We start from the raw sequence: 144179 nt of genomic DNA on the forward strand, positions 1-144179 counted from the left end.
CTCTGCTCCATATTTTTGGTTTTAACAGCTAGATAATTAGTTGCTAACCATAATTTTTTACAGTAGAGAAGGTGGTAAAGTAGAAACTCCGGCCGATATACTGAATGCCCTTGATTAAAGGCTATATTATCATTAGAAAGGTCCGATAAAACGAAGACGGCGGTGGAGAACTATTGACTCTTTCTTCACACCAAGAACCCTAGAAACTATGGCTATATCCATACACTCTACAAACCATCCCCTATAGCTAGTAGCTCTTTACGAATCTCCCTTAAGATCGAAACCCTTCTTTAATCGTTATATGCTATTCTTTGTCTTACTCTCTTACTCTTAAGATAGCAGAGTGGTGAGGGAACCCTTCTTAGCCATCTTGAAACTAACACTGTTTTTCTCTATCTCTGACCAGGCTCATGGTGAAGGGAAAACTTTCCCTACTTTTACCTTTCACTAAATCTCCCCTTACTATACACAAAAAAAATTTTTGAAAGCTGTAATCTTAAACATCTTGTTCGATCGTATTCCTACAAAAATTGAGCGCTGGGCTCCTAATTACGACAAGCATGTAGTCAACTCAAAAAAATTTGAATGCTGCAAGTTTGAATTGGAAGGCAACGAGATTGAAGGCCTTTGACTTCAAAGATCGTCAAACATATAGAGCTTCGAGCTCAAGGTCTCGCACCTTAAAGCTGGGCGGCTGAGACTTTCGATTTTGAAGTTGCACAGCTTAATTTTAGCTCTCATAACATCGGCGAGTCTGCACTGTCTGCAGTCAATGTTTGCATATATACAGCTCAAATGAAATTGAATTGTGCAACTTGTAACGTTGTACCCAGCCAGCTTAGCACATGCAGACAACTACCCAGAGTACAACGCTACGGGTACACAGCTGTGCGGCTTCGGCCTCTTTGATGCGACCGTTGCACCCCTGCGTTGCAACACAAAGTGCCCGGAACAGCATTTAATATTATTATTACTCAATTACCTCAAAAAAACCACTAACAATGGCCCCCAGGAAGCTACTACTATTCACCCACGAAGCCATTACTCGTGACCCAGACACACTACCCACTATGCTTAAGGAGGGCACGAAGTGCACCTCACAACCCGAGTTTCTTCTAACCAAATGTAGAGTAACCACTTGGTTTTTTTGTCCTCCACAGCCACTAACCCAAAGCGAAGGCCCCATAATGCCTTCCTCTCTATGTCGCACTCCTGGTGCACACTACCACCACTGCCTATATGAACGGACAGTACTTACCCTGGTTCTTGCGATCTTACGGTCTCTTGGGTCCCCTGTTGCTCGGTGTTGGCTCCAGCCCCAATCTTCTTCCAACCCGTACAGCCACCCTATCGCACGCAGCCAGCCAAGACCCTGAAGCTTTCTTCCCGGTCACAAGACCCTTGGAAAAAAAACCCAGACAAACCGCGAGCCACACAAGACCTTGCAGAGTTCTTTACTTTGATCACGTTCAGCTAACGAAATACCAAACAACTCAAAGAGACTCAAATCTGCTACTGCTGAGCCCAGCTACTTCTACCTGCTCGATACCTTGGAACAAAATCCTTACCCATGATCGATCGCCTACCGTCAATCAACGATTTCTGGTTGGATAATTATGCACTAGCGCCCTCTTTTGCTTATTTAATCGTCCCTTGATCCTTATTGACATAAGGTTTTGACCAGCAAATCGTACCAGCGCCTCCACCGGTTTGGTCCTCATGTTTCGGACTGTTCCACTCTCTCAAGAGTGGAGGCGCCGTCACGAACCATCTACCACCCACGAACCAACAAGCCACGCCTCCTATGCCCGAGCTACGACAGTCCGCTCACCGAGCGAGCGCGCACGGCTCATCGCCTGAGAGGCATTTCCCGATTGCGCCGAGCACACACACAGACACGTACACATAAAGCTTAGGGATTCGTGTGCTCGACGCTGCAACTTCGTCACAAACTTTGAAATTGGGTGTTTTAGCCACCAAATTTTGAGGTATGGGACCTCGAGCTCGGAGTTCTGCGTGTTGGACGATTTTTCAAGTCAAAGGCCTCTAATCTCGTTGTCTCAGACCTTCAATGCAGATCTGCAGTAGTTTAAAATTTTTTTTTAACTGCTAGGTTTCTTGATTTAACTATATGCTTGTCGTAATTAAACGTTTCAGCGTTCAATCATTTTGGGAATACGATCCAACAAGATATTTGGGGCGATAGTTTTCAAAAAATTTTTTTATGTAACAGGTTAAATACAATCTTACGCCATGAAGGGGTACAACTGTCTTCGGTCGAGTGGGCTACGTCTTTTGGCCACGTAGAGGATCTGGCGAATATGATATTGATTCTTGATAGCTGTTATTCTTTTGTTGACCATTATCATTTATATTGGTGTTTTTTTTATAATAATTGTTTTATTTATGAATATTTTTCATGGAAAGCATCACATTTTTTGTTTAAAAATTACAGTTTCATACTATAACTTCCATTTATTATTTAAATAATGATACTATGACAAGTAAAAAAACTTTTTTATTATCTACAAAATTTATTCATATGCTTGTTTAGCAAATAATATAATACTGTTTCCGAATACCCTTGCGGTAAGTATCTGGTTCATTTTTTTTTTTTTTTTTTTACATAGAAAAATTAAAATTCCTTTAACAACACAACTTAAATAATAAAAAAAACTAGATAGATTGACTAGAATTTAGTGAAATTTAATAGAAATTATGCATAGAGCTATATTTATTACTATCGATTTAATTTTTTCTTCGAGTGGTTTCCTAAGTAGGTCTACTCTACTCATAATTCCAGAATCAATAAGTGTATAATAAATATGGTTATTCCTAAAAAAAAAAAAAAATTAACAGTGCAATTATCATGAGTTTTTAAATTTTACTATAAATGGGAAATGCAATGCGTTAATCATTAATGAAAAGTAATTCTAACGTCACCATTGATTTAGATGTAATTTCTGTGTTACTTAATTGGTAAATTAATAAATTAGAAAAATTATTAACGAATAAGTGACTAGTTAATGTGAACGGTTCTATAGTCAATATATAGTACTCGAAATCCAACAACGATTATGTGCACGGTACTGATTATTTAAAATGTAAAAAGCATATGATATCTGCAACATTTTACAAAAGAGATGGCAGTCATCTAACCGGTTCAAATAACCGGTTGCAGTTCACGTATTTGTAATTTTATTCCAAAACTCTTTAACTAGCAAACTACAAAGCTCTTCCATTTCATCAGAAAAATGTGAAGACAATAATTATATCTTTTTTCCTAATGTACTGTAAGCAATATCAGTAATTAGAAAAATTTTTGGGAGATCTTGCAATTAATTAGGATTTACACTCCAAATTCCAGTACTCAAAGCATTCATAGGTTTTGAAAAACCAAGCAAACTTAAAATATCATTTTTTAAAACAGTTTTTTGTATTTTTTGGAGAGCTGCTGCATAAAAATTTAAGCAATTTTTTCTAATTTTCATTTCATTTGCTTTTGGAATGGAAGACTTTGAAAAATTAAAGCGCGTGTATCACCTATAACCACATCCTCTAATTTTTTTTAATCTTTATCTTTTACTTAGTAGTTTTAATATTTCGTGACTTCTTTTAGAGCATTTTTATTGAGAACATCAAAGCTGATGTTCATGAGAATTGGTAGACACGAACTACTTACTTGATGGATAATTATTTTCTTTGTTTGAAAAATTTCGTTAAATTCATAAAAATAATGCACACTAAAATGTATATCTCTTTGTCATTATTGAGTAAAGTATAAATATAACCAGATGTGCTCTTTTTTCTCACTTTCAGTATTTGAGGTATTTTTGTATATTTTAAGTATAGCTGTCAACTTGTCGAGAACTCGATCAATGTAATAGAAGAGAGATAGCCACCCAGTCTTAGTTAGCTCCAAAATTTTTTAGTTGAATTCTTATAAAAAAATTGAAAATCTTAAAAATTAAAAAATGTCTTAGAACTGTTTGAAAAATACTTTAAAATACTTAAAAGTAAAATTGTAAATTCAAGAGGAATGTTTGCACAAGTTTTTTTGGCAACGAAGGCTGAAGTACGGCAAATGCATGGCAATAAAATTAATGAATGTACTTTTTTTTTAATAGCGTATAAAAAAATAATTCTTAGAACCGGTCATAATGTTAGCACTACCACCAGCTACACTTACAATATTGATAAGAGGAACTCTATTATTTATAAAAAACTTCTCAAACGAGCTAAAGAGTTCCTTAGCATAACACGGCCAGGCATCAAGTTTAATGAATGTTAATAAATGTCAGGTAAAACTAAAACTAAAAAATGTCGTTGTCTCAAAATATTTAGAACTCTTTAAAGTTCACTAGCACTCTGTACGTTCGTTATTAAGGTGGTTTCTATGGTTAAGAAAATGATTTATGATTGTTATGAAAATCAAATGACTAATTCTTTACAAAGCCCCGAGTAAAACTGAATTTTTTAAACTTTTCGACCGTCCAATTTTGTCAATATAATAGTTGAAAGCTTGAGATGATAATTAAAGCTTTTATGTAAGTATTATAAAATTTAATCTTTATCACTAAATAACTTTTGAACATGATTCACCATTCATACGAAACTTGGTATGTGTGAAGAGAAAGTTGTAGCGAATACAGAGAAAAACAAAAATTAAATATTCACTCAATGGTTCTTATGTAAAACAACTTTTATTAACACAAAGTTATGTTCTGCATTCACATTCGGTAAATGTGGCAATGTCTCAACTCTCAAGCGCAGAGAGCATGCATCAATCAGCTGACCTAGCTTAGAGGTTAACCTAGCAATTGCTTCTGCTGGCTAAGTGCGACGTTATCACGTTTCCGTTACGTGTTCTCTGTCTCATTTGTACGATACAACTGTCACGTTGTGTTGTGCTGGAAAAAAAACAGTCATTAACTCATACTCCTTGACTTGATTATCAAAGTCTTTCTTAAAAGTAAAAGGTACGTTATTTTTTGTGTGCAAATAGTGACGTTATCTTCATGCATTTAAATTAAAGCGTGCCTGATAAAATCTTGTTTGTTGTAGCATGTGATATTCATGCTACAAAGATAGTAATGGGCAGGTTTTTTTAAATTTAATTCGTCTTTTGAAATAAAAAATATATAAATGTGTACTACAAGTACAAGTCATAAGAAATTTAAGAAATAAAGATAGTTGGCACAGTAAAGAGGTTCTCTATCTGTATGATTTTTTAAATAATTAATAAATATTACTGTAAATACTGTTATACTATTACAACTTAACGTTAAAATATGCCCTAAGACTTTAAGTTTAGAAATATTTTAAGAATTGTTTGAAAGCATCTGAAATACCCTTACAATTAAACAAAAAAATCATACCTATACGAAAAAGAAACATCACAAATCATGTTAAAATTATTACGGCAAAAAATTTAAAAATAAACTTTTTTCAAAGGTATTCTAGTCAGATTCATTGAAAAGTGTTCGATGGTTATTTTATATCTCGTACGCTTAATTTTTACTTGCTAAAAATTGCAAATTCGATTTATATTTTTCAAACTGCACGGAAAAAAAATTAAGACATGCATAAGCATCAAAATTATAAAATTAAAAAAAATTTTAAAAGTGAATTTTCGTACCAACTACCTTAAATTCACTACAAATGACCTTACATTGGTAAAATCCTTCGTGATTTGGCATAATAAATACATTTAAAAAATCCAAAAATCTGAGCCACACTTAGTGACAGCAGAAAACAGCAAGCAAACGTGTTTTTTCTCTGAATACTGCACAAAAAGTAAGTTTTTTTTTGTACTATAAATTTTTAAGATAAAGACTCCTCCTCGAGCACACCCAATAAATACAACGATCAGCAAACTAAGCATCTAATCATTTTATGCATATATGTATACATATTTATTAATGTACATATATCTTACTAATATATAAAGCAAAGTCGATAAACCAATTTTGTTGAAATTTTGTATACCGATTCTTGACACTTCCTAGATGGTTTTAGTATGGTTTTTATCTTGAAAAATTTAAGAACAATAGAAATAAATTAGCTCAAAGTTTTGCAAAAATACGCCAGCTTTTCACTTAAGTTAAGTAGGATCCGCTAGGTGGCGTCACCATAAAACCGAAGCTACCTGCAACAAAATTAAATAAGTGTGGTTATAATATGCCGGAACGTCGCAGAAATTTCTGCAATCGTCTACTGGCAGTTCATCAAGCTGCATCGAGAATATAGATGATTGTCGTGCAGCCGGGTATCCCTGTTACCGATGACGCTCTTCTCCAATGGGCAAGTGATTAAGGTCTACTTTCACCCTGAACCTCCAGAATTGACGAGTGCCACCAATAAAAAATTTATCCTAACCGATGACGTCTTCGGCGGAATACCAGGAGACGTGTCTAGCTAGAGCACATCCTGCTCCAACACTTCAGAGTTATGTGGCTGTACCACAATCTGGCCTGGTGCCGTCAGAGAATTACTTACTACAAATGTAAGCCAGGGAAGACAGCCCTGAAGAGTACCGGCAGCCACAACGGTCAACTTTTTTGTGGTCGTTCCGACGCTATACCTACAGAGAATTGGCTACAGCCTACAGCGGTTGGTTATCCGAGGAACGACCTGAAGACGAGATATATTTTGGTCAGCGGCCGGCCGCTTATCTGGATTTCGGGCAGTTTCGCAAGTTTTCAGCACTTTGCGTAGCGCAAGCTTGGAGCGCATTGCAAACTATCTCGTTACGCGGTGCGTTTTCATAATCACGCGACAGTGTCGGTCTATATAACTAGTATGCTACTGTACAGAAACTCTCCCTTTACTGCCGGTCTGGCCGGAGAGAGAGTAAAATCGTTGTGCACTCGTGCGAGAACTCTTGGATGTTACACACACTGGTGTGAACTAAGAAAATATCTGTAGCCAATATCACACTGCTGGCAACACTGCTCGATTTTAAAAATACGCCTATCCCAACCATACGTAAAAAAATTTTGACTCCTAGCTACCATAATGGTAATATTGTTTCGTATACACTAGGCCTGATAAAGTTTCGATTTGAGTATTTAGAGATCTAAACATAGCTCATTTTCGTTATTCTAGCAACTTTTTTGCCTAAAATTGTCGATAAAACTGTAAAATAAAATTAGAGAGACTAAATGAAACCAAAATAAATGAGGCATACTGATAAAAATAATTATTTTTAGCCATCCGATAGTTTGAGTGGACGAATCAGAAGAAAATAGTTGCAAGATCATCAAAGCCTCGTCTGTTTTCTCAAACTTGCCTCGTTGCACTCCTACGCGGCTTGATAGGTATGTTATCGATAGATATAGCGTATTTAGGAATATATCTTCACAGTACTAAAGTTACTACACTTATCTACATAAGAAGGATATGTTTCATATTAAAAAACATAAATATCTGTATCAAATGTTAATTTATTTACTCTGAATGTATTAAAATTGACGTATTACTTTTGTATGTTTTTGAATGGCTTTCCATGATTTTATGTATGCATAACACCATCTTTAAGCTACAGTATTTTGTCTAATTGAGTAAATTATGCTAATATGTGCTTCAACAATAAGCCATTGGTCTACTGGTATAAATTTCCAAGTGAACTAATGTACCCAGCAAGTTTTTCGTAAAAAATAGCTTAGATGAAGACTCTATAAATGAAACCTTTTGTATTTACAAATCATGTACCAAGCCCCCACGTTATTGAAGTATTTGAAATACCTAGGTCAGTATGTAGTTCACAGAAATCACATGCTTAATCGCACTACATCCGTCTAACGTACAAGCGATTGTCGTCTATAGTAAAGGTTGGTGATCTTCGAATGATTAGCTTATATATTTAAGAAGTATTGCTAACCCTGATGATATTCGTTTGCCCTTTTAAAATACCTCAACAGTGTTGCAGCTTAATCTCAACTTTGCTTGTCTCAAGATGAGCATATCGACCTACTATTTGCTCCGAGAACGGCAGCAGCGCCTTCCTCTCGTGGTCAAAGCTGGCATTTTGAAGCTACGAGAACTTTATATGAGAGTAAAAAAAATCCAGGTTTAGTGAAAAAAAAATATTGTACTACTGATGATGATATTTTAAAAATAATAAATTTTAGTGATTCCTAACATTATTAAATTGTTTCCAATTATGCATATACGTCAAATAGTACATTAAATTGTACCAGAAATTTTCTAATCAGAAATCCAAGCAGAATATTACAGAACTCTGACTGAACAACTACCACCCACGTTTGTATGCTATAGAAGTATGATGAATGCAAAGCAGATGAGAAAACTGCTTCGGTACTTTTAATATCTGTAAATTTGTCATTGCTGATAAAGTTTTATATTAAAATCCATTTGTATGGATACGTTTTTACCCTTACAATAAAACATATTTTCTAACACATCTCCTATTTGTCAAGATATTCACGATGAAATCAAAATTTGGCATTCACTTTGATTCATTATAACGTAGCTTTAGATCGCACACCTTCACCATGAGTGCTGGCGTAGATTATCTTATCCATTCCAACTTCAAAATTCAGCGAATAACAGTCTGATGACAACATAGAACGCTTTAGTTTGTCGTGGTGGGTCTTCTGACCAACCTGATACTGCCAACTCACTATTACGTACTATCACACAATATTACGAAATTTCTCGGAGCAAATAAAAAACACTTTATTTTTACTCTTTTTGGTGGACTCGTTCATATCAATATTAAAATGTTTTTTCAAGCTCCAGCTAATTTTTTCAACTTTTCCCCGCTATTCTAAAGATATTAAGATAATAACTTGGATGAAGTTTGATTGTGCTACTATTATATGCATCAAAACTTTCTTCATCTTCAAATTCAAAACATCTTTAAAATGATTCATACTTCACTCCATTGCCAATTAAGCGCTAATAAATAAAACCATATTTAATTTAGTATTGTATTCAAATACTATCAAAAAATTTGAGAGCACCCCTTAAAATGACTTCATCATACGTTTGATGAGTAGCTTTGATACTGAATCCGATGAAAATCTTTTGGAAGTCACAAATAATTCTTTATTCAAATACTTTGTGAGTAAATTGTAAATGTGTGAGCGCAATTCCATATGAAAACGTTAAATGAAAGACTTACAATTACTGCCATGAAAGTGTATTATGGGTACACATATTTTTTCTAAGCACAAAAGTAAAAAGCGGGAATATGATCTAGAAAAGCATTTTTTGTTCAGAGGCTTACAACAATATATATGTGCAGTGAAATTAACATAATTATTTTCCACTACTTTATTTTAGTACGGGTATTACAGAAACATCAAAAAATTAAAACAAAATAACTTGGTAGACACATGCACAATAAGATTTTTTTTGTTAAATATTTCCTATCAAGATTCCCAACATTATTGACTACTTAGATTGTATTAATTTCTGACCTGTAAACATCCACGCCAGTCCACAATTATCAATTTTCAGCCCCACGTAAGTACAATAAACAAAATTTATTCTATGTAAGATAGCAATAGCAATATTCAATGCTGTGGAATGGACTTATCTTCTGCGCTGCATAGCTTCAAAAAAACCAATTGCGTGACAGATAAATTCACTATTTTTACTATGTTTATGGGTTGTTGGTTATGACAGGGTGCATAATTGAAGGGCCGGATGCAATAACATGCTAAGCGCTCGAAACGGAGTATAAGTTCACGACCTAGGGGACGATTTTCCAAAGTCTATGAATCGGTGAAAAAAAAATACAAGCTATTAAAAAATGACAATCCACATCTTTTTTGTATTTACAACTTTTAAAAAGAAGTCATACTTCTTGAGATAAGAAATAAAAACCCTTCTTTTCAAACACCTAGATTCAATAGTTTTTATAACATAAATCACCGTATCTCAGTTATTTATGCTCGAAACCATTCGAAATTTGGCATGGATACGTAGAATACTTAAGCGCTTCTGATAAAATGATCTGAGTTTGAGAAGCTCATCACAATAAATAAATAAATATTTAATAAAAAATAGGCAGTGCACTATATACCTAACTTGCAAACTTCAACGAAAAAAAGTGTGCGGGGAAGTTTCAGCTTGGCAAAACGTTCAGCGACAAAGTTGTTCCTCTAGTTTGGAAGAAGTTTTGTACGAATTTTCAGATCAATCCGTTAAGAATTAGTCGAGACACACTCATTTTAGTATGGACGCAAGATGTAAACAATGCCAGCGCTGCGCCGCCTCAGCTGCCACGCACCCTAATCTAATATTGAGTATACATTATTATAAACTAGTTTGTACTGATGGGAATAACTATGATGCTGAAAACGTAAATAATGTTCAATGACACAATGCATTGAATACTAAATGTATACACATACATACACATATATGTATATATATATATATGTTTTGTGAGAAAACCTTAAAAAATTTTTCATTTCGACGAAAGAGCTGTTTTAAATTAAACTGCGGATTAAAAATAGTTTTATCAGTTAAGTAATTCATTACCAAATCGTTTACAAACATATACAATAACTCATATATAAGTGTTCGTTCTTATGACAACTAGAAACTGTATATTGAATAATATTACATTTGACATATAAATATTTGAATACGCGTATGGTGAAGAACCATATTACTTCTATTATTAAAGTAGTTACATCATTTTTTCTTTCTCTTTTCAATTTTTACTTTGTTTTTGTTGTTGTTTATTTTTTTTTCCAGAGTCAGCTTATTAGTTTTCGATAAGTCTTTTTTTTGTTATACATTGTTGATGTAATTCTTTATTATTTGAATTGATACTTGATTTTTCTTCTTTACATATTTTATTTTCAACAGATGTGGAGTTTAAAAATTCTTTTTGAAAATCTTGTCTATTCGGAGTACAATATTTCAACAAATTTTGATAATCTTTAAAATTTTCTTTGTTTACTTCTACTTCTTTTGCTATTGTCACTTTTGAAAAAATTTCAGACTTAAGAGATTTATAGATTTGAATTGTTGTCGGATTTTCTATGTATAAATAGTATATGTTTACATGTCCGTTAGGGAATAATCAATTTTCACGACTTTACTAATTTTTACATTTTTTAATTCTTTTTTAGCTACCAATAAACTCTCATAATTTTTTACTTTGCAGCTTTTAGCATCTACCATAACAAATGGAAGATTTCGAGATGACTCAATCAATTTAATATATTCTTTTTTTGTCTCGATGCTTTCTCTAAATTTATTTTTATTACCGTAAATACCAAAATTCCTATCACACTGACATTAAGAGTGACCTCTCACTGGATCTTTTTATAATTTTCCATATGAAGTTTGTGTTTGTCATATTTCTCATTTTGACTCCCATTAGTTTCATAACTATAACACAGGTTGCAAACATCAGTTCGTGGCAAATTAAAAGAAAAATTTTTGTTACGATTAAAATATTTTGAATATGTTGATTCATCAATAGGGTCAGTAGTATTGCCTGTAACAGACGAGTAGTATTCTAAAAATGAAGTATAGAATGTGCAAATTCAACGATTTATCATTAAAGTAATTCAATTTTGAATCTTCTTACGAGTAATGTGATTCAGAATGTGGAATACTATGACAGTGCTGTCGTATCAAAATTTTCACGTCATCGGTTCATTTGACGAGTTGATTTCTGTGTTTCTCTCGATTGTCATGTAAACATGCATTGTTAACAATTTTATTTTTCAGGGAATCTACCCTTTGTCATCCAATTTAAAAAACGCTGCAAGTAAACTGTCGACTTATGTTTGTATCTACACCATTGCAATAATAATGATAAATCAACTATTTTCGATTGTACTATTTTTCAGTTTACTTTTCTTCTACTATTTTAGTTGACATAACATTCTGTGCGTTATAATCGCCGCATCTCCAAAAATCATTAAACATTTTTCTTTGCTTTTTAACGTCGATTTTTAAATAGCATTTACGCGGACAACAAGGTTCAACTTTGATGAACTCTTTATAAGGTAAAATTTCTCCAGTCGTTGACATGTATTCTAATCCCAATAAAAAGTAATAAGAGATATGTGCAATAAAATGTTAAATTTTTTATGTATACACAAAAAAATAGTAATTGAAGAATGAGGTTTAAGTTAAGGTTGTAAACAATGTTAAATTGAAGTGACAATTATGTTGAAAAAAATTCGTCCGAAATAATTAAAAACAAACTTCTCACAAAGAATATTAAAATTTTCTCAGAAATCATAGAGTTTTATTTCTCATCAACGTGGCTCAGTAATAAAATAATTACCCCGTTTCGACACTTTTTAGCCTTGTGTCTCTGCCATTCATCCTTATTTCTTGTTCTCTTTCGACCTCTTGGTGGATTGCTACTTTCTATGTTTGATGTGATAGCTCAACTAATTACTTTAATATACTTTTTTCAAGAAACTGAGAAAGCTGGGTGGTACGTTGAACGTGTATTCAATATTAGGTTAGGGTGCGTGGCAGCTGCGGCGGTGCAGCGCTGGCATTGTTTACATCTTGCGTCCATACTAAAATGAGTGTGTCTCGACTAATTCTAAACGGATTGATCTGAAAATTCGTACAAAACTTCTTCCAAACTAGAGGAACAACTTTGTCGCTGAACGTTTTGCCAAGCTGAAACTTCCCCGCACACTTTTTTTCGTTGAAGTTTGCAAGTTAGGTATATAGTGCACTGCCTATTTTTTATTAAATATTTATTTATTTATTGTGATGAGCTTCTCAAACTCTGATCATTTCATCAGAAGCGCTAAAGTATTCTACGTATCCATGCCAAATTTCGAATGGTTTCGAGCATAAATAACTGAGATACGGTGATTTATGTTATAAAAACTATTGAATCTAGGTGTTTGAAAAGAAGGGTTTTTATTTTTTATCTCAAGAAGTATGACTTCTTTTTAAAAGTTGTAAATACAAAAAAGATGTGGATTGTCATTTTTTAATAGCTTGTATTTTTCTTCACCGATTCATAGACTTTGGAAAATCGTCCCCTAGGTCGTGAACTTATACTCCGTTTCGAGCGCTTAGCATGTTATTGTATCCGGCCCTTTAATTGTCAAACTCTTTATTTACTGCAGTTTCAAAATAAGTAATTATAACTAAGTCAACACAGTCGAATGTACTAACAAGTGAGTTATGTTGTAATCTAGAAAAGAGTGCGAAAAAAGCAAGAAAGAACATTGTTGTAATTTGATAATGTTACCACTTACCTGTATGGACGTTGTTGTAAAAAAATACCACTAAGAGTTGAGACTTCGAACATTTCATCTATTCATTTGTACAAACCTACTTCGTAGAAAAGCTTTTATCAAAGAACTAGGTAGTTGCTTGTCAGTTACTTTTTTTTACGAATACTATGATGCAAAATATAACGCATCTTGTTGAATTTATTTATCATAACATGTGTGCATGTAAACATTTCTATCTTTAGATACTCTTAACCAATTTCAACTTAGTGGTTTAATTTTCTATTTTTGTATTTCTTTACAAATTAGCGTAAAAAAATTTGTTGTAAGTGAGATAAAAATAATTTTTTTAAGTCAAGTTCTATAAAAAAGTGATTTTTTCAGTTTTTTGTCATTTTTTCCATGTGGGTTTAGGTGAAAGATCTGAAAAATCGTAAAATTTTCTGCTATGACACTTCTAATTTATGAAATACAAAAAAAAATTTTGTTAGGGCCTTTGAGAGTGTGTTAATGTACGAAATCAGTCATGTTTGCAGATTTCCTTGATGAAAATTATTTTACTTAGTTTTGTTTTGGTTTTCAAATTCTTATTACTTCTGAAAAAAAAACTTTATACTTACATTTTTTTTGTCATTTCTCAATTTTTTGAAACTTATTGGATGTATATTTTAATACACCTCAGCATAAACTTCAAAGTAACCTAAATTGTATGTACGAAGAATCTAGAATTTTTTAAATTTTTACCATGTTTTCACTTTGCATTTGCATGTATTAATGATATTTTACGTTAGAAAGTTGTTAAGATAGTAAAAAATTTTATTGGAAACCGTATTTTACTTGCTGTAAAAAATTTGTTAGTGTGTGCCGACTTTACACCACGAATGATTCTCACTTAGAGATAATATGTATAGTTAAACTACACAGATAGGTACACAAGACATGGAAATAATATATAATAAACTATCTTCTCACAGGGGAGTTGAAAGGCTCCCACTAACTAGATCAACAAGCTGTTCATCACAAAAAATTTTTATTTTTTATTTTATTTGTTAATTGAATCATTAGTTTGTACATTTATCGTTTCTTCAGCTCAGTCTGAGAATCGTATTATCTACGATATGAAAAACTCATTTTTTGCCAGAAATCACTTGTATCAGAACCAATGAATGTACACGTACAGACAAAGCTTACAGTGAAGTGAAATATAGGGATTAAATTGATATTGCAAAACAGAAGAAACATGAAAGCTTTAGGCTAAAAAATAAAACGTATTTTTTATTTTAGTTTTAGGTTAAATATTGAACAACTCAAGATTTAATACTTCCTACCTAGCTTTTGGATTTTTTTAATTTGTAACTGATGTAACTCACGCTTTCCATTTACTTCGTATTCAATTTTGATTTAACTGAGCCTTTCTTGGTAAGGTTTACTGTTTGTTTCAAAAATTTTTTTTTAATGATGTCTTAATCTAGAAAAATATTTCAATTATATGTATAAGTTATGATGAAAGTAAAATTTGGAGTTAAGACTTACTTAGAACATCTTTCAAAATTTGAACTGGTACATGTGTTTTGTCTGTCAGGTGCGATGTTTTCTATTTTTCGTCTTTTTTTCTTACTTAATGTTTTTGTAGAAAACATGTAATTAGGTACTGTGCAACCAGATTTCCGCATCACTGAAGCAATGCTAAAAAATTTTTAACTTATTGAGTCAGAAATTCGTACTTTTGTTTTGTTTTGTAATAATGATCATTTATAAAAATACATCATATAAAAAAGAACTGCACAGTTCATACCAAGTTGTGCCACTTTAGACGAAGATAATAAAAATCTAGATAAATTCTCATTATGCTTTCCTCTAACTTATTTTTGTAATATTAAATTTGTTTTGCACTTTTACTTCACATGCTAAAAATATTTTATAGTAAAAAAAAGAGCAGAATATTAACGTATAGAATGTACCCTTTACGAAATCAGATCAGCAGGCTTAGAGCCCTTATTTTAACACACCAGACAAGAAACATTAGGTTACACTCTCAGATTGTTCTGTAAATATCTATGAACTAGCAGAACCATCTTGGCATCGCCTGAGATTTTCTGAATGGAGCATCTTAGTGTATTATAAAACGTTTCCAGTTTTTAAATTTTGCATCTATTATTGGCACTTCTCGGATAAAAAAAATTCCAACTAAAATTAGATTTAACACACCAAAACGCACAGTTCCTAAAAAGCCTAGGATTTAAGATAATCGTTGGCTAAAATTCATCTGCATATTTTCCTGCTACTTAAAAATGGAAGACATTCTAAACATTCAGTCAAGTGTGGCATTTGACGAGTTAATTGCACACGATGGAATTCATGATTATTAACGATACATTTCATTGGCATTTAATAATAGTAATGAAATTCGTATTTCGATTCAACATGAGGATTTATGTCTGTTACCTTCGCACAGTGCTCTACATGTCTGTGAAAGGCTCACATTGGCCAATGATGCTGTAGTTAAACGAACTGCATTAGTTAATAATGCTATTTGTCATTTGTTTGAAGAAATACGCTACGAACTCAACGGCATTGAAATACATAAGTGCAAAAATGTTGGCACAACAACATTGATGAAGGGTTGGGTGTCACACTATCACACTCAAAATTCAATGCTAGAAAATGCGGGCTGGTTAGATATTGCAGAGACAAGCAAACTGATAAATGATGCAGGTTATTTTGACGTTTCTATGATACTTGGCTTTTCTGAAGACTATCGTAAAGTTGTTGTAAGCGCAAAGCATGAATTGATTTTTACAAGATCGAGAAATAACTAAAATGCAATTATTTAAACAGCTGCTGATGATGATGCTTCCAAGGATTTTAAAATTTCATTGATCCGTATAGAATGGCTCATGCCTTATGTTAATGCGTCAGACAGGCGAAAAATTCACCTGCTTAATGTCATTGCAAAACAAATCGTAAGAGTCAAAAAGCAATAAATGCTAGCCACTTTGATCATAGTGGTATAAGTAATGTTAGATTATTCCTTAACTCACAGTATTATTTCTACGGCAATCTCGATCTCAATACTGATAGTAATCAGTTTGCGTTACTCTACAGTACGTATACAAATTTTCAAAATTCATACTATGGTAAAGAAATAGAACCCATGGTTGGTAAAAAAGATTTTATTACACACATGCCCCTCATAATTAGTAACTACTCAAAACAAAATGAAGCTTTGAAAAGCGCGCTAGTCGATGTGCATTTTGAATTCGGAGTCAAAAGCTAATTTCCCGCAAGAAGCAGCTGCGTATTGTCTAATTTTACACGATCGTATAGTTGAAAATAATTCTGTGAGTGGAGAAGTGAAAAAACTTGTCTGGGGATTAAAATACTTTGGCATCAGCCATTCAAGTTAGTCTTTATCATGATGGAGTACGTCGTAGATATGCAGGGCTTTAAGAAGCCTGGTAATGATTATGTGTTAAAAGAGTTGGCAATTCTTTCGCTTAATGAAAATTTGTTTTTTCTTTAAGTCGCCATTTTCTTGGCGTAAATTAACTGATAAATACAAACGATTGAATTTATAGCTTGAGCTCAACTATCATAGACTAGATTGACAATCAGGTGATATAAACTACACAGAAATTGGCAACGTGCTTCGAGAGAATCTTACACATGCTTCAAATATTTTTGTGATCGGTGAGATAAAGAAAAAATGGCTCAAGCGATTTAACTTTCAAGTTACTGATATGGTGGACTATCCACCATTTGAGTTACCAGTTTTGGCAAGCGCATGCTCACATCATACTGGTTCGTATAAATTCATGTGTGCAATTCACAATATTAAGATAATGAAAAAATTACATTTTCAAGTAGAATGGGAAGATGTCACTAGCTTTAATGAAAAGAAGTTATAAATAGTGGTTGCTTAACATATTTACGTCAGTTTTTCGCAATGTGGAAAAGTGGTAAGAGTCACAGCAAAGAGGAGACGAAGCCCATCGTCAACGGCAAAGACGAGAAGGAGAAAAATAAATCGTTGTTCTCATTTTTTTTTTTAAATCACAACTGATAGATACTCATCGAATAAAAAATCTTTTTCTAAAATTAAAGGTTATAAAAGAGTGTAGTAGTTTTAGCATCATAGATTTCATCATAGAAATTCAATGTTTTAGTGGTGCGGATGAAAATTACAGACCGAAAGAAGTTACAGTAGTATCTTTACAAAGGAACATTTTTGGGCATTGGATGATCAAACCACCTTGCGCTTGCATTGAACTATCGCACAAAGTGAAATTATACAATAATCATCAGACGATGGAAGTGCATGGTATTGAGTGGTATGATGGTGACATTACAATGAATGATTTAAAATATTATCTTACTACTCTTGCTGAAAATCGTGAAAGAATTCATGTGTGTGGTAATGGCGAAGCCAGGTAAGTTAGTTCACTCTTAGCACGTGAAGTTTATGATTTGTCAACAATTTGTCTTTCCTTGGAAGCAATTGAAGATAACTCTTCACCCTTTTACCTTACAAATGTACAACAGCATTTCGAAAACAAACAGCGATTTTGTGCATTACATAAAGCATACTAACTGAAATAATGGTTTATCAAGATTTTATCTTCAAAAACCATAGTGATGAGTGTTATAGTGCATACAAATATTATAAATACAAAAAAATTCAGACTAGTTTATCAGTAAAGATGTCGTCAATTGTGCAGCATATTGTTAAAAATAATCTACTAAATTTTTACTTGTGCATGTTGAAGTAAAGTTATAGTTAATAAATGTTGTAAACGAACACATTATATTCTTATTCAAATTACCTTTGCGCAACCTTCCCTTATTACTTGCTTACAAGAATTAGAAATTATTTTTTAAAAATTAATTGATAAATTGAAATAAAAAAAAATTAAAAGTTTGACTCTCCAACAGATCAATACGATTAACCATTTTATACCAATAAGACAGTTCACCAACTAAGCTATTGAAAACTTGCATATTATAGACCACGGGTGAGATCTACATTTCACAACAACGGCATGTACATATGCAAATTTTTTGAACGTTAAGCTATGTTGCTATCTGTATAATAATTCAAGATTGTAAATATACTTATCTATCCTCATATGAGAGCTTGTATGCTTATGCATGGTGCATGCCTACGCTAGCGCATGTACGCGTGTGCTTGTACAAGAGTAACGTATAAGCATGGATGTTATTCCGTAGGAGTGTGCAACTGTGCAGGTGTATACGCAAGCGTGTGCATGAGAGGTCGAACATATATGCATACATACACATACATAGAGCACTTGAAACCTTGTCTTACAGCAGGAGGAAAAAAGAGTGAGCACTCTGCGGAGCAAAGTAAGAGCCTAAGGTAAGAGCGAGAAGAGAGAGCTTAGCACGCAGTGTCCCCATCCACAAATCTCGGAGCGAGAGAGAAAAAAGAACTTGTTCATGTTGTTTCCCCCTCCACGATGCCCTGAAACCCTCGTTTAACAGCACGAGCTGTCACACTATCACTTTCCCCCCACCACCAAGGTCAAAAGCACTCGTACAACAGTATGAGCTCCCCATCCCCCCTACCACCCTAGGGGGGTTGATTCCAAAACCAGCTTAGCCTATCTACTGCGCATTATGCACTTGAGTAAATCAACGGTTTTAGGATTTTGATCTTGAGAAAATATATAACGGAAGTAGATTCTTGTACTTTACTTTACATAACTTAACAAGGAAAGTAAATCAGCATATAAAATATCATACTAGACTTTGTGGCTAAAATATTATTGGAATTATTTCATACACGATCAAACCGAACCTAACGCTTCTTTACACTCTTTCTTATACCTTTTAATCAGTTTTATTACTTTTGTTACTCTAAACTCGCTTGTTACATATTTACTTAGAGTATGTTTTAATTCCATTCTATCCTCATACCAACTTATACATAACTCATACCTATTTATAGTATGCTGCAAAGTGCTTAGTTCTCTTGTACAATGTATACATTATTTTTCTTTCGCCTTTATATGTTTAAAAATTAGCACATTTTATTTTCGCAATAACACCAATATCGCCATCCTTTCTTCATTTAGTCAGGTACTTCAGAACTACTTTGGTCATGGTCTTCGCATATTGATAAGTAATTTAATACCTGGTCCTCTATCTCTTTGATTCTTTAAATAATATCTGGTACAATATATTTTTCTGAATTTAAACCTAAATTAACAGCCAACGTACATAAACCTACATCATTATAGAAAATTTTTCCTTTCCACACAATATCAATCCTTTTCATCCAGTCTCTCTTTCTCTCTATGATTAACCCCAAGTGGTCTACTTTCATTAAAGTCTTGTACCTTTTATTCGTATCTTTATGCTCTGACTCGCCATGCGTTAGACAATTTCTCAATGCAGGACTTTTCATAAACTATGTACCTCAGTGTACAAAAATCTAGCTTTAGAACTCACCTAAAATTATCAAGCTGTACATTTTCCAATACCTTCCTCTCCTCATATCCCACTATTTCTGCCCCACATGACATAACACTTTTAATCACATAGTTAAACAGCATCTTGCTTCTGTTAAAATCATTTTTACATTTGTTTTCTTCTTATCTCCATACTCTATTTACCACCACAATCCCGTTTTTTTAAGTTCCATCATATGATCTTTCCACTTAGCTTCCCTGTTCAAAGTACAGCCCAAATATTTGAAAGATTTCACTTCCTCAATTTTCTCCCTTTCATACAACTATTTTTCTTTTCCACTATTTTGATCTGTATTAAAAAATAACATTTCGGTCTATTCCACACTTACAACTAACCTTTTTCTCTTTAAAAATCTTTTCAACACTCCCTACATATCTAACATATCTTATCTATATAACGCCAGCAGGACTAGATCGTCCGCATATGACAACAACTCAACTCTTTTCCCGTCCATAACCATCCCACCGACATTTTCATTTATTTATCTATTCATTTATTCACCACAACATACATAGATATAATAATAAATTTACAGTTTTTCAAGATGTTTTCCTTTAACTAATCTATAATGGTATGTTAATATAAAATTAAAACTAAATACATTTCAGTAAGGAGGCATTGAGTATGCCTGTATGTTGGAGTAGTGATCTTCAAACTATGTAATAAAGAAAAACTTATCTCCAAAAAACAGGAAGGAAGTTAAAAGAAAGGTAATGCAGTTATTTTTTTTTACAAACAAAATTTACAAAACAAAACAGTACAATCAATGGTTTTTAAATTTAGTTATCTTGATTATGATATTATTTATAATCTTTCACACTAGTCTTTCAGAATTTTTTGTCTCTCTTCCCTATAATATTCTCCAAAATTTTCAGTTCGTGCGGCAGTTTATTAAATAATGTGATAGCTTTGTACTTGTAACGGCATTTTCCACTGTTTCCATTTCTCTTTTCATATATTTTTTCTAAAACGGCTGTATAAATACAAAATAAAATCGAACTTTAAATATACCCCTGTCTCAGGCCCTTCGAGCTCTAAAAATTTTTCTGCGAATTCATAATCTATTTTAATTGTAATAATCGTTTTTTCGTATTAATTCCTTCAATCTTTCAATCAAATACTTGCTTATAACTTTCTCTGCCAGCACTTCCCATAGCTTATTTCCCTTTATTGCATTAAACGCTGCAATAAAATCTACGAAACCAGTGACAGCGTTCTCTTTCTTCACTTTTGCTATTTGCACTACAACATCCACCTTTCAGTCGTTAGATAGACTTGTGGCCCAAATCTTTTTAAAAAAAACACCAATTTTTTAAATAGTCTTAGATCACGGTTTTTCCAGACTTCGTTAAAAATATCGTTGAAGTAATCTACCTTCCTTAAAGATTTGATTGCCATGAATACTTTCCCCTCCGTTAAGCTTCCCTTTACCTCTAATTCTACCTGCCTTGTCACTCCAAAAGTCTTCATGCCACTTCTCTCTATAAGATCCCTAAAGTATTTTTTTCATGTAACCAATGGGATGTTATTCTCAGTTCTATGTTTTTTCTTACTAGTGCCCAAAAATTTCCAAACATTACTTTGCTGCTCCCATTTCTATAAGATTTGTCGCCTTATCATCAGGAAGCTTCCTCCATGCTCTTCTTTCTTTCAAACACTCATCCTTCTCTGTCTGGCTGTTCCTGTATTTATAGTACGTCACCTTTACGTTCCCTTTCTTTCTTCTGCACGAATTATCCCACCACTTTCTTTCGTCTTAAGTCTATTTCTTATATTTGATATTCTTTTTTATAACAGCTTCATCAACAATTTTTTTCATTCAATTCCATACAGTCTATACTGTATACTTTTTCATTACCTTGAATTCTTCACATAATTCTTCCCCTTTCTGTTGAAACTTAATTGTATCCTCTTCTGACCATGAACAGACCTTTTTTCTCCCATCGAATCTACATTCGATCCTTTGAGTTTCTTCAACATTGTAAACCTTGAGGCAAAGGAAAAAAGGGATTTGCGCCCATCCCCCCTTTGATATCCAATTTCTTTACCTAGTCTAACGCATAACAGTTAACTTACACATAATCAATAACTTAGTTTCTTCTTGTTTCTATATAAGTTTATTCTCCCTCCTTGCCCCCTTTTATACCATCTATTTTAGATGTAACACTTCCTACTTTCTACTATTGCTATGAATTGTCTACCCACATTTCCAATGACTATATCTTTGCTTTTTTCCCTCTTAATTCGCCCGACTTCCTTTCCACAAAAGTACCCAAATTACCAGTTCTAACGTTAAAATCACCTCCAAATACTAACTTTGTCTCTTCTACAAAGTCATAGTTCTCAATAAATTCTAAGATCTTGCTTAAACTACCGAAATTGTGCACTGACTATACATTTACAGTATCATTATTTATTAAAAAAACTACTAAAAACAACATTTTTTACAAAAAATATCTGAAAACTATTTACCTATTTCAATCAATCTTTTTTTATACGTAGTGGAGAGCCACCTTTGACTCTATCTTCTTTATTTTCTCCATCTGCATCAATTGACTTCCATACAAAAATCTTAGACAGTTTATGTTCCAAGCTTAACCATTTGATTATTTTTCAACCACGTTTCACAGAGACTGATAAAATCAAAACTTTTAATAAAATTTCAAAAATCCATATTTTTATTTAATATTACCGCGCAATTCCAAAAAATAAAATTTTCATGTTTATTTTTCGTGACAATATCTCTTTTACACACAGTAATTGTACTATTTTTAACTTCCTTCTGACGCTCATCTTTCATCAACCTTCTTCAGGGGCCCAATCGAAAAAGCTGTTCTATATCTTCAGTACCCTTTGTTTGCTTCTGATTGTCTATCTTTTGCTGCTTTGCTCCGTGTTCTCTTTTCTTATTTGGTCTCACTTTCAGACCAGCCGTCTTGTTCTTATGCTCTACACTCTTAATTATCATTTCTGCAGCTCACTTGCCTAACCACTTGTACCACCTGCCATCAAGCCAGAAACCACCCTAGCTACTTCTTATTTGACAACTTAGCTCTTTCTTACTTTTCACCCATTTAACCAAATTGTTCCTCCTCTTCCTATCCTCATAGATAAGATCGCATTCTATAAAAAATTTTGAGCCACTCAGCTTATGTATATTTTTCCAGACTAAGTCTTTATCCTCTTTTTTACTAAACCATACTATGAACACACTTCCACTTTTTCTTACCTGCTCCACATTCAACTTTACGTTTAGTTTTTCCTTAAAAAACTTATTTATTTAAATACGCCACTCACCGTACAAAGACAAAATCTCTGAAGATTGAATTTGCTTGTCTCGTGATCTCATCCTGCCACCTGACTAACCTTTTTACCGCTCCTAATTCAAAATCTGAGAAGCAGCTCATGCGTGTTCATGTATACTAGTAATAGAAAAATAATTTCAATACACTGAAAATAAGATAATGTGGTTAATAAGTAATGAATAACCGAATATAATTAACTTTGTTAGAATCATTTATTTACTGTTCTACAGGATTTATAACAAACGATGTATACACTATTTTCTTTTATCCAGCTGATCAAAATTATTTTGGATGATTCTTTTGTAGGTAGTAACTCGTGGTTGAGTGTTCATATTTTCCCTAGTAGGAATGTCAAACCGTCTTATCCTCTAGTTTAAATTGTTTTGAGGAGCATCGTTTGATCAATACCAGCCTTAGAAATTTTTGTTTTTATAGCTGATTTTCTGTTCATTAAATCTGTTATGGAGTTCTTATTCTCTTTGATTTTTTATAATCTAGCTTTTGTATTTTATGTAAAATCAATACTTTTTGTATTTTTCACAATTTCTGATGTGTCAACACAAATCTTATTAATAAGTTTTTGTACAACTAAAACATCATTTAACGCATTATATGCGTTCATAATATCACTTTTATCTAAAAAGTCATTGGCTAAATCGACAGATTCCAGTCCAGCACAAGTGTAGGTATATAACAGCAGAATAGACAAGCTGCGGCGTTGTCAGTTTTATAGTGGCAGGGCCGTTAACTTTACACACGGTACCTCGGAAAAACTAATACATTTTTTAATATCGATTTCCCTAATGATTTTTCCACGTATTATTGCTATTTCGTTGACACATGCGTATAATCAACATGATTATAAAAAAATAATACAAAGAATCATTTGTATGACAAGTACCCCATAGATACGATACCAAACGCCTCAGCTTCCTTAATGGAAGCAAATCTGATATTAAATTTAGATAAGAATTGAAGAAAAGATTCACAATGCATAAATTTTATTGACAAACTGTTATGCATTAGTTTAGGTTCAAGACCTGATAGAAGTTGTATTGAAAGTTAATCATTTTAGAAGTTTTCAAAATCGTCATGGTCAAACATATTTCAAATATGTGATGAGAATTTTGAAATTTGTATACTTCATAAGAGATTAAAAACTAATTTCTAAGAAAAGTTATATAATAAATATATTATTTTATCTCGTATAAATCAGGTGATTATTTTAACAAAACCTACATCTAGTTATGTAATGATCCTGCAATAATGTATAGACTCTTTAGTGCCACAAGTATTTCTTACTTTTAGCTACACAGATATTGCTTTGAAGACGTCTGAATTTTTTCCTACTAATACACTAACATAACTGACTTATAACACTGACTCCTAGCAATGACTCAGGCTACTATAATTTACAATATTAAAAACGTTGTTGTTTCCGTAAGACACAATTCTTTCATGCTGGCGAATTTAGTATACGATTACGGTAATGGCGGAGAGCAAGAGATATGCTCATAGTCTATATGCTCCAGGGTGATCTCCGATTCCAAAAGACTTCTTTGCTCTCTCTGGAAACATGCGCCTCAGCCTCAAACGCTATTTTTGCTGACTTGCCATCCGTTCAAAATACCATGGTTTATAAATCGAATTATTCTTATAAAAGTACACTTTTTCAACAAAAAATTAAAACTAGTAAGGTAGGTGAAACAATGGACATTATAATTAAATCGTGTGAATGCTGCACAAAAATACGCAAAATTAAATAATTAAATAGTCACACAAAATTGCATTTATTTCTACTTTTAATACGCTGTCTGCAATTTGCATCACATATTGGGGTATATCCTTTGAATAACCTAACTTATTTGTAATATTTAAAATCACACTGTAAAGAACTGTATGCTCTTGATTTCGTATTGAAATCAGGAGGTCCTGCCTCAACACAAATTGCAAAATGATTGTAAATTTTCCGTTTAAGTACTGCCTTAATGAAGCAGATTGTTTGAAATAATACTTCCGTATATTTTTCCTCTGCAAGAAGCGACACTGAAAAAATAATCTCTTATTCTTCTCTCTCACTCTCACTTTCTCGTATTTTGATCATTCAAGATTGAAGATGTTTATCATCTTCTGGACGAGTTAAGGGTTCCAGGTACTGTTATTGCAATATAATGGGAGCTATCTTTCGGTGCTGTTGTGAAAATTTTTTGCTAACTTACCATTTGTTGACATTTATCTGTTATAATATGCATACAATAGCTAGTAGGCATTACTGTCACTAGTACTGTTAATAGTCTAAAGAAGGTCAGCTACACTGTAGTGCATAATTTTAATACCGTTATACAGGCTAGCTAATCAATATGGTTCTTCTTGTAATAGTGTCTATATCTTCAGAATGAAATTTATTTGTTATTGTTTATTCCTGTCACCGCGTACTGAATTTGAAGTTTACTTATACTATAGATCTACTTATCATTCTACTTACATTTTATCTCTGTTATCACTTTATTCGTGTGTGATTTTTAAGTATTGTGTACTTTTCATGCTTACTTCGTCAGATGTCAGATCTTTTTAAAGTTTGGCAAAAGGATTTTTTTGTAATGATAGTTTGAATATTAGTATTTAGTAAATAATGTGACGGATTAAGACTACACTGCATCATGTATACATCTTAGCTTAAGTCTCTTAAGCAGAACTAATATATCAAACTTAAATGAGTGAAAATTAGCAATTGTATCCTAAGTATTCCAGAGCCATCTTCCACGCTGGTAAGCGCTGCATGTCTTGTCAGCGAGTTTTTCACAAGCGTTGCTTTTTAGATGATCTGGCAAACAAGTCTGCAGATAATTGCTGAGTTAAAACATTTTATGATAGTTTGCGTCATGCAAAAGACGTTTTCCCGCGTGTCAGTTCGCAGCCTAAGACGTGATCACAAGCCCGTGTGATTGATTTAGTAAGATGCATTAAAGTTGGCCAGGGCATGGCTAGTGATTCTGCTTTTGGTGCTGACGCAGGATATGTATGTATGAGCTCAAAGAATAATAGTCATGTGGTCCCGAATTCGGGTGTTGGAGGGACGGTCTTAATTGATGAGCCTGCTACATGACCCAATGGACTGCCTATTGGAGGGGAGAACTTTACTACTTCTGAACAGTTTTAAGCCCTATTTAGCTTGACTATTACCGGAAGTATTATCCGCAAATGCAGACAAGATTTGAGAATTGAAAGCTGAAAATGAACGCTTGAAGACAGAATTAGATCACACTAAGGATGTACAGCATAGTGTAGCTTCTTCATGTCAATTTAAAGTTACCAGTGTGCCTAGTCTCCAAAATTTAAATTATAGTGATTTTATAGAAAAAATGTTAATTATATTACAGCTGCAAGGGCTTTTCAGGGATGTTTTGAGTATTGATCCAGTACAATGCGACGTAAGGATGGTGAGGAGAAAAACCGAGAAAGCTCGCAAGTACAGAGTAAAATTAGTAGAAGTAATACCATTATTATTACTTTAAAGGCAGCCATCTTCCTAAACCATATTTTAAAAGCAAAAAACAGTTTTGGAGTACTTAAATTTTCTGCAATTTATCCTGACTTTATAGGAATTAATGTGATACAATTATATGAGCTACTTCCTCGAGCAACTCACGAGCTCTTATTTAACACCAAAAAGAAAGCCAAAAATTTGTCAGAGCATTTTTTTAGAGTACGATTTCGAGTCATTAATGTGACTAGAGGCCCCTGGACATTTCTTATATTTTAATTTTAAAGAAAACGGGCTCCTTATATGACATTTAAATGTAAGTTTGCTGCGTGAACATATTCAAGATATTCGGTATCTTCAACACTTTGATATAGATTTATTAGCATTAACTTCTTTATTAAATATACCGAATTATAAGTTAGCTAGAAATGGCAAAAGCGTAAGATCTGTGAGAGGTGGGCGAGAGTTCGTCCAGAATGGAGGTGTTGCCTTCTACCTACGTGAGAGTATATCACAACGGGTCATAGCATCTCTTCAGATCACTAGGTTAAATGAGACTGAGTATTTGTTGTTGGATGTTAGGGTTAGAGAGAACTAGCAAGCATTAGTTGCCTCGGTGTATCATCGAACGAAGGGGGAAGTACTAATGGAGTTTTTTTGCTGCATTCCAAAGAATATCAACTCATTTTTCGAATGTTATAATTACTGTAGATTTAAGTTCTGATTTATTGAATACTAAATATTACTTGTCACATTTACGCCAGGTTATATTAGAAAATCCTTCGTACCTCCTGCCTTTTGGTGCGACGCGACGCATCACCGGGACATTCTCATACGTGGCTTGATATTATATTGTATTATCAACCTCTGAGGAATGAGATGTGATGTCGCACTCGTCTGATGCTCCATATGTTAAAAGACAGGATTATCAGATGGTTGATTTGAAAATCGTCTATTAGGAAGCACTATGAACATGGGCGTAGGCCTGCCCCGTGGTTTACTAAATCGTTGCGAGAACTTTGCGAATCACGTGACCGGATGTTTGCTGTAGCTAGGGGAACTAATGACTTGGATCGACTGATTTCGTTTAGATAGATGAATTCTGCTTTTAAAAAGGATACAGGTGCAGCAAGTAATTTGGCAGCAGGCCGTAATCCTACTATTTCTTTACTTTTTTAGATTGAGTTATTGTTGTCGTTATTATTATTATTCAGTTCTACCATAGTGCAATGTATTCTACAAAGTTTTATTGCATTGTACAGTATTTTGTTTCATCTTATTTTATTTACTTAGTTACTTTTGGTATAAAAATTATAATTATTTTGAAGTTGTTTGTTAAATCTGCCTAATCTATTTATCGGGTCAACTGTTAAGGGATTATTGTGTATTAGTAGTTGTGTATATTTATACTAATCATAGGAATTACTGCTAGAACTGTATATTATAATCGTATATTTATAGGTGTAAAAATTTCATGTACACTCATACTTTTTTTGCCATCCTGATCATCAATACTTGGCATAAATAAATTTTGATTTGAATCGAAAAAATCTCTCTCTCTCTCTTTTTAATTTATGAGAGCAACTTGAGATTACCGAAATAAAGACAAGATTTCAGTTTTCATCCCATATATGTCTAGACCAAAAATTTGTTTGCTTTTCTCCCGAATGATTAACGAACATTTTTTAAGACAGCACTGTATGTTAGTTGAAAGTTTGTTTTTGTGTGTAAGCGTGAAAGTATGTATGGGTATGTATGTGTGTATGCACGCATGTTCAGACGTTTTCCACCGGAATCTTTTGAAAGCGTAAAACGGCCAACTCAAGAAATTAGGATATGACCGTTAATTTACAATATTTAAGTAAAAATAGTAGAAGAAAACTTGCATAATTGGACTCATCTTACATGGTTGGTGATGTTACTCCTCAGTTTTAAGTTGACCACCAACAACCTCAGACACATTTTACTTTTTTTATCCATGTCTATGTCATGGATCGGTGAAATTGTCCTACACAACTAAAAATTATTGTCCTTAAAGAAAAAAAAGGCCTTATCGAGCGAAGCTCCAGAAAAAAGTTCATTTTAAGTACGTAAAAATAGATTTTGTTTAATCAGAATTTTAGACTCTGTTGAAGCGATTTTATATTTTATTTAGATATGAGCAAAACCCTGATGAAAAGGCTGCGGTTGTTAAGAGACTTAAAAGAAAGATACGAGATTGACTGTAGTGATATTTCACATATACCAACTCCAAACCTTATATCGTGTGAAAAGGCTAAATATATCATTTGGGACTATGTACACATTAGTCATTTAAAAAAAAGGTTTGAAAAAAGGTACAAAATAATACAGCAAAGAGATATTTACAAGATTAAAAGCGTATCATATCGTCACAACTCAAATACAAATAAGATGAAGGACTTGAACAACAAAGAGATCGATGGATTTTTTTACACTGACAAGTTGACTCTAGTCGGTAGAGAGAGTATAAGAAGGAACGGTTTAGAAAAAAAGAACGAGTTATTACAACGAAAAGTCGTGGTATAAACTCAGAAGCTCAGGCACAGTGTGTACGTTATCCCGATAAGTTAACCTCATGGGTGTAAGTAAGTAAACTTGAAAATATTTAAAACGGATAACACGGAAAAATTATTTTTCTTACTATCTAGCAATAGCTGCCTGATATTCAATCGCATCTCACGCTCGATTGTGTACTAAAAAACCTAACGGTACTATTACCGATACAATCGACGATAAACGCGCGGGCTAAGTCTTTTGTCCCAGCCAAACTTGCCAGCTTTCAAATCTCTTTGATAATTTTTTTTTTTTTTTTTTTTTTTTTTGTGTACGTTATACATAAAGTGTCATGATACCTTTATGTAATTATGTAAGCTTATGTATAGCATTTTAATACTAAGACATAATTTTTAAAAATACTATGTACAAGACAAGGTAAGTAAAATTATAAAACAAAATATTCGTCACTTATTAAGGAAATCAAAACATTAATATTTAGTGAGTTAAGCGTCGAGTAATGATGATTAAAGTATTATTTAATATTTAAAAATTACCAAACGATACGTCTTGATCATTGTTAATGTAATTCACTATTACATTATCATGGTCGGTAAGTAACACTGTTTAATACATTAATCTGTCCCGAATTGCACGAACTTTTTTTTGATTGGTGTATTATTAATAACTTACTTCGCTACAAGTATTTATTCTTGGAAATACGTCTCGTCGAAAAAAAATGGATTGCCATAAAAGCTCATGCTGCAATTTCTCAATATTTTTCTGTACGTACCCTAAAAACACTCGACAAAAAATAGTAAAAAAATTCGTGTTGATTTCAGATAGCGTAATTAATAAAATCTATGAATTTTTAGTTGTTTAGTAAATAAACAACTTTTTTTTCGCTCAGAGTATGTTTATTACAGCACGCTCTCTCTGTAGTTTCTCCGGGCTTGAGACCGGCACACTTACTGTGGCAATATTGCGCGCGCGGTAATTTATTTACATTCACGTTCGAAAATAAAAAAAAAAATAAAATAAAAAATGAAGAAAACAAGGTCTAGGCAACAAAATTAGGAGAATCATTTAACATAAGTTGCAGAGTTAATTTGATGTCAAGGTAGCAACGTTAGAATGAAAACCATTATTCTTTTCGTAAATATTTTAAAACTGGAATTGAAGTTAGTTAACAAAAAAGTAATTTAAAAAAAGGTCACAAACGTGGTACTGCCGCTTCCTGCTAAAAGAACAAAAAAGTATTATTATTGGTATTATTACAGTTTGTAGCGAAGAAAGTTATTAATGATACAGCAATCAAAAAAAAGTTCGTGCGATTCGGGACAGATTAATGTATCAAACAGTGTTGCTTACCGACCATGATAATGTAATAGTGAATTACATTAACAATGATCAAGACGTATCGTTTGGTAATTTTTAAATATTAAATAATACTTTAATCATCATTACTCGACGCTTAACTCACTAAATATTAATGTTTTGATTTCCTTAATAAGTGACGAATATTTTGTTTTATAATTTTACTTACCTTGTCTTGTACATAGTATTTTTAAAAATTATGTCTTAGTATTAAAACGCTATACATGAGCTTACATAATTGCATAAACGTATCATGACACTTTATGTATAACGTACACAAAAAAAAAAAAAAAGACTTAGCCCGCGCGTCTATCGTCGATTGTACTCTTACTTGACAAGATTTCATATTTAAGTTGTGAGAAGTGGGCAGGGCTTAGGTTAAAGGTCTGGGTAGGGGGGCTCTCCCGCTCCAGCTTGCTCTATAGAGAGAGGGTGATTGCGTACTGCGCATGCGGCGAACTCCCGAAAATCTGGGAGCCTTGGATGTGACGTTGACGGTTACACTATACTTTCAACACAACAGTTAGACAATTTATCAATTACGACGTATTTACATACAATATTACGACAACCAAGTAGAGGGGGGGTGAAGGTGTGTGTAATTTTTCTAGTGGTTCAACTATTCAGAGAGATCGAGAGAAGTTAGAATATGGTTAGGTAAAATAATTCGTAGAATTTACTCATACCTTAAATCAGGTATGAAATTCATTGGTAAATAAGCTGTTCGTACGGGTCTCAATACATTAAAGAACATGACGAACAACGGTCTCAGTTTTAATCATGCCTTAACGTATTAAAGAGTCAAACGATAAGCTGAAAAAAAGCAGTGGATAATCTTTTTAAAACAATCAAAGGATCGGGTAACGAGTCAATAGTGCCACAGCGCTGATAATGGTCTAAAAATGCAGATCAAGTAACAACGCGTGTACTCATCGGAAAAAACACTAACCTATGATAAAACTTATGGTTTAAAAACAGCTTAACCAACAATGAAATCTATCAGAACTTACGGTGCATATAAATACACAGCCCCTTGAGATCAAATGGTAGAACAACTATCTAGTGGATAGAAGGTTGTGTGTTCGATCCACAACTGGGGAAGATTTTTTTTTATTTTTGCAAATAGTTTGAAATGTCTTCAAACGTATAATTTTTGACTTTTTAAAATTGAATCTTGAAAAATTATTTGTCATCATAGAAGGATGTAGATGGACCAAAAGTGCTTTAAATAGTGTCTCTATCTATTTATGAGCCAATTAATTTGATGATAAATGTGTACCACATGCTTGTAATACTAGTAATAAAGTCACAACTAACTTTTAACATAAAAATTACTTCTGCTCATGCATGATCGGAATTTTTGTAGGTAGTAAGGTGTTTCATATAAGATATTTACACTGCGATGTGTTAAATTGAGATAAAATGCTAATATGTGAAGTACAAGTACAAGTTTGGTTTGTAAAGAGTAAAAATACGTTTTCTCTAAGAGATTACTTGGACAATATTAAATTTAAAATCAGTATTAAAGAAGTGGTACATATCATGTGAAGAGCTGAGATAATACCCAGAGTATTACTTGCTTACACTAATACTCTAACTAAAACGACAGCTCAGTATCTGATCACACGAGTGGAAGTTAAATCATTTACGCTCTTTAGTATAGATAATATGATTCTCCGATAACTGCTAAAAAAACAAACAATAATTAATAGGTTCGCTGATGACAGGACGTTTAATGAGAACTTTGAATTTTTTTTTTTAATTATCTGAAATTTTAATTTAATATAAATGGTATCTTATCCGCTACGGATAAGGGATGATTCTAAATTGTTTATCAATTCTTTTCAAATGCTATTTTCCAGCATGGGTTAGTATTTTTTTAACAAAACCGTTGGAGTTAATTGATACAACTATAAGAAACGATATTTTTTAACCACACTGAAAAGTTGGAAGGGTTGGATAAGGCACACATAAGCGAATTCCAATGCTGAGTGCGGACCATTATAATAGTCGATAGTCGAGTTTAGTAAATAAAAACGGCCATATACAAGGACTATGCTGTAGACGCACAACGATTTTATGACATAATTCGGATATTATTGCCAAAAGAAGTGGCTGTGGCATCTTTTATAAAACTCATGATTCATAATTAGATTGTACCGTCAGTCAACACGTATGTGTATAGAATCCACTGCGTGCTGGTTCAAGGATAAATTTTTAATCAGACTTATACTTAAGGTAGTAGCTGACCCAAAGTCACACATGCGCAACAGACCTCATATGGACAGAAAAATCTTTCGAGCGTGTACGTACTTATGTCTCGTTCTGCTTCTATGTAGATATAGCAGCTCTGCTAAAACTACCTGCATTGAGTGAAAATTTCAATTTTGAGGTGAAGATTATTCAAAAAAACCATACCGCCGAGAATATTAATTTCCAAGTATTTGATGCATTATATTATTCTGCGTAATCCGTTAGTTTTTTGTAAAGATATGTAGTTTTTTGTCTGAATAATTTGTGTTTACGTTGTTCTTGAAATGACTTTTTCTATGACACGCTTGCTAAAATATAAACTTTGGAAGGCAATACAACGCTTTGGCACCACTGGGTCTTTTGAAATTTTAACAGTCGATGAAAAATAGATTTAAGAATATATGTTAAAAGTTTTAAGTAATTTTATCACTTTTATATCTTATCAACTACTACTTTAATCACTTGGGCGTAGTCACGAAAAACGCGTACAAAATTTACACTCATAATGAAAGTAAAGTCAGTATTTTGTGATCCACACTAGAATATTGCACTATCAATGTTGGAGAATAAGAGGTAACTTCGTTTCCCATACTTGAAATAGCATGTTTTGCAACATTGTTAGTACGGTGCTTACGAGATATAAAAGAGAATATTTAATAAATACGTTTGTACACTAAGTTCATTAATAAAATTAAAACTTATCTCTTTAGTGAATAACTTTGTTAAGTGACGCATCAAGTGTTTTTCGGTATTAGATCACAATGAATAATTATGTTAGCTATGAAAGAGATAGAGATGTGGTCAACCTTTTAACTGAGAAATCTCGCCATAGAAGGACTATATGGAGGGCATTTTTTTAATGCATACCAGCTAGTACTCTGTTGTACGGCTGGAGTTTGTAGGGTGATGGTGTCCCTGCTCTGGCTGCCAGTCTTGGTTCAGTATGATGTGGAAGAATCTCACACACACTTCCACAATATCCTGTCATCCAATTTACCATTATTGTGGGAATTTCTGTAGTGGCTAAGGGCAGAAAATATGCCGTGTATGCCGTACGGTGCAACCCGTGAGTGGACAAAGGGAGATCCTGGGCAGTAAGGCGATACCTAGGCTACGTGCTGAAGTAAACTGAGCTGTCTTCAGCTCCTGATGACTGCAAGACGGGAGGCTGGATTTCTAACCTAGTCCGGTAATCGATGAGCATCGGGGGAGGTACGGCACAGAGGGAAAAAAGCACTTTTTTTGGTCAACAATCTGCCGACACAATAGTTTTCGACGTAATTCTTCCATTGTTTATTATAAACTCTTTAGATAACAAGCTTCAGTGTGTCACTGCCACTTTTTCTCAAGAGTCTAAACCCTAACATTAAAAAATCAGGAAATACAGAAAAAACAGATTAAAAATAAAATTTCTGCGAAAATTAGTTTTCAGGGTTTTTACGGTCTCTCATGAATTTATTGTTTGCTTACACAATTTTAAAATGGCAGATACAAAATGGCAGCCCAAAACTAAAAATTCTGATTTATTTTTTGTTTTTTCGTGCAAATTACTACAAACGATCTTTTTTGTCGCTAATTATAAACTTATTTCTTTTATTATGTAACAAGCTTTAGTGTGTCACTGCCATTTTTCCTCAAAAGTCAAAACCATAACCTCAAAAATCGGGAAACACAGAAGAAACAGATCAAACAAAAAAAGATGTTACAAAAATGAGTTTCTAGGGGCTTTTTAGGTCTCTGATCAAAAATTATTTATTTGAAATTATTATACATTGAACTCTTTCCATTCAAATTGCGCTATGTATATTTTTTATAGAAACGTTGCGCCTATGTTCCTGAATCTATTTTTTATCGACTGTTAAAATTTCAAAAGACCCAGTGGTGCCAAAGCGTTGTATTGCCTTTTAAAGTTTATATTTTAGCAAGCGTGTCATAGAAAAAGTCATTTCAAGAACAACGTAAACACAGATTATTCAGACAAAAAACTACGTATCTTTACAAAAAACTAACAGATTACGCAGAATAATATAATGCATCAAATACTTGGAAATTAATATTCTCGGTGGTATGATTTTTTTGAATAATTTTCATCTCAAAATTGAAATTTTCACTCAATGCAGGTAGTTTTAGCAGAGATGCTATATCTACATAGAAGCAGAACGAGACATAAGTACGTACACGCTCGAAAGATTTTTCTGTCCATATGAGGTCTGTTGCGTATGTGTGACTTTGGGTCAGCTACTACCTTAAGTATAAGTCTGATTAAAAATTTATCCTTGAACCAGCACGCAGTAGATTCTATACATACGTGTTGACTGACGGTACAATCTAATTATGAATCATGAGTTTTATAAAAGATGCCACAGCCACTACTTTTGGCAATAATATCCGAATTATTCTTGGTTGAGGCAAGAATCTCGAAAGAGTGGAGGTAAACTAGCGCGGCAGGGCGTGCTATATCTCAGGGTTACGCACCCAGTCCGGCACCACCTTCCAGAAACGTGTTGGGGGCCGTATCGGCTGTCTTTGTACATGGAGGGATCTAAATGGGTCAGTGTGGTCACGAATATTCTTTCAGGTACAGACATGGCGCTTTCCACTACAACCACGAGAAGAAGTAATGAAGTGTTGCTGGAAAAAGTGGATGCCTCTGATTCAGATATAATAATTAAGAGGTTGTTAAAGTGAAGGTCAAAAATTCAGTATTGGAAATGATTATTTTTAAATAGTATGTTGCAACTTTGTTGGCAGGATGGTGTAAGCGGGCAAAAGAAAGTTTAATAAAACTCAAGAGTGACGTCAGCTAAAATTGCTGGCTCTAGTTTTGATTTCCATGGAATCTTTCACGCAAAATTACGTTCGGCTTCGTGCCATTTATCTGCTTGGACTATCTTGATAACAGAACTCAGTGTTAGTCTAGCGCTCAGGCTGTACGGACGATTTTAGTCACAACTCCTGCAGCGAATATTTGCATCGTTCACGATCCATCATTTTAACATTCTATATTCCCTTTTGACCACTGCGCCTATCATTATTGTTCACTTTGCAATCAATACGATTAATTTCCAAATTTACCAGTCGAGCAGATAATTATCGTATACGAGCAGTGCAACCATTATTTTTGTTAAAACATATTTTGTTGTATTACATGTTAATTTGTTTTGAGATTTGATAGCTTTCGTTTCTTCCTCATTAATAAAAAAACAAAAGTTCATTTACTATATCCCTTAAAGTTACAAAGCAAAACGGATCAAGAGCAGCATTCAGATTCAGCGGAATTTCAACCACAATCGCGCAGTGCGCCATCGACTCATCGAGTTGGTGCGAAGAGAAAAATAAACAGAGGTCTCACAGAGGTCTCACAGAGCTAGAATTCTTCTTTTTTTATGAATAACATCATCCATATTTTTTATTTAAGGCACAACAAATACAAGCAATGATTTGTTTGTAATAAAGCTGCTGGATTGACGAGAAATTTAGATATTCTCGACGAATCTCGTTCATATGAAGCCTCCAAATAATAATTAAGAGATCCCATAATGCCGACTCTCACTTCCCGTTTGACCAGAAAGATTTGGGATGTAGATCCAACAGTGACCAAGTAGGTCGTTAAGATCTAAGTGAGGAGCTGCTTCACTGAACAGGAGGTGCCTAATATGGTCGTGCGCCTGTCAACAGGCACCGTCAGGGAAAATCAGGTGAAATATGTTGAAGCCCTTGCGTTAGCAGTGGCGCCGGCGGTTCTTGACATATAGAGTCACCTAAAGCTCGGCTAAATTAACTGCAGAATGCGGCCAAAATAGTGGGTTGACCACTGCTTCAGATGCCTGGGTTTTTACCAAAAAGCTAAGCTATGTGGAAGATCCGATAGGACTGGGGTGTGTTGGAAGTGTGGCCAAAAGGGTTATGTAGCACGGAGCTGCTCACAAAAAGAAATGAGCTGCTTCTTGTGCGAAAGCATGGCCCTGAAGCCGAACGTCCACAACGTCGCCGAAGCGGCCGGAAGTAAAGCTCTAGAGGCGTTTACAGCTGCAGGGACGAGTAAAGCAAGAAGACGTTAGTTTTGCAGGTAAATTTTGATAGGACCAAGCTAGCACATGACTTGCTAGACCAGTTCGTTTCAGTCCACAGCATGTACATGCTCTTCATTAACGAGCCGTCCTACGCAGTGTCAGGGCATGGTTGGTACAGCGACAAGACTAGGCATGCGTCCATTCTGATCCACAGCGACAAGTTCTCAATCACTGACTCAGGGGGCGGACAGGGGTTCATATAGATCAGGTGTGTCTGAGTGACCTACGTAAGTTGCTACATATCCTCCAATATTGCGATTGGTGTCTTTATAGAGCGGCTTGTCAGATTAGAGGATGCTGTTCACGTGTTCGGAGAGTGTGGCAATGTAGTTGTGGTTGGCGGCTTCAACTCCAAGGCCATATCTTGGGAGAACTTGAGAACTAATTCCAGAGGACAGGCGGTCTTGGAGATTGCCGTAAGACTGGATCTTATTGTCTTAAACCGGACAAATCGTCTGGCACGATAGCTTTATTCACCCGCTGATCCGGCTTGAATGTCTAAAGATGATAGGGGTCATTCACTTTTACCTTTTAATGAGATCTTCTCAATTTACGATCGGCAGTTATTTCTCAGGTCCCGGAGTCATATTAGCTTGTGTATCTTAAAGTACTCAATTACCGCTAATTATCTGCAATATATTCTGCCACGCTATAATTCATGATGGTCGCATCTTAAGAGCATTGTACGCTGATGACATCGCTCTAAGCTCTTCAACCAGAACCATCTCAAACTGGACAAAGTTGAGTAACAAGCACCTAACGAGCCTAATTGGATAGTACAACTATTGACATCTTCTCATGAACAAAGAGAAATCTGCGGCAGAATTTGTCTCCAAATGCAATCAGACTCATCCTCCAATTCTAGTCAACTCTCAAACAATTAGGTGGAGTTCTTTTTCAAGTATCCCAGCGCGACCGGAAATTTACTTGAAATAAGCACATCCAGACCACTTAGTACAAGGCAAGGGTGGCCTTTGTCTCTTTACAACCGCTTTTTAGCAACCAAAGAATCTCAACCATACCAAACTATGAGCCTTCTCGACTATTGTCTACAGTACCTGCACTTAAGCTATACCAATTTGGGAGAATCCAGTCAACTTAACCACAATAAAGGTACTTTTATAAAATTATTAAGATCTTTTCTTGTTATCTTTTGGTTTATTAGAAACAAACAAATCCTAAAAAATATTTTCATCATTTCTTCTGCTTACACAGCAACAATCAAGACTACAAACCTTTGCAAGTCCATGGTATCACACAATAATCCTTTGATTTCTAGTAGGCTACACTCCAAAATTCTATGATTAGATGAAAAGCCTCCATAACTTACTAGCCATTGAGGTCAGTAACTTGTCCAACACACTCCTATAGTATCACTAGCCAGTAAACATTCCAACCTCTCGTCAAATACGTTAATAACTATAATCGAGTCTTGCACTAATTTGCGGTAGCACCAAGCAAGTTCCGCTCACAAACTCTGCTTTTTGGCTACGATATTTGCAGTTCAGTAATCTTCTCTTTCTCTTTACTTCTCTAACTTGCTTTTCTTTTGAGGATTATATAGCTCTTTGGCTGGCCTTTCATGTGGTGATATGTTTTTAACCAGTAAGAATCTGACACTACATTTTTATCCGGGAGGTATCTATGGAAAATTTTGATACACTACAAAAAAGGCCACTTAACTGAAAAACAAAGGACATTGTTAATCTGACAAAATGAGTTCCTACCTAAAGAAAGAAGGATATAAAATACTTTTATCCATTTACTAACCACTTTCTCTAGGATAATCGTATTCCTGCGTCCACTTTAGACATTTTTCCGGCATGACGCGCATCCAAAGATTGTCTCGAACGTCTTACTCTTTAGGTGGCGTTATTTGTCAAATTTCGTTTTACCTGGAACTATACTACTCTTAGGTACAAGAGAAAGAAAAAGGGTATTTACACTAACCACTTCGCAGATCTATGAGATAAGAGAACTTGACTAGTGGATTACAAAGCCAGCTATGTTGATACATACAGGCCTGATAGCGCATTTGAATTATATGAGCAGGGTTAGATATTAGCTTTTATAAGAAATCTCCCCTGCCCGAACGATAGCTGCTGGCTTTTCTCGACATAAAACGGCTGCTAGCTGCTGGAAACCACTCCTATCACATAACAAGCAGGCTAACCCAAACAACGCTAAGAACAGCAAATTTTAACATTTATTTTACTTAAAATAATTCAGTTCTACACCACTACTTAATATAATAGATTACTCTACACTCTGTCTTTTCTTACCCACCAAAACAGCTACTTCTTATAACTGAAAGCTATCTCTACTTAACCACAAGCGACTAATGCATTCAACCCTGGTAACAGCAAAATTTAATCGCTTATTTTTTTTCAATGATTGAGTTTCACATCTCAATTCGCCTAGCTCAACCCATCTAAGCACTTATTTCTAACCCCCTATTACAAAAAAACTATCTTTACCAAACCACAAGCAGTCTAACCGACCTGAACCCGGAAATAGTAAGTTTATTAGATTGTTTTTTGAAAGAAAAAAATAAAATTTTACACCACCAAATGATAAATCTAGCTAATTATCCACTCCCTTTAACGTCACTAACTCCTGAACACAATACACTCCAAAAAGAAAGCCGATTAACAGACGTAACTATGATAAAAACGATCTTAACAAACTTTTTTTTAATCAATTAAATTCTACATTAGCCTTACCGTACTCCAACTAGCCCATAATGTTCGTACTATAAGCGGGCACACTTATCACGCTTGTATTTGAGATGCCTTAGGTCAGAACTAGTCTTACGAACTGGTCTGTAGCACATTGTATAGAAAAACGTGTTTTTATAGCTCTACGCGTGGGTAAGTATTTAAATCTCAATGGACCAAATTGGTACATCGTATAATGATTCATCGCAGCTATAAAATAAAGTGTCATAGTTTAACTAATTATGGAATTCTAATCAACTTAACGGGGTAGTAATTAATAGTCATGCTTAAAAAAAAAAATTTTAATGAAGGACTCATTTATCCTTTATTAACTAACACAGGGTTCTTTGAAAATTATACTTATGAATAAAATTTTTAAGTCATCTGTCATAGCATAAACGCCAGGTGGCGCCGATGAGTGAGAGAAATTGTCCCTCACTGAAATTGCCAGAATGTACAGAACCTTAAAAAAAAAATTCTTTAGTTCTTTAGTCATTAAAAAAGAAAATGATTAAGAGTTAATTGACCTAATGAGTCAGCAACTTAAACACTATGCTGGTGTAGGGTAACAAATTTTTTTTGGTGTTGTCTTTATCCTGTGATACATGACAACATCAAACAAAATTAATTACTATGTACTGGTATAATGACCACTTAAATCACTGATTCATTTGGTCAACTTACTGTTAATAATTTGAAAAAAAAACTGATTTCATAAATTTTCCCATAAAGCTCCGTGTATTATGGCCATCTCAGTAAGGGACAATTTCTCTCGCTCAGTGATACTACCTGAATTTATAGGTTTTGTTTATAGAATTCATTGCTGCACTTTTTAGGTGGAATATGTATGTGATCCTGAACAAGTTTATCTGTAGTATAGCAGCAGTGTTTAGCATATTTAATGTATATCATCATGGTTATCTAATAAAAGTTTTCGGTAGTAAAAAATATTGGTTCCCATGCATGTGCATAACAAAATCACGCGATCTCTTGCCATCAGAAGTTGCACTGACACCACTGCAGGCGTTGATTGCAGACTACAAAAAGAATGTAAGTAAACATTAATGCTACTGTAGGTGACGTACACTAACGCGAAGTGTCTATTGCAGACAAAACTGCTTGAATGATACAATCGACTACGCATGGGATGGACTCCAGTCTACGGTAGTCGGGACCGTGCGTTACGTTGTACAGTGCGTGTAGGGTACTACAACAATAATGTTCTGCATAGGGATACTATAAGTGGCTTAATATAAAGCCTATTTACTAAAATATCAGTAACCATGTTTGCAGATTTTTTATTTTTTCAAAAACTGTTTTCACAGGAAAAAGTTTCTATGCAACGCCAGCTGTTTCGAGGCAAGTTTTTCCGTTGAACTTTCCTTCAGAGTGATTTCAGGATTTTTTCCTTGCTTCACCGGTCTTCGAGATTGCATGAATACGAAAAAGTATTAAGGCTACAGGTAGGGATTAGTGGATCCGATGCCAGGCAGGGATCACCGGCCTTCCCAGCGAGGAGTGGTCCCTGAAAGATGGGCTCCTTCTGGGATCCTAATTAGTCTGGATCTATTGATTTAGCAGAGAGCGCCAGCTTAACCAGTGAGAAGTAGACGTCTTGAAATACGGAGTCTTTTCCGAGGAAAGGCTACACAGTGGCGAGTGGACCCGATGCACCATCGGTGTAAAGAGTCTCAGCTTAACTGTCACGGTGTTTCACCGGAGTTATTCCCACTGTGCCCATGGTATGATATAGGTATGATCAAAATTAAGGGGTTGATAAATGGGTGCGGCAGTACACCCTCACATATAAGTGGTGAGTAGATGGCCCCGGTTACTAGGTCGATAGGCTGTTGCGGTAACCCAGTAAAGAGAGGAAAAAAAAGACTATTAAAACTAAAATAACCGATGAAGAACGATACTTTGCATTTTTTACTTGATAGATGGTATAGAAACGTCATTCAATTGCCACATTTATACTGAAAGTTATGAAACATCATGTTTTGTCTGTTGAAACAGTAGAGATTGAGAATGAGTTAGATCAAGAAGTATAATTTTGTCATGAAAATACATATGTAGAATCAGCAATTTTAAAGACAATAAGTTTAAGCAAGAAGCAGTTTTTTTCGCGTTCTAACGTTAAAAAAAAAGTTTTTTCAAGTCAGTACTGTATTAATTTAGGAAATACAGCATCAAAAAATGCTATATTGGTGGAAAAAATTAACGAACGAAAGAGGGTCAAGATCAGAAATAATAGTTTTAGTCACAGAAGCACCAGGGCTATTTGGTTGCCCGAGAAATCGTAGGATAGCCCCAGTTTGATGCAAAACAATACTTTTTCTACCAAGTGTGATACACATTGAAGTGAAAGGGAAGCAAATATTTAGAATACTCATTAACCAGGATTTTATAAAGAGGCTCATCCTGGTCGTACATTGTCGATTAAAAGTACTCTTGAGACTCAGTGTCTTAATCCGTCCACAAACTTTTTAACGCACTGTTACACCATCCAGCTAATTATATCAGCAGATAGTTAACTATATTCCTTTTTACTAATTGTTTCAAAAGAATCATACAGCTGTTAAGGTTTAGTTACTGAAAATACTATTAACAAGGCAGATAGCATTATTATCCATCCAAATCTTGAAAACTAATGTTACATTCGAGTTGATACAGACAAATCGTAGAGTAAAAACAAGCGAATTTCATTCGTTATATTCAAACAAGGTGTTAATGAATGTGTACATAAGCTTAAATGGCAAGTGGAGCTTATTCGCTTCGTGCAGCAATGTAAACTCAACGCTACTTTCAGAAGAACAAATGTCTATTATATAAATCTATCACAAGTATTTTAACAATAATGTATCTGTCACAACTAAAATGAGTTTTTTCATGTCCAAATAGCATGTTGATGGCAAAAATGCTTTTTTTATAGTTTCAAAAATAAAAGTCAATGTCTCATATGAAATTGATATAATGTATGAGTAAGCATGATAAATATAACTTTTTAATGTGCTGACTAAAAAGTACTCCACAAAATAAATTGATGTTTGAGGAAAACTACAATAGTCCCTCATGAAATACAAGCCTAAAAGAAAAAAAATTTTTTTTTATCATTGCACTGTTTAATAGGTATTTCCCAGCTTGGTAGTATACTTAACACCCAAATACATTGCACCAGATGTGTGAGATACACTAATGTTGAAATAAACGATTGTAACAGATCATTATCCATAAGATACTGCACGAAGCGAATGTGTAACTACCTCGCTGATGTAGAGCCCGACGTCACCTGCATTTTCAGCAGGACCAGGAACAAAGTTACAACATCAAGCACTGCAACGGACGTCATAAAAGATAAAGGAAAAGTAGGAATATTAGAAAAGGTGTATGGATTGTGAGTGGAAAGACGAAGATGTCGAGGGAAGATGGTATGAATTGAAAGAATTAATAGAAAGAAGTTATTACGTAGACAGAAAAAGAGAGTACAGAAAATGGTGTGAAGTAGAAAGAAAAAGGTTTGAAAGATTAGAAGAAGAACAGATAGAAAACACAACATTGGAAGGTAAAGTGTGGAAGTATAAAAACAGGTCCAGAAAATAATGAAGAAATGAAATGGATAAAAAAATTACAGTTGAAGAGTGAAGAAGGTATTTTATGGAAAAGTTAGCTAGAAAGGAAGAAGAAGGAATCATGAGAGAAGAGACAAGAAAATAAAAAGAAAGGACTAATACAGACGATCAGAAAAAATTCGAGAGAAGAATTGCAAGGTTAAAAATAGAATAAGCACCCTAAGAAGATAAGCTAAAAAGCAGAGTATGGAAGTACATGCCTAGAGAAGTAAGCGCAGTTCTTTGGGAACTGGTTAAAAAAATGGAAAGAAGGAGAAAGAACCAGAGCAACAGAAACAAGGAGTGATATGCCTGATTCACAAAAAAGATGATAAAGATAAGTTGGAAAATAAAATTTATGCAAATATGTTAAATAAGATGTCAAAGAAAGAAATCGAAGGTAAATTAGCAGGAAGCCAGTTTAGATTTAGAGAAAAGAGAGGAGTAATAGAAGCGATATACACACTGAAACACATTGTGGATGAAAAGTTAAGCAAAGTAAAAGAAAAAATATTTGCCTGTTTTATACTCTTAAAAGAAGCATTTACTAGAGCGGATAAGCAGGTTTTTTAAAGAAAGATTAATAGAGATGCAGGTGAACAAAAAGTTGAGAAATAGGATTATGGATATCTATAATGAAACTAAAAATGTAGTTAAAGTAAGAGTGGAGAAATTTAAGGAATTCTAGACAGAGAAAGGTGTGAGGCAAGGATGTCCACTGAGCCCAACCCTGTTTAATATATATCTAGCAGACTTGGAGGAGGAATTAAAGAGAGGGCAAGTAAGAGTGCAGAGTTGATAATGAAAAAATATGGAGTGTGTTTTACGCGGATGATATAGTATTAATAGCAGATAGAGAAGAAGAATTAAAAGAGATGCTAAAAAGATTTAAGAGGTATACCTGTAAAAAGAAAATGATTTTGAGTGAGAAAAAAAAAAACAAAAATTTTAGTATTTGAAAAAAAGAAAAGGAAAAAATAGAAGATGGAAGTGGGAAAGTGAGGAATTGAAAGAAGTAGATGAAATAAGGTACTTAGGATTTATACTACAGAAAAATGGAAGGAATGATAGACATATAGAAGAAAGGAAGAGAAAAGCAGTGATCACCATGGAAATTGCATGGAGCATAGAGGAAAGAATATTTTAGAACAGCTGAAAAAAAAGAAGGAAACTATTTACAGCGCTAGTGAAAAGTATAGCGTTGTTTGATGCGGAAGTATGAAGTTAGGAAAAAGAAGGAAGGCTAGAAAGGCTAGAAAGTGTACGAAGAAGATATGTGAAAGGTATATTAGGACTAAATAGCAATACGCCAGAATATATACTGGAAGAGGAGTGTAGATTAGAACAGATAAGTACAAAGGCGCTTAGGAGAGTGTTAAAATTCGAAGAGAAAATTAGGGACTCAGACGTAAACTTCACGAAAAAATGCATAAAAGAAAAAGATAAGGACAAAAAAAAAAAAAAATAGGAAAAGAATAAAAAAAATGAGTTGAAATGCTACGTGAAGAAAATATAAAATAAGCAAGATTTATGAAAGGGGTGGAATTTAAAGAAGTTAATCAAAAAATATTAAAAAACAAAGAAAAAAAAAACAAAAGAAAAAAAAACGGAAAATAGAGAGAATTTCCGTTACAACAAGGTATATTAAGATATAAGAACAGAGGAAGAATCAGAATATTTGATAAAGGATATGCTATTAAAGGATGAAAAGTTAGTAGTAAGGTTTACGTGCAGAAATGAATGTAGAGGTAGAGAGTAGTAGAAAGGTAGATGAGAATAAGAAATGTAGATTATGCAAAGAAAAAGATGAAGACCAAAGATACATATTAAAGATATACAGTGATACGAAAAATGAGGGAAAAATGGAAAAAATGTTAAGTCATAATGCAAAAGGAATAAAATTACAGAGACAAGTAATCGGAGAAAAAAGGAAGCAAAAAAGCATTAAAAGGCAAAGGAGAAGACTTTAGGAAAGTTATAAAAGTGAAGAGAAAAGAAGGAACAGTAGGATAGGAAGAAAAAAAGAGTATAGTGGAGAAAGAAGAATGAAAAAAATAAAAGAACAAATCGAAGAAAAGACTTGTTTGGTATTAAAAATTTTAGTTATTAGGTTTTCTATTGTTTTTTTTTTTTTTTTTTTTTTTGTTGTTTCTGTTTTATACAATTTAAAAAAAAAAGTAAAAATTTACAGTGTTTGTATACAGACATGAAAATAATTAAATATAATAATTATGTAAAAAAAATTTATAAAAATTATAATGAAACCCCTCTAAACCCAAAAGGAGTAAAGTATGTACTTAATAAAATAATTACAAATCAAGATATTTATTAACAAACATTATCTATTCTTAGGGATCTGCGTAATAAACGCCTATATGACAAACAATTTTCTTTGACAAATTTGTTATATCATGTTACCATTGAATTATTTATAGAGACTTCTAATGTATTTGCTGTTGTATAGACAATTTATATATATTGCCATGACCCCCTACACACACTGCGCGCCAACCCCCCATTAACAGAGTAATAATATAGTATCAGCAGTAACTTGCTTGGTTAGAGGTGCTTGTGTTAACACTTATTAATTTACAGTTTAATCAACTTATTTTAACTTGGTTAAATTTAACTGGTATAAAAAAAAAATTTACTTAGGGTAAACTTAGCAGATTTAAAATCATACAACTTTATATTTTCACCCTCTTGCATGCTTAGTGAGATGACTCTCGATTGACAAATCATACTTAAGTTCAAAAACATGGTATTTGATATGTTCACCGTTCATACGCTAAAAATTCAGTGCGATACGCAAATGTTGAGAGCTGAATATATCGACGCCCCGGGCGAAGACTATTCCCTAGTTGGCCCTGGACGAAAACTATGCCCTTTCGACGTCCCGGGCGAAGACTATGCCCTTTTTTCTAGTCCGGACGAAAACTATGCCCTTTTTTTGGTCCCGGACGAAGACTATACCCTTTTTTTCGAGCCCGGGCGAAGACTATGCACTTTTCTCAAACCCGGACAAAAACTATGCCCTTTTTTTGGTCCCGGACGAAAACTATGCCCTTTTTTTGGTCCCGGACGAAGACTATACCCTTTTTTCGAGCCCGGGCGAAGACTATGCACTTTTCTCAAACCCGGACGAAAACTATGCCCTTTTTTTGGCCCCAGACGAAAACTATGCCCTTTTTTTGGTCCCGGACGAAGACTATACCCTTTTTTTCGAGTTCAGACGGAAACTAAGTTAAAAAACACCCCAATGTTAATTACTATCCCCTCTTGTGTTTTACTTTTCCTAAACAAAAAAAACCCTCCAGATTTGCTGATTTATGCTTTTGGTGGGTGGGTAACAGCTACTAGTACGCTGTAAGAAGCTCACGAATACGAAGCTTTTGAAAACGATTAAACATTTTAAGATTTCGCGATACTTGTGTCAAAACGTTTGTTATAAGTTTTATTTTCACATCAAGATTCACATGCACGTGAATCTACAGACGTCTTTGTAAAAAAACAACACGTAATCATTATTCTTAGCAGGTCTAACGGCTTCAGTATTTGGAGTTTTGGTAAGTGTTTGAAAAAAGGAGTTTTTGAGCTTTTTTCAAACGATTCCGTGAATTGTACATAACAATAACTGTAATTAATTTAAACTCGCTAATTTATTCTTGTGTTAAAAAATACTTTGTAATCTAAATATTCATGTCTTGCAAACATTAATTAATAAAAAAAAGTTTACTTTTTTCTCAATTTTCTTACGAATATTATATCTTATTATATCACGAATTGTACAAATTTTATTAATTTTTAACTTCAAGTTACAATAATTATATTAGTTACTTTTATTATAATCAACAAAAATGTAGAAAAGAAATTAAATTTGAAAATAAAACATAAAAGAGTCTTTCATATTCATTAATTGCAAATTATCATGCTTTTAAAACGATTCCTGAGTTTGTATTATTATTTACAATTATTTATGTAAATGTAAACAACAACCACTATATAAGTATATTTGACTATATATCTTATTACAAAAACAAATGTACGGTGAGCTTAAATGAATTGTACTTCATCCCGGCTCCAGAAAAAGTCAATATCTTCGTCCAGACTCGGAAAAAATGTAATAGTCTTAACACGGACTAGAAAAAACGGGTATAGTTTTCATCCGGACTCGAAAAAAGGGTATAGTTTTCGTCCGAGCGCGAGAAAAGGGCATAGTCTTCGTCCGAACTCCGGAAAAGGGCATAGTCTTCGTCCGGGACTCCAAAAGGGCATAGTTTTCGTCTGAGCGCGAGAAAAGGGCATAGTCTTCGTCCGAACTCCGAAAAAGGGCATAGTCTTCGTCCGGGATCCTAAAAGGGCATAGTTTTCGTCTGGAACAGACAAAAGGGCATAGTTTTCGTCCAGACTCCAGAAAAGGGCATAGTCTTCGTCCAGGCTTCGAAGCAGAGCATGGTCTTCGCCCGGGGCGTCGATATTTACTCCTTTATTAAAATAATTATTTGGGATTTGAAATACTTATTCTCTCTGGGAAAGTAATAACCTATGCTTATACAATAGAATTTTAAAAACGTGGTTCACCACATGCACATTATCTCATAACACGACAACCTTCTAATAAAATGATTTTACCTAAACATATTAATGAAATTATACTAGCTAAAATACTTTTAAATAATAAGAAACTTGCCAAATAGGTTGGTAAATACATGCTTCATGGTCCTCACGTTAAAAAAAGCTCATGTTTCAATGCATCCAATAACAAATGTATCAGAAATTTTGCTAAACCATTTGCTAACATAACATCATTAAAAAAATGGTTATCCCGAATATATCAATTAAAAAAATATTTGAGATAATACAATTTTGTTAATAAAATATAGATGCCACATAAACGTTGAATATAGTGCATCTATTCAAAGCATAAAACACATATGCGACTACATTTATAAAAGTAGTGATAGAACTTCTATTAAAATTGAGGATTAAGTAATTCTGATGATGAAATTAAAAATGAAATACAAAACTATGTTGATGGTAGATATTTCAGTCCTATGAAAGTAGCATAGAGATTACAAGAATATCCAACTTGTAATAGAAGTCACAAAGTTGTAAATCTTGCTGTAAACCTCGAGAATGAACAAAACTCAATTTTTGAAGAAAATAAAATTGGGAAAATAATAAAGTAATGGTAAACGCATCTAACAGCTTGGCTTGAGTTAAATGAAATTGATGATTTTGCAAAATCTTCCAAGTATTTTAATACCCCAGAAAACTATATTTTTAATAATCAACTAAAAATTTGGGTAAAAGAAGGAGAAAAATAGAAGATACTGCAATAGGTAGATGAAATACAGTATCATGAAAATATCATGAACGATTCTTTCTTGATTTAATATGGAATAAGAAAATGGAGCAACTTCATTCGAAGATTTGAAAATATATAAAGATATAAAATATGAAACATTCAAAGAAACTGAGATTGCCATAGATTTAATCGAGTATGATTCACAGATTGACAATAATTTCCAAGAAGTTAGTAGTTGCATGCTTCCTCATCAATTAAGAAAATTTTTGGCATGGTTTGTAATATCAGAGAACATACAAGGTGATAAAATTTGGAATGAGAATAAAAAATTTTTTTGTGAAAATTTCATTTGTAATAAAAGAAATTATGCTCTTCTACACATCAACAAAATATTTGAACTTGAATATAAATCAGGTAAATTATTTAATTTACCTGTACCATTTAAAGATGATCTACAAAACAATAATGACGCAGAGAAAGTTATGTTCTGTAAACATACGTTCGATTTAATGTATGCTCAGCTAAACAATGAATAAATAATGTTTTCAAAATTCTATGTAAAAACATTAAGAAGATGATAAATCTATAACAAATAACGAAATATTTATACATAATCCTGAAGAATTAGGAAAAACCTTTTTGTATAAAACATACATTTATTACTTCACATCACAAAGAAAAAATTTTTTGTCAATGGCATGGACTGGCATTGCGTCAGTACTTTTACCAAAAGGTATGACTAGTCATAGAACTTTTCACTTAACTTTGGATTTAAATAATATTGAGCCTGCATTTTTTGAAATCAAATCTAAGAAAAGAAATTACGTGAAATCGATTTGATGATTTGGGATGAGGCTTACATGATTCCGAAAAAAGCTTTAGAGATAGTAGACAGAACTTTGCGTAACATATGCAATACACACATACATTTTCAAAATAAATAAATAATTTTGGGAAAAGATTTCCAACAAATCCTTTTTGTTATAAAGATGGTTAAAGAAGTATGGTTATATCAAAAACTACTAAGTCATCATTTTTTTGAAGTTCTTTCTACATTTGAAAATTAAATACAAACGTTCGTTCAGTTAATAAAAATTTTTCTCAATCACTTTTAAGAAGTTAAAGAGGGAAAACTAAAATCACGGATCATTCCTGAAAAATGGAAGGTCAATTATGTATGTTTAAATATTTAGTAAAAATAACCAATCTTTATTAAATGATGTTATTCTGACTTATCATAATGAACACACTATTTTTTCAAATAAAAAAATGTTAAATCTAATAAAAGGAAATATGACAACTTCTTATAGCATGGATCATGCCACGTCCAAGGGTGTCGATCAATTAGATGATAACGTTTACATAAATTTCCATATTAAAGTATTAAACAATATTTGTGGAGGTTTGCCACTAAATGAACTAAATTTGAAAGCTAGAACCATAGTTATGTTAATAAAGAATTTGTGAATAGCAGACAGTTTGTGCAACGGCATACAAGTAAGGATAAGAAAATTCTTTTAATATGATATTAAAGCTGAAATTATCGCAAAAGAAGAACTTGAAAATAGAGTATTTGTACTGAAAATCACTTTAAATACATGTAATACCTCGTCGTTACCTTTCATACTTTGCTGAAAGCAGTTTTTTTTAGTCTTAGCATTCGCTATGACAATTAAAAAATCTGAAGGGAACAGTTTCGATAAAGTCGGTATATACTTAAAAAAGCCTGTATTTTTTCATGGGCAATTATACGTATCGTTATTAAGATGGAAAACTAAAGAAGGGATATTTATGCAAATCGAACGTAAAAATAATTCGGAATCAGAAAATGTTGTTTGGAAAGAAATATTCGATAAAGCGGAAGTGCACTTTTTAAAAAGAAAGAAAAATTAACGAATTGGAAGTCATCACATAAATTAAAACAACATTCTTTAGTAGTAGCATATGACATAATATGTTTATATTTTGTTATGTTACAGTTTTGTTTATGAAATTATAAAAGTTTAAATTTTGATTCAGGATGAATTTTTTCAACATTTTCCTAAATAAAATCTTTCTTTCAAAGTTCTTCAGCAAAATTAGTTTATTTTTCCGATAACTTCGTATACGTATTGAAAAACAATAATTCAAAAGAATCAAATTTTTAACTTCTGTACTAAAAATCTTATCTTTTAAAAATTAGAGTTTTGTATAAAATGATAAATTTCACGTATTATACAGTTGTTTTTCAATTTGTGTACATAAAAAGTAGTAGGTTCAAGACAGATGAGTTTTTGAAGGAAAAAAAAAAATTTTAATTAAACGCATAGAAGTTTGAATAAACTATAACTTAATTACTATATCTATTAATGGTTATTCTTTCTTCTTTTAAATCGAACATTGGGGAGTTCTGTCTCTTCGTGGTTTTATAATGCGACTGGCGATGACCACCACAGTTTTTATTATTTTTTTACTCCTTGAGTTTCAATAAATATGTGTGATTATATCATGTCATACGATTACACGTATTAATTCAAAACTTTATGTAAGAAAGAAATACTACAAACAAAAAAGGTCAACGTGCCTCATATTTTATACTTATTAATATCTATACAAAGAAATAACTATACTTGATGTTTATTGTACTCGTTGTTATTAAGCATTGAATCAATCTATTTGCCTCTTGGGCGGTGCGAAAAAAATAGATAACAATACGTAGCTAAGAGCTCGTTTACTGTAAGTTGTAGGGGCTGCCGCTTGCGACTGCTAGCTACAGCTAGTTTCAGCTCATGTACAGTTTGTGCCATAGCCTATGGATGTGCTATAGACTAAGCGGCTACAAATCTGTAGAGCTATCTCTCATATTGCAAGAGGTGCTGGATCGATAACATATAGTGTGGGGGGGGGGCTTACATAAAAATAAGGAAAATTTTTAATGGGTGAAAATAACGGGAAAATTCACAGAATTTTTCCTTATTTTGTGGGGGGGGGGCTTCGGGGGGTCGTGGAAAGGCTTTGGGAATTGTGTGGGGGGCCAGAGGAGTCTCAGTGGGTCTACGGCTATTATTTTGTTTGGTTAAAATACTATTTGTAGTAATCGAATTTTCCCTTATTTTACTCCGGGATTGTGTGTGTGGGGGGGTGGTTAAGGGGCTGCGTAGGGGAGTTTATGTGATAATATTTTCATACAACATTTAAAATCGTAAAAATTAAATGCTAAAAAAGTTATTTTAATTTGTTATTTAGTACAAAGTTTTTGGTGCATCTAACTTTCTTTGTTGCTACATGTGTGATGCTATAATTAAAATTAATGTAACATTTATTCTTTAATCATATACATTTATATGACATGATACAGTCACATAAGCGAATAAAAATGATACATAATTATTGAATCATATTAACCGTAGACGTTTCACCAAATTTACAAAAGTTAAGTAAATAATACTTTACATGAAGCTATATCATAACCACAAAGAGACAGGATAAAAAAAATTGTAGTTATCTTATTCTGGAAAATTCAAGATCAAATTTTTTTAACTAAGAAGTACCATCATATGAAAAAAAGTATTATTATGTTACGTTCCATTGATACATGATGAAATATTGATAAATATAATATACATCCATTTAGTGCCGTAAACTTCGTTGATTTATGTCCAAGTTTTCTAATTGTGTAAAAATTTCTTCATGAATAATCCTTCTATTGGTGTATTTTTTTTACTTTTTACTTAAATAAATAAACTATTTTTACTTTTACATTTTAATTGAGCAACGTCAATTGACCATAAAAAAATAAAGGTTTTTTCAAATACAAACCCACATCATTACAACTTTGACCTTAAGATTTGTTTATTGTTATAGCAAATGCCACAACGATTGAAAATTGCTTACGATACAAAAGGAAAGGTTATATTGTAATGATTCTTGTGATTAAAGTTTTTTCGGAATGATGACTCTGTTTCTAATTTTTTCCTTAGTTATTATTTCTTTTTCTATATTATGCTTCAATGATGTCAAGTTTTTTAACTGTGTTCCATTACACAGTCTATTAAATATACTTGAACTTTCAAGTAATATTACTATTGTACTAATTTTTAGATTTAGTTCATGAAATTGTATTCTTTAACGAATATTGTTCTACGTTTCTACCGGAAAACTTATATGAATATTATCGTCCGATTTATCAACTCCTTTATAAGTTGCGTTATCTACACTGTAGTAAGTTTTAGTTTCTCCAGTTAATTTTTTTAGAATTTTATCATTTAAGTCATAGGTGTACCCATTATACGATGTTACTTTAACACTATTCATCAAACAATTATAGATATGAGAAAATATTTGAGGACATACATCATTTGATATTCAATTTTTAGAAATATTAAAAAATTCTATTTCCCTTTCCCGATTTTTCCTCATAATTTTTAAAACCCTTTATTGGACAAACAAGTATTGATTTCTAATTTTAAAATTTAAAATAAGCTCCATAAAAAGAAATACTCAAAAATTTGTTTGATGACAGTTTTTCTGTTACTGCTTATTATTAGTGGAAGAATTTAACGGAAATCACATCCTAAAATAAATAATTTATTGCCAAAATACTTTCCAGTATCACATAAATCTTTTAATATTTTGTCGACTATTTCCAATGCTTTTTTGTGATCATCAAAGCCTCATCCCAAATAATTTAATCAACTTTTCTGAATACTATTGTTATCTGACCCGTATTCTAAAAAAGCATTCTCTATACTACTAAGATCCACGGGAAGTCTAAAAATTCTATAACTTAGCATTTCTTTTGGATGCAAACTTGATGCTATACCAGTTAATTCCATTTACAAAATTTTTTTAATTTGAAAAATAAAACAATAAATTATCGTTTTATGTAACCAAGTTTTTTTAGACCCCTCCAGACCATGTAAAAATAAATTTTTTTTTCGTTTACAAATAATATGTAATATTTTTTTCTGATCATTATCCAAATTTATTTACATTGAGTTAAACATTTCGTTACTGAAACGTATATCTTTATCTAGATAATTTTTTTGTCTATTTTATTTGGTGTAAATAAATTAAAGCAGTCACATGATTCATCTTCTGATTCTAACATTTGGTTAGTATATAAAAGAGCTGAATTATCTTTGTTGTTGGAAAAGCGAGAAAAACTTTTTTTATTAATTCCATATTTTATCACCTTGAATAATTTCTGAAATTAAAAACCAAGCAAAACGTTGTCTTAAATAATACAGAAATGAAACAGCAATTGCTTCTTTAGAAATGTCATATATTTTTTTGTCATAGTCTATTAAATTTATTGCAATAACAATATCTTTAAACGTTTCGCACACTACTCCTTTATATGGTCTAAAAATTTTGAACGATGTTGAACCAGTTTCTTTATTTGACACAAGTTTAAAAAAAATATTTTATGATTTTTTGAATACAAAATGTTTAATCTACCTATTGCAACATTTCTAACAACATTTTTTCTTCTTTCCTAAATTTTGATTTAGTATTTAAGAAGTAGTTTTCTGGAATATCTACATACTTTATGGATTTTGCGAAGACATCATGTTTACTCAGTTCAAACCAAGCTGTTAATTGTGTATCGTAATTTTTGAAGCAAATTTTTGAATTCTTATGAAGGGCCCTCACGTAACAAAAATAAGGGAAAGTGTTCGACTTTTTCTTGCTCCCTTTGTTTCTGTTTGGCCCCACCACAACTGCAAGCTCTCTTGAGAGCGAAAGTAGTATATATGTACTATATAGTAGCAGACGCGCACGCGCTTTTTTTTTTTTTCTCTTAGTATCATTAAACAGCGCAAAAATTAAAAAGTGAAATAAGACAAAAAACTCAAAATTAAACACGTGAAGTACAAATTTTCAAGATTACACATGAGCCAGAAAAATATCGAAAAACTCCGATTGGAAATTTTCTAAGTAAGCACCCTAGCTAGCATACATTATTTCTCGGGTGGCAAATGCGGTGTGTTAGATAGTGGCGTAATATTATGGGGAAAGAGCTTGGCCCTACCTTGACATCTTAGTTTGTCTCCATATATAAATATAGTAATTGTATATATCTATATAGGTGCAGTTTACAAAATAATTTTTCATTGAATTTTCAGAACTTTTCAAAATTTTAAAGAAAATAGCTATCGATTAAAAAAATTAAATTATTTATTATGAAATAGATACATAGAACTTTGATGATTTTAAAAAATATCTACTTTACAAACGCTTAAATTATCCTCTTTGACTCTAGTAATTTTTGAAGCACGATATACTTATGCATTTTTTTCTAGTCAAGGACGTTGTTTACTTATATCAAATAATAGCAGAATCTTATAAAAATTAATAATAGTAATATTCAGACTATTCTGAATCCACTCATGTTTTTTTAACATGCGTTATAATATCATATATTAAAAAGTGAGACGATGAAAAATCGTGTTTAACATAGGCTCTAATAGGACAGCTGCCGAATCAGCATTAAAAACTATGATAGAAATAATACATGTCAACAAAACGTACATGTACGTTTCCTAACGGTGCAAAAATCTGTAAGTATATAAAACAAGACTTTCAATATTATTTTCTGTAAAGACAAGTTTTTACTTGTTTTCAAAATGAACAGCTTAGTTGACAACTGTATGATTTTTATCAGAAATCGGAAATTCTTGCAATCCTCAAGCTGCTATCATCGGACCTACACATCTAGCATAAAGTAACTGTTAATTTCATTAAATACTTTTTTTTGTCTTAGTCTTTTAATTATGTATGCTCTGTCACTACCTGTGTAAATGTAGTCATAAATCTTTTTTATGCTTTTGATTGATGCACATCATTTAACGTTTATATAACATTTGAATTTCATCAATAGAAATTGATGATAAGGTACAACTACTTAATTATCTACTAAAATGATAGCTTTTGTCTAAATTTTGTTTATATATATATATATATATATATATATATATATATATATATATATATATATATATATATATATATATATATATATATACATACACACACATATCAGATATGTTATTTGTTTCTTTATATTATGCGTAACTATTTGTTTGGAATGTATTCAGGAACGAAGTATGTTTGTAAAAACTATTCGGAAATATTTTGTATACTTCTGATAAGAATTAACCTTTCGAGGACTATGTTTTGTATGGAGACCGTAAAGTATGTGTTTCATGACCAATTTTATGAGTTTCACATTGCCCGAAAAAATCCCGGCAGAAATTGCAGTGTATAGATTGCGAATAAGAACTGCAAGTGTTTCAATTTGCTGAGTCGAAATATTTTTTAACAGGAAGTAGAGTTGTTGACAAGCGTGCATGAGGTACACCACGTTCTTGGAATTCAATTGCATATATTATACATGTTATAAAAAGAGCTTCGATGGCTTAGTAGTTAGCATGCTAGCCTCCTAGCTAGAGATACTCGAGGGGTCGTGGGTTCGAATACAGACAAAAATTTTCGTCATATTTTTCTCATGCTTTTTCGATGAGATAAGTACCCACGATACCGAAACACCACTTATCCGGTTTTTAAAACTAATAGTTGATTTTTCTGGTGATGTCTGGACCTCCAGGGGCTTCCTTGTTTAAGGAAAGCCAACACCTGGCCACCAGGGTAAAGTCTCTGTTGGTTATAAAAATGGTCAATGTAGCAAATTAGACGGTTTATTGGAAAATATCTTTTCATTAAACTTGATAATATCTAGGGTGTGCTTGAGGCAATCGCTGCGCCGTGTAAATAGTACCCAGTAAGATGGATGACCAAGTCGTCTGAGGGAAACTTTACAAGTGGCCCGCACAAAGAACTCGCACACCGTTCAGTTAGGGAAAAAATTTGAAAGCAAAAAAGGTTTCTTAAATGGAAAAAGCTTAAAAGATTCCTAGAAATCAAAATACCAATACCATACATGTTGTAAAAAAGTGATTGATAAAAACTTTAATATACTAAACTCATCATTTTTTGTTTGAAGACTTATAGAATTGAAATTAAAATAGTAAGAAACTAAATTCGGTTTTAGCATCAATTTTTTATACATAATTGATTTATAACATTTATACATCGAAGAATCAGGTAATACAAAAAACATTTATTTCTAAGTTTTGGAAAGAACTACTTAATTGTGTAAAAATAAATAGTGAATTAAATGAATAATTTATTAATTAAAATAATGTACAATCGACTAATTAATTAACAAACGGAAAATGATATTAAATTGAGAGATAATTTATGAACCACACTAGAACAAGGAGAAAGAGATTAAAATAAAATAGGCGTCGCTCAAAGTAGAGTAGACAGGATACTCAGCTAGTGTGAAGATCGTGGCTAGATGGGTAAGTGAGAAAATCATTTATTTTTATAATTTTTTTTTTTTTTTTTTTTGGGGAATCAGATGTAGAATAAAGCTCAAAATTTGAAAATTTAAAGCATTCGCATATGCACTTTGGTAGTGTGGTGTAGCGTAGTAAGGTTGGCGACATAAAATAAAAAATTTACTCTAGTAACACACTTTTTTAAGGTCATTAAACTAAAATCGTCAGTTTTAAAGATCTTAAAATGCAATTTTAGATACATATCTATTTTATGTATTGAATGGAAGGACTTTTCATTTAAGTTAGAGTAGTGGGGTGTTGGCGAAGCCGCACTAGTGTACACACACACACACACACACACACACACACAAAGTTTAGTTATATAGTTATAAGTTTACAAATTTCCCAATTAATCATTTCGAAAATTAAACAAATCGACTTTTGATAGTGTATAATGAAACAATTTATGGGTTTAATTTTTAAAAGCGGTATAGTACCAATCACACACACACATATTTGAAATGTAACTAACAAAATGTTTCATTATACAATATTATAAATCGATTTGCTACATTTTTGAAATAATTAATTGCAAAATTTGTAAGCTTATAAGCCACAATGCAACTTGTATTTGGTGTTACTACTATTTTTGACGCAAGCCTCCTCATCACTGATGAAAAATCAAAATCATACGTGTCGAAAATTGTGATTATTACTGTTGTATTTTAAATTCCTCATGTATAAAGCGATAACATAAACTATTATCGTTCCAACCTACTGTTTTTGCTATCAACACAGTTTTGTAAGAGTATCACTTATTGGTCAACCTAATTTAATCAGAGGCCTCTTTTACTCACTCCAGTGCTATAAAAACGCTTGGCTAAGATGAAAAGTTATTTTTTCTACGTATGTCACCCAACCTTTTTATTTTTAGTCAACTTTTGATTCTCGAGACTCGCAAGTATATAACACATGCCAGGTATAAATAACGTATTGGCTGAGTCAACTCAAGTGTATCTTACGAACATAAATAGCCTTGGACCACACTTACAATAAAAAGGTTGACCGAAAGCGGTTCCGGAGACAGCAGAAATAGCAGAGACCGCGATAACTTTTTTTCAGCCACGAATTCATTCGTGCAGTTAAAGGAGCCTCTAAAAAGTAATGCACGAAGCACTAGGGAACTCTAAAGTAACAGTATCAAAAAGTGATGAATGTAAGTTAGTCATCAGTAGTATTAACTAGTTCTAAGACTTGTCAGTATGACTCGATAAATTATGTTAAAACCAAAAATTGTTTTGAATTGGCTGAATAAAAGAATGTAATAATTGGCTTTATTCACATTATCCTAATTAAAACTTTTTGTACGCATAAATAAAACAATTAAAACTCTAGGGCTTAATACTAGAGGATCCAAGAACAACATTTAATAAAAACGGTTAAGACCACACTCAACTAGTCTGGTTATAACACTAACATCTGAATTTGTGACCAAATGGTTTGAAAAAGCTTTTTTACACATAGCTAGTAAAAATACTACATGTATGTTGGACTCTTGCACAGGGCAGATAGAAAGAGTATGTATGAAAAAAGAGAAAAAAATTAAAAAGGAACTTACTGTAGCGCCAGAGTAATTGGATTCATACAACCTTTGAATGTTTATGAGTTCAGGCAGTAAAAAAGCTTCAAAAAAAATTGTTCAGATATTATCCTTTTATATAAATATGACGTTAACTTATATTTGCCAAATAACCTGTTAAAATTACAATCGTTGACTCACAATCAGTTTTCGTTACCGTGATTCATTAATTTGTTTAAATACTTTTAGTGAAAAAGCAACTAGATTCAAATTGTAGATACACAATGTAATTTCTATAATCGTTGATTTCACAAAATAAAAGCAATTAAACTAGTTCTTAGAGTTAGATACCTGAGCATGTTTGTGGTTTAATACAGGTAGTCACGGATGTTAGATACTCAAGTTTTTAATGAATTAGTTGGATTAGATGATTAGGAGGACTAAGAAAAGAGGCAAATTAACTTGTAGTATGGAACTTAATAATTTAAAAAAATTAAACTAATAAAAGCATTTTTACTACGTCCAGATGAGTTATTCAGTTTGTGGTTTGAAAAAATTGCTTTACAGAGATTTGGAAGACCAGATGAAATGGTTAGGTGAATTTTATTATGTATATTAAAAATGTGAAATTTAATAACAAATCAAAAATTAAGCTCGCTGCTTTCAGGGTTAGGTGGATCAGTCTGCTTCTGGATGGATAGGAATGATATATGAGGGTTAGTGAGTTGGGGTAAATATCAGAGATGAGTATAGAGATTGATAATGCCAATGCTAAGAGGTGAGACGGCTTTTTGGCACTGATTGGGGCGACCCGCCGCGCCGCGGCCAGCCATCGAACCGAGCGCACATTTTACGAGGGTGCGAGACTCGTATCAAACAGCGTGCGCCTACGAGAAGAGGAGTGGATCCGCATGAAAATGAGCATATAGGCGCTTATTTTGAAGATACGTGGAAGGGGCATACCGAATGTGTGCCTACGAGGAGAGGAGCGGAAATGTCGACTATAGCTGTTTGCTATACTTATAGCTGAGTGCACGGCCCCAAAGCATTAAGCGACGATACGAGTTTTTCTCTTTTGACTGCAACCGAGTATATGCTATATATATTTAACTGACTTACTCTTTCGCTCTTGCTTCAATGTTATCTATCAATCTGATTTAATTAAATCGTGGAACTAAATGCTCATAATTCCATGCACAGAATTTGATTTCAAAATATTTTTTTTCGCCGTGCGTTCATACTTATTTTTAAATCTAGCATTGTTTTGACAAAATTTTAAGCGTCTTTTTTAAAGATAGCAGTTCAGCTATAACCACTAAATTATTATTTTTTCTTATTAAAATTGTTATGAACTGTAGAACAAGCTCCAGAGATTGTCAATGAACATATGTGACTTTAAGATATGTCTTACTCGAACTTCCAATAGCTAAGATGGTTACGGCTTATGACACTACTCGTTTTATTTTGCTATCTAAGGATCCATTCCAACGGTCGGCAGATTTTGTTTTTTTTTTAAATGCGATTCATCATTCTGGTCTATTCGCTTTTTATTTATGTTTTATTTAAATTTATAAATAATGTTACAAAAAATTTTTGTCCGATACATCGAAATAAATATATATTTTTAATACTTATTCTATTAAATAATTTAGTAAGTTGATACTTATCATTGGCAAGGCCATTTCGTAATTTCGTAATTTCAAAAACAATTTCTTAGGATATGACTATAGTTCTAACATTTTAAAACTCCCAAGAAATTATTAATATCTAAATACATAATTTCAATTTTAATTATATAATGTTGATTCTAGACCAAAGTTTTAATTAGCGTATGTAGATATCAAAACTTAATACCTTTGAAAATAATGCAACAAAAATCTCAACAGTAATCAAAAACAGATCTTGTACATCGAGATTAGTTTTTTGATTAGTAGTTTAAGATGTTTTCTTGCGTACTACTGTAAATAAGAGCTAGCTAGCTAAAATTCAAATCTAAATTAAATTATCAATTGAATATTCCTAATATTAGATATTTTTAGTAGTTGTTCCTTGTTTTTTTTTTATATTAATTAAGATAACCTTTCCCCTTTTCAGGTGATTGCGAGTTGTTTACAAGTATTCATAAATCTTAGATTAATTGAAAATTTGTAAAATTAATGTAAATGAGTTATTTATTCAATTCGTTCCAAGATTATTCAACAACCATAAAAAATTTCTATTAAATACTTTTTTTTATTAAATCAACGGCTAAAAGTAACTTGATTTTTGCACTGGGCAATGAACCCGCCCTCTGACAAGTAGCTGACTTCGACAACTACGTGTTCGACGTTAATTCTTTAGTTTTTGTGGCTTTAACAGATATCAGTCGTCGTCTTTGTACCACGAATTTACTAAGTAGAAAAGATACGTTGTACTTCCTTTACGTCTTAATAATATAATATAGAGAATGCTTTTTTTAGAATTCAAGTCAAATAAATAAAGAATTAAGAGAAGTTGTTTTGATTTTTTTGGATGAGGTTTCAATAAATATAAAAAACAATATTAAAAATAGTAGACAAAACATTAAGAGATTTATGTAATACTAAAAAATATTTTGGAAATAAATTAACTTAGTTAGGAGAAAAATTTTTTTGATTTCTCTTAGTGATGAAAAACAGCCATAGAAGAATTGTAATCGAACAAAGTATTAAATGTTCCTCTTTATGGATGTCATTTTAAGTTTTAAAATTAGAAATTAATATTTGTTTCATCGATTAAAGATTTTCAAAATTATCATTGGAGGGAAGGAAAAATAGAAATCCTTAATATTTCAAAACATTGGATGTCAAATGATGTTTTCAAATATTTTTTAATGTATATAAGTGTTCGATTTATAGTGTTGTACAAACATCACATAACGAGTACACTTTTTTATTTAAATGATAAAATTCTTGAAAAATTAACGGAGAAACTAAAATTTAATATTGCATACAGAACGCAACCGAAGTAGGAGTTGATAAATTGGACGATAATATAAATATAAATTTTTCGGTACATTTCGTCTTTGTCCCAAAAATTAATTTAGATACAGAAAATATCACAGCATTACCTTTTATTGTGTATTGTCAGCAAGTTCCAATCGTTGCGACATTTACTATGACAGTAGACAAATCTCAAGGTCAAAGTTTCTATAATGTAGGTTTATTTTTAAAAAAACCTTTAGTTTTTTATGGTCAGTTATACGTGGCTTTATCAGAACACAAAAATAAAAATAATTTATTTATTTAAGCAGAAAGAGAAAAAAATATAAAAATAGAAAATATTCTTTAGAAACCAATTCTTACGTAATAAATTGACTTTACTTGATAAGATTTAAAAATAAATCAACAAAATTTATGACAGTAAATAAAAAGTTAATATATTTATTAATATTTTATCCTTTAATAGTAATAATTAAAATGACGTATTTTTTTTTATAATTATAATTTTTGGTTAGAAAAATTTAATCTCAAATCTTTTAGAATTAGAAATCTTCAATTTTTTAAACAAAATTAGTTGTTATATAATATAATAACTTGCTATATGTGTTGTAGAATAATTATTGCAGCATTGTTCTTAAAAGATTTGATTTCTGTTTTCATATTAATATTTTGACTTGCAGTTGCAGAAACTAATTCTGATTTAATAATTGATAAAACTAATGTACATCATTCTGTATTTCATAATTCATATACGTTGAGAACACTGGTAAGAGACATGCTTAAGCTTTAAGTAAGGACGAATCATTAATTAATAAGTATAAACTTCCCAGTGCATTCAATTTTTTGTCTCTATAATTATAGAACAATGTGACATTTATTATTTATCACTAGATTTATATACCATGATTCAATTACATATAGAAATAAAAACGATACATTATCACCAAATAATATCAATGAATTCAAGCAAATTTATAACTACTTATTTACGACTTCGAATATATTATTTACTAATATTAGGAAATAAATAAACATTAGTGTTATGTTTCATTAATATGTATGGAGTTAATGTATTTGCTTTTTTAGCAGTCTGGACAAATAGATGAAAATAATTATCTTTTAAATTAAGTATAAATTATTGATATTTAGTGTGTGGGAAGTTGTTAAAAGACAAGAAAAACAACGTGGAGGCTGTAGGGGCTGTGGAAGGGTTGTTAGGGGCCTAATTTGTTAATAAAAAAAAGTACGTACAGTGAGATCTGTTAGAATACTGAAGCTTATTTCTACATGCTTTCAGTCTTACAGTAGTCTCGGAAATTTTGACAAGTCAATATGCAGCACTAAAAACATATAGAAGAGACCACTAAAAATTATATGTATAAAAATTTTCAGTCTAAAAAAAAAAAATTAATTATTAATACTGTGTACGAGGTGTGTTCAAAAAGTAACGAGAATTTTTTAATTTCACGGGTTTGGAGAGTCCGCCTGTATAAAATTTTTTTTTTTTATGTTGGTACACATGCCCCTGAAGTACGAAAAAATTTTCAGCAATATTCATTGCTTACTTTCTAAGTGGCAGCCGCTAACGTTAGACGTCTTTTTCGAGCTCAGCGATTTTTGTCTGTGAAAAAAAAGGATCAAAGAATTTGTATTCAACTTTGCGTAAAAATGAAATAAAGTGTAGTGAAGTTTGTAAAATGTTAACAAAGGCATATGGTAAGTCTGCTATGAGTAAAGCAAGGATTTACGAGTGGTATAAGAGTTTCCAAGATGGCCGCGAAAACGTTGAAGATAACTAACGACCCGGACGCCCAAGCACATCAACAACCGATGAAAACGTAAAAAAAGTGGCATAGTGCATCATGAATTCTTACCACAAGGTCAAACAATCAATAAGGAGTACTACCTACAAGTTCAACGCCGTTTGCGTGAAGCAATCCGAAAAAAACACCCAGATTTGTGGCAAAACAATTTATGGCTTTTGCACCACGATAATGCACCTGCTCACACTTCATTGCTTGTTCGTGAATTTTTGGCCAAAAACAAAACTTTAACGATGCCTCAGCCTCCATATTCACCAGATATGGCTCTATGTGACTTTTTTCTATTTCCAAAAATAAAGAGAACATTAAAAGGCCGTCGTTTTACAAGCATAGATGACATTAAAAGCGAATCGCTGAAAGAGCTAAAAGCTATTACACAGATCGAGTTTCAAAAGTGTTTCGAGGATTGGAAAAAGCGTTGGCACAAGTTTATTATATCCGAGGGGAATTATTTTGAAGGGGACAAAATAGATATTAATGGATAAATAAAAATTTTTTTCATAAAACGAAAATTCTCGTTGTTTTTTTAACACACCTGTATTGCACCTTCCTGCTCAGTGTTTTACTTTACAAGCAAAACGACAAAAAAAACCATAATAAGCTCTGCATTAAGAGACAGAATTATTTTCTATACTTTAATTACTGTACGCTATTCCTGTTGTGACTTAATGAGCATTCATTAAACTATGATATTAAAATTGAGTGTTAAAGTATAGCTTATATTTTTATAAAAGAATGAATAACGCTTAAAGAAATTTTATTGAGCAAAACTGTTCTATCCGAGTTTTTTTAATTGAAGTGTCCATTAAATATTTAACTTCAACTTTCCACAAGTATAGTGGATTCTGTGTGGACAATCATGTACGTAGTGTATCAAAAATATTCCCGTTGCGTTAAGTGCGCTAGAAGCAATTAAGAATTTTTACAACCAATTAATTAGAACATAGACAACGTGTTTTAACTTGATGTGAACTAAGTAAAACATACATTTTTACAAAACTATCTAACAAAATAAATTATCAATCATTGATTTTTATTATTTGTGAGAACAAAAACGTTGTTTTTTTGCCTTATAGATAAGTGGAAAAATAAGAACTACATACTTATTCTATAGCGACTAATTTATTATTCAGACAACACATTAACTTTGGGGGGCTATGAGGGTATTTGGGAGGCAGTGGTACGGCTCGTTCAAAACTTTATCGAGTTGAACTACTAGAAAAATTGAACATATTTTTTTTGTTGGAGGCTGCTTCGCGATCGCTTTACACAAATAAATATAGATTGCAGTTAATATTTAACTCAACCTCTAAGAGCCTATGATAACTAACCCATTACAAACGGACTTACAATTATTTTCTTAATCTCTTAAAGCCCATCACTTCATTTATTAGTTGAGTACCATCATTCGGTCTCCTACACTAATATATTTTCAGTTTTTTATCATGTACTTTTCATGGGTATCGCAACGTATCACAATGAACTACTAGGCGAAACTTTTGCGAAATGACCTTAATCCGTTAGTTGTATTATTGTATGTGCTGTTTCTGCATCTTTGTTTGCTCCTCAAAAATAAATTAGAAAGGCCAATAATTTTGTCAAGTTAACTTGGTCTTAGTTGTCTTATTTTTATTCTCTTGTTTTTGTTCTTACTTTTTCTTTTATTCTAACACTGTTTTTAATATAAACTCCTTCAGATCTGTTTTAATTATGTGCTTGACATAACTTTTTTTTTAACCCTGTAGTTCTGAATTTTGCTCTTAGTTATTTCATATAGATCCTTTTACTTTAAATTTTCCATCGCTTTTTTAGTATTATTACTTTTTTAATTCAACTCTCATTATTATATAATTTAATGGCAGCCATTTTTTCTTCACTTCGAAATCTCTGAATATGGTATTTTCCCTGCACATGACAGTTTTTTCATCTTTATCTCTGTTTTTCTTTCAGTCTATATTCCTGTATTGCTGACCAAGTTAATCAAGATCAAAATTTTTCTTTTTGAGTCATTACGAATTGTATAGTATCTCTTTGGCATTCAGAGCTGTGTTTTGTTGCTGATTATTTTATATTAAGCATAATTCTACATGACGAATTTGTATCCGTCTAAAAGTCTGATGTCTGTCCATAATTTTATATTATGTAAATATCTTCACATTACCACTTTTTCTTATTTATATATTAGTAAAAAAAGCTCTTGATTGACAATTTTTTTCACTCACAGTGAATATTTGTGTGTAGGGCTGTACTTGTGTATTTGATAGTTTGTATTTACTCTGATGACGTTATAAGGGTTGTACATGTATTCTTGTTCATATAAATACGTTTTTGTATACTTACTTCTTTGTCTTTTTTCTTTTACCATAATTTTATTTGCTTTTACTGTGTGTCAATTCGTATGCGTACGTTATTTTTATCAGTTCGTCATTTTTTTCCTCATGTTCTTTCATGCCAAGAACTCTGAATTAACAATTTATATTTAGTATATCGTTTTCTCATTTGAAATGTATATAATTTTTTTTTCATCCACAAATCTTGTATTCTTTAACACTTGTTTTCTGATACTTTTTTATTTATTTTTTTTATTTTTTTATTTAGTTCAATTAAAAGAATGATAGATGCAGCACAGTAGTACCTTATTAGTCGTGATGATATTGTTATGACCGGACTTGTTTAGAGTGTTAATTATATTACTGATAAATAACTTACATTTATCACTGATTTTTGTTACTGCTGCTTCGTAGTTCCCTAATGCTTTGGGCAGTAATTTTCCGTGATCCCTTAAACCATACAAATGGGTTCGTGGCCAGATAGATGTTGCGGTTTCTTCTTTCTCTGTTACTGCCGGAACAACTTTCGACTGTACCTCACTCCTTAGCGTAGTCCGACGCTATTGATGTCCTTGAAATGTGCCCGAGTTGCCTCAGCCAACACGTTATGCCTTACGTGTATAAGGTACTCACGAGTCGAAGGAGTCAAGAGAAGCAATAAAAAAACGCCAAATACAAGTTCAAGTATGACAAATAAGTTTACAAATTTCGCAATTAATCCTTTTAGGGATTATACAACCAATTCCGCGTACAATGAAATAATGTGTTAATTACAATTTTTAAATTGGTATACATTATTAGAAATGGACATTCAATGCGCAAGTAAGCAATTCATTCATACATACAATACGATTTATGTATTCATACATGTAACGTACAATTTTAGTACATACATGCATTCTTACGAGGCTGGCCATATTATACGTCAGCATGTAATGAAACATTTACTTTAAAGCTAATACACACACACGCATATAAGTGACGTATGAGCTCCACTTGTCATATGAGCTTGCTGTATATACACAATATGTCTTGTATGAATTTTACGGATGAATTGCGTTTTTACTTATAATATGATTCATCTGTATCAACTCTGGATGTAGCAATATCTATTAAATCATATGGATAGTATAAATAACTCTACAGTTAACATAACCGTTCATTCATAGATGTACTAATACGTTCAGTGTGACAGAATTAACAAAAAATTCATGTAAAATCACGGCAATCCCTTTCAATCCCAAAAAATTTTTAACGCTAGTTTTTTAGATACGTTATGATTTACTCTAATTTTTAATACTTCAAAATTTCCACAAGGGTCCCAAAAAAATGGAAAAAAAGCGTTTTTTCATCTAGATGAAAAACAATGAAAAGTAATTTAAAAATATGTAAAGGAAAAAATCTCTTTTGCTAATCTCTCTCTACAACAAATTAAAGTACCGTTCATCTTGTCATAGTAGAAGTACTTCATAATTGGATTGCGAAAACGGCCTTTTTGCCCTCGGGTCAATTGGACCAGTGGCTCGACAAGCCGCCGCAATAGGCTATGCCCACTTCCAAACGCAAACTTCGAAACTTTTGAGCGAGTAAAAATGCGCAGCAGAAATAACGATATCTCCGAACGTACGTAACTAAAATTAATGATTTTTTTTTTTAAATATGGAATAGCTTAGAATATTTTATAAACGAACTTATTTTGTTGATAATAGTGCCTACATTGATTTTAGTATTATATTCATAGTGAACTTTTTTATCAAACAATTTTTGTACTTTGAGAACTTTTTTAAAATTATAATTCTGGGCTAGGAAGCCATTGCTGTTACAATTGTTTTTTTCGTAGGTAGTGCTAAATTTTTGCATATTAAACATAAGTATACAACAGATCAAAGCTTGGAAAAGAGGGCATTATGATTGAGGGAGCCGAATATGCTGAAAAAGTCAAGTAGGGCCAGTATAATTATACACTCCTTATCCGTAACTGCAGGTACCAACTCCAGGACGCCAAGCAGAGCTGTCTGCGTGCTGTGGCCCCTCCTGAAGCCAGATTGGTACTTGTCAAGGATGAAGTACAACTAGAGATGTTGGGACAGCTGAGTATGGATAAGAAGTTTCAAGGCTTTCGACACACGGAAAAAAGACTGGCACGGCGGCTGGCCACTGAGAAAGAAGACAGCGCGCCCTATAGCTTGGATTGCTGCTCATTCAAGTGCAGGGCGCGCAGCAAGCCCTGAATAGGTGAGAGGGAGCTGATCTATGTAGACATGTATACACCACATATAATAGTAGTGGTAGACTTGGCAGTCAGCTGAACCAGTCAGCTCGCCTTGTCAGGGCTCGCTGTGAGCCCTGAAGTGGCGTAAGGCGCACTCAGGCAATAGGCGTGCCACGTTCAGTGTGTTTTGACGAGACAGTGTTCCTGCAGGGCGCACTACAGTGCCAGTCTTTTTTCGTGTAGAAGTGTGACGATAGGACAAGTGTTAGATGGAGATAGAAGGGCTCTGAGCTTGTCCAGGAGTCTGATGAGAGCCTGCTTCCATTGCTCAGGAAAAACACCGCACGACAGTGATGATGAAAATAGGCTATATCAGTAGTAGAAAAACCCCTGAAGGAGACCGCACAGCAGGTCAGCACAAATGCCACCCACCCCTATGCTACGCGACGTTCAACCAAGGATAGCCTCAGAGTCCTCGCGTTTAGTGATGAATGAGAAATGAAAAGTAGACTCCAGGATAAAGACACCTCCACCACTCGGAAACAGCAATGCTGCAGGGTCAGATAATGTATGAGTGATGAAGCTGGCGATGTAATGCGAGTTAAGAGTATCGAGGAGAATGTGGTGAGGGGAAATATAAGGGCATCAGGCACTGCAGAAATTCTCACACCAATGAAAGCAGTGCATGCTGAGTCAGAGAGGGAGAGAAGAGCAAAATGAAGTAAGATTATAAAAAGCTAGAGTGAAAAAAAGAGAGAGACTATAATGAGCATCCTGGGCTGACAAGACATTACAAACAGAGCACTATATCGACGTACAATTACTAGGAAAGGGTTCTATAATTCCACTGCTACGATTACCTGAGTCCTCTTGCATGTATGTGTTTGATTAGTGGTGGAAGTACAATGTAGTCAGGGTAAGGAGTCTTCTTTGGTGGAAATCAAGACAAACTTCTGTATTGCCGGACACTTATTAGAAGGGAGTACTAAAATCTCTTCGAGAGAAGGACAGGGACAGTAGAAGAGAATTCGTTGCGACAAGCCAAAAGAGAAGTAAGGACAGTTAGTTAGATAAACTATTCTGTTAGGGCCACGGTAGTTCAGTGATTTTGACTACGATTTCTTTAGCTCAAGGGTGTAGCAATACATGTTTATTAGTTCGATACCTAACCTTTACTCACTTTGCTCGCACCTGTAGGAAACTAGTTTCTCACGTGCGTATTTCAAACCATGGTCCAATTGCTCGGAAACCATGTAACATAAGATATCCCCATTTCTGTGTAAGTGACTGATTCACATCAAATCTGAGACAGTTTTTTATTATGCTCATGACGATAGCATATGTATGAATAGTATATATTCAATAAAGCGATGGTTGCGAGGAAGACAATTCCAGCGTGACGCAACCTCGTTTGAAATAACACGGAGTGACGTTACGCTGGAATTGTCTTCCTCGCAGCCATCGATAAGATCATCGGTGTGGCGGAATTAGCTTTTCAGGCTACGAAATTCTGATTAGAACAAAAATAAAACTCTCGAATTCGAGCCAGATTTTATAATGGTCATACATAAACAAATGATACGGCTTTTAAAGTAATGTAGAGTAACTCTTGACACAAAAAAGCGCTTTTGAGAAATGGCCCTATATTGTACTTTTTTATAGCCATTTTATAAAAGAAATTTTAATGTTTATCCTAGTGGTTCGAAAAAAGTTTATGACTGGTCTTGCTTAAATTTGGTAGACACATTAAAACTTACATTTTCACGAAAACGTATGTTGTTATTATTAATCGGAACACGGGTTATACATTTTTTAATGAAATGGTCGAAGGACATTTTTTTGAAATTTTTAAGATTTAGGCTCTCCACGGCTAGATATTACCGTCTTTAAATTAAAATCTTTTTAATCATACACTTTTTTACAATTCTTTTGTATGTCTCCATGATGTGAAAAACCTATTTTTGCTATTTTCTTAAGATGTTTGATGGCATTTTTAGTTGTTTGAAACTAGTACAATTTGTCACAATGAAGAAAAACTGGCATTTAATATTTTTTTTGTCCTACTGAGGTTTCGGCTTATTTTCCGGAGTAATTGTGCATACCATCAAAGAAAAATGTAATTAATATTGATGCACATTTTGCTTCCTCATCTTGAATAAATTTTTCATGGAGTGGTCGTAGTTTAAATAGCTAAGATGCGTAGCTGATATGTGACTGCTCAAGTAGGACAAAGATTAAAATCTCGATTTCATTAGATTTTTTTAGAGTCAATTTTGACTGGGAATTTTTTTTACTGCCCTGCGTGTAGGCCTGGTGAGGATTTTTCTTCCTACAGAAATTTTTCACACCACAAGGCGATCTATTGAGTTTGATTGCGCGGGTTCCCGTGGGCCAATACAGGACTGGTTTGGGTGATGCGGAGGGCGTCTATGACTTGTTTGCCCAAAAAGAGTGGTAAAAGACTAAAAAAAAAAAAAAAAAAAAAAAAAAAAAAAAAAAAAAAAAAAAAAAAAAAAAAAAAAAAAAAAAAAAAAAACCTTTATCTTTGTATTTCAGTGAACCTGTGAAGGTTCCTTTCACCAGATAACACCGTGCGTTAAGGTGGCTCCAGTGGCCTCAATGTTAAAATTATAAATAACCCAACCGAGGTTAATAAAATTGAATTATATTCTTTGAATTCCCATCTTTCTATTCGTATAAAAAAAAATTAAGGTTGACGATGAAAATTGTAAGAAATCATGCTTACAAAATCGTAGTGTTAAGACGGGTTAGATAGGAAATGCAAGCTTACGCGATATACAAACTACTGCTGCACTTATATAAATAACCCGTAAGGTGTAAAAAACATACTATCTTGTATATATTATTACGCAGTTTTCGATGACATGAGAAAAGTGTATTGTTATCAAACAAAATCTTTCAATAATCGGAGACTAAGTATACAGTTGCGAGTGCAAGTCAGCTCTCAGCTGTCTGCATTTTGCAGAGTACATATATATAGGTATAACTACTCTTGAACTTAGGAGCGTACCGTAACAGTTCATCAATTAGGGCACCATAAAACTTATTTGCTTTTTTATATTAACTCACTAAAGTAACAGATAAAATGTAGAATATGGCTTATAACAGTCTCTACGATAATTTTATATCATATTTTAAAGAAAATAATGATTAATTTTTAGTCTCCCCATTTTGATACGGCACTAGGCGCTGGAGCCACCTTAATAAGGTCAAAGTCCAGCAACTGATATGCTTTAGGATCTAATAACCCAACGACTCAGTAATTTACGGGCTTAAAAAATTTTATTACCTTCAGATCTAGTAAACTTTCAACCTCAAAATTAAATGACTTGCATGCTATAGGTTTTTATAAACTTAAGCTCATTGTCAGAAATTATTTAAATTAATCAGGATCAAACAAACTTAGGTAGCAGAAAAAATAAACCAAAAGAATAATAGAATTCAAAGTAGCAGCTATAAAACGGTTGAAATAATTGTAAAGTTAAAATTACTAATTAATTTAAGGAGGCTCCACTGATTACTGTCGTAGTCAATTGAGTAATCATTGATGTGATGTCACTAGACGAAAGCTTGCATTAATGCTAGTAGTGTTGGTGCTGAAGTTTATTTTATTTTTAACTGAACCTATGTGCTATCGTGTCTAGTATACTATATATTTTATTGAGCGCGCTCTCAAGAGAAATATGGCCAGCGTTGTTTGTCACTGCACGCACCAGACTTAACTGCAGACCAAAATAGTATTACGGCTATTTTATCAATTTTTTAATCGCTAACTTTAAGTAAGTCACCCGGTTTCTCAAAGATGATAATCTCAGCTGTGCGGTACGTATATTTTTTTGCTTGTACTTTCCATTTCAATTCTTTAATTGATCGTTAAAAGTTTGCTTAAGGTTTTGGGTCATAAAAGCCTGTGTTAAGCAAGCTCAAAAAGTGCTAACTTTGAATTGTATTATCTAGGGATTTTGCTCGCGAACTCACAAAAATAAGGATACTATTGGATTCAGCGCGATCTGAAATTTAAAAATGTATCATTCAAAGTTCTTGTACATTCCGTAATGGAGCTTTCTTTATTATAAGTATTATAGTTATGAAAATAAAAATAAGACATACTATAATGGCAAGGTAGTCTAAGTGTGAACCAAAATACTCGTGTAAATAAAGAAACTAATCTTTTTGTACTCAGGCATTAAAAATTATATGCTCCAAGCAGTTTAAAAATTAATGATTTTTTTGAGATATAACTATAGAACACTCGAGTGCTATGCTAGCCTGTAAGTAGCAGTATCATCAGAGTAGACAAATAATGTAGCATAAAGGGTATCTCTCTGTATAATGCACAGCAGTGCTATCAACAACGATGTCATTCGACCTATGCCCCTCTGGCGGATCAGCTATAAGAATAGTTCTTTGAAAAAGAGATCCATACCCCTTGTAATGCCTTTCCTTTTTACTCCGCACCTCTATGAAATAATTAGTAGATCGAATCGAACGAACTAATCTGAAAGTAAAGTTCGATTACTATTACATAAAGTATTACTCAGGAATATCAAAATCACTCTCACATTCATTTTCATCTCAAATAAGAAAAAGTAAAACAGATATGCAATTCATGTTTTCGTTTCTCTTATATTTATAATCGCGCTAAAGCTCATACATGGTTATTTTGGCACCACACCATGTATACAACCATATGCTAGTGTTTTGTAGAATAGTATCAGTAGGTTAAAAATAGTAGGTGAATCGTTAGGTTTTGAAGCTCAATTGCTACCCTCAAAAGATCCCATTTTTATTAATGACAATTTTTGTAAGAAGTGGAGTTGAAACTCCAGCCAACAAAATCTAATGACAGGCAGTCTCCCTACTTTCCACATAATTATGATCGAATTTAAAAAAAGTTCGACGTTCCAGATACATTGTGAGAGTGGCACTACCCTTTACTGTACTTACAGTTCAAAAGCTTTAATAAAAAATTATATATTGCATTAAAATCATATCATACCTTCTTAAATAATCGATATCTTGGAGAGCAAAAAATGTGATCGCTTTTCCTTGGCGCCCTGCTCGACCAGTACGTCCTACAATTTAACGTTCAGTGATATCTTGTCCAATAGAACTAGAAATCTAACAAATAATTACCGATCCTATGAATGTAAGATGTTGCAGAACGAGGAAAATCGTAATTTATGACCAGATTGACACCTTCAAAGTCTATTCCTCTACTCATTAAGTCTGTGCATATCAGAACCCATATTTTTCCTTCTCGAAAGCAGTGGACAACGTTATTTCGCTAGAAAAATAAATATTTGTTGAAAGTAAGAAAATAAGATAGTCCGATGATAAAAAATTGATTTTCTTTATACCTGCGTTTGAGTTCTATATCCGTGTATGACATCTACGTTCACATTATCATAAACAAGTTCTTTAAATAATTCTTGTGCTCGCTCTTTACTTTGAACAAAAATGAGCAAAGGAGGAGATACACCCTGAAAATAACAGTTATCGTCGTTTACGTATGCTAGTAAAGTTAGACGCGCTTCATGTGGTCTTATCGTTTTTGCGACTAGTTTACAATCACTTATTTGTTTTACTGTTAAACTTTAATACTTGCATGAAACACTTCTTTGGAAATGCCCATTACTTTTATATTATTTTTAATAATTAAGTGTTTAATTTAAATAAAAAACGTATGCGACGTATAGTTTTCGAATTAAACAAAGTAAACTAAGTAAAGAAAGTAAACAGTACCACTCAATATCATTTATACATTATAGACTTTTTTGATTTTAATGACTGTTAGAATTTTATGTAATCAATTTTTTTTAAAACCCACCAACCAACTAAGTGGATATGTCTTAACAAATCACGCAACAATTAAAAAAAGGCTTTACAAATCGATTACTAAACGTTTACTGCAAAAACAATGTTGTAAACTAATTTTTATTTTCTTTCGTGGAGATTGTAGGACAAAGTTAATGATTAATTTTCATGGGTTACAACTTTACAAAGTATGAACATAGTTTGTTATTATTATTATAATAATTATTATTATAGTTATGATTATTATTATTATAATAATTATTATTACTATTATCATTATTATTATTATTTTTGTTATTATTATTATTATTATTATTATTATTATTATTATTACTATTATTAGTATAGTTACTATTATTTTTTTTTTTGTAAGCAAAACTTTTTATGCGCCGTTCTGGGGCTGGGAGTAAGCTGGCAAAAAGAGATAGATTCCAAATAACCGACATGCTTCCCCTACTCCGCTCACTTATTGCAGTAGGGGAACGTGTATATACGTATATGTAGCTAGTGGTGGTGGTGCTGCTGCTACTACTACTATAGTATTCGGAGTGGGTCATACGAGCTGACAAGCGCTCGAGCTTTGCCGTCTTAAAGGTCTTTTTGATCTCTCGCTGACTTCGTATACTACAGCTAGTATGATCGAATTAGTTTTTCGACCTCGAAAATTCTGACTAGCTCGAAAAAAATAGGGTAGTAGTTTCAATGCACGGTAACAAATTGACACAGAATTTAACATCTACAAATCGACGGTTGGGTAAAAGACAGAGCCAACTCAGATACTTGGTGAAAAAGGAGCCAACTCGAAATTTGGGTTGAAAAAGGAGCCAACTCAGGTTTGGATTGAAGAAGCAGCCAACTCGGGAGTAATTTTTTTTCATTAAGTTTTGTCGTGGTAGCACTGAAATTCACAATATAGGTATACCTATATAAACGAACAAAGATTTTCCATTAATCCAATGGTTCAGAAAAATAATTTATGTTTTTGTAATAGAGTGTACTACACTCATTAAATTATGTACTTTACACGTCTGCTGCGATTAGACGTAATTCTATGATCAGACTATGGACGTAAATCATTTTAAATGTTCTTCAAAAAATTCTTTAATACTTTTTTATTTTCAAACATCGTGTTAAATAAAAAAAACTTGTGTTAACTATACAAATGTTTTTTTTTGTGAACTGTAGCATGAACAGTTATTGTAATCTTTAATTTTTCTCTACTATTAATACACTAAATTTATGTCAATGCGGCGCGCTACTTCATAATACTTTCATAAAAACTGTGATATTTTTGTGGGATGACACCACTCTGGCACATATTTCTATGATTTTTTTTTTCATTATTTAATTGGATTTTTGTATTGTATGCTTTGTTAAAATAAAATAAAGGATGACCATGGTATTATTAAATCAGATTTGAGAGGCGAATACAAGAACAGATAAAAAAATAACGTATAAAAAGCACATATTTTAATAAGTGTAGTACGCTCTATTACAATAACATAAATTATTTTTCTGAACCATTGGATTAATGGAAAATCTTTGTTCATTTATATAGGTATACCTATTGTGAATTTCAGTGCTCCCACAACAAAACTTGATGAAAAAAAATTACTCCCGAGTTGGCTGCTTCTTCAACCCGAACCTGAGTTGGCTCCTTTTTCAACCCAAATTTCGAGTTGGCTCCTTTTTCACCAAGTATCTGAGTTGGCTCTGTCTTTTACCCAACCGTCGAAATGTCAGCCAAGATTCCAAAAAAATGGCAAAACAGGATTTTTGCGTCTAAAAGAAAACCAATTAACAGCACATAGAAAAGTATGTACGTGAAAAAGATGCATGATTTCAATACGAACAAAACGAGCTAATTCTTTTTCGAGATACTTCTAATTGGTAAAAACAAACAGCGTTTTAGGTAGTTGTAGAGAAAATATGGACGAAACTTTTTTGTGGCCATTTTTGTAAAAAACCTTCTTTCGGTTTTTGCTGCGGTTCTCGAAAATTTTCGAACCGAACAGGCTAAAAGTTTGTGTGTATGTTAAGGGCTATAATATCTACTTTGTATCTGAATTTCAGCTCTTAATATTGTATTGAATGCGAGCAATAGAGTTTTGAAAAAATGGCTCAAAATGGCGGTTTTTTGCAATTGGAGAAAAACGACTAAATCGATTTAGACCCAACTTGGCTCATTTTTTTGTATCAGAATAATGCATCTTTTTCACGTAATAATTTTTTATGAGAGGTTCTTTAGTTTTTTTTCAAGGCGAGAAAAAACTTATTTAGACCATTTTTGTCATTTTTTCGGCACCTTGGCTAACATTTGTAGATGTTCAATTGTATGTCAATTCGTTACCATGCATTGAAACTATTCCGTAATTTTTTTCGAGTTGGTCAGAATTTTTGGGATATCGATATGATTTTTAGCTAATTGTATTATACTAAATGTCGTATATACTTTTGCAGCTCTACATTCGACGTACATAGTTTACATGTGTGTGTGTACTGCGCAGTTCATCAGTTCTAATGTTCAGTTTCTTCAATACAATTCATATTTAGTAGGTAGATATTTTCATTTTGTTATATACTGTCTTTTAGTAATAAATTGTTAGATATTTATCCCAGAAAAATATATGGGTCATTCTATGAATTAACATATTTGAAGGACAGGAAAGAACAAACACTTATATATGTTTTTGGATTATTCATGACCGAAATGAATTAAGAATTTTTTAGCTCTTAGATCTGCACGAGAAAATTTGTCTTGACAAATTTCTTATTTCATTTGAAATGAATAGTAGCATTATAAACTTATATTATAAAATCTCATTATAATGAAGATAACGGGGCATTTAATGAAAATTCGACTTTTATCTAACACTTACATCATATACTTACCTTTCAAGTTAGTACAATTCACCATGCAAAGATACAAAGCGTTACGGAATAGCGTTATGGGCTCTTGGCAAAAAAAAGGAGCGGTACGGGCTCTAAAAAATTCGTCGAAAAATAGAGATTGTTACGCACTCATTGCAAATTGAACTTCGCCAATGCATTTATTTCACATACAAAATTACTTTATTTCAACCCACCACTTTCGAAGTTAATAATTTAACACTTCGCAAAGATACATAACATTCCTCATCGTTAAGGGCTCTTAGTTTTTATTTTGGGGATATTGAATTTACGAATTCGCGAGCCTGAATAACTGGCTTATCAGGATTTAAAAATCGGAAAAAATTTCCACACTATCCTCAACTTCCATGGATTACAAGACGTCCAAATTGGAATGTCAAAATTCATTTTCTTGCATTTATGAGAACATTTTCCGTTAAAATGTTAAATTTGTCAGATTTCGGTTCCACAACTGAAATACCACTTAAGTCTTTGATACAAATTTTTTTGTTTCTTAAAAACTCGGAAAAATATTGCTTGCATTAGCAATAATAGTTATTAATAATGAATATTATTAATAACCTTGAAATTTTATGTCATAGAAAAAATAAAAAATCCGAATTTCATTTTCAGATGTCGTCAAAACTATAAATTTTCGAGTCAGCCAAGAGTCCACAACGTTAATGTAGCCCATTTTTGGAATCTTAAACTAAAGGAATACTGTTTGATAATCTGAATTCTGTTGATTGCATCCAATGATTATTCAAAAAGTTTTCAGATCAATATCGCGCGCGTACATTGCTTTGGAATGCATACATTTATGTGTATCTACACATTATTAGTAAAATTAATCTCTGATAATGTTTTGGTGCCACATATATAAGGCAGCTTCGCTTCTGTTAGGGGTCCCAAGACCCTTTACATGTATTTTTTCAATTTCTCTTGTAGAGCTCTGAAAATCGGAAAAAACGAATTTTTCAAAAGTTTAAGAGTTGTTCACTTAAAGCAGTATTTCTTACTACCCAAAATACTTCATGCACACTTGTGTGCATGTTAACTTCCCCCTTCACCCTCTCTCTTTCTCGGTTTTTCCCTATGCCTGTCTATGTACGGTGAGTGAGCCTGACACTTTTTTCTGGAACTCCTCTGTATTTTTTGCAGCAGTTTTGTTTATTACATCTTGCTCGACCGGCGTTCTGTACCTCCTGGGGCGCGGTGTTCTAATTTGTTCTTCGACGTCTTGGCCTAACCTCAAACAGACGTTGTCGTCCGGTGCTGTTGGACCAGTGCTTGCTGCTGCTTTCTGCGGTTCCATTGCCAAGGGTAAGCACTGCCACCTTAATATCTACCACTGTGCGACCGGAGCTCTCCTTGCCGTGCTGGCCTGTGATATAGGCTCACCATCTTCGGCATCCGGGAGACTAACTGCGGTGCTTGCGTCTGTGTCAGATTCAACTACTGAGCTGGATCGTCTCTTGTGGCTTGGCTGTTGTTTGCAAACCCAGGCCTTAGATCCTGCCTGCAGTTCACTGACCTGGGCAGCCCTCTCCACCGACGACTCTTGCTGCACCTGGAGCACTTCTCCTTGATGCCTTGCTTCTTGGATGTTAATGATTTCCTATTTTGCTGACGATAAAAGACAAATGACTCTTCCTTAACGACCGTCGTTCGCTGCGGCTGGGAATAAATCGTCATTACGCTTTGCTGCACGGCTGCTGCAAGACCATTCGAGTACTCTGTCAGCGCCTTTCACTGCTGAACCAGCGAATTGCTAATTCACCTATAGCTGGGTGTTGTGTGTATCGCATTCTACTTTAAGGTGTGTAGTTTGAAAGCGTGTAGTTTTAAATAGTCGGATAGATTATACACGAGTCATTGATAAATATGGCTTATTTTCTTACTCCGTATACTTTACATGTCATGAAATAATTTTAAGAGCGTTGAAATTTGTAAGTTTTGTACATATTATATGTTTATCCTGTACACAGCGTATCGGCATTACATGTAAATGTCAATAGCTCTTAGATAGCTCGAGTCATTCGTGTTTCTTAAGGAGATTTGGGAGTATCATTCAAAGAGGCGAGGAACGGGGAGTCTCCCTGCCCGTGCAGATGTACCCCCTTTACCGAGCACCTCCTCTTGCACTCTACAACCTTGAAACTGTATGACTGTTATTGATTATATTTTTGAAAAATGACTGACAAGACTTGATTTTTTTTGTCAAGCATCTTCCTTTTGTACTAAGTGTACTAAATAAGTGTGGGATCATATGTGATAGATGTGAGCGTGATGTTACAGATGTAATCAGCGTAGGCAGTAGAATGTTGTTCTAAAATCACCGGAAGATTCGATGAAAGTGCACAGTCTTAGACTGGCCAGCCTATATATTATTTTTATTGTATTGTGCCGTAATATATTATTTATAATCGTTAACTCATTAAATATTAGTTAAAGTCACACCCAATCTACGTAGGTATATTCATTCTCACGATAATTGCACCACCTTCGTACACAATATTGTTTCATAGAAGATATTTTTATACTCAAAATTATATTGTTCGCCATATCATTTTATAGAAGTATAACTTCTTACTTGGGTACCCCAGCACCCACTGTCGACTGGTTTCTTGGCACGTTTTTCCATTTCTAACTTTTCTCCCAAACCTCCTTAAATCGATTCAATAGTTCATTGTATGACTGTGTTAACCTCGGCAGAGTACTAACCAGTGACTGTCTCTTTACACGAATTCAGTTGCTTTGTTTCTGACTCTTACTATTGTTCAATTGTTTTAGGAGCCCTTATTTTAGTATTTTTACAATTTTAATTGACAAACTGGTTAGTTCTGATTAAAGTGTGTGCACATGTGTAAATTTATGCGATAAATACTTAGTTTTATCTGCTTGGCTTCTCGGGCACGTTACGGGTACGCGCACACGATAGTAGCTGTGACACTGTCATAGATCGCAATGACCGTATGTAGAAAATGTTTGTGTCGAAATTCATTTCTGCCTATCTAGGCCTATTGCAATGTCAATACTGTTGTATTCGTTCTTATCACTGCGATGTAAAGAAATCTAAGTTCAGAGCTAATGCTCTTTCTGGTCCGCAGACACCTTTGGCACGTTCAAGCGCTTTTAATGCTGCTTGTGGACTGGGGGGTGCGCAAATTTCAGATACACAGTTACTGAGTAGTGCAGTTGCACTGTTTAGAGCTCGCAAGGCACCATTAGCTTTGTACACGACGACTTTTTTAGATCCACATCGCTCCCTCCGAGTAAACTATCGTATAGACCTTTTGTAGGAGCTCAGGGTTGGAAGGCACGAGTGCAGAACGATTCAGATATGCCGAACGGTTGGGAGGACTTTGATGAAAGTCAGCGATCTACAGCCTCGTTTCGACTAATGATAAGTATGAATCGCAGACTTGATAATATTTCGAAGCAATCCTTAGCTGATAGTAGACGTATCAATTCACTCGAGGCTGAACTCTATACGCGATGAATTAGATGAGCTGAAAAGACACGGATCGGTTGCGCCTACACCAGAGCTGCGTATCACGGAGGTTTTCTCTGGTTCGGGCGTGAAGCAGGTTGATATATTAATAAAAATTTTGACATTTCTTCGATTGGTTTCGTTTAGTGATGATGTCCTTGAAGTTCGCCATATTACTGCTAAAAAGAGGGATGGTGGGAGTGCGTCTGTATTGGGTGCTAACGTTACTTCTAATGATGCCCTTTCCACCTACTTTTCTTTTAGAGTTAAGTTCAAGTCGAGTGCTACGCGCCATATGTGACCACTTTATTCAAGTGACGCGTGCATTTGGCAAGCTCAAGTTCTCAGCCTTGTTTCCCGATTCTGAAGAGAACAACACTATTAGGTTCTTCGAGGTATTACCAGACCTAATTTATAACTTATTCCTACGAACAAAAAATAGAGCAAAAGACAACGCCTACCAGTATGTTTGGACGCGCAAGGGCAAGATTTATGCACCTATGAGGGACGGGTCTGAAAGGCTCTCAATTATGTCTGAGTCTGATCTTAATAAATTAATCTGACTACCACGCACGCGTCTAGTGGTCACTACTCCATTAGCAAAGGACACCATCCGGGTTGCCCATATTAATGTTAGTTCTCTGGCTTACCATCTCCTGCTCGTTCAAAAATTTCTTTTTGATTACAAAATTGATGTTCTCTGTATCTCTGAATCTTGGCTTAATCCTTATAAACGCTCCTACTTTTACAACATCCCAGGTTACAATCTTGTCCGAAACGATCGTAGGCTGAAATCTGTATCAAAGAAGCGAAAGAGCAAATATATGCCAGATGGTGGTGTTGCACGCTACATTAAATATGAACTATGTTATAAATTACTCGAAGCGCCAGGCCGCAGATTAAACACATTAATAAAACTGAATTTCTGATTCTACAATTAGTAACTCTTGACCTCCATAAATTACTGTTAGCTGTTATATATCGACGCCCGAAAGCACGTGTTTTAGGGCCGTTTTTTAAAAAATTTTGCTCGACATGCCACTACCCTCTCTAATTTTATAATTGATGGCAACCTAAATTCCGATCTACTACCAATTACTACCCAACGCACCTACACTGCTTATTATCGGAGTATTCGTTACATTTGGTCCCTTTTAGGGCAATGTATCATCGTGATCAGGCTCACATGTGGCTTGACGTCATTGTTACGCATACACAGGATAAAATTCAGCTGGCACAGCCCTTACGCGTTTCATTTATAGCTGGCCATGACTATCGTTTCAATATGCCTAAGCCCACTGATCGACCTTCGCACTCGCGAGACTTCAGAAAATTTTCCAATGAGCGCTTCACGACGGCTCTCTGCAAAGGAATGAATGGATTGTCAAATGAGTTATAAACCGCAGACATCGCTCACTCCCTCGTAATTTTTCGCAATCTTGTAATTAAACTTTGAGATATCCATGCACCTTTTCGTGATGGGGTTCGCACAGGGTGCCAGTCCCATGGATTACTCGCAAGTTACGCGACGCCTGCCACCGCCAGGATTGTTTATACTATGAAGCTCAGCGCTCGCATGATATGAATAAGATGGTCGAATTTCGAGCACTGCGAAAAAAAAAAAAAATTGATATGAAAATTGCCCTAGAAGAGTACCTCACAGGCTTGCTGCGCAGCGCTGTGGATCAGTCGAGGAGTCGCTTTGGGGTGACCGCTGGTAAGCCTCTATCGCCTTTGCTTATACTGTCTCTTGATGAGCTGTTGACTCAACACATCAGTCTCAAGTGTACTGCCACCGTGCACTATGCACGAGATTGAGAATATTCTTGCATCTGTCCCGGCGTAGCTGACTAGCTACTACGCACAGAGAAGAAATAAACACTGTTTAAAGAAAAGAAACTTTTATTTTTATCTAAAAAAAGTTTATGTTATGCTGTTGTTCATAGAAAGTCTCTTTAAAGAATGATGTTTTCTCACTCCTTCGTTTCGAATTGTCATAACAATCTGTTGCTATGATAACGAAAAATCAAAGAAAAATGAAAGTTAAATCACACCGCTTCCACCGTCAGGCACTCAATAATCGACAAAATGATCGTAACAACGACCATCATGATTGAGACATTCGAAAAGCACCTCTTCTCACGAAAATACAACTACTTTATTATTAAAAAGAAGGAGAGGAAAAACTTACAATTGGATGGCTTATTAACCACTACCCTTGTCGAGAACACCCGGTTTGCGGTGATGCTTTTCAATTTAATCAGGTTGATTGGGTTCAGATCCACCAGTCGTTTGTGCATTGCTCCTCTTCTTCGAAGAGTCGTTGTAACGATGGTTTGACACTGCGGTATTTTGGTGATGCCCTACCTCACCTTGCCCCATACTTAGTGCATGTCTTCAATACGTCCCTGGCAACGGGAGTCTACTGTGACGCATAGAAACTCTCCAATACTGTCCCAGTTTCTAAAGTGCGCAAACTAACAGGCCCCCAGGATATGCACGCCCAATTGCCAAGCTTTCGCATCTTGTTAAAGTATTCGATTATCTCATTGCATAGCAAATTTACAAATACCTCGAGAACGGCTCCCATCTTTTACCTTTGTAATTAGGGTTCAGGTGGGGCTATAGCACCCAGTTGGCTCTCTTGAGAGTCTTAGATGACATTCATATGAAGGTGGACCGGGGTCTGGTTACTTCAGCCGTTTACTTTTTCTTAAGGCTCTTTCCCATGCCCAGTGCTCTTTCTAATTGCCATTAATTCAATTTTAAACAGTTTGCGCTATTGTAAGGCAATGCTTTTCGCTGATAACCTGCGACATCGCAGTTGTGTACATACAGTCAGTGTAAGCCGTCCGAACTAAATGCGATAATTCTGCTCTTATATCAGGACATTGAGGCAGTTGTCCGTTGGTCTGAGATGTGGCAATCGACTCTTAATGGGGACAAGACGAGTGCCGTCCTGTTTGCCCATGTGAATCTTTCTTGGAACGTGCATGTATCATCGATCTGTTATAGGGTGTACGGGGTGCTGTATAGATTGCGCTGCAAGAGCGGCTTACTTACCATGCGATTCCGTAAGATGTAGGCATGTACTCTGCTTGTTACATGTTTTGAATATTGATGTCTGGTTTACATTGACCTGATTGGTTACCCCGACCTTAAGCTACAGCGACTATTGAATGCTGCACTAAAAAAGTTTCAAGGAGTAGCTACTCCGAATCGTTGAACGCTCGCTTGATACAAACGCTGACAGTCGCTTATGACTCAGATTGGCCGCTCCTCGGCTATCGAGGAGCTGACACTCGACAGCGAGTGTTGGATACCTTACAAAGAGGAGCTGCCATCCAATGACTGATGGATGACAGATCCTCGCTGCTTTGAGCGGCAGTTCCTTGCGTACTGTTCCGCAGCATATAGAGTCCGCACGGAAATCAAGGTTAGGGAACCTAAGTGACAAGTGTTATTTTATTTGTTCGTCATGGATAATTTATTTTATAGGTAATCTGATTTTTTATCTGCATGACAGAATCAATCATAAGTACATAAATAAGTAAAGTGTAAATGTATACATCTGCTAATCATTTAGTAACATGCTAGATAAACTTTAGCTTTATTTAATAAGAAAAATTACTTTTTTTTAACTCTGCGTTATTTATTAACTCAAAAGCGCCAGCTGAAAATAAGAAAAAAGCAGAGTGCGCTATGTGTGTTACTACATTTTTCATAAACTAATACTTATATAACAAAAATTTCTAATGTGTACTTATGTTTTATACATGACATGCGTATATTAGAGATATTTTAAACCACACACGTTTAATAAAAATTAAAACATAAATTAACAAAAGATACAATAAGCTCTTTTTTTTATTAATGAGTGAACTATCTATAGAGAAAATTATACAGTCAATTATATAGACTAAGTGGTGCGGTGCGACAAGTCGGTTAGTGGACGCTAATTCTCTGTAGGTGCGGAGATGTTTGTTTGATTCTGCGATTTTTAACGAAAACGCGCATTCGTGCTTACAGACTGTTAATGTTTGTTATTATTACATCAGTTTGTTAGTTGTCTTATAGCTATCATGTAAGCATGTTTTATTGGTTTAGATTTCTTAAATAGACTAAAGGTTTTTTTAATGTTTACAGCTTAGTATTCGTGATAGAATTGTATTGCTAGTTGCTTCGAACTAAAAAACAGCATTGCTTGAAAAGATAGTGAAAGTGTTTTGTTAGCTGCAATACTGTAGGTGTATAATTCGAGATGAGACGTTACTACTAGCACCGAAGAGCCTGTACAAAAATAAATGAAGTGGACAAAGTTTAAACTAAAACCTGTTTTATTTGACGTGTTCAAAAAAAGCACCAATTTAGCACCATTTCATAATGTAAAAAAGCATCATGCGGCAATAACAAATACTAAAACCTGTCCTACGAGTCTCACCTCGAATTGGTACATGATTTTTTACTTCTGGCTTCAATCCAAATGTTTTATCGGGATTGTTGATGCAGCGCAAACCGTGTACTGTGTAATGTATTTACTTTCGATGTATTACGTAATTATTACTATTAATAGGTATCTACGTGCATGTGCTTTATACATCACGTGTATTTTGATGCTTGCTATATATTATTAAGACGTGAAGTTATAGTACAGTGTAAATTAGTGCTTGAACCAGCTGAGTTTTGTAATAAGGTGTTTTTATAGTATATGAATGTCTTAGCGCATATAATAAAAACATATAAGGTAATACTTAGATACCTTCGAAATAATTTTTTAATGTGATCTTGTTACCTGTAATTATACTGAGTCGTTTTATTAGTGATCTTTTTTATTTTTTCTTATTACAGGTATGAGAACTATTTTCTGTGCAATCAAGTGACCCTAATAATAGAAAATTTTTAAAACATTCTAGCAATTACTCTATTTCTGTAAACATAAATATAAAATAATGAATATAAGTTTGTATTGATAACCTTTCTGTGACATTATAAGTGATATTAAATTAGTGATATTAAAGTGATCGTAAATAATATTTTTGCCCTAACGTACCGTTATGATATAATTGATAAGTAAACTAGTTTTATTTTTAGTGTATAATGCATTGCAAATAATTTTATGAAAATTTTTCAGAAAAATGACGTAATTTGACTTCATCACGTAACATTATTTATTTAATAGTTCACTCATTTTTCATGCTTTTAAATTTTAGGTTAAAGCTCAAGAGTCTTTTTATGGCTTTCTTTTTGTTTGTTTAAAAAAAAAAGTTGTACACCAAAAATTTTTGACTGATCCTTCCTTTATGTAGTTTTTTCTCAAAATATTTAAATTAATTTTTTTTGACTGCTATTAATAATATTGTATAATATTAAAAAATTAACAATGTCTTCTGATGAAAAAAACGCTTCAAAGCGAAAACTCAAAAGTACTAGTAACGATAATACAGCAAAGAAACAAAAAAAATTGTATTTTTGTAGATGCTTGGTTACAAGAAAATTAATACAATCATTGGCTTTGCAAAGATCCCTTAAACGTTGAGAAATCTGCACGTTGCTTTCTTTGTTGTGTTAACATTACCTGTTACCACCGACAAGACTTGATTAAGCACGCTATGACTCAAAGTTAAAGAGTAAATGTTAATGTTGCAAGGAAAAATGGAACCCTTAGAGCTAAAGAATCTTAAGATATCGACACACAAGTCAAAGAGTTTGAATTTATGACTGCTCTTTTTTTTGGCAGAAAATAACGCACCTATTCAACTTGTTGACGATTTCAGTCACTTCATTAAAAAAATGTGCAAAAAATCTCATACAGTGGAAAAATGTGAATGGAAAAAGATAAATGAACAAGTTAAATTAAAAATGTTCTGAATGCACACAAGCTTACAAAAATTCTTGATGTATTGAAGAAACAACAGCTCTTGGATTTAGTTGATAAATTCATAAAAATTTCTTTGAAAAAAATTTTACGTTTCGTACTAAATGACGTTAGTCCTGACATCAGCAAATTTATGTCGCATCTCTTAAAAATTGAAATAACTGTAAGAAAGTGCGGCGCAAAGGAGATTTTTAATTCGTTTGAAAAAATGTTTAATGGCAATAAAGTTCCTCCTAGTAACATTACTAACTTAGCCTGTGATAATGCAATTATAATGATATTAATCACCAGTTCTAAGAATTCTTTTTACACTTTGATTAAACAAAAATCTCTCGACCTAATTTTTCGATCGTGTATTTGTCACAGTTCTGCTTTAGAAAAAAGTTGCGCGCATATTCCTGCAGAGTGCCAATCATTGCTTTTGACTATTTAAAAGTTTTTGCTAATAGTTCTAAAAGGTTGCAAAGTCTGAAAGATTTTTAAATTTTTCATGAAGTTTTAACTTTAATAAATTCTCAAGTCAGCTAATTCTAGATGGTTTTTCCTTTGTAATTGTGTTAACCGTGTTCTCAAAAACTTACAATCTTCAGAGTATTTTTTATGCTAAAGTATCACGAAAGTCAACCCTGCAAAAATTATAAAGAAAAATGTATACGCGTCTTTAACTAATCAAAAGGTCACAGCTTTTACATTAGAGTCAGATTTATTTTAACAAGTTTAACGCAAAATTTCAAATAAAAAATACAATTATTCATAAAGTAAGTAGTTAATGTTTAGAAACTTTGATCATGGTTTTCTGTAATTTTCTAAATGAAAATACTGTAAAAAAAATTATTCAGAAACAGAGTAGTAAAGTAAATGATAAAGACTTGAAATCTTTGAAAGATATTAATGTCAATATAATGTGTGCTTCAGTGTTAAAAGATATTCCTAAAGAAGATGAGTTAGGAATTCAAAAAATTGTTTAACCTTAAGACTGCCCGAAATCCTATACATAGGCTTTAGAGAAATATCAGTATTTTGTTTGTGAAATACAATATTCCGGGTATTACAAGGGTTCTGGGGGCCACTGATCACGAATCTGGGGTCAGATTTGACCAATTTATGTCAGGGGGCTTCAATTCCCCCCCTCCTTCTTAAATGCTTGATTTTTTCGTATTTGGTAAAATTGTCTACCCCTCCCAAAGGCTTAAAGACCCCATATATGATACGCTTGAAACTTAGTAAAAACGTGACTGCTGAGGCTTTTGGGATCGTGGTTCACAAATCTGAGATCAAATTTGATAAATCCACATTAGAGGATCCCTAACCCTTTTCCTCACAAACGCAGTAATTTTTTTATATTTTTAAAAGTCGGTGAAAATTTTACCGTAGGAGTTTTTAGGGTCACTGATCATAAATCTGGAGTTAAATTTGATAAATTCATGTCAAGAAGCACCCAACTTTCGCTTTCCTAAATTTCCGATTCCTTGACATAACTAATACCCGGTGAAAAAATAAGCCTAAATATATGTCAAGTGATGTATTACTCGCATACGTTTTTTATTTTATACAATTCAACTTTGTAAATGTTGGCCACTTCTACAAATGACAAAAATCGTCGTAGCTACTGTTTCGCTAAAGTGATACACTATGTATATTTCTAAATATACCTAAATTTAGCTTTATGTATGCAGATAATTGCATTGTTTTTCTAATTTAATAAATACTAGACAAAGGTCACTTGTTTAAAGTAAAGGAAAGTAGTTGATTCGTTTATAAGGCCATCCCGATTCATCTAAGTCAACCTCTTATCATCTGATATATATATATATATATATATATATATATAACATATCGTGTGAGTGTGTTACATTATATGGTTCAAAGGAGTTATTTCCTGAATTTACCATTATCTTTCTGAAGCATTTGTATTTTGTTGCATTGTGTTACAAAATTTGGTTTCTGAATTATATATATAAAAAAAAATTTTTTTAAATTATGGATTGAAGCAGTGGTGAATCAGAACCAAAGGAGGTAATTGAAAATAGGACTAGTGCTTCTGAACCGGCTGATCTGTCAGAATCAATAATTTATGAGTATGAAGAGGTTGACAAGTCATTTGATTCAATCTATTATCCCACTATAAAAGATTTTATTGGGCAATCTATTATCTGTGAGAATATTTCTATACCAAGAAAAAAATCTCAATGAAACAATATTGAACTTGATTGTTGAACAAACTAATCTATATCAACAACAAAATCCTGAATCATCGCGTAAAAATATGGCATCATGGAAAGATATAAATATTTAAAAATGACGTAAATTTCTTGGCCTATCCATAATTATGGAAAATATCATCAAAGGTAATATACAAAATTATTGGAGTACAGATCCAGTTTCATCTACTCTACTATTTGGACCAATAATGACCCGTAATAGATATCTCCAAATTTTGCATTATTTACATTTTAAAAATAACGAAGACATTATAAGTCACCTTTTGAAAAAATTAAACCTATATTTGATTTTTTGAATAAAAAATTTTCCTCTACCACAAATCCTGGAAAAAAACTTTGTATTGATGAGAGTTTGATGTTATGGAAGGGAAGTCTAAGTTCAAACCATTTCTGCCCTTGAAAAGATACCGCTTTAACATTCAATTTTTTGAATTAGTAAATTATGATACTGTATTTTTGTTAGGATTTATTATCTATACTGGAGCAGATACAAAATTTAAAGAATTCGAATTGGGAATTTTCGGAGACATCGTAGCTCATTTCTTGGAGCCTTATTTATATAAAGGGCATGGAGTTTATATGGACAATTGGTATTCGTCTTCTGTGACTGGTTACAGTAGTACAGGAAAACAGCATTGGAAAACAAAAGAAGATATGATGAAACCGACATATATTGTAGAGTATAATAAAAATATGGGTCATGTTGACGATATTGATAGGCAGATTTCTTTAGTCAAATCTGTTAGAAAATCCATAAAATGTGTCGAAAATAACTTTTTCATTTAGTCAATTTTGCATTATGTAACGCCCGTGAATTATACAAAATGCAAACTACTGACCCACTTTCTTATCCTGACTTCCATTAAGAAGAAGTAAGAGGTCTATTGAAGCTTGATTTGATACACTGTGAACAAACATGTAAAATAGGTGACCTTAGATTCAGCGGTAGGCACTTTCCTAAGAAGGCAGAGCAGCATCAGTGTCATTTCTATGGTATGACCAAGATAAGACGTCGAAGTAGTGAGGAATATAATATTTCTCAAGTTGCATTGTGTATAGATCCATGCTCCAAAATTTATCATACGAAAAAATCTCTCCCTTGATTCATGACAATTTTATAAAGAAAAAATAAAACATAACAGTAATATAGTACTAAAACTAAAAATAATAATCAAAAAGAAAAACTGAAAAATTTTAAAGATAAAAAATACAAAAAAAATACAAAAAATACAGAAAAAACAAAAAGAAGGAGCTACAAAACACTTTCTACGTCTACGTCGTTAGTTCTGGGTCATTCTAAAAAGAGTTAAAAAATCTCATTTTTTTTTTCTTTATTTAAGAAGAAATTAGGGCATTTTGGGGGGGGGGGAAGGATCGGTGTCTCCTGACATAAATTGATCAAATCTGAGTCCAGATTCGTGCTCAGTGACCTCAAAAACCTCTGAACGAAGTTTCAGAAATATAAAAAAATTAGGGTATCAGGGGAGTGAAGACCCCCTGACATGAATTGGTCGAATCTGACCTCGGATTCGTGATCAGCGATCTCAGAAACCTTTAGAGTGACAATTTCACCAAGCTTTATAAATAGCCAATAATCCACTAACCAAATAAATCCAATAACCCAAGTTTGAAGTTATACTTTTAGGAAATCATATGGCAGACAAATATAATTACCCTATTGTTGCGGTCCAATAAAAACCAATAAAAAATTCATTGATTTTATCATAGGATTTTTCCATTGGTTTGTTATCGGTATTTGCACCCGTAAATCCAAATAAAATCCGAAATGGTCAAAAATAGATTTTCTATATCATTTATTATAACTAGGACATGATTGAACAAAAATAAATTGACAAATTTATGTCATACCATCCGGATAGTAACACCAAAACGGGGGGACTAAAGTATTTTTTACAAAATTCTAATAAAAATTAATAACTAACTTTTCTTTCAATTTACATATAAAATACTCTAATCCCCCCGTTTTGATGTTACCATCTGGATGGTATGACATAAATTTGTCAATTTATTTTTGTTCAATCATGTCCTAGTTATAATAAATGATACAGAAAATCTATTTTTAACCATTTCGGATTTTATTTGGATTTACGGGTGCAAATACCAATAAGAAACTAATAGAAAAATCCCATTGTAAAATTTTATTGGTTTTTATTGGACCGCAACAACAGGGTATGAATATAAATATACACAGTATCTTCTACAAAAACAGTATTGTGCACGAAAGTGGTGCCGTTGTCGGTGAAATGAGTATACCTACGTTAATTGGGTGTTGTTTCAATTAATGTTTTATTATTTAATAAATAAACGATTACAAACAATACAGTACGACACAATACGGTATAAACAATATGTAGGCTGGCCACTATAAGACTATGCACTTTCATCAAATCTTCCGATGATTTTAAAACAACATTCTACCGCTTACGCTGGTTACATATATCACGTCACGCTCACGTCTGTCACACACGCTTACATTCTTATTCCCTGTCCATATTCGATACCAAAAATTTGATTTTATCTAAAAAATTCAAAACAACCATCCTCTAGTACCAATTTCTGCAATAGAGTGGTATGACATGCCAGTCACGACGTTTATTACACATGTACATTTTGAATGGATATTATTGAAATATTTAACGTATATTAAAAATAGCATACAAATATCTACCAAAAATTGCAGCTTGTTTAACTGTACCTTTTTTTCATGTGACCCGAGATGTTTCTCTTTAAAAAATCCTAATTTTACATGTAACATTATGAAAGAATCATGTAAAATTTCATTTATATGATCGTTATAAACCTCCTAAATTTCAATATGAAAGATTACTTTTACATAAACCTATTAAACTTTTAAATAGATCCACAAGTTGGTTTTTAAATAACCTCAAAAAAAAAAAGGGATAACGTATGCGTAAAAGCGTGTATGTAAGTACATCTATATGAGAAAAACAATTGCTAGTGTTGCTGCATATATTTGCGATCCTCTCATTTCTTTGATCTTTTCTGCTAGTAACTGTGATGAACATCCTTAAGCCAAACATCACTTTAGGCACGAATGAAAAAAATTGTAAAAGATCAGAACGCCAAAAAATCAATTAAGGAGGTTTGGGAGAAAAGTTCAAAATGGAGAAACGTGCCAAAAAAAATGAATTTTTTATTTGAGCATATTAGGAGAGCACGTGAATTTTTTTAGATTTTTCACCAAGGGAAATTTTCGAGAAAAAAGTTATGAAATACTGAGAGTTTAACACGGTCTCTTATGAGAGAGCAAGGTTAGGTTTACCTTTTAATTGAAATTAAGGTATATTCTAAAAGTGTCGGAATGAAAAAAAAACGTTTTCATAGATACCTTGGTACAAAAAGAAGATGCTCGACAAAAAAAAATCAAGCCTTCCCAGGCATTTTATTTTCAACAATTAATTATGTATTATAAAAGTAACAAATAAATGATAAATAAATAAATATTAATCAACACATAGGAAAGCTGCTCTGCTTAAATATAATAATTTTTAAGTAAAAAAAATCATTCAACAAAAAAATTTAATTTATTGAATAGATTATTTATTTACTATTGCAATTTATCATCAAACGACGTTTATTTGTTAACAGAGAATGAATATTTACATTCAAAATGAATTACGAACCATACCATAACAAGAAGTAATCAAGATTCCCATGTAGGGGCTGCTCATTGGACAGTGGGTAAGGGACTCGGTTTGGGTGAAAGATCGAGGGTTCAAATTCAGTTAGAAAGTGTTTTTTTAGGGGGGGGGGGGTTCTTCATTTTTTTTTGTTTTTTTTTCTAGAATTGGTTTAAGAGAAAGAATTGAAATAATAATTTAATAAAATTCAAAATGTGTGCTGTGCTATGGTAGCGTGGCGTCCACGTCGTGTGGTGTGGTATGAAAGAAAAAAGGCGCCAGGTGGTATAGCGAGGAAAGCGGGGTGAATGGGGAGTAACATGCAAAATCCTCTTCCATTACACATTTTCTCAGGGTCACGAATCTGAAATCGTTGATTTACTCTCGTGCATAACGCGCCTATAAAAGTATAACTTCAAAAATTCAGGCAAATAAATTTTTCCAACCGGCTGTTGATTCTATTTCGTCTTAGACTTAATTTAGTAGAGTTAAATATGAGTTTGATCCTTGGCTAACGCTAAACTGCGACCAGACGATCCAAGGATGATAGTTCGTAACGCTAGATCCACACACTGGCATTTAACAGTACCTTATAAGGTATACTATTTACTTATAATTATAAATAGTATACTATTTACTTATGCATTGTATCATGATGTCAGTATAGAGAAACATTGGTCTTGGGATATCTACAAATTATTTGTGTCATTCTACGCAATTTAGTGCATAATTCAAAAACGCGTTTTAAATGTACAAATGTATATATTATGCATTAAAACGCGTAAAATTACGTAGATGAGTGCGCAAAGAATGTCAAATGGAATTACATACTTAAGTAAGATGAAATAACGCACTTAGATTTGCAGTGTATACATTGTATTGAACATTTAAAGCTTGTATGGACAGCTTTTGAATTGAAATCCGAAAATAAATAGAAAAAGTTTGTTTGTTAATTCACATAAACTACTGAGCCAATCATTTTCAAATTTTGATAGAAGTTTGATGTTAAGTTGTGATCTGTCATAGACTACAAAAATTAAGAGTTACTTTAAAGGGAATATTTGTATGCTACACTAAGAAAAGTAGCATTAAAAAAATTATTAAAACTGTTCTAAAAACTACTATATTTTTGGGAAAGCTAAGCTATACTCACCTGATGACGCAAAATTATTACGTTTAAAAAAATTTTTATTATATTTGTAGTATTTTTTATTGCGCTACAAAAACTATTTCACGGCATAATAAAAATTACTATTTCTAACATAGTAAAAATTGTGATAGTCCAATTTTTGCTACACAACATAGTAAATTTCATTGTAATCGTTTTAAAACGTACCACATTCTAAAGTAGAATTTATTATGTGACATGGTAAAATTTTTCATTCCACTGCATTGCTATTCAGAATAGAAAAAATTACTATGTTCGAAAGTAATTTCGTACGATGTCTATAGGTATGTACGCCTATTGAGTTTCAAATTTGAGGTTATACGAATGTAAATATTAACATATTATTTGATTTATCAGGGTTAAAAATTGATACGTGCCGACAATTAATTTTGAATCGACTAATTATCAGTTGTTAACACCTTGGTCTATACAAGAAACCCTTTGATTTTCAACTTTATTGTGTGTATGATAAAGAGTACACATTCCCACATGTACTTTATTCACACTCGCGCAGACATCATGTCTCGTGGTCTAGTGGTTGCGGAGCCTGACTCGGAAGCTCAAGGATGAAGGTTCAACTCCTAGTCACTCCAGATCTTTTTTAAAATAAAAATATTTTTAAAATACTTCAATATCTATATACAATAAGAAAAACATATCTACATACATTAAAATCTATGTATATATATATATATATATAAATTTTCTGATAAACATATTCACTAGGCAATATATATGTAATATATTTTTTTTCTGTTACTTGAATATAAAAATAATTTCTGAGTAAAGCAAAACTTACTATGCTGAAATAGCAAATTTGAATATAATCTGGTATTTTTACTATGTTTACTATGTAGCATCGTAATTTTTATAATATGGCGAGTATGTCTCAGCTTTCCTATAAAATATAGTAATTTTTATTATAGTTGTAACACTTTTTCTAACACCACTTTCCTAAGTGTACTCACAAAACTAATTATAGAACAGCTCTTTCACGGCATTTGGTTTTTAAATTGCTAAAAGGCCAGTGATTGATTTCCAATGTTTCCATACAGTAGTGAGCAACTCCCACTATCAATTTCACTTAGTTAGTTTTGTAAATAAAATTTAATTTCTGGCCCTTCTATCGTACAATACAACTACCGAAATCATCTGATGAATTCACCGGGTACACGAAGGTCGTAGAGAAAACTGATTTTACCAAAGCCACTTCATAGTAGCTGGTCGATATATTGAAATACACGTGAAGTCAAAAGCGAATATTATTGAGTTAAAAATATTTATTTTATTCGAAGTTTAGCGTAAATGGTAACTAAAATCATGGTAGAAGGGAATACTACTGATGTGTTCTTTTCAACCAAAATAAACAGTCAATCATTGCGTTGGAACACTCAGTCAACCACATTAAATTTTCTACTAATTATAAACTAGATATTGCAAAAAAATAGTTTCACTCAGTTAATGAAAACAATAACAAACAGTAAATAATTTTTATTTACAAGCATATCAATACTGAACATTCATTTTAGAGTTTTAAGGAAAGTTTAAGAAATTTTGAAGTATGAACTAAAGTAACATCGTTATTTTTTGCTTTAAAATTTATCAAACGAAATTTTATCCTACGAAATTCGAAAATGAATGTACAGAATTAATTAACTTGTAAATAAAGATTACGAGCTGTCGGTTGTTATTATCAGTTGGGTAAAAATAGGCGCGTTCGAAATTACCGTAAAGAAATGTTTACTGACTATAGATTAGATACTCTATTGTTTCCATAACCAATCCAGCTTTCTACTTATTTTTGGAACGAACGATTCAGGGAATGAAAGGTTATTTTCAAAAACATTCAATAGATTTGTTTGAGGTGCCAAGCACGAGGAGGCTGAAGCACGAAACATATATATCATTTCAAGATCTAATTTTTTATGTATACTGTTTTCATTCATATTTCTCCACGCTCAATAAAGATGAAAAGAAAACTCAACACGGTTTAGCTGCTTATTCCAACACATATATAAAGTCATCACTTCCATTTTGACTAAGACTAATATTCACCAAGAACAAAATGACATTCAGAAAGGAATTCAAAATTTTTACTCACTTCAAATAGTGACAATATGACTATACATATTCGCTGTTGGAGAAACGCTTAAAGAAAAAGAGTTTAAAGAAACGCACCTTTCGTACTTGGAGTGACATTTGTACTAATATCAAAGAATATTTGCAATTGTTTGATAGTCATTTAGTTTTATAATTCATTCACTGATGTCGTAAGAAAAAATTCAATTGTAAATACTGTTTTGTATGACCAGGCTACGAGATTTTGTCACGACATAGAGAATTGCATGTCACACACCTGGCGAATAGTAATGACACATGCTTCATCGATGATACTGAAGATTTTTCCCTAAATGTTGCGATTTATTTGTATGTTGACAGGTTACTAGTAGTTTTCGTCACAAAAGTGCCATTGCCTCCAAGGCTTGTATGCAGCTAAAGGGTTCTGCAAAGCATGCTCGAGGTACCGTGAAGTAGCATGAGATAAATGGCACTTGTGTGCCGGATACTGTTTTTCCTCCCAAAAGCACATTCAACCCTCAAAAACGCCCAGGGTAATAAAATTAATTTCATCGCGTGCTTTCACACTCTCATAGTAATTGAAATTTTTCGACTTTGTATAAAATTATTGTAGACTTTACTGAGGAGAAATAAACCACAAATTTAGTATAATAAAAAATGATTGGGTGATATTATGGTGTGAAGGGTAAAAAATTTAACAAAACAACCCCTACAAGAGTTAATTTACGTGTTTTTAAGGTCAAGTGAAGTATGTTTCTTAAAGTTTGCCATACATTACTTCTAATAACTAATTGACTTATTCTTTGCAACAAAAAGTGCGATAAAACCACTGCAAGAACACATAGGGGTTTAATTAACCAAAAACTACCCCCACAATTAATATACATGCATTTATTTTTTTCGCACTATTATACTTCTGCTCAGATCGTCATTAATTGTTTGTAAAAAGATTGAAAACGAATTTATTACTGTCTTTGTCGTACAATTCATCATGAAATAAATATTAAGCTGTGCAAGGATTGAAATAATACAAAACTACCCCTAACATTGGAATTCTCGTGCTGTTAAATATAAATCAATAATAATTCTGTGATTTAGTCTATAATATAAGTTATATTTCACGAATTCACCAGTTATGTTGTGACCAAGGGCTTGAAAAAGTACTGTTTACCGTTAAAAAAGGGTTAAAAAATTTTTAAACTTACCTTGAAATTGCAATTTCTAGTATTTTCTCTTCAAACAAATGATATTTTTTCGACTTTGTATAAAATTATTAAAGATTTTACTGAGAAGGAATAAACCACAAATTCGATATAAAAAAAAGCGATCGGGTAATATTATGGTGCAGAGGGTTAAAATTTAATAAAACAACCTCTAAATGGCTATTGAACATATTACAGAGATAAAATAAATAATGCTCCTCTAAGCTTTCATTACGTTACTGTCGAAAACGGTTAGACGTGCAGTTTATAACATAAATTCTAAGAAAATTTCTATAAAGCTATACATGGATTGACATGATGCATAGCTACCCTTACAATTAATGTTTTCTTGTAATGTATGTTGCACCTTATATACCTTCAAATTTGTATGTATTTGCTCTTGTGATTATTGAAAATCAATCTATAAGTAATGCAAATATATAATACATTGTCAAGTATTTATATAAAACTACACAGGCTTTTTCATGTCACAAAACCCCACATATATTTAAATATTTTTGTATCACTTGAAACGAAAGAATAACGTTTTTATAAGTTTGCCTAAAAACATTTTTAATTACGCTTAGGACAAATCAGTCAATGATTTTGTGACCAAATACTGCAGAAAAGTATTATTAAGTTTAGTACGTTGGTAAAGTAAGCTATACATAACCATTATAAAGAAATGATTTTTGTTTTTTATACAGACATATAATATTAAAACAACTTCTCACAAAGACACTCATTAATCTGTTCTTAAAAACAAAATGATGCAATCTTAGGAAATATTGATCTTCCAATAAGAATGTCAAAAATAATTTAATTACAGAAGTAATTTTGTTATACTTTAACTTCTTTGTAGCTCTGTATTACTTTTCTTTTAGTATGTCGTCGAGAAATTACTAGTGAATTTATCTTTAGTGACCTTATGAATAAGTATAAGCCAACTTAAAAATAAATTGCAAATTTATTTTAAATAATCTCTAAAATTTCAATTTTAGAGATGATTACAGTATACTCTAACCCCCATTAGGCATAATATTACAATGTATTATATATTTGCATTACTTATGGATTGATTTCAGTAATCACAAGAGCAAACACATACAAATTTGAAGGTATATAAGGTGCAACATACATTGCAAGAAAACATTAATTGTAAGGGTAGCTATGCATCATGTCAATCCATGTATAGCTTTATAGAAATTTTCTTAGAATTTATGTTATGAACTGCACGTCTAACCGTTTTCGACAGTAACGTAATAAAAGCTTAGAGGAACATTATTTATTTTATCTCTGTAATACGTTCAATAGCCATTTAGAGGTTGTTTTGTTGAATTTTAACCCTCTGCACTATAATATTACCCGATCGTTTTTTTTTACATAAAATTTGTGGTTTATTCCTTCTCAGTAAAATCCATGATAATTTTATATAAAGTCGGAAAATGTCATTAATTTAAAGAAAAAAAAATACTAGAAATTTCAATTTCAGGGTAAGTTTTAAAATTTTTCAACCCTAGTAACGCTAAACAGTACTTTTTCCAGCACTTGGTGACAACATAACTGGTGAATTCATGAAATATAACTTATATTATAGACTAAATCACAGAATTATTATTGATTTATTTTTAACAGCACGAAAATTCAAATGTTAGGGGTAGTTTTGTATTATTTCAATCCTTGCACAGCTTAATATTTTTTTCATGATGAATTGCACGACAATGATAGTAATAAATTCGTTTTCAATCTTCTTACAAACAATTAATGACGATCTGAGCAGAAGTATAATAGTGCGAAAAAAAAAATGCATGTATGTCAATTGTGGGAGTAGTTTTTGGTTAATTAAACCCCTGTGTGTCCTTGCAGTGGTGTTATTGCACTTTTCGTTGCAAAGAATAGGTCAATTAGTTATTAGAAGTAATATATGGCAAACTTTAAGAAACATACTTCACTTGACCTTAAAAACACGTAAATTAACTCTTGTAGGGGTTGTTTTGTTAAATTTTTTACCCTTCATACCATAATATCACCCAATCATTTTTTATTATACCGAATTTGTGGTTAATTCCTTCTCAGTAAAGTCTATAATAATTTTATACAAAGTCAAAAAAATATCATTTATTTGACGAAAAAAAATACTAAAAATTGCAATTACAGGGTACGTTTCAAAATTTTTCAACGCTTGTAACGCTAAGCGGTACTTTTTCCAGCACTTGCTCACAAAATAACTGGTAAATTCATGAAATATAAGATAAATTATAGACCAAATTACAGAATTTTTATTAATTCATTCTTAACAATACGAAAATTCAAATTTTAGGGGTAGTTTTGTACTATTTCAACCCCCATGAGACCTATAATAACCCATTTCAATGTAATTTGTTAAAATCTTGCTATATTATGTAAAAATGTTTATATTTATTTATCGTTACGTCTTCATTAAATAAGTTAGACAAAACTATGTGTCATTGCTACCTTTTTTCAATTTTTAAGCGTAGTTTCGACCCCCTCCACACCTTTTTTTGGGTCAGGACCATTTTTCAGGTATTCCTTGTGCATTCACCTACAATTTAAAGAAAAAATCATGTCGATCAGTCAACAGCAGCCCAATTTTATAGATGTACAAAAAAGTCCGTTTCGCCGCACTGTGTAGCGTTAGCATCACAAGGATGCGCTCTGAAGTAAGAGACTGAGCCACATAGCATATGATTTTACAATGACTTTACTTGAGGGGTTTAAGATTAATGATGCTATATGTAATGCCATGTAGAAAAATAGATGGAATTTTCTCATCTAAAAGTAAGTGCAGAATATCGTAATACATCATTTACTGTTGTCTGTCAGAATAACCACGTGGATGATCGCTTTAAAACAAGCTAGGTCAGCTGATTTTTCTGTAATATAAAAAAATTAAGTTCTTCATTTTTTTTTTCCCTAAAATTGTACTTAAATCCTCTTGTTTTAAAGTCATTATCCAGATAGTCATACTCATTGTCAATTGTAAATAATGTATTATAGGATTCAGCAGTTATTTCTGGATGACAATTTTTTTATTATTTTCAATTTGTAATTCCATGTATTTTTCTATTTGAAATAATCATATGACATGACTAATCCAAAACCACCCATGTAAAGCCATATGTAAAACCATACATAACATAAATAATGCCCCATGCCTTTTCTAAAGTCATTACACATAGAATTCTATAGGCACGTTATACGCAAGAGTAAATCGACAATTTTGGAATTCTGACGTCAAGACAATATGTGACGGAAGTGGATTTTCATTAAACACTTCCCTTCTTTCTCTCTGTACCGCTCCATGCCAGTCACCTCGCTCCACACTTTGTCACGCTACCACAACACACATTTTGAGTTCAATTTCTTATTCCTTAAGCAATGAGGGTTATTCTATCAGATGGCGTTCCACAGAACTATAACGATGTATGTGTTCAATGCATGGTAAAATTCTGTAAAAATCTTACATGGGCCCACTATCGCCATCTGACAGAAGAATAATCTTTATTCTAAAAAAAAAAAATTCTTTCCTCGAGTCTTGAACCCGCGATCGCCTGCACACAAACCGAGTCCCTTACCCAATCTGCTATCAGCGGTCCTATTATTGCAAACTCGATTACTTCTCGTTATGGTATGGTTTGTACCTTATTTTTAATATAAACATTTATTTACAGTTTTTTAATTAATTTAGTTTGATTATACATAGCAATAATAAATAAATTATTTATTTAACAAACTAACTTTTTTGTTAAATGATTTTTTTTAAATTAAAAATTAGTAAATTTATGCAGAGTAACTTTCTTATCTGATAATAAATGATAACTTATTTATCATCTATTTGTTACTTTGACAATACATAAATAATTGCCCATACAATTTTTCCATCTTTTTTCAAAATTTTCAAAAATTATTTAAACGTTTTATTTGTATTCTGTGAATACTTTACTTGATTTTAATTGTGCTATATTCGAGAGCGGCGTTGGCTGAGTGGTAAGCGGGCTTGTTACTTATAGAACACTGTTCTAAGGGTCATGGGTTCGATTCTCGGTGAATGCATATTTTTTCAAAACCTGTTTTTCATCGTCAAAAGTTCCTATGTAACCCTGGCTGTTTCGGGGCGAGTTTTTTCGTGGAATTTTCCTTCAGAGTAATTCTAGGGTTTTTACCTTGTCCCACAGGTCTTCGGGCCTGGGTGAATGCGAAACAGTGTTAGGGCTTATAGGTAGGAATTAGCGGATCGGATGCTTTGGCAGAAAGCGCTGGCGTAACTGGCAAGGAGTGGACGTCTTCAAATATGGAGTCCTCTACGGGGAAAGGCTACAGTGTTGAGTGGACCCGATGCACAATTGATACAGAGAGTGTGAGCTTAACTGGCAAGGTGTCTCACCGGAGATACTTACACTGTACCCATGGATTAGGTGTGATATCAGTAAAAGAGTTGGAAATGGGTGCGGCAATACACCCCTACATATAAGTAGTGAATGGGTGGCTCTGGTGACTAGACCAGCAGGCTGTCGCGGTAAGCCGTTAAAAAAAAAATAATAAATAAAATAGTGTCGTTTTCTTTTACTGTTTTTTTATTCGTGACTAAGTTGATTTTTTGGCTCAACGACGTTCATCACAGTTACTAGGGGAAAAATCTAAGAAATAAGAGGATCATAAATATATGCAGCAACGCTAGCAATTGTTTTTCTCATGTAGATGTACTTACATACACGCTTTTACACACACTTGATCCCTTCATTCTTATTTTATGAGAAAAAGTAATTTGAGGATAGAACTAAAAATTTAATAGGTTCATTTAAAACTAATCTTTTATACAAAAAATTGGGAGATCGCTATACTTTACATAAATAAAATTTAATGTGAATCTTACATAAGGTTACATGTTAAATTACAATTTTTTTAAAATTAAACATAAAAAAGAGTACAGTTAAACGATCTACAAGTTTTTATGCTATTTTGAACATACGTTTAATTTTTAGATAGTATCTGTCAGAGAAACTTATGGTTTTTCTTAAATTTTTAGGTATAAACATATTTTAGGTGTTGAATATGGACTAAGAATAAGTGTGTAAGCGTGTGTGACAGATGTGAGCGTGATGTTAGAGATGTAATCAGCGTAGGCAGTAGAAAGTTTTTTAAAACCATTGGAAGATTTGATAAAAGCGCAGTCTTGTACTAGCCAGCCCTACAGCACGTCATGCCATGGCTTTGATTACAACTTTTTCAATCTTCGTAATATATTGTTAAATATTATTCATTTATTAAATTAAACAACTCACACACCCAGTAACGCAAGGTCAAAAACACCTACTTTTCAGTCAATCTTTCCAATAAAACTATTAGAATTGCAAAAAAAAAAATTCATAACTTCAAAAAATGAAAAACAAAAAAAGAAAACGTTATATCTCGAAAAGTCCATTTTTTATTTATTATAGCTTCAATCAACAATTTAGGTCTTTTTACGTTGGTATCACAATTTTCAAGTAGGTTTTTTTTTTTAAATATAAAACTTTGAAATTTGTGTTTTAATGTAGCAGCGGTTCAAAAGAGCCACTTTTACAGGCGTCTGCTATTGCATATTCATTTTTAAATATATATTTTGCTGCAACCGTACTAAGTTTGTTTACATTTTAAGTACTAGTAGTTGTCAATTTTCTAGTAGAAAATAATGCGTTGATAATTTTTCATTTGCACACAAATAAATAGCAGTTTATTATAAAGCTATCATCAGCTCATTGTGTATGTCGCTGCTGCAATGAAATACAAATTTTAAAGTTTTATATTTAAAAAACGAAAAATAATACCTCCTTAAAAATTGCTACACCGACGGTAAAAAGGCCTCATCTTTCGATTGGAGCTATAATAAAAAAAAAAAAAAAAAAAAAAAATGGACTTTTCGAGATATAACGTTTTCTTTTTTTGTTATTTATTTTTCGAGGTTATGAAATTTTCTACTTTGCAACTCTGATAATTTTATTGGAAAGCTGAGGAAAAAATACATCAAATCTGTATTTTTAGTATTTTTTTCAGTACTTTACATAATAGGAAAGATTGACTGAAAAGTTAGTGTTTTTGAGCTTGCGCTACTGGGTGTGTGAGTTGATGCGAAACGCCTCATATACATTATCCAATGCTAATTGCACCACCTTTGTACACAATATCGTCTAATAGAAGGTATATTTACATTTATACATTGTTTGCCATATATTTTATAGACGTACTAGCGGTCTCGGCTTCACTCAATGGAACACCGCAGTGTGTTGACACGTAATGTAAAACGTTTTCAGTTGAAAGCTTAACATCCACATATTCCTGACACTTCTCAGAATAAAAAACTTATTAAAAATATTTTCATTTGGAATGTATACGGTTTATAAGGTAAAATAATAAGCTGTAAAAAGAGAAAAAAATATAATAATGCTGAAAAGTACCGTGCATTTTTTACGCCATAAAATAATTGTTAGCCGAAAGTACCGTGGAGTTGCACTTGCTTATGCTATAATAAATGAAAAGGGATATTTGTTCAAACTTTGAAGATTTGAAACGGACAAAAACATGTAATTAAAAAATTGTTTTTTCTAATATTACAACTGTGTTACCGGAGCAACTAAGTTCTGGAGCATAATCTCTCCATTTTTTATCGCCATAATGAACACAAATACATATTATACTACCTATTTAAAAATCTAAAAGAACTAAGTGATTACTGTCAGGGTTATAATAAGGGAAAGCTGATCCTTCACGTAATAGATTTTTTATTTGTCGATTTTGACGCTGCTGTTTCTATCTCGATAAATTTTCTGCGTCAGCTTATTAACACCTAAAATTGTATACATTTGAAGCACTCGAGGTTTTTCCAATTTGCCATCTTGCAAAAATTCTCTCGTACGTCACTTACCTAGTCCCTTCACACTGATTTCCTCTCCTCCAGGAAGTCTGCCACAGGTGTCCGGCTAGGGAACGCCTAACACTCCTAAAAGCATATTCAAAAAGGGGAAAGGGGGCACTAATTACGAATAAACACTATTATGAATTTCACTCGCGCCCGTGCTACTTATTCATCCTCTTCGCGCTCTCAAAATTCTACACTTTCTCGCTCTCTCTCTCTCTCTCTCTCTCTCTCTCTCTCTCTCTCTCTCTCTGTATGCATAGGTACACTGCTTTCGAGGTAAATATCTTCGTACGAACACCTCCTGGCCATCTTCACCGCCGAACTCCTCTTTGGCTCGTCTGTCGGTTTCCGGTACCTAGGTTACACGCACACACACGCACACGCACACACACACACATGCGCATGCACACGCGCGCGCAACCTCAAACACATATCGAACTCAATTTAATTGCCCTATCCCTAGGTAAACCCACACACATTTACTCTTACCCACTCGGATCGTCCCCAACCCTTTGTCCCGGGATATACTCCCAGTGCATTTTTCACAGAACGCCTACCTTATCACTATCCTCGCTGCCACCCGGTGCTACCTGGAGCTCGTCCTGATCATCGCGATGATCTGACTGTGCAGTCGACTTTCAGCGGGGCAGTCTGTGGCTGCTTTCCTCTCTGTAAAATGAGTCCTTTCATCTCTTCTCTACTATTTCTATCCCTAATCTCTCCCTGCTAATACTCTTCGCTCTTTAATCTCTTCAGATGCCCTGCTTCCTTTTTCACTTGTCACTTTCCCTATACAACTGTCTAGCTATCACTTTCAACTCCACTCTCTCAGATGTTTCGTACCATACTCACTATCCTATGCAGTCGGCCTGCATACGTGAGCGCGCCCCTCCCTTTTGATCTGAAAACTTCCAACGTTTCTAAAAACCGGTAAATAGTTAGAGCTTTCCAAAACTAAGCCCTCAACGCGATAACTCGGCCTTCGATTAGTTCACGACGCGTCGCGAGCTTCTACATCTCCCTTTCTCTCTATTACATACATACTCATTCAATCATACCTCACACACACTTAACTTCTCTCCTGGCCTTCAGTCGTTCTGTCTCCTCTTGACTCGATCCGCGACACTGAGAACACATATTAAATGATGTGTCAGAAGATATATGTATACAGCTCAATCGGCTGGATCGTGGATTGGCACGCGGGAGACCGTGGTTCAATTTCCGGCCAGTGCAACTTTTTCGGGCAAGTACCTCTGTGTATTTTCACATGTGCTTTTTCACCACGCAATGCTCCTCGAGGAGGATTTAGGCGACCTTCTCGCAGCATAATTGCCTAATTTCCCCCTACCCCCCTCCCAGTGATGGGAGGCCTCCCATCCCTTTCCTTGTTCGTTTCCCAAGTGCTAAGTGCCCTCAGTAGTGCCCTTTATAGGAGCCGGACGTAAAGCACTACAATATTAAAAAAAAAAATATATATAGCAAATATACATATCATTATAGGACTCAGTAGCTGCCGATTACTTGCCCAAAAATACAGGTATACAGTGACGTCATAGCTTTAGCTACCACGTCACAATGCTTAGAGTCGAAAGGGTAATGTAGGGTCGTTAGTGACTAGGGTTCCCAGCCTCGCGACGAACAACTCCGCTCGTGACCTCTGCTAGCGACTGTCTGACTTGGTTAAATAGTGGCTGGCTTTATATAGTTTCTTAGTCGACGAATCGTTGCCAGAGATGATAGTAAAAATGTATTTATTGGTAAGGTAGTTAAACGTCAGGTGGCGCTAAAAAGAGCCGATGATATGGATGGTTAAGTAGGGAACGTTAATACTTGTGATAGCCTTGAAAAGGGCCAGTGGTGATACTTTCAGCCATTCTTTATTATTATTCTTGATGATGGAGAGCTAGCTGCGGGCAGCTTGATTCTTACCCTTGGAGTCTCTGCGTACGATGACCGTGCTGGAGGGAGGTACACCACTGATAAAAAAATATCTCGTCTTCGGGTAGTTCCCTGGATAACCAATCGCTCATTGTTAGTTGGGAAAGTGGGCTTGGAGAATACCTTCTCTGTGGGTATAATATTGCGAGAAACCACTGAGGAGGCCGTTGTGGCTGCCTGAACTCAGGGTTGTTTTCTCAGGATTTCTGTTGAAGCAAAATCTGCTCTGGTAGCACTAGCTCGGCTGGAAGAATGGCCATGTAACTCCAAAATGCTAGAGCAGATTGTGCTCTGGCTAGACACGTCTCCTGGTATTTTGCCCGAAACGTCAGCTTTTAGAACACCTTTTTATCGATAGCACTCGTCAATCTTGTTAGTTCGGAATAGAGTTCGAATAAGTCGCTTATCCATGATAGAACAGCGTTGTCGGTAACCGGGATACCCAGTTGCACAACTCCCAGCTATATGCTTTATGCACTGCCGGTGATCTACTAAGGTATTCGGTACCTTGCTCGGGGATATAATAACCAGACTTACTTAATTCTATTACAGGTAGCTTCGATTTTACTTCTACGCCACTTAGCGGATCCTACTAAACTAAAGTGAAAAGCTAGCGTACTTCTACAAAACATTGGCCTTATTTATTGCTATTTTTATTAATTTTACCGAGATAATAACTGTACTAAAACCATCTAAGAAGTGTCAAGAATCAGTATACAAAATTTTAGAAGGTCGTTTGAGTAGTTTTCTCGGTTAGCAATTAGAGCGGTTTTCGAGACTTTGCTTTATACATCAGTCAGAGTAAGATATCATACTTGGGTACCCAAATACTTACTGTCCACTAGTTTGATTTCTTTTACGGTTATGAAGGTCCTTAAATTAAATTTTTTGGAGCATTGACAAAATTCTTATCTTGAAATATATCTAACCTAATGGAGCTTTTGGTACATGTCATATAGTATCGTAATAGGATGCAAGGCAAATAATAACACAGAGGTTGAAGTATGACCATGCATAATATTATTATATAAATATAGCAGAGATACATGTTTCACCGCACGCTCGAAAGTCTTGACTCACTCAGCACTTCTACGACATACGCTTATATCTTATTGACTTACGCACAAACACTACAACTACTCCTTCTTTCAAGATACAATAAGTCACTGCGATTCAATATTCTTACTAGCTAGTCAAGGCGAACGTCGAGGTAGCTGTGATCGCTTACTTCCTACATTAATGATTTGATCGGCATGACGCTTACACGTAATGCCCGCAGCTACTTTTACTTACAAGATAGATGGTGATAATTGTCTTGAGATTTTGGCTTCAACCCTCTTGCTACCGGTGACACCGTAATAATTAATCATGACCACGTCCCCTTCTGTAAACGATAGCTTTCTGTTACCTCTACGTGCCAAAATTTGCGCCTTTTGTTTTTCAAAAATAGTGTTAGGCACTTTAGGTCTAAGTAAGTCCAAACGCGTTCTCATCTCACGTTTCAAAAATAAACAAGCAGGGCTGCGCTTTGTTGTACAGTGTGGTGTACTACGGTAGTCCAATAGGAATAAATTGATTGCATCTTGTCCGTTGCCTAATGTAATGGGAAACCGTATTATGCAAATAAGTTTTCGAATTTTTTCATCAGTTCTGCAGCCTTTGTATTTTACTTGAAATCTATTATTTCTGGCCATTTCGAATAAGCATCCAAAACTACGAGGAACATATTGCCGTAAAATCGTCCCAAAAAATCGGCGTGTATACGGCTCCATGACTTCTCCGGCCAAGGCCAAGGCGTCAAAGGTACGTGAGGTGGGTTTTTATGTTCTTTATGACAAATTTTGCACAACTTTACAATGAATTCTATGTCGTCATCGATATTCGGCCACCACACATACGATCGTGCCAGCATTTTTATTTTTACTATGCCCCTATGAGAGAGATTAAGCTCATTTAATATTGAACCACGCAGATTTTTCAGGATTACCAATCTATTTCCCCAATACAAACAGCCTTCCTCTACGGTAAGGTCAGCTTTCTTGATGAAAAATTTTTCCTCTATCACTCAATTCATGCCCTGCGATCAGCCACATCAGCCACATCAGCCACCCAAAAATACAAAATCTTATTATTTTTCTTAAAATAGCATCGCTTTTCGTTTCTGTAACAATCTCGGTATGATCAACCCGTTGAAGGCCCTGTGTAATGTGATAGATAGGTGTAAAATCCGAATCGAAAATATTTAAGTCATCATTAATAGGGATTCTTGAAAGAGCATCACAATTTCCGTTTTTTTCTGATTTTACGAATTCTATTGTGTACTTGAACCCAGACAGGAAATAAAACGACCTTTGAAGCCTGCTATCTGCTGTAAGCGGAATGCTCTTTTTTTGCCCCAATATATATTCTAGAAGTTTATGGTCTGTATTTAATATTATTTTCTTGCCATATATGAAGTCGTAAAATTTTTTAAACCCAAAAACAATGGCGTTAGCTTCCTTGTCGATAATGACTGCCCAATTCCTTTGTAGGTATTTTTTTTGACACATATGCAATTGGGCTTTACAACGGGCGTGTAACTTTTTTGTTTGAAATCCGCAATTAAATACCTGTCATTAATAGTACCCTCTTCTAAATAATAAAAATCATTTTCATGAAATGATTCCGAGACACTGCTACATGCAACTTCCTCTTGGATCTCCTCCCCACCTCGTAAATATTGCATTCTGCCTCTGCCGTGTCCTCGACGGTTACAAAAATTACACCTTTCAAATCTATATCGACATGTATTTTCTCGGTGATTCGGCTTGCCACAACAATAGGACAGCTGTCCTTCCAAAATTCTATCGTTGCTGTCCTGAGCTCGTGTTGATGTAGCTTAGAATTTTCCGTTACCTGTTTGATATTTTTGTTTTCGTAACTCGGCTTTAGCGCGAAAAGTTGTTCTTGACTATTTTTGTGCTCTAACGTTAACTTTGAGCGTGCTACACTTTTCAAAGCACTTTCTCTAGCTGTTGCTTCTGCAAGGGCTGTATCAAACGTTAAACTACTCGCTTTGAATAATTCTACTCTTGTCTCTTTGTTATTTATTCCACATACAAACTGATTACGAAGTGCACCTTTCAGATCTGTAAAGTTACAATGTAACGACACACGTCTTAGGCGTGCAGCAAATTCGGCTACCGATTCCGTTGCATTTTGCTTTGCTTGATTAAAGCGGCATCTTTCTAGCACTTCTGAAGGCTTTGGGCATAACTGATGGTCTATTAATTTTTTTAAACCTGCAAAGGTTTTAAATTCAACTCTTTTAAGTTGGCTCAACTTCAGAAGGCGGATCCCAAGTTAGCCGAATTGTTGGAGGATCCAGGCAAGCACTCGCTAGTTATCATGAGTATTGAGTGGAATCATAACCACGGTAAGGTGTTTTGCGATGTTTCGGGAAGCGTTCTTCATCCGTACATCCCCCAGCTTCTTCGTAGGTGAGTCTTCGAACTTTTTCATAGTCCTGTACATCCTGGAGCCAAAGTAACTAATAACATCACCAGGCAGAGGTATGTTTGACCTAAGATGCAAATCGAGATCACAGCTTGGTGTAAGACCTGTGTCGATTGCCAAACTTCAAAGGTTTCCCGGCATATTAAAAACGATTCCTGTACCTTTGTTGCTTCGGATGGTTGCTTTACACATGTACATATGGATATTGTTGATCCAATGCCTAACTGCGAAGGTTATTCGAACATCCTTACAATGATTCATAGGTTTTCTGGTTGGCTGGAGGTTGTACTGCTTAAGGAGATTTTGGCAACTACTATAACGCGAGCTTTCTTCAATAATTGGATTGCTCGTTTTGGTACTGCTTGCACCCTTACGACCAACCAAGGCCTCCAACTTGAATCGCAGATCTTCAAAGCGATCCTGAGTCTCCTGAGCAGTCAGCAAATCTGGACGGTGGCGTGTCGTTCTACAGAAAATGCTATGATAGAACGTTCTCATTGAGACCTCAAAAAAGCTTTGATGTGCCATAATAATGAAAACTGGCTTAGACAGCTCTCTACTGTTATGCTTAGTTTGCGGACAGCTGTGCGTCTTGACTTCAAGGCTTCGCCCGCCGACTTTTTGTATGGTACTTCTCTTTGGTTGCCCGGTGAGTTCTGTCTCCCGGATGATTTTAGGCTGAACCCTCAGTTTTTTTTGGAGGAGTTTCGTGTACATACATAAAAGGTAAAACCCGTTCCTGTGACGCATTGTCGTAAGTCGCATGAATTCTTCTTCACGGATTTGCGTACCTGCACATTTATTTCTGAAAGCTCTGCCTTCAAAAAAAGTTCTTGAACGGCCTTACTGCGGTCCTCATGAGATCCTCAAGCGTATTTCAGACCAAGATTATAAAATCAATGTGAACGGTTCACTAATGACAGTTTAAACCGAATTGCTGAAACCAGCTCACTTTGTCTTGGAAGACCTGCAAGCTCCACCACTTCCGGAGATCTTTCCACTGCCTAAACAAGCCCCGGAAGTCCGTCATGTTCTTAAGAAGTATTTAAATGAAAAAAATGTTAATAGTTCTAAAAAAAATAGTAGTCCTTAACACTGATAAAAACCAAATTTTGTATATTGATAAGATAAAACGTATTATTAACGTTTAACAAGATTTATTTTTGTAGCGCTTGTATAAAAAGTTATCATGTATTATACAAATCGATTAATCGATAGACTAAGTATACTGTAAAGGGCGTCATGTAAAAGCTTTAGGTATCATAAGAATATAATTAATCGATAGACTATTCGACTATGATTACCAAATGTAAACGTTGTGTTCCTACTACTGATCCCATTTGCTGTTTAAACATTTAATGTTTATTTTTAAAAAAAGTTATACTTCAGTCGCCTCGTTCTCAATATCACGATGAACACAATGTAGTCCCCCCTTTCTACAGTACGTTAGCCACAAATTTTAGAGTATGCACCACCGGTGGGCGCCAGCGCTCTCGCTGGTCCTCCCGCTCGCTCGCTCTACTCCTCATTCCTTTTTTTAGTGCGTTAACGACAACAAGGTGTAGAAACCGTTTCTTTTGTGCTCCCTTTCTTTGTTTCCACCAATATGGCGCCGAAAAGAAAGTTTTATGAAGAAGAGATTGTGTCCTGGTTTCTAGGAACCTGCACTAGCTTGCAAGACATGTGCAAAGGTTATACATGTACAGCCCTAACCAAAAGGGCATATATACACACACATGCCAATCTGGGTATGAACACGTGCTTGCAGAACACCGTGTAGATTTACATGCTCGCATCAGCTTATACGCGATGGCCCACCAAAAAGGTTAAAAAAACATATATCACCGGTGTGTGCGCACCGCACATTTGCGAACAGGAATAAGATTTTATTCTTACTTACTCCCTTGTGTTTTTATAGAAAAAACACCAGAGCAAAATGACCAACCACTAGAGCCTGAGCTTAAAGAAGCACTGGGTTTCGACCCGTCTGTTCCATGCTCGCTAGAGATGGACATTCACCAAGCTCTAATAAGGCGTCTGAAATATTTTGCTAAACACGGCCTCCCAAAGGAAGAGCAGGTATGTCTCCTAGAGTCTTATAAGTGCCTGAAAAGCCTCAGTTTCCTGGAAGCCCCGAATCTCAACAAGGAGATCGCTTGATCTTGCCCAAACATTCAAAAGTGCGCGATGCACACATGCAAAAAAGACAGGAAGTGAGTCTCGAACTTCCCTATGTGTGTATACATATATATATATATATATATATATATATATATATATATATATATATATATATATATATATATATATATATATATCTTGTATTTCCCTCAATATACCTTACTAAGATTGGTCTTCTTTCACTTACTGCCCCTAAAGGGAGTAGCTGCAGTTATTGCTGCTGTAGCCTGGTCAGCTACGTCGATTATTCGTTGGGTCCAGAGTGAAGGAGTTAAGGAATTAGTACAAAGATTGAGCAATTCTGCCAAACTCTTGACTGATGTACACTATAGTCAGACCAAGTCTCGAAGGGCTCTAATAACGACGGCAGTGGACAAAGATACGAGAGCAGTCCTCGAGCAGATCAAACCAGACGAGTCTCTGTTTGGTGAGGATCTGGCTGAAAAGCTTAAGAAAGCCAAGACTCTTGCAGCTACAATGAAAGGAAGACTCCTCTCGGAGTTTAAGACCTCTTTAAACTGCCCAAGCCTGCGTGGAAAGCGGCCATTCCAGCAGGCAGGTTGACAAGGACAGCAATACAGGCCAAACTTCCAACCCAGAGGAGCGAGAAAGTACAATCAAAGGAGGGGGGGGGGGCAAAGGCACCAACCGCCCAAGTTTGCTCCTCCAGAAACAGGAAACTAGGAGTAAGTAAGATTGCTGGACGACTAGCCCGATTCAGCGACAACTGGTATAGGATAACGACGGATAAATTTATTGTGGGGGTAATAGGCGGATTTAGGATTCCCTTTACTTCTAATGTTATCCAAAATAGGGTACCTAGCGAACGTTATCAGTCCAAACAAGAACTGGCTAGATCACAAGTAGCAATTGATTCTTTATGTACAAAGGGCGTAGTGGAGGAAAGACAAATGACAGAAGGCCGTTTCTTCTGGTCATTTTTCTTGGAAACAAAAAAAGACGGCACTGACCGTTTCATTCTGAACCTAAAAAGCCTCAACAAGTTCATCCTTCCTCCACACTTTAAACTAGAAGACCTTAGATCAGCTGCGAAACTGACTCAAAGAGACTGCGTTATGAGTACCATAGATCTGAAAGATGCGTATTATATGGTACCAGTACACAGAGAGTCTAGAAAATTCCTAAGCTTTCGGTTCGGAAATAAAAACTTTCAGTTTACCTGCCTACCTTTTGGGCTGAATATTAGCCCGTATGTTTTCATGAAAATACTAAAGCCTGTGGTGCACTCATTAAGAGCTCAAGGCTACAATTCAGTGGTCTTTCTGGACGACTTTTTGTGTACTGGTAAAGATTTCACAGCGTGCAAAAACAATGTAGAAGCTACAGTAGATCTTTTGACGAGACTAGGGTTTCTGATCCACACAACTAAAAGCCAGCTAGTACCACAACATACATGTACATTTCTATGGATGATCATAAACTCTATAGAGCTTTATTTCTATGGATGATCATAAACTCTATAGAGCTTTGTTTCAGCTTGCCGCGAGAAAAGATAGCGAAGCTTCTCGAAATGATTCATATCATACGTTGAAAGGATAAATGTAAAATTAGGGACCTTGCTTCACTCCTGGGTTCATTGGTGGCAACACTACCAGCAGTTAGTTATGGCCTCCTGTATACAAGAATACTTGAGAGGGAGAAACTTGTAACGCTACTTCAAAATGATTTAGATTACGAGGCTAACATGAGGATCTCTAAAGATGCTCGGGCCGACTTGTCGTGGTGGTTAAGTTCCATACCGAAAGCCAAAAAATACATTGAGACAAAGAAGTTCGATGTCACGATTTTCACGGACGCGTCAGATTCAGGCTGGGGAGCGACTGACGGGAAGACAGACGTGTGTGGTAGTTGGCACGAGACTTAACAACGCGTACACATAAACATGAAGGAGCTACTGGCAGTCCAGCTAGCTCTCAATACTCTCGCAACGGAAGCACGGGATAGCTCTATACTACAAAGAATCGATAATACAACTGCATTGTCGTACATTAATAAGATGGGTGGTGTGGCTTATCCACACTTAAACAGTTTGGCCCGCGATATATGGCAATGGGCAGAGATCCGGAATAACTGGTTACTTGCTTCTTACATATGATCTTCCGATAACGTTAGAGCATACCAGCTCTCCCGGGTGGACAACGAGGATACCGAATGGTCCTTAAATATCAGAGCTTTCGAATATATTACGCTAAAATTGGGAATGCCGGCATTAGATCTTTTTGCAAGCAACAAAAATGCTAAGTGTACGGTTTTCTTTGCTTGGAAGCCCTGTGAAGCAGCAGCCCTTGTAGATGCCTTCACAGCAGACTGGTCTGACTTGGAATTGTATGCGTTTCCTCCCTTTGCTCTTATTTTAAAAGTCTTGAATAGAATAATTGAGGACGAAGCGAGGGGTATTTTAGTCGTGCCCGACTGGCCAAGCCAAGTCTGGTATCCGCGCTTCACGAGCCTAATATCTGGCGACCCGATATACCTGGGCTCAGTCTCTGACCTGCTGCTTTTCCCTTTCAGGTCCACCAGTCACCCGCAGGCCAAACATCTACGCCTAATAGCAGCGATTAAATCAGGGCGTCGTTTCTAAAGAAAGGTGCACTGCCGGAGGCCATAGATATCATAATTGCGTCCTTAGCACCCGCAACTGTCAAACAGTATTACAACTCACTAAGAGCTTGGTGGTCATTTTGTCAAACCAGAGGTTGCGACCCAGCAGAACCTTCCGATGAGACCCTACTGAGCTCCCTTTCTGATGCCTTTAAAAAAGGAGCATCCTTTAGTGTGCTTAACACACACAGAAGCGCGATTACTCTCATTTTACCAAAGAGATTAGGAGATGACTTACTAGTTTCTTGCTTCATGAAGGGCGTTAGTCGATTAAAACCGCCAAAACCCAAATATGACGTTGTATGGGACGTAGACGTAGTTCTGAAGTCTCTAGAGGATATGGGACCCTGGGAAGAACTCAATCTAACTGATCTTACGCTTAAAACCGTCACTTTGCTAGCACTGGCTACAGGCCACAGGGCTCAAACCCTGGCTAGCATAAAGCTAAAAAATATCACATCTTCAAACGTAAGCCTAGAGACCAGAGTCCCGGATCTTGTAAAGACTTCCGGACCTGGCAGATATCAACCGTTCTTTTCCTTCGAAAAATTTGTGAACAGACCAAAAGTCTGTATTGTAAAGGCGATCGAAAAATATATTTTTGTAACGGCCTCACTTAGGCCCGATAAATCTGATAAGTTATTTATAGCTATAAGAAAGCTCTACTCGCCTATTGGCTCACAAACGATTAGCAGATGGGTGAAAGCAGTATTAGAAAAGAGTGGTATTAATATGAATATGTTCTCGGCACACTCTACGCGACATGCAAGTACCTCGGCAGCTCAAAGAAAAGGCGTCAGCCTATATGTTATTAAGAGATCAGCTGGCTGGTCTGAGGGTTCACAAGTTTTTGCCAAGCATTATAGTAGACCAGTGGGCCAAAATAAAAGCATATTTGCATCTGCAGTCCTAGATTCTAATGACTAAGCCTTGTTTCCTTGTAACTGATATATTTATTACAACTAATAAATTAGATAAAATAATAAGAGAAAAAATTTTCTCATTTCAACACTAAACAGCTACATTGTGTTCATCGTGATATTGGGAAAGAGGCGACTGAAGTATAATTAAACGGTTAAACGAACTTACCTGTACGTTAAGTTCGACCGTAATTATACGAAGGAGCCTCGTTCAAAGATATCACGGTCCTATCCCATAAGTAACTATAATTAACCCTACCCAAATACTAATATAAAAAAAAAAAAAAAATTTTCCCTGCTAACACTCCGAAAATAATGAGGAGTAGAGCGAGCGAGCGGTAGGACCAGCGGCAGCGCCGGCACCCTCCCCCCGCTTTAGATTTTTCAAGTACTATAAATGTGCATACTCTCTAAAATTTGTGGCTAACGTACGGTAGAAAGAGGGAACTACAGTGTGTTTATCGTGATATCTTCGAACGAGGCTCTTTCGTATAATTACGGTCGAACTTATGTACAGGTAAGTTCGTTTGACCGTTTAATTATTGTCATAACTGGGGGGGGGGGGTCATTATTGTGGGGTATTCAGTCTTAAATAACTAGCATAGGCGAAAACAAATCCTTAGTCGGCACTATGTACAGATACTTAAATATGTACTGCACTACATTCAGTGCTTGTTCAACCGTCAACCTAAGCAGTTCTCCTGTATAATACTGCTTGGATAAACACGTGGTTCACTATTAACTTGGACGTATACTTCCTTTGTTGAAGTACACCTTATCTTCGGGAGCTTCTTGCTGGGGCTTACATATATATATACTAGTGGGGCTGACGCCCCCCCCTGCACACTCCACGCGCCAACCCCCCACTAACAGATTGAGTAGACAAAATAACGACATTACTCGTGTATTTAACAACAGCAGAATACGTGACTCCCAAAGGAGTTGATAAAACATAAAATAACATAAATATTAATTTTCTAATAAAATTTATAAATAATATCAGAGAAGGTCTTCCACCACACAAATTAAAATTAAAAATAAATGCTATAGTAGTGTTAATAAGAACTTTCAATATATCAGACGGTCTCTGTAGAGTCACAAGATTAAAAATAAAAAAATTGTTTAAGTATAATATAGAAGCAGAAATAATAACGGAAGAAAAAAAAGGAAAGCAAAGTTTATATTCCTAGAATAACATTGAATACTGGCACCTCATCATCATTACCTTTTGTCTTCTATAGAAAACAGTTTTCCTTTGTATTAGCATTTTATATGTTCAACAAATCACAAGAACAGAGTTTTGATTTCTTAGGATTGTATATTAAAAAACCTTTATTGTCTTAGGAGCAATTCTACGTTGCTTTATTAAGATGTAAGAATCCAAAAAAAATTGTTATTCAAATTAAATCCGACCCACCTGAAAAAGAAAGACGGAATTCCATGTGATTACTTCTATAATACCTTCAGGAAAGTCATGTGGCATTACGTATGGTTTTACGTATGGCATTACATAAGGGGTTTTAGCTTGGTAATGCCATATGTAATTCCATTTGAAAAAACACATAGAATTACAAATTGGAAAAAGGAAAAAATTGTCATCTAGAAATAACTGCAAAATACCATAATAAGTTACTTGAAGGTTGACATTTTATCTTACCATCAGGATGATAACTCCAAAACAAGAGGATTCAAGTAATGTTTCAGGAATAGAAAAAAAAATAAAAAAATAAAATGTTTTTCTATAAAAGTAAAATCAGCTGAATCCCCTTGTTTTGGAGTTATCATCTGGATGGTGAGACAAATTGTTAACTGCAAATAACTTATTATGGTATTTTGCAGTTATTTCTAGATGATAGAAATTTTTTCTTTTTCCAATCAGTAATTCCATGTGTTTTTCTATATGGAATTACATATGACATCACCAAGCTAAAACCCTTTATGTAATGCCATATGTAAAACCATGTGTAATGCCATAAGGCTTTCCTGAAAGTTTTACAGAAGTAATTTTACATAGAATTCCGTCATTTTTTTTCAGGTGGGGAGAATAAATCAGAAATTATAAATATTTTTTAGCAAGAAATTTTTCAGTAATTCAAAAATATGTAACTTTCAAGATCGTCACATTTAAACAGACATATGTTAATGCATAAAAACCATGAAAAACAAATATGTGAAAAATGTAGAAAGGGTTAAAAGAACAGATGGGTTAAAACGACACATGAAATGTCCCAACATTAAGCTAAGAGAATGAATTATTGTTTTAAAAGCTTAATTGTGTTTGTCTATTTAATTATACTTCCTCCTGAAATCTTTTTTTTTGTTCATAAAGTCCTCAGGTTATCAAGAATTTTATATTTGGGTAAAGTAAACAAGGACCATAATGAGATTTGAAATGTAAGAGTTTAATCAAGTTAAACAAATAATGGTACTTCAGAGACATATAGTGAGTAAGGGGGAGCGAATAGAGAGACCTATGATTAGTGACTTCAAAAACCCCCAAAAACGAGGTATGACTTAGATACTAAATTACGTATGTTTTTTAACATTTATGATAGTAAGTAAAACATTCTATAAATAAGTATTTTTTGGGGAGCGAGGGGGAGCGGGGGGGCTGAGACGCACTTTTGTCAATACAACTATATATAAATACAGTAGGGGCTTCAATCCCTAGTGTCAACACAAGATGCTCCACACAGTGAATCTCGGGCGGAGCTGAGACGAAGGGGTCGTAAGTAATATTATATATCTGCTACAATGTTCGTCATTCTCGTACGGAATTACAACGTTTATCCCTATGGACAAAAATTTTATGTGCATTTCTAATGCTTTTTGAAAAGCAGTTTAGACCTCCCTACATAATGGACAAACTAATAAACTTCATAATTTGAAATGTATGCGATACTTTGTGGGGTAATATTTACTTTTTGAAAAATGTTTCTTAGCTGCATAAGTTTGCCTTGCTCGTTTCCAACAAATATGAGTTCCTGTTTAATTGTATTGGCTGCATCATTTCTAAAAATATGGTATGATTAGACAGTGAAATTAATAAATTTTACTAAGCAAAGTAACAGAAAAAAAAAATATTTTAAACAGAAAATTTAAATTATTAATGTACTTTTGACCAATTGTTATAGTAGTAAGTTGTCTAAGATTTTGTCGACACCAATATGTTACATCAACAGGATTCGTAGCACTGAACATAGCACATCGTAATTTTTCATTTTGGCAAGCTTTTAGAATTTCCTCTAATTGATTTTTAAATGCGATGTTACCTCCTTCAAACAACTTGTCAGCTTCATCAATGATAAGCCACTCAACTCTACATGAGTTATAAAATTTATCAAGAAAATAGTAAATTACAAAGTGAACGAATTAACATAAACTTAGAAATACAAAATACCTTGAAAGTGAGATTGGATTTGATTCTTGTCGTAATAAAGTTAAAAGCCTCAAAGGGGTGGATATTAATATGTCTAAAAATATTCCAGTAAATTTTTGACAAGAATAATTATTTTACAGTAAAGCATTGTTTATACACACCAAATGTATTCCAACTTTTTTGTCCAAATTTTTCTGTAACTCCTATTGATGCATTATGGAACACTCCAAATTCACATCCATCACTCAGCGTTAAGAATTCTCTAAGGATCTGTTGAACCAACTCTTTAGAAGGAGCAAGTATTACAGCACGTAAGCCCAGTTCTCTGTGTTCCTTTAATTGTATAATGACAGGCAATAAAAAAGCTAAAGTTTTTCCAGATCCGGTTGGAGCACAAGCCAATAAATTTCGTTGCTGTGTGACAAATAATAAATAAGTCAGTAAAGAGTACAAACGCATTACTGTCAAGGACATGATACAAAATATCAAATAACCAGTTTAATAGTATGAATAACTTATAAACATGTCTCACCTGCAACATAATTGGAATAGCTTGCATCTGGATTGCAGTAGGTGCAGCATAATGACGAAATATACTCTGCATAATACAACTGTTGACATTATGGTAAACACAAATTTGTTGAAATGCTTTAATTGGTGGTGGTATTCTGGTTCCTGTAACATGAACCAAATGTTCATCTCTACATAGATTGACCTAAAAAAATAAGAAATTTTATAAATTTTTTGGGATTAGTTATGCACTTGCATTATAATACGAATTTCTCACCTTCTGACGTTCTTGTTTTGTTAATACACCCCCTGTTACTTTACTTTTTTTTTTTTGCCTGTTGTTATTATTATCCTCAGCTGCCACAATTCCACCCAAAAACGTTGGAACGTTCGAATGTATTTTATTTATTTTGTTTAAATTACTTCTTTCTTCCACTCTATTTGACAGTTTATTTTTATCTTCACGATCATCATTGTTAACAAGTATATCAATAGGGTTATCTTTAAAGACATTCTCTTGGAGTTTTGTTACTCTTTTTTTTAAAAAGTTTCCATCCTTATTTTGTATTTCAGCATTTATTTCCTCCTTAACAGTTATTGCACGTTTTTCAAGCTAGAAATTAAAATTATTTTAACATTAACATTTTGACATGTTTCTGCGATGATTATTGGAATTCTGAGGAGGTCGATCAAACAGCTGAAAAATATAAATCTGTACACAGTACATAACCAACAATATCAAATATTAAAGAAATGAACAGTATAAAAGCTCGGAGCATAATTCAATTAAAAGATAACATAGGGTACCTGATATTTTTTAGCGTCGTTTGTAAAATGCTCTTTGTCAAATCTTATACCAGAAGATAACATTTGAAAAATATCAAAAGTATCCATCATAAATAATGTATTCTAAAAAGCTTAAATGTGTAAGGCCCCGGTCACATGGAGAGCGTAACGCGTACCACTACCCCGTAACCTTTTGAGCCCATGAGAGTGAGAGAAAGGTACGCGTATTTTACCTCTCTCTCACTCTTATGGGCTCAAATGGTTACGCGGTACGCGTCACGCTCTCACTCTCCATGTGCCCACGGCCTAAGGGCTCGGGCACATGGAACCGCGTAAAGCGTAAAGCGTATCGCGTAAAAGTAAGGAAGGTTAGGTATACGCTACTTTGTGGTCACATAGAAAAGGCGTGAAAGCCTCGCGTTCTCGCATATCGCGTAAGTGTGAAGTAGAGGGGAGTTGACCAATTTGCAGTCTTGTCAACAAAAAAAGCTTTCGAAGTTCTCACTGTAAGTGAATTCTAACCTGCGTACATGTCAAAAAAAAAGTTTTCAAGTATATACTTCTTTTTTTCTTTTTATTTGAGAGCCGCTAATACATTTCATACAGCTTAATCATTACACTTTTCACTTTTTCTTTGCGATATTGGGTCATTGCGTAGGTCGTGTAGACTTTCCACAGTTTTCCCAAAGTTCTTACGATTTATTTTTCATCCATGTCAGAAATTCGATTGATTATACAATTGACACTGTAATTGTTGTTGTTGACATTAGCTGCTGACTGGATTAACAGCTTGCATACTTTATTTACGCTATACGCGAAAAAATTTGTCATCGCGCACATGGGTACAAAAATACGGGCGTAACTTTATTTTTGCCATGAGTGCGAGCGAGACAGCATGTGCAAAGCCAACGAAATACTCGCTGTGATTGGTTTAAAAACACTCACGCGCGTATTTTTTACTCCCATGTGCGCGATGACAATGTTTTTCGCGTAGAGCGTACCTTACCTAACTTTCCCTGATCCTATAATTTTACGCGATACGCGATACGCTTTACGCTTACGCGGTTCCATGTGCCCGAGCCCTAAGGCCATGGTTATGTAGGACAAAAATAGCCATCGGAAGGTTGCCAGAGAATATAGAAGAATTAAAAACTGCACGTTTTTATGTACCGCGCTGAAGCACAAGTAGAATAAGACACAACATCAAACGTGGGTATCTGTCTTTCTCGTTCATTGCCAAAGTAAGTAAGTTCTACTTGTGTTTCAGCGCAGTATAAAAGAACGAGTAGTTTACATTTTTTATACGTCTATGGCTGCAACTTGCTGAGCTCTGGGCTCTGGGGCCTCTGGGCTCTGGGGTCTAATCATGGTGTAAAAAACGAGAGTATTCCAAGAGGCAGGGCACGTGCTCCTGGATCGATGCTTTTGGAGCGTTCCAAAAGCTGAAAATCACTGGCCTGCGTCTAAAGTGCAGATTTGTTATCGGCTGAGTATATTTTAGGTGACTTGTGTGATGAGTCTGATGTTATTAACTTAAAGGATCCTTTATAAACAAAAAACTTTATTTTAATTTAAATCACCTATGTATTACAACATTTAAAAGATATACAATATATACAATATATACATGCAATTGGTTTTATCTAACTCCCTTCTCAATGTGTATCCTCTTATCAGTTAAAGCAGTTCAGGCGTACGCATTTTTAGCTTTTGGAACGCTCCAAAAGTGTGCGACCGCGTGCGACCTGTCTTTTGGAATACCCTCAATACATAAGGTGGTATCTTCAGCCACCGAACTGATCAGCCAATCAGGAGGCTTGGAACAAGCGACCTTCCATATTGGATTTTCCACCAATGAGCGTAAAGAGCGCATTGTTCAACTACTGCTACACATAAACAAGAGTATAGGGTAAAAAATTTACTCAATAAATAATATGTTTAAAATTTGTTAGGTGCACTATATTATGTGAAAGTATAATTTTATATAATCATCTGATTATTTGGAAAATATACAATGAATACAGTTTTTTAAATATTTTACTAAACAAATTTTACAAGTTTTTCTCTTTTATGAGAATTTCAACGTCAAGAGTCAGTTTTTTGGTCCATCTCTAGCAATCTAGTTTACGTTATCATTCGTACGAAGCTTTTAATTTAATACCGCTTTTCGAGGTGAGTTGTATTTATTTTCAGCAATAAAGTGTAAGTAGTTAAACAACGCGCTGTCTACGATCATTGGTGGAAAATCCAATATGGAAGGTCGCTTGTTCCAAGCCTCCTGATAGGTTGATCAGTTCGTTAGCTGAAGAGCCCACCTTATGTAATTTAGTACACCATGGGTCTGATTGAGTTCTTCGATAAACGCAATAGCTTTCGAGATTTACATTCATAATATACCTTTGAACATTAAAAAGTTAACTTTCTGTAGCGTTATCGTTATGAAATTGGTGGTGTGACGGTGAATCTCAAATTTTATTGCGTATAGCACGCAATTAGACCCCTGGACCCTGATGGAGCAGTGAAGCTCACATGGAAAGACCCGACAAGAATGTGATCCAAAGGCTAAAGAGCCAAGCCTGGCAAGGCAAGCGTTACGTTGATGCCAGGACCTAAGGTTGACCATAGGCTACGAACAGAGCCAGCTGGCCAGGGTATATGTGTAGATATGCATATGTCACTTCTAGTGACGTCTACCCACTGTCAGTAACATATACCATATGGTATTTGTCACCTAGCTACCACAACCATAAATCGATACAAACGCATGCTCGGTCGATCGCGTGCTCATCAGCCATTTCTGCTCCCGAACCCCACCCCCGCCAAATACAACAGCTGGCTTACGCCTGCAACTGTACCTTTTTTCCAAGAATATGTTTATCAAATTTACTTCCACTCCTTGTCTTACCACCGGTCCTACCCCCGCTTATCGATCCAATTAAGGGTTTAAATAGAACCGCGCCCTGCGAGCTCGTCGATTTTGATTGAACTTGTACTGCAAAAAGACAACTGACTTAATCAAATTGTTTAACTTATTTACAAATGAGAAAAAAAGACTTAACCGATAGTATAAATTTCACTTAGGCTCCCAAAATCAAGAAATTAGTGGCATCCTTATCGAAAATAATAGACACGGAAATCGTCACAAGCGTCTGTCAAGACGAATAAAGAATTGATATCTTCACAGATTTACTTACTCAAAATATAAATCCCTTGAAAATAATAACTGCCATTCAGCAAAAAGAAGCTATCGCCGACTTCAACTAAGAAATTAGTAAACTTTTAAGGAATGACATGGAAATTGCCGAAGATCTTTCAAAACTAGACCTCAATAACTCACTTAATCCATACATAAGAGCATCACAGTTCGCTAACCCTAATAAAACAAATTATGAATCGCGATTTCCACTAGGCAATAATACAACCAAACCTACAGAAAACAAAATCACTAACACTTCAGCACCGGTACACTTCCCAAAATTATCAAAACACCTAAAAATCACAACTCCAACAATTTTACTCACAACAATCACTCCAGTTTTTTTAAAAAGCCCTCATCAATCACTCCTTTCCAAACGATCAATAGCTTGTATAACATTAATAATTCAACTCTAGAACCCATTCGCAATCTTTCTTTAAAAGATGCAATCGAAATGATACCTACATATAACGGGTCAAACATCCCACCCTCAACCTTTTTAGACGGCTGCAGAGAAGCATGCTACGTAATTCCTAAAATAAACGAACCCGATTTAGCAAAATCAATTAAAAAGCGACTTTCGGGAGAAGCATTACTCTCCACTAAAAGTAAAATTTTTGACACAATCGAAGAGATAGCAATATTTTTTACAAACATTTTCTGATCTGCAAAAATATGGCATCATATAATATGGGCAAGCTAGCGGCGTTAAAATTAAAAAAAAAGAACATCATCTCCTTTTCTAATCGAGTCAAAGGCACCACCCAAGAATTAATTGAAGTAACTCTCCGTGAAGGTCGAATACATCAGGAATTCTATACACAACTAAAACGAGACAAAGTTAATTATTTTATGAGAGGATTATTTACACTGGGTAATAAAAGCACGTATGGGCCACGCAAATAAGCTAGAAACTGCTACAACTCAAGCGATAGAAATCAAAAGAAACTTTGCGTATTATGAGCACCCGAACATCTACAAGAAACAGTAAAAATCATAACTAATAGACAAAGTCAAAATTCACAAATAAACTTAATCCAAACTCCAGAAAAATGCCAAATTTGTGAAAGACGAGAGCACACAGCAGGCAATTGCTGGTATCGCTATAATACTAGTAAAGCCGACATTCACCAAGCCACGCTCATGTACAATGCTAAGTACGCTATCCACCACCGAACGCCGTCCAAGCCACTCCCTTGTACCCGTATACACTCAGTCCCCAAAAAAGGGCGTGCCATAGAGTCGACCATCACATAATGATCCCGTATTTACATATCAATCTCACAATTTTATACCAAACCAATACACGCAGCAACAAATTCCGAGTTCAATTAATAATGATCGAAACAATAAAAAAACGTGCAAGTATTGCAAAAAATTAGGTCAATGGAAAAGTGAATATAAAAAAGAGGTCTACATACGATATAAAATCAAACAAGAGGCTTCGGGAAAAGACTCATGATGAGCGTACACTACATATCTTCATACTTGTACTGTGAATTACAGCTTGTTTATAAACCGTATAAATGTATGTACAAAAGACTTTAATAAAGCTAGTGTCAATACCTCAACAGAGGTCAGAACACTTAAATATAAAAAAAAAAAAAAAAAAGGTGTATCTTCCAAAGAGACAGATTGGGAGAAACCAGCGATGTAATACTAACAACTTCCCAAAACAGACAATAGTTAACAAAACCATCTTACTAAACATAAAAACTCAAACACCCTACCGTAACAATCAAATTCAGCGAAATCAATCGATGCTTATCGGTTATTCTCGACACCGGGGCGGAAGCATCACTCATTAAAGAATCCGTCATTCCACCCAACAACATGATTTTTCAAAATACCATTCTGCACCTAAAAGGCATAACCAACGGGGAAATTAAAACCCAAGGGTACATTATTTTAAACTTTCAAGAATGCTTCTTCGAATTTCACAACATAACAGATAAATCCCCATGGAAACATACGGCCTAATAGGAAACGAGATATTTTGTACTCAAGTACAAATTAATTACTATGAAAATTACTTAAAAATAAAAAATTACGTAATACCTGTGAAACCAGAACAAATAACACAAGGCTTTGCCAAAAACACCGTAAAAATTCCATCGCACGCACAAGTATTCCATATAACTTCTTACGCGTTAAAGAAACACAGCACTGTACTCTCACTCAGAACCTTCGAAAACTGCACAATTCGAACCCACCAATAACAAAAAACAAGAAATCCTGAATTATCAAAGATATCCTGGATCCAAAATCATAAAATTAAAAATGATATTCCAAAAGCCGAAATCCGAAATCATAAAATAAGAAACAATATTCCAAAAACTGATATTCGAGATTATGAAATAAAAAATAATACTCCAATAGCCGAAATCCGAAATCATGAAATAAAAGCTAACATTACAACCACCGAAATCCAAAATCAAGAAATAAGAAACTATTCTACGAACGTCGAAATCCAAAATTAAGATACAAAAACTTCTGTAATAAACTCCAAAATCCGAAATTCGAAAAATCAAGACTCAAACAACCACGACACAAAAATCCTAAACTTCAAATTTAACAACAATCAAGTAACTGTATTCAAAAATAAAAAAAATTGTAACCCAAAAAAAAAATATTGCGAAGCTGCCGATAATTGCAAAAGCATCGAAGCTGAGAATCGTAACGACAATCTATACGCACAACATCGAAATACGAACGAAAGTGACATGGAAAACGAACTCCTTGAAAGCCTCAAAATCTTAGAAAAATCACTTATATACGAAAATAAAGGCTGCAACCTCACACAGTATTTAAACCTACCTCAAAAATATCTCAGCACTAAATACTAAGAAGGACTACAAATATTGTAAAAACAGATAACTACATATTTGAAAGAAAAAAACCCTTATAAGATCAATCAAGCGAAAGAACGCGCCAACAATTGCATCATGAACCTCAAATTACAAATAAAAGGAAAATATGCTCCAAACATCAAAAATAAAAAATAAAAAAATCTTAAACACATCATTAAACTCCAACGTAACTCCACGCGAGCAAAAGATTCTAAATTTTTTACATCTCGAGCACATCGAGCATGGCAAGCTAACAACCATAAAAAAGATAATAGTAGACCATGCTGACAGGTTTAACCTCGAAGGTGAAAGTTTACCTGCTAAGGACCTCATGGAGCTATAAACATACCGCCAACAATAACTAGTACCCTTATTAAAATTAAGCCTTTCCGGCCATCTCCCGTCTTGTGGGAAGAAAAAAACAGACAAGTCAAAGAAATGCATGAGAATGAAGTCATTGAGCCCTCCATGAGCCCTTACGCGGCGCCTGTTTACTGCATGCCAAAAAAGCCGGAACCTAACGGACAAAAAAGATACAGAGTCGTAATGGACTTTAGAAACTTCAATGATATAATACCCGACTATAATCATCCAGTACCGAATATATATAGCAGATATTCTTGACGAAATCGGAGCATCTAAATATTTTACACTCTTTGTTTTGAAAGCTGGTAATCACCAAATAAAAATAAGGAAAGAAGACAGACATAAAACTGCCTTTATGTGCGACCTAGGAATTTTTCACTTTAAAAGATGCCTTTTCGCCTTAAAAACAAGTGCACCAATATTTTTAGCACTCATAGCTGCCTTAATTTCAAACATTAAAGGAGCAGTTTCTTTCTTCGAAGATGTATGTATTCACTTCCACGAATTTGATAAACACTGTAAAATTATTATTCAATTTGCAAAGCAACTAAGAGAAGCAAGTTTAGTCTTGCAGCCAAAAAAATTCGAGTTTTTAAAACAAGAGATAAATTATCTTGGTCACATAGTTAGTAAAGAAGGGTTGAAACTCGACCAAAAAAAGATAGAAGTGTAACATCGGTGTATCCACATTAACTTTTTTTCCTTGCTTCAAAACTTTCCGTGCCGATTTTAGAATACTAAATGCAGAGGCCAATGTGCATCTGCAAAGAGGTAAATCACCTGCAAGAATGCTCGTAGCTAAGGTACTACGACCATGCATGACTCACATACATGCCCGCTGGCCTATGCTGACCGGAAACAACGAGCAAAGCAAAAACGAAATAATTATGAAAATCAATTGATGCATTAATCCAACTGGGAACAGCTGCGCTAAAGTTTAATATTAGATATTAGTATAATGTTAAAAACTAGAATAACTTAGAGTTAAAACCCATAGGCTAAGCGAAGATAGTAGCAAATGCTAAAATTATTACATATTGCTAATACAACCTGTACACGCTGCACCATTAAACCTGCACACCATTAGCCAGCAACAATATGACATAAACCTACGAAAGCAATCTTATTTTGACTTTCAAAGAATTATCCGATTTTTACCATTTGTGTTCGCAGGCTCATGGTTTACTGTACAAAACCTTTTTGTATCACGTTAACAATTTCATAAACATACTGCAATAGCCCAAATTGTAATCTTGTTAAAAACTGTCACTGTTTCAAATGTAAAGGACAACGGGAAAGTCATGGCACTTCCCCCTTTTCCTAACGCAGAGATGTCGAGAGAGAGTCCGCACTCTTGCCCCCAACACGGGTAACGGAATTCCCGATTCCCCAGGGCACCCTGAGCCGACTTCCTCTCCTACGACAAGCAGAAAAACCCATAGTTGACCAAATGCTACTAACATTTTGAAATACATTTACAACTAACAATGAATGGAAACTATTGGTAAATTTAAGTAAATTAACAATATAATAGTTCGCGACGAGCCACCACTACTGTTTCTATAGATGTACGTGTTTTAACCAAAGAAACCGCTGCTGTTAAATAATCATTCATTATAATTTATCAGTCCAATCAATGCTCACGTGTACAGCGGAAAAGCTAGCAATTATTAACTACTACTAAAACTATTATTATCATAAAGTACCGAACACTTATACAATCAAACCTGAATATTAAGCGATTTCCACCGCTCTTTTTGCATTGGGTTCGATTGAATGGGTGAACAACGGTTACTATTTGTTAATACTTATTAATACTACATCTTAACGTTAATATTAAGTTATGATAAAATCTTGTAACTTTTGATGTAAAAGGGAAAGGAAGGGCATGAGTAAGTGAATCACCTTCCCTTCTCTTGACGCACAGAGGAGAACAAGCTGGATGTGGGATGTGCCAATTTCTGAGTGGCTAAACTAGAGCAGTTCTAGCCAATTAGATTTTCGGCTATTGTCTTTTCTCCAATATTTTCCCCCGGCAAGTTTTCCTGCGTTTTTCGAGCCAGCGCGTGATCGAGGTCCGCTTCTCGCAATAAAAAGGCCCGTAGGCCCAGAGAAAAGTTCAATTCAGTTCGGCACGCGAAATTTGACGATACCCTTTAAAGTAGACTGAGTAGTGAGAGCCCGACTCTGCTACAACCCAATCTACTACGAAGCGAGGACACAGTCGAATTTCGTTATCACCCTCGAACGATCAACTGGTTACCAGAGTCCGTCTCTACTGCCACTTGATCTTCTTCGAGCGCGATTTCTGTCTACGCTGGTTCAACGCCTGTAGCAACTTTTACATTTAAATAAAAGTAAGTGACCACGTATCATATTTCTAAAGATTCTTTCTTCTTATCAAGTGTTTCCTTTTGCGCAAATACCATTACTCACCATAGTATTAGTACCCGTGGATCACCGGGAATTATAAAGTGTTTTGTTTGCTCGAACGCCATTACTCGCCAAAGTATTGGTATCCGTGGATCACCGGGAAGTATAAATTGTTTTGTTTGCGCGAACGCTATTACTCGCCATAGTATTGGTACCCGTGGATCACCGGGAAGTATAAAGTATTTTTCGCCAACGCCATTACTCGCCACAGTATTGGCACCCGTCGGTCACCGGGTATAGCAAATTAGCCACGCATACCGTTGCTCTCCACGGTAATAATATCAGAATAACAAAGAACGATCAGATTAAGGCAAATACTCACCGCGATATTAGTGTGTCAAGGTCAAATTACGTATGATATCCTTACTCGTGACGGTGTTAACAGTTTTTAGATCGAGAACAAGGTATACACCGCTCTTGGTAAAAGAAAGCCACGAGCAAGTGCATCGGAATATTGCACAGCAGTCAGTCTTAGTCACGTGAAAGCAGTCGTAGCCCTTTTTCGAGTACCGCGTCGTTAAGCTGAATTACCCCTTTAACCCCGCGTCCCACCTACGCGCCCAGTGTGAATCCCGAGCTATTGAGCGAAAGCTTAGGCTCAAATAATACGTTGCACCGACGTAACATAGAAATTTTGGGGGATATCACTGGTCTTGTAGTATTGCGCGGTTATCGGGTACTACCTTCTTTTCTCGCGTTCTTACTAAATTTTTTTTTCTCTTTTTCTAATCCTTGGCACGCAAACCGTATTCGGGCCACTCTGACAAAATACGTGCGACAGAGCGCTTCACAGTGCCCCTGAAGCGCATTATTTTGTTAAGAACTGACTGAGTGGATAGCTACAGAGTCTAGCTGTTCTGTTTTACTAATTTTATTTTGTATTTTCGGTACCCAAACCGTATTCAGGCCACTCTGGCAAAATACGTGCACTGGAGCGCTTTACAGTGCCCCTGAAGCGCATTATTTTGTTAAGAGCTGACTGAGTGGATAGCTGCTGAGTCTAGCAACTTCAACTTTTTCTTTTCCTCGGCACGCAAACCGTATTCAGGCCACTCTGGCAAAATACATGCGCCGGAGCGCTTTACAGTGCCCCTGAAGCGCATTATTTTGTTAAGAGCTGACTAAGCGGATAGCTGCTGAGTCTAGCAAATTCAAATTTTCTTATTTTCGGCACGCAAACCGTAATCAGGCCACTCTGGCAAAATACGTGCGTCGGAGCGCTTCACAGTGCCCCTGAAGCACATTGTTGTGTTGAGAGTTTCCTGAGCGGGCTTATCACCGAGATACACCCTTTTAACTAACTCGTTTTTTCTCTAGTGGCAGGGTACCGAGCTGGAAAAGTGCAAAAGCGCCGAAAGACAAGGGCTATTTGGATTAGGTTAAACCATCCAAGCACCCTCGAATGGCCCATCCAGGCAGTCCAACCCGCGAAAAGACCAGTGGTAGTCACCAAGGAACCTCCGATTATAGACCTTACGGGCGACCCAGAGCCCTCCGTCATAATCATTCGAGACGAAGCGGTTATCTTCGTCAACGAGCTCACCAGCTGCCAAAGAGCCTTGGTAGAACGGCTTAACCCAGCCCTCAGGAAACTCGTGGCCTCATTTTTGAGGAATTAAATGAAGTTGCCAACGACTTTACTCTCCTCTGTGCCCATTCCTAAAAATAAAATCTTAAAACCCTGTCTTATTTGCCCCCAGTGGACTTCAGTAGTCTAAGAGAGATCGCGCACAAGCGAATTTCTCAAGCTACATCTGAAACCAGCAGAAGGAAGTTGGAAAAATACTACCGTAAGGCTTGGCGATACGCGGTAAATAAAGAGCGCAGGGCAAAACAGGATCACCTGAACTACCTTCGCAAGCTAATAGAAGATCACTTGCCACCATGGGGAAGGAATTTTAACTGGCACACGGCACCAGAACACGTACCTCCATCCTACCACGGAGTCAAACTAGCTCCAAAGGAAACCGAGAAGCCGCCAAACAAGCCCCGGATTGTTAGTAACATACTGTTACCTACTCTCGTAGCAGTAAAATCAACAAACGTCGCTCTAACTGCATCGACTACAGCTTCGTACAAACCAGAGCAACCCGCTATAACTAGGAAATTAGCAAACGTCAGGCGAGAACTAAGGGCCTTGGGAGAGCAAAGGGCTGCATTATTGGATACTTGGAAGGAACTTGAGGGAGAGCCTTCACCCCAACAGACACGAGCCGCACTAGAACCCCCCGTTACCCCAGGGAAATGGTATACGGGCCGGCAACTGCCTGAGGCACGTTGGTCACGAAAATCAGGGCACATCAAGGCCCTCTTCGATTCCGCACCCATTGACCAACCCAAAATAATTAAATATAATGAACTTATGGAAAAATAAAAATTTAATAAATTTAAATAACTAATTAACTTTGATCGTACAACCCCTTATTTTCCCAGCCCCGAGTACAAGTATTTTTACCTAAACCGCTGTTGCAATGAAGTTTAAAATTCAAGAATCAAAATTCAAATAAAAATAAGTAAATAAATAAAATAAATAATAACAAAATATAATCTTTATACTTCGGATTCGCTATTTTGTTTTTTTTTTGGTTAAAAAACTCACAAAAGGAAAATCCTAAAAACATACGAACAACTTAAGTCTCGGGCGACATGGAACGTCCGATATATATATTGCAAAAGAAGGAGGTCAACAGGAACTCCGGCGGGTTCGCCAAAATCAAAGGGACGAGGGAAGCCAGACAGAAGCCCCGGCCCCACCTGTGGTAGCAGAGCAAGCGGCTGCACCACCAGAGGCAGCAGCCCCACAGGAGTTCAGTATTCACATACAACTGTCAGCAAGCACGGCAGCCTCCGTTCGGCGAATCAGGGAATCAAGAGCGGAAATTTGCAATCGCTTAAAAACTTTGAGGAACGAAATAAAGACACTATTTCAACGAGAGCGGAAACTAATAGACGCCTTATGGTATCTCGGCGATCATGGTGACCCTTATCGGTCAGATTAGAGTGAACGATAGTTATAGCGATAAGGAATAAATAAACCAGAACATCTTAATAAACTGTTTTATCCTTGACTGAAAATTGAACAATATTTTTTTTTAAACAACCCACGCCATGCCCAAAAGCCCCCCCCCCCCAAAAAAAAATTAAATGAATTTGAAAAAGCCGTGCTAAATTTACACTTCGCGTCTGCTGGTCGAATTTCGAGAGCATTAGAAATACCAGGTAACAATATCAAGGTATACTTCTGGCACAGGGAATCCAATAAGACAGTAAAATTTATTGAATATAAAGGCCAAGTGATATGATACTTCGAATTCGCTTGTGGCTGCATTACACCGTTAAACTTCGACGCCATTCCCAAAGTTTTTGGAAGAAGGTTGAGAGCAGCAGCATACAGTTTAGAGTTACGCCGACTATTCCCCAGCCCACTTGCATTCGTAAAATACCATGGGTATCATCTTAAGCTGGAACAAATTGATCAAGATATACACGACGTACCAGAATGCATATAGTTTAAACCCTTTTTGCAGACTCGGCAAGAATACGAGAAACGATTAGATAAATGCTATATTTTCAGTGTCGAAGAACAGATTTCTACCCTAGTAGTCAGAGAACGTGTTGAAACCCTGAAACTGCATTGGCAAAACAAACAGTAACGCTCCAAGCGTAACCATGCTTGAAGTGGATGACATCCACGAGGTAGAAATACACATAGAGCAAGTTGAAGCCAAAACGCGGCATAATTTAGCTACCCTACATCAACACACCGTAACGTTCTCTCGGGTCAACGATAGACTTAACGCCTTAGAGCTGTATGACGAGGATTGTTGGGCAACAGTCGCGTCGCTGTGTGACCAAGTCCATAGCCTTCGAAGTTACGTTGCTACCTTGCACACAGTCATCGAGCACCTCTGCAATAAGAATAAGATTAATATAGACGAATTAGCATCACAGTTTGCAACCCTGAGTGTGCACGATTAGATAATACGACGTATCCATCTCATGAGCAATAGGCGCATTACACGCCACCAGGCACAAGGTAGCAGCGAGTTACGAGAAGAAGTCGAAAGGCACGCCACCTCGCAAAATCCTAGTACTCCTCGCGCCCAATTAGAATTACTGAACCCTTTCTCGTCACGACGGAATCTTACCCGGACGCCGGTAAAAACTGAGAAAAATCAAGAAGACGGTGTTGAGAACGCAGCTCTATTGAAAATAATCACAATCGTAAACCACATGGAAAAACCACATGGTAAAACCATGTGGTTTTATCATGTGGCTTACCATGTGGTTTTTTGTCTCAAATCACCACGTGGTTTTTAAAAACCATGTGGCTTAAAAAAAATTTATGCTAGATTAATTTAAAAAATGTTTGTTTTTTCTTGTATTTTTGGTTGAAAATGGATAACTTCAAATTTTTTTTTTAATTATTGAAAACCTAGTAATTATTTATTGCAAAAAAATTTTATTAATTATTTACTTAGGAATAAAGTAATAAATAATATGTTTGAAGTACTCATGTGATCAATTAAATTTTGCGTACTCATTAGTACCTACTAACGTAATCTTTAAACTATACATATACATAAACTAGTGATGAACATTTTACATGATGTGCATTAACCTACTTTAATGAAATTATGCTAAATACATTATTGTTTACGTTGCTAATCGATTTACAATGCATTAGAAAGAACATAGATTTGGAGCTGCACATACATACTTTGTATCTTTGCATTTGATAAATACACAAATTCTGTCGATGTCTTTGGTCTCTACAGAATGTACATTAGTTGAACGTGAAACGACTTTATTTAGACCACTAGAAAATCCTGAAAGTTTTTCGACTTGAAAAATGTGACATAATGTGAGCTCTTTGCCAGAAATTTCTTCTACTAAAAATTCTTTTAGGTGTATATACAGACCTTCTTTTGTAATTGCAACAGAGTTATTAGATCTGATATTTCTATTCTTGCATGATGTGAAAACACACTGATTCATAACGATTTTTCTGTATGAACGAGCTTCATGGCTAGATAAATTTAGATCTTGGACCCATTTAGAGCTAATTTTTTTGAATGTTCCAAAGTATCTAATGGATAATAACTTAACCGTCATTTTAGCTGTTTTTACCTCCATATATGAGATGAATTTTCGTACTTGTGATTCTTCTGACATCATAACTTGATTTTTCAACACATGTTCACACTTGTTTATATTGATTATTCTGCACAATTGATGTATCATATCTTTTGCAGCCTGAATTTTGCGAACTAATATCCCGTTTCCAGTCTCAAAAGAATAACCTACGTGAGACCACAGAGGACCCCAATTAAGAACACTACGACCTTCATGAATTAACTGATGAATGTTGTAATGCATAGCCCTCTGTCCATAGTAGAATTCTGTGTAAGCAACATATTTTTTTAACATTTTATCTGCATCATCTATTTCTGAGTGGCTTATGCAATCTTTGTTTAAAATATAAAATGCATTTACCAAATGAGAACAATGCGTTGCGTACGGTGCCATATGTAAAAAAAGAGAGAGGATAGGTACACTGTAGTACAATATCCAATTTTCGTATCCTCTTGCTTTCCAGTAACTTCTATCAACCAATGATCGAGTCAAGCGAGCAATTTTTGCAGCACGATATATTGATTAGATTTCGTCATAGATATAAACATTTCCGTCAAACGTTGTATGAGAGAATAAAAAAAAATTTGACTTTGAAAATAAATGTTTTTATAATCAAACAGTTGTTTAATTTTGTAATACAAATAAAAAAAATTGCTTAATTTCGAAAAATATAAAATAAACAGTACTTACCTCATGGTTAGGAAAAAGAACATGGTTTCAAAAAACCACATGGTTTTTAAAAACCACGTGGTGATTTGAGACAAAAAACCACATGGTAAACCACATGATAAAACCACATGGTTTTACCATGTGGTTTACGATTGTGGTTATTTTCAATAGAGAGGAGAGCATTTAGCAGAGAGTCCTTCAGAGAACGAAGCACACCCCTAAAGAATCTCAACGAACACGAAGGTACGGCTGCAACAGGGACCGAAAACCCCATTAATACTGCTCAAGAAGGTACAATTCAGCAAGAAAATCTAATCAAGCCACCCCAACCCAGATCTTATACTCCTGGTGGTAACGACCCAAATCAGGACGACACGGAAAATCCACCGCACCATCACCCGTTTAGGAACGAACCTACAATCATGGCGCAAGCAATCGCTTTAAAAGACGCCCTAACGGTAATCCCAGAGTTTGGTGGTAGCAATATACCCTTAAGTATGTTTTTGCAAAACTGTGACGAAGCTAAGAACCTTAGAGAATATATACATGGAGAAAGCATTGTATGCTCCGACCGCGAGACGAGATGAGAGAGATAAAAGACAAATAGCAGTACAACCTTTCTCTCTCTTACACGCCTCTGATTGGTTGGCCCCCTTCCGTATATATAGGTATAGTCGTATCCACGAGTGGCGGTCGTGGGGGAACAGAGCAGATATACGTAACCTAAGATCTGATCAAAAAAAACTTATACATTACCAGAGAATATAGAATATATCCTCTTTAAGTATAGAAGGCCAAAGCGGAATTCCGAGCAATACACACTAAAACAATAATCTTCCATTACAACATAATTAAAACAACAGAATTTGAATAAAAATTTCCAATTTTAATTAAAGCCCTCATACCTGGTTAAACAGTTCATGTATGGCTAATGACTCAGTTGGAATGTTTGTCTTCGATAGCTGAGCGGTCGAGAATGCTCGATTAGCTTTTGCACTCTGGGCTTTGAATCTGACCTATGCTTTTTTTTTTTTTCAGGTATACATTTTCATAATACTTGTTTTATTACATTTCGTTTGTTTATAATTTTTATATATTTTTATAAATAAATTTATTTTATAAGATTTCACACTTAGATAATAAGATTTAAAAAACTACTCTTGGCTAATGCCAACAAAATACTAATGCAAGCATAAATTCAATATTATACTATTACAATACGTCGTATAATTTATTTTTTATTGGCATTACTCAATGGAAACCGACGGGAAGGTGGCAGTATTTTTCATTAGGATAGGATACATGCAGGATAAAGGGCATTTTAGATATTAGAACCCCAATAAATCCGTATCGATCAATGCAGTAAATAATTAAACAAATAATATTTACACTTGTTATAATAATAACATACAAAAAGTATTTACACATTTTTGCATTAGTATTTTACTGGCATTAGCCAAGAGTAGTTTTTTAAATCTTATTATTAAAGTGTGAAATCTTATGAAATAAATTTATTTATAAAAATACATAAAAATTATAAACAAACGAAACGTAATAAAACAAGTATTATGAAAATGGTGACCTGAAAAAAAAAAAAAAAAACCATAGGTCAGATTCGAAGCCTAGAGCGCAAAAGCTAATCGAGCACTCTTGACCGCTCAGCTATCGAAGACAAACATTCTAACTGAGTCATTAGCCATACATGAACTGTTTAACCAGGTATGAGGGCTTTAATTAAAATTGGAAATTTTTATTTAAATTTTGTTGTTTTAATTATGTTGTAATGGAAGATTATTGTTTTAGTGTGTATTGCTTAGAATTCCGCTTTGGCCTTCTATACTTAAAGAGGATATATTCTATATTCTCTGGTAATGTATAAGTTCTTTTTCATCAGAGCTTAGGTTACATACTTATATCTGCTCTGTTCCCCCATGACCGCCACTCGTGGATACGACTATACTTATATATACGGAAGGGGGCCAACCAATCAGAGGCGTGTAAGAGAGAGAAAGGTTGTACTGCTATTTGTCTTTTGTCTCTCTCATCTCGTCTCGCGGCCGGAGCATACAATGCTTCCTCCATGTATATATTCTCTAAGCTAAGAACATGGTAAGCGCAGCTGACGAGGCTAATCTTACAAAACTAATTAGGTGTAAACTTATAGGAGAAGCCCGAATGGCCATACGTAAAGTAACTTGTGAAAGCATTGAAGAACTAAAAAATCACATCAAGGCTGTCTACGCCCCCACTAAACCGATACATCAACTCCTCGGTGAAATGGGTAATAAGTTTCAAAAATCAGAAGAAACAGTGCTTGACCACGCCAATAGAATATGCGATTTACAACAACAAATACTGGAGGTAAAGAAGTTAAAAGACGAGGGAGTAGTCCTAGCCACGTACATCACATCCTTACAGTCGGGGGCAATAGAGTGTTTCAAGAACGGACTCAACCCAGAAATTGAGGTCAAATTATGCACTATAGATTCAGAAAGTTTGAACGATATAATTAAAAGAGCCATTAAGGTAGAAAAAGCGCTACAAACAAGGCAAGCACTTAGGGGCCACGTAAAGGTAACGCCACAACCAGAGAAACGGCGCTATGCCTTACACTGCCAATATTGCCTATCTAATAATCATACGGATGTCGACTGTGGTTCTCAAACCACTTGCCACTCTTGCCAGTTGTGTAAGCAGAAAGGCCACGCCACCAACCAATGCAAACCACCCGCCACAACAGTCCATAGTAATACCACCCCTTCCAAGTGACGGCCAAAAGAAACCCTTATTAGTTGTCAGGTGTGCTGAAAACGGGGCCACATACTTAGCCACCAAGTGTTACAAATACTTAGGGCAGATAAATATGGGAGGAGCTGGTACACTACCGGTAACGTGCCAGTTATGTAACACCATGGGTCACAACGCATTGAGCTGCACAAAAATGAATGAAAATCCAATAGTTTGCTCTATTTGTAAAAGATAAGACCATACGACGAATAACTGCCCTACGAATAAAGTAGTCTGTCAAATATGCAACTTAGCCGGACATATTGCTCTCAACTGCAGACGGCGCCAGCCGCCACCTAGCGCTCAACCACGTTGCACGCAATGCCGCAACAAAGGACACGTCGCTGCAGATTGTAAAACGTGCGCCTACTGTTCTAACCATGGAAATACGATACTAGAATGTCGGTAGCGCGAATATAATGAACACATGAAACAGGGAAACCCCACCGGCGCCCATGTAATGAGTGCAGCTCTGAGCGCCCCCGAAGCAGTAACGCACTCGGCGGGTACGAACCAAATTCTGTAAGAATTAATGCTCTCAAGCTAAACCCTAAACCAAAGTATGTGCCCTATTTAGATTTTACGGCAGGCACCCAGGAAAGAAAGACATCCAATCGTACATACAAAAATGCCTAGAATGTCAACTAAAAAAACTAGTACGTATTAAAACCATGCAAACAAAAATCAATTATCACCGACACACCTATCAAACCTTTTGCTAAACTCGCTTTAGATATAGTGGGTCCATTACCAGCAACTCAGTAAAATAACGAGTATATAATTCTAACGATGCAGTGCTTATTCTCAAAATACGCTGTAGCAGTCCCCTTAAAAGATCAAACTGCTATATTAATAGCAGACGCTTTCGTTAAGAAATTTATTTGGATTTATGGAGCTCCAGCAGCTGTACTAACGGATCAAGGCACTAACTTTCTAAGTTAATTAATTAAGAGGGGAGCTAGTCGATTCAAAATCAAGCAGTACAAAACAACAACACTTTACTCCCAATCAAACAGCGGTTCCCTTGAAAGATCACATCACACACAGTGTTCATATTGTCAGGAGAATTCCATCGTCATGGGTTTGGAAATAAAGTTGGCAACTCTTACAAAATGCGTGGAGTGAGTAGAGTCGCGTTGTAAGGTCTCTACGCATTTTGTAAGAGTTGCCAACTTCTACTGACAATACGAACACTGATTACACCCTTATTGAATACCTTAAAATATTTATTACAAGAGAACAACAGTAGGATGAATGGGTAGAATTGGCGACATTTAATTTCAATACTAATAAACACGAAAGCACACAGCACACACCTTTCAAATTAGTTTTTGGAAAAATAGCATGATTACCAAGTAGCGAATTCCTCGAAGCAGATGATTTATTACCCACATACTCACAATACATGACAGATATAGTCATTCAACCAAACACCCTACATGAGATCGCTCGAGAAAAATTAATCATGGCTAAAAACAGAGCAAAAAAGATGTACGATAAAAAATCAAATTCTAAATTAATTAAAATAGGAGACAATGTACGGCTCCTACAGGACCCCACAGGTCATAAATTTAACGATCAGTATTCAGGACCTTACTTAGTGCTCGACAAATGGAAAAACGAAAACGTAAAAATTAAGATCAACAAAACACACAGCAAAATAATACACAGCAACCGCTTACACAACTGATACATCTTTCAGAACCCCTAAATAAGTAACAAAAAAAAAAAAAAAAAAAAACACCCATGCACACATATTTACACACGCATGCGCTATCTGCAGATAAGTAAACCGGTTTTTTTGCTTGCTAAATGCTTGTGTGTATTGTCGTTGTCTTTTTGTTTCATGTGCTGTAAAGACCGCGCTAAAGCATGAGTCAATAATATTAATCACGAAAAACAAATTAAAAATTACTCATTTTACAGATGAAGATAGTCTTCTGGCTATCCATCTTTTTACCAAAACATCAACCAAGCCACAGCAATCATTGGATATGACTGCGGTCAATCTTTTGCTAATTTTACAACTTTCTCTCGAGTCAACATAGGAGAATGTGAAATTTCTGAACCGGTCATAAATTCAACTAGAGTAAACGTGTCGCTCATCCAATTAAATGACTACGCTTCCACACGTGTTATATATTGCAAAATCAAGCTTAAGAGAACAATATGACATTGCGGCATGTGGTCACATAATTCAGCAATAAAAAACGGAAAAATGGAATACCTCAGAGAAATAACACGAGATGAATGCAATAGAATGCATTCACACAGAAGTGTAACTCTGTACGACAACATAATACAAGATATTCTCATGAACAACACGAAGACCTTTTTCGTGAACTTAGCAGGCTCTGTAGGCGCTGACGGCGCCTGTGAAAACGCAGAATCATATACAGACGCATACGGGGAACATGAAAGAGTTTTCGTACAGGGTAACGCCACCATCATTTTAGAAGAGCGTTACAATGCAATTGATTTAAACAATAACAAAACAAGACTCGAGTTGGGAACGTCATGTATCCTTGCGGACGATCAATGCATTGACAGCGTTTACGGATACGCATTTTAGAACGCAATCCCTATTGACTCATGCGACCGTAATCGCTATACAAATCTGTTTATAGGATATGTAAACAGGGCACTCGAAAGAGAAAATGAGTTCAAATCGCTGTATGTACTCGAATCAGATCATGTGTCGTTCGCATTCAAACACATGGGCACTGTAAACACATGCTCTTTCGCGCTTATTAAAATGGAACACCAAAAAGTATTTTTACTGACTGAACTCAAAAAGCAGAATTTCCCAGCAGAGAAAAGCGTCGACATTAACAACATAGATATGTTTACATACATAAATTCTAAATTTATCTTTATAGAAAAACACTTATGAAAACAAATGAAGGAACATAGAGACGTACTGTTGTAACAATGCGAATTAGAGCGAAAAGTAATCGACAATGCACTCAATATTGACACCATTTCACCAGATGATTTCGCTTATCAACTTATGTCTGGCCCAGGATACATTAGCTTTTTTGTCGGAGAGGTAGCGCATATCATTAAGTGTGTACAAATAGAAGTGCACATAAGAGAAACCGACGCGTGCTGCCAAGAGCTGCCAGCGTTTTAGAACGAAAAACAGTATTTTTTGGCGCCGCGCACACACGTACTTAAAGATCGAATCCGGTACAAAAACAGGATGCTATATAGTACTGTTTACTCCCCGTAATGTTCAATTCCGGATTACGATGGTAGAAAATGTTACCACAAGTTAAAACTCAATTGAGTTGATTGATATTTTGTAATCACATATGTAATTCCATCTGTATTTACACTTGTAAAGTTACTTGGAATTCTACTTGGAATTCCACATGGGATTTTGGATTGGAAACTCCAAGTGTCATTCCAAGTGGAATTACAAATGACCACTAAACGTACATTTTTTCCTTTTTTAAAATAGTTAAAATTGAAATTTCAAGCGGTTTAATGGCCTTCTTAAATGTTATCATCCCTATAGTAACACCAAAGCAGAGGGGTTCAAGTCATTTCAAGACAATTTGAACGAAAAATAAAAAAATCTATTTTTTCGAAATCTGAGAACAAATACTTGAACCCCTCTGATTAGGTGTTACTATATGGATGATAACGTCTAATATGGCCATTATACTGCTCGAAATTTCAATTCTAACTATTTTAAAAAAGGAAAAAATGTATCTTCAGTGGTCATTTGTAATTCCACTTGGAATTACTCTTGGAGTTTCCAATCCAAAATCCCATGTGGAATTCCAAGTGGAATTCCAAGTAGAATTCCAAGTGACTTTACAAGTGTAAATACAGATGAAACTACATATGTGATTACAAAATATCAATCAGTAGGGAAGATGATCCACAGTTACTAAAATCAGACACCATGCAAACAAACTTGGAAATACTCCAGTACATTGGATTGAGCGCACTGGATTATTGGGATAAAGGCGCTCGTTTGTTAATAAAGCAAAATTATATACTAATTGCGTTGAGCTTGTCATTTTTTGAAAAATGAAAAAAAAATTGTTAATAACCTGACAATTATTTTTTTGTTTTTATAGTTGAACGAATGATCAACTGCATTTAAAAAGCTTATCTTTCTTTCAGGGAGGAAAAGCGAGAAAAGTATTACGCGCAGCTCTTTTCCGTATGAGCAGTGTACAACTATAGCTATAGATATGTAGCCAGTTGTATGCATATACATAAACGTTTATAGCTTCTCCTCTCTCCGTCACCGATGCACACATTTAGATTCTCATGTCTCCCTCACTCATCTCCCCTTACCTCTCCCCGCGAGCCGAGCCGACATTCAAGGCACCAGCCAATAGAAAACGTGTGCATGGTTCCTCTGCTGGCCACGATGGATTGGTGCCCAAATCAGCGCCGAAACATCGGCATACTCTTTAACATAGGCACTGGCAATCTCTCTACTTATCTCTGGAACTATTAAAGGAAGAATGTGGCGATACTTTACACACACAAACAATCGACGCTTCGTAGACATTCTTACAAGTATAATAGAGGTTTTTATGTGGTTTTTTTACATGGTTTTACCATGCGGTTTTTCGATATGGTTTTTCCACAAGAGTATACCTCTATATTGCTAGATAAATATCTTAGACCAGTAAAAATAGCTTTAAATAATCTGGTGCTTAAAGTGTCTGCATTATGGACTACTACATAAATCGAGGTCATAGAAAACGTTGGTGAAATTTTGAGCTTCCTAAGTGCACGGGGTCTATGTTTTTTTATAAAAAAATGCTAATACCTAACAAAAGATAATGCGTATCAAAAAATGACCGACACTATACAAAAGAGGAGAGAAAAATACGTAAAAAACGATTATTTACGCGATTTTGACCGACTTAAAATCTCAAAAAAAAAGGCCGTGAAAGACTTAATGCGAAGGTTCGTTTATATATAGACATATTAGCCTCCCCCCTGAAAATACATGGGTGTAGTTTACACCTAAAACTTATACGTGTAAAATATACGTATAACTTTACGTGAAAATACAGGTGTTTTTTTTGGTACAAATGTCACGAAAAAAATATACGTATTTTTTTTATAAATATGGGTATAAATTGTACGTATAAAAAATATTTTAAAAATTTACAAAAACAACTATTTTTTATTATTAGATTTGATATGAGCATGAATTAATTGGATAATGTACATATGTAATTGATTCTTGAAATATATAATAGGTCTGAATTTTCAATTTAAAAAAAGGTAATTTTTATTTCTTCATATTTATGACATAAAAGACTTTTGATTTAAAACATATTTATTATATACAATTGCGACATTATTACATGGTATGAAAAAAATCTAATGCTAATTGTAATCTTTGAAGATTGGAATGAAATATTAAACATACAACAAATTTGGAACAGCACATACATACTCCGCGGGAAGCACCTCTGAGGCAAGATGAACACACACCTTTTGGATACTACTAGTATCTATAGGTTTTAATTCTTGCGATACGCTCATTATTAGCTTCGAAGGATCTTCAGTTTGTTCTACTTCTGTCCAGTAACAAAGCGTGTATTCTTTTGATCCATTCAAATCCACGATAAATTCTGCAAGTTTAACATAATTTCCATCTACAGTTATAGCATAAGAGTTATCTGATCGCAGTCTGTTATTTTCACATTAAGTAAATAAGCACCTTTGCTTAACCATTTTTTTGTACGTTCTGGCACTTGGTGATAATGAAAGTCGTTCAATCCATTCTTCATTGGTAGGGTAATACTTTCCAAAATATCGAGCATGGGAAAGTTTTGAACTACTTTTAGCATGTTTCTTATCTAGATTAGAAACATAATCAATAACGTTCGATTCTGGGTATCTCGCTTTTCTACATGTTCTTTTAAAAGTATTAAACTCTGTCGCATATTAATGCATCTACTAATTTGCCGAGTTACACATTTAGCACTATATGGATCATTTTAAGGATTTTACCATTACCACTCTCAAAACAGTAGCCTGAATGGGTAAGCGGTGGTCCAAAATTGACAGTACTTGGAGTTAGATGTAACTGCTGATGAAGGTTATAAGTCATGGCTTGTACAGAATACAATCTCTCTGTTTCAACAACAAACTCTGTTAATAATTCGTGGGCATGACGCAATTCTGCAGGCGTGATAGCATCTTTCATTAAAATATAGGATGTAATCCGCAATCATCACCAGCAGTTACATATATGAGACGTGACAACGTTGTGTAACTGCTGGTGGTGATTGCGGATTACACCCATCGTATCCTCTTACAAATAATTTCCAATGTTGAGCGTACGGCTGGAATCGAAGTAAATTACTCAGTATTACATCACTTAAAAATAAAATCCAATTTTCATATTCTACACCTTTAAAGAAATGTCTGTCATCTATTGGCCGAGATAATCTTTGTATTTGTTTAGGAAGCTTAATTTCGTTAAAGTATTTATTAATTTTGGAAGTTTCTTGATTATCTAAAGAATATAAATAACCAGTTTTGTCTATCCAGTATTTTAAAAATCTTTCCGCATTTCCTAAATTGTTGCAATGTACGATGTCGGGTACAAATCCTTCAACTATATCAAATTTTGGCAGTACTGATAAAATCGTAAGTTTTTTAACACCTTTTATCACCCCTTTTGGTATATCGAGTGCTTCTCGTGCATTCAAGACCACGTTTGCTTGTGTTTGTAGAGGTACTGGCACATCTAAAATTGGAAACTTAATGCTGCGACCTCTACCTTGATTAACATTCAATCCAGGGTGTAAGCACCAGCTGCAACTGTAATAACCACTATATTAGTTTATTCCTTGCATTGGTGCTCGTGCTTGAGAGTCAACGCAACAACATACAACGTATACTTTAAGGCCAAGTTCTTGACCATTAATTGTGCATCGGATTTCTTCATTTGCTAGTCTATTCATTTCTAGGACAAATGGCTCGAGATAGATATCCTATTTGGTTTATTTTTGCCAAACCATATTCCGCAAACAATTGGATTACTAGTCCTTTTTTCATAAGGTATTTCGTTTATTATAAGCTGTATTGGCCACACAGCAAACTTTGAACTAACGAAAACAGGTGAACCATCACTATTTAAAATTGTTGATACAAAGTTTTTCCTTTCTTCCTCGGATAGCTGACTTATAATTTGTTTATATAATATTCCATCCGTAAAGTCCCTTGTAACTTCATCATTATGATTTTCATTGCAAATACTCGAAATACTCAGCATTTTCTAGAATTGCAGTTTTTACTTCTTCTTCTATATTATAGATTACAAAGTAGTCCGTATAAGTTGGATCTTTTAAATTGATTACGATTTCGTAAAAATTACATTTTACTCGTCTATTATTTTCCTCAAATTTCCAAATATATTTTTTACATTTCGAACAAACTGCATGAAACTGTAGATTTTCACAACTATTAAATTTTTGTTTATAAAATATCGAGTACCATTTAAAAGATTATTACTTCCAAAGAAACTTTTCACCATTTTAAATAAATCTACTATCGCAGTTTGTGATAGAGAATGAACTTAATCAGGGCATACATCATTTCAGATTAAATTTACTAACTGCTAAAGGTTCTTCAATAACGCTGTTCGTTTCGTCTTTCTCTAACAACTTCCTTAAATGTTTGAAAAGACCGTCAATAGGTACACTCTTGTCGACGACCAGCAGCAGTGCCACCACCACCTGCAGCACGGCTTGCACCTTCCACCTTCGAGCATATAATATAAGCAAGCACTTAAGGGGGCTCCAGCGGGAGGAGTTAGGAGGTCACAGGTAGCTTAATTGATAGATAAAAACACGCTGATTCCAACGGTGTCCTGATTTACCCCTCTAACCCTGGAAAATTTTGAGATATTTGCTCTCAAAGTTCGTACATTATACATAGCCTCTCATAGAGCAACGTGAAAAACATCGGTATTTTCTAACAATAATTGAGGAGTTACATGTGAGGACTGTA

The 144179-nt window shown here is 34.4% G+C and overlaps 1 protein-coding gene and 1 pseudogene across 1 annotated transcript; both read right to left on the reverse strand.

The window, feature by feature from the left end:
- Positions 1-14484: 14484 nt before the first annotated feature.
- ais (DExD-box helicase 52) lies at positions 14485-118924 on the reverse strand. The gene is made up of 12 exons (XM_014356028.2): positions 118761-118924; positions 118231-118566; positions 117976-118158; positions 117605-117857; positions 117465-117537; positions 117180-117383; positions 116986-117076; positions 72946-73068; positions 72722-72872; positions 72585-72660; positions 14739-14891; positions 14485-14673 (listed from the first exon to the last, which is right to left on the reverse strand). The coding sequence occupies exons 1-12, from the start codon at positions 118848-118850 to the stop codon at positions 14658-14660; spliced, it is 1749 nt and encodes a 582-aa protein (XP_014211514.2). The 5' UTR covers positions 118851-118924; the 3' UTR covers positions 14485-14657.
- A 13721-nt stretch (positions 118925-132645) lies between these two features.
- The window catches only part of LOC149373829 (uncharacterized), a 12443-nt pseudogene continuing 909 nt past the window's right edge, over positions 132646-144179 (reverse strand).

The sequence above is a fragment of the Copidosoma floridanum genome, unplaced genomic scaffold (assembly GCF_036245765.1).
Source record: "Copidosoma floridanum isolate Cflo_tuat_1 unplaced genomic scaffold, Cflo_Japanese_pri ptg000026l, whole genome shotgun sequence".
In the NCBI taxonomy this organism is placed as follows: domain Eukaryota; kingdom Metazoa; phylum Arthropoda; class Insecta; order Hymenoptera; family Encyrtidae; genus Copidosoma; species Copidosoma floridanum.

Bases quoted from the DNA above. Each gene is read 5' to 3' on its own strand.
- ais (XM_014356028.2), bottom strand. From the start codon at position 118,850: ATGATGGATACTTTTGATATTTTTCAAATGTTATCTTCTGGTATAAGA. The intron at 118,159-118,230 runs GTGAGAAATTCG...TTATTTTTTTAG, and splicing joins CAAAACAAGAACGTCAGAAG to GTCAATCTATGTAGAGATGA. The intron at 73,069-116,985 runs GTAAATATTACC...TGTTATTTTCAG, and splicing joins TAAGAAACATTTTTCAAAAA to GGTGTATCTCCTCCTTTGCT.